General features: G+C 39.3%; 11 protein-coding genes, 3 long non-coding RNA genes and 2 pseudogenes across 34 annotated transcripts; 12 read left to right on the plus strand and 4 right to left on the minus strand.

The window, feature by feature from the left end:
- The first annotated feature begins 3,573 nt into the window (after nt 1-3,573).
- On the plus strand, nt 3,574-4,503 carry LOC145527170 (olfactory receptor 4X2-like). The gene has a single exon (XM_081544705.1). The coding sequence runs from the start codon at nt 3,574-3,576 to the stop codon at nt 4,501-4,503; it is 930 nt and encodes a 309-aa protein (XP_081400831.1).
- A 4,362-nt stretch (nt 4,504-8,865) lies between these two features.
- On the plus strand, nt 8,866-17,999 carry LOC145525545 (uncharacterized). The gene is made up of 5 exons (XR_014068277.1): nt 8,866-8,992; nt 9,241-9,365; nt 9,931-10,001; nt 17,025-17,141; nt 17,819-17,999. It is a non-coding gene; the product is annotated as an uncharacterized LOC145525545 (long non-coding RNA).
- Nucleotides 13,005-15,443, plus strand: LOC145525541 (olfactory receptor 4X1-like; annotated as a pseudogene). The gene has a single exon (XR_014068274.1). The product of XR_014068274.1 is annotated as an olfactory receptor 4X1-like (transcript).
- Nucleotides 18,000-22,315: 4,316 nt separating the features above from the next.
- On the plus strand, nt 22,316-39,205 carry LOC145525539 (olfactory receptor 9G19-like). Its single transcript, XM_081538893.1, has 2 exons — nt 22,316-22,393; nt 38,128-39,205. Exon 2 carries the CDS (start codon nt 38,148-38,150, stop codon nt 39,078-39,080), a length of 933 nt encoding a protein of 310 aa, XP_081395019.1. The 5' UTR covers nt 22,316-22,393; nt 38,128-38,147; the 3' UTR covers nt 39,081-39,205.
- LOC145525535 (olfactory receptor 9G4-like) lies at nt 22,316-51,992 on the plus strand. 3 transcript variants are annotated; one of them, XM_081538869.1, is made up of 4 exons: nt 22,316-22,393; nt 28,884-29,043; nt 44,159-44,296; nt 50,863-51,992. In XM_081538869.1, the coding sequence occupies exon 4, from the start codon at nt 50,881-50,883 to the stop codon at nt 51,817-51,819; it is 939 nt and encodes a 312-aa protein (XP_081394995.1). In that variant the 5' UTR covers nt 22,316-22,393; nt 28,884-29,043; nt 44,159-44,296; nt 50,863-50,880; the 3' UTR covers nt 51,820-51,992. The 3 variants fall into 3 exon arrangements, with proteins under 3 accessions (XP_081394995.1, XP_081394996.1, XP_081394994.1); XM_081538870.1 differs by lacking the exon at nt 28,884-29,043 and adding an exon at nt 39,673-39,779; XM_081538868.1 differs by lacking the exon at nt 28,884-29,043.
- Nucleotides 22,316-80,268, plus strand: LOC145525537 (olfactory receptor 5M3). Of its 18 annotated transcripts, XM_081538878.1 has the most exons (8): nt 22,316-22,393; nt 44,159-44,296; nt 50,863-51,001; nt 68,266-68,675; nt 72,272-72,390; nt 73,393-73,517; nt 75,935-76,056; nt 78,758-80,268. In XM_081538878.1, exon 8 carries the CDS (start codon nt 78,793-78,795, stop codon nt 79,723-79,725), a length of 933 nt encoding a protein of 310 aa, XP_081395004.1. In that variant the 5' UTR covers nt 22,316-22,393; nt 44,159-44,296; nt 50,863-51,001; nt 68,266-68,675; nt 72,272-72,390; nt 73,393-73,517; nt 75,935-76,056; nt 78,758-78,792; the 3' UTR covers nt 79,726-80,268. The 18 variants fall into 18 exon arrangements, with proteins under 18 accessions (XP_081395004.1, XP_081395008.1, XP_081395001.1 ...); XM_081538882.1 differs by lacking the exons at nt 50,863-51,001; nt 72,272-72,390 and adding an exon at nt 28,884-29,043; XM_081538875.1 differs by lacking the exons at nt 50,863-51,001; nt 72,272-72,390 and adding an exon at nt 28,884-29,043 and having other exon boundaries at nt 68,555-68,675.
- On the minus strand, nt 38,095-56,976 carry LOC145525543 (uncharacterized). The gene is made up of 3 exons (XR_014068275.1): nt 56,844-56,976; nt 45,561-45,812; nt 38,095-39,019 (listed from the first exon to the last, which is right to left on the minus strand). It is a non-coding gene; the product is annotated as an uncharacterized LOC145525543 (long non-coding RNA).
- On the plus strand, nt 52,539-56,076 carry LOC145526643 (olfactory receptor 5M5-like). Its single transcript, XM_081542850.1, is given in 2 exon segments — nt 52,539-55,579; nt 55,582-56,076. Coding segments are annotated over 2 exon segments (948 nt in total). The 5' UTR covers nt 52,539-55,126.
- On the plus strand, nt 69,354-70,377 carry LOC145525536 (olfactory receptor 5M8-like). Its single transcript, XM_081538872.1, has one exon. The coding sequence runs from the start codon at nt 69,354-69,356 to the stop codon at nt 70,290-70,292; it is 939 nt and encodes a 312-aa protein (XP_081394998.1). The 3' UTR covers nt 70,293-70,377.
- A 5,705-nt stretch (nt 80,269-85,973) lies between the features above and the next one.
- LOC145525289 (olfactory receptor 9G1-like) lies at nt 85,974-86,912 on the minus strand. Its single transcript, XM_081538085.1, has one exon. The coding sequence runs from the start codon at nt 86,910-86,912 to the stop codon at nt 85,974-85,976; it is 939 nt and encodes a 312-aa protein (XP_081394211.1).
- Nucleotides 86,913-104,096: 17,184 nt separating this feature from the next.
- On the plus strand, nt 104,097-107,138 carry LOC145525290 (olfactory receptor 2D2-like; annotated as a pseudogene).
- A 6,699-nt stretch (nt 107,139-113,837) lies between these two features.
- Nucleotides 113,838-141,464, plus strand: LOC145525544 (uncharacterized). Its single transcript, XR_014068276.1, has 6 exons — nt 113,838-113,875; nt 116,411-116,582; nt 120,868-120,921; nt 126,125-126,295; nt 139,909-140,183; nt 140,785-141,464. It is a non-coding gene; the product is annotated as an uncharacterized LOC145525544 (long non-coding RNA).
- Nucleotides 114,511-115,565, minus strand: LOC145525540 (olfactory receptor 5AR1). The gene has a single exon (XM_081538894.1). It carries the CDS (start codon nt 115,563-115,565, stop codon nt 114,633-114,635), a length of 933 nt encoding a protein of 310 aa, XP_081395020.1. The 3' UTR covers nt 114,511-114,632.
- LOC145525542 (olfactory receptor 5AP2) lies at nt 124,835-125,834 on the plus strand. Its single transcript, XM_081538895.1, has one exon. The coding sequence runs from the start codon at nt 124,841-124,843 to the stop codon at nt 125,780-125,782; it is 942 nt and encodes a 313-aa protein (XP_081395021.1). The 5' UTR covers nt 124,835-124,840; the 3' UTR covers nt 125,783-125,834.
- Nucleotides 130,032-130,967, plus strand: LOC145526645 (olfactory receptor 5AP2-like). Its single transcript, XM_081542851.1, has one exon. The coding sequence runs from the start codon at nt 130,032-130,034 to the stop codon at nt 130,965-130,967; it is 936 nt and encodes a 311-aa protein (XP_081398977.1).
- LOC145525532 (olfactory receptor 8K3-like) lies at nt 138,073-139,023 on the minus strand. Its single transcript, XM_081538865.1, has one exon. The coding sequence runs from the start codon at nt 139,021-139,023 to the stop codon at nt 138,073-138,075; it is 951 nt and encodes a 316-aa protein (XP_081394991.1).
- Nucleotides 141,465-144,179: the final 2,715 nt, after the last annotated feature.

Below are 144,179 nucleotides of genomic sequence, written 5' to 3' on the forward strand. Positions count from 1 at the left end.
GCAGGGTTGTTTTGCTATTCTTATGATGCCCAAGCATCTGGCTGGTGCCCCTTCGATTTTGCAGGCTGTCCCGTCATGACTGCTAGATGTCTGTAGCACCTCTTGGCATTATCTGCTCCCACGCAGGGAGGGAGAGGCTCTCATTTCATTGTGGGAGACATTTCCCAGAAATTCCCCAGAACAACTCTGACTCCTATTGACCAGAACTAGGTCATATGTCTATTCCGAGATGCAAAGGAGGCTGGAATAGTGAAGTAGTGAAAATAGGAATGAGATGATAAGATTAGATCAAATACTGTGTTTCCTCTGAGCTGGTCACCCTGGTGTTCAATAATGTCAGAGTCCTCTCATTAAATAAGGCAGTTTTGGTAGAGGGATCCTGGGGGATAGTGATGTAGGCATAGTGAGGTTGTTAAAGGATTTGAATCTGGTGCCAGAGTCTTCAACTGAAATCCAGTTTAACCTCTTAGAGACTGTGCAACCCCAAGTAAGTGACTAAAACCCGTAATTCAGTTTCCTTAATTAGCATGAAAGTTTGGGCCGAGTGCAAGAAGCACTGTATGTTTTTGGCCATGCTGCACAGCATGGTGGGTCTCAGTTCTCTACAAGAGATTGAACCTGTGCCCCCTGCATGGGAAGCATGAAGTCTTACCCACTGCACCGCCAGAGAAGACCCCCAAACCATTTTCCTAGCAGCACTGTTTTCTTGACAGCTCACCCTGATTTTTTTCCCTGATGAATGATACAGGATTTAGGCCCTAGGATGGGAGTTCTTTTGTGAAATTTAAAACATCTCTTGTTACAAGAAATATAAACCATATACAGATGTTATCATAGCATGGTGAATAGACTCACATGTACCAGACACCTAGTTTCAATGAGAAACCTTTAGGAGAAATCTTGTTATGTCTCTATCGGGGTCTCTCAACGGCAGCATTGTTGACATTTTGGTTCAGATACTTCTGGGAGGCTGTCCTGTTCGTGTAGGATGTCCTGGAATCCCAGGCCCCTACCTGCTGGATGCCACTAGTAACACTTCTCCACCCAAACTGTGACAAGGACAAATGTCTCCAGATATTGCCAAATGTCCTCTCGGAGGAAAATTGCCCCTAGTTAAGAGCCGCTGATTTGTACCAGTTGCTCCTTCTATCCAAAATTAAGAATGTTCCTGGAGCTTCTCTGGTGGTCCAGTGGTTAAGAATCCACCTTCCAACGGTGTGGATGCGATTCCATGCCTGGTCTGGGAGGTAAGATCCCGCATACCTGAGGGCGACTAAGCCCGGGGCCAAAACTGGAGAGAAGCCCCCGAGTGCAGGCATTGGAGAGAGCCCATGTGCCGCAGGGGAAGATCCTGCAGGCCATGGTGAAGATCTGACAGAGCCAAGGAAACAAATAAAAACAGGAAACACCCACATTCCCAACGCAAAACAAAAAACAAAATTAGAGTGTTCCTATATGGTCCTCGGTAAACTGAAATGAGGTAAAGCGAAGAGACAGTTACCTTAAGACACATCTTGCTAACAGACACACAAAATAAATCAAGATAAACCGCAGATGCTCGCAGACACAGCTGAGAGTTATGGCATCTTTATGCTGAAACACTTGGCAATGCCGGTTGCTCGGAGTGTGTTCTGCCTCTGTAACGCTCACTTGTTAAGACAAACGCTGCTGTTTTCCCCTTTTTATCTTTTTCTGTAAAAGGAAAAAATCCTCTTCGGGAAACAGGTACCAGTGGACAATAGTGGTGGTGCAAAGTGAACCTTTGAAAAGTGGGGGATGCCTGTAACCCTCTCCAAACCAAAGGCCAGGAGAAGTGCTATGTCAGTTTACTGACACATACCATATTCCTTGAACCCATCCTTTGAATGGTGTCTTGTCATGTGAAGTCACATGACTGAGTTCATGATAAGTAGAAGGACTGATGTTGAAGCTGAAACTCCAATACTTTGGCCACCTGATGCGAAAAGCTGACTCATTGGAAAAGACCCTGATGCTGGGAAAGATTTAGGGCAGGAGGAGAAGAGGACGACAGAGGATGAGATGGTTGGATGGCATCACTGACTCAGTGGACATGGGTTTGGGTGGACTCCGGGAGTTGGTGATAGACAGGGATGCCTGGTGTGCTAGGGTTCATGGAGTCGCAAAGAGTCGGACACAACTGAGTGACTGAACTGAACTGATTCCCTATTGACTCCTGAAGTTATGTTACCTACAAGGAAATTTGGGATGTTAGTACCCAGATCCTGCTTCCCATGAGGCAGGTGCTTGATGAGGAAGGGAAAAGCGTGGCTCTCTGGGGACCAGTCTTCTCTCACTTGATCATCATGCCTTCCCCCTGGTATCCCTTAGCAGGGTGAATTCAAGGCTGAGCTGCCAGAATTCTTCTTCTCCGTGGAACATGGAGAGACAAGAGTTCTGTGTTCTTCTTTTTAATCAGGTGGAGTAGACCCACGGGCTTAGTCTCAACATCCCCAAGCCTGAGGCTGGAAGGGGAACAGATTCCGCATCTGGCGACTCCTGAGCTGTATGAGCTCTGGTTGCGAGCTTGGTCTGAATGCTTTGAAATTGTATGACTCTGAGACCTGCATCGGGTGAGGGATGTTCTCGAGGCATTATTCGCCTCTCTGTGATCAGAGCAGGAAAAAGATCTGGGGTGAGACATCAAAGGCACAACTCTGGGGTGCGTTTTGTTTTGTGAGCACGTGATGATTACAATTCCGCTTTGAAAGTAAAGGGAATGCTACCAGGAAGGCCGTGGTATTTTACAAAGTGCTCTCACGCTGGTCTGGTCTTTGTCCGAGGCAAGCACTGCGCTAGACGTGGGATTCAGGGATGGAGAAGATATGGTCTTGGTCCTTGGAGACCTTTATTCTTTCGGTATTTTCTGAGCATCTGTGATGTACCAAATACTGCGCTAAGAAGGCTAGGATGATCTATACGCACTGTTCCTCCAGCCTATATACATTCAGTGAGTGTGATTTTGTGCAGTGCTTCAATTAGCACTGGAGATAGAGTGGTAGCAAGAAATAATCTCTGCTCTAGAAAGTTCAGTTTGGTGGGACAGATGGTCACATAAAACAATTACAGTAAATTCAATGTGTGCCTGCATGCTAAGTCGCTTTATTTGTGTCTGACTCTTTGCGACCCCATGGACTGTAGCCCACCAGGCTCCTCTGTCCATGGGATTTTCCAGGCAAGAATACTGGAGTGGGTTGCCATGCCCTCCTCAAGGGGATCTTCCCGACCCAGGGATTGAACCCACGTCTCTTGCATCTCCTGCATTGTCAGGGTGATTCTTGACCATTAGTGCCACCTGGGAAGCCCTACAATTCAATGTGCAAAGTGCTGTATTTCCAAAATGTTCTAAGAGAGGAGGATCACTGAGCCTAGGGTTCTATGGATTGCAGAGATGGATTTCCTATTTCTGAGAAGACTCCAAGGTTGCAGAGTATGAATGGTAGCATTTCAGGTTCGCAAGGGACTATTCCATAATTCACTCCTGAGGGAAGGAGTCTTTTGTTTCATGTCATTTCAGATCACCCATTGAAATTCCTGCCTTCTGGTGGTGATTTCATGGCTAACACACAGAATGTGACAGAATTCATTTTCCTGGGACTTTCTCCCAATCAGAAGGTGCAGAAAGTCTGCTTTGTGATGTTTCTGCTCCTGTACACAGCCGTTGTGCTGGGGAATGTCCTCCTTGTCCTCACTGTCATGACCAGCAGAAGCCTTGGCTCCCCCATGTACTTCTACCTCAGCTGCCTGTCCTTCGTGGAGATCTGCTACGCCTCGACTACAACTCCCAAACTCATCTCAGATCTGCTGGCTGAAAGGAAAGCCATATCTCTGTGGGGCTGCATGACACAGCTTTTCTTTATTCACTTGTTTGGTGGCACTGAGATTTTCCTGCTCACCGTGATGGCCTATGACCGCTACGTGGCCATCTGCAAGCCCCTCAGCTACACCACCATCATGAACCGGCAGGCGTGTGCCTTCCTGGTGGGAGCCACATGGGTGGGGGGCTTTGTGCATTCCTTGGCCCAAATCCTTCTCGTCTTCCACTTGCCCTTCTGTGGCCCCAATGTGATCGACCACTATTTCTGTGACGTGCTTCCCCTGCTCACACTTGCCTGCTCTGACACCTTCCTCATTGGTCTTCTCATTGTTGCCAATGGGGGGACCCTGTCTGTGATCAGCTTCGTGGTCCTCTTAGCCTCCTATGTGGTCATCTTGGTCCATGTGAGGACTCGAAGCTCTGAAGGGCGGCGCAAGGCCCTGTCCACCTGTGGGTCCCACATCGCTGTGGCCACCTTGTTCTTTGGGCCCTGCATCTTCATCTATCTGAGACCTTCTACCACCCTGTCTGCGGACAAGATGGTGGCTGTGTTCTACACGGTGATCACCCCACTCCTCAACCCTGTCATCTACTCCCTGAGAAATGCTGAGGTGAAGAAGGCCGTGAAGAGGCTGTGGGTCAGGACAATGAAAGTGGAAGGGAGGTAGAGGCTGAGCTTTGGTATTGATCTGTGGGCTTAGAATGATGCTAAGACCAGCATTTAAAAATCCTATTATAGAGAAAAATAAAAACAGAGAAATGCTCACAATAAACATTTTAATAAAAATATGTATATTGTTGCATTCAATAAAAATGTAAAAGATCATGTCTAAGTAGATGTAAAGACTGTAAGGATATCTACTCCATCTTTTCAGTAGTCAGAAAAAATGATGCCTAGCCGAAACTGAAGGGGCAGAATGGGATGAAGTTCATTTCCCAGGACTTGTTAGTTCTAGAGTATTCTAGCTGGTTTCCATGCTCAACAACGTCATTACAATTACTTGTAAAATATTTCCTCTTATGGATATATGGTTACTTAAACCATTGTTTTGGTTAGAAGTTTAGATCATTTCTAATTTTTTAGTCATATAAGTAACACTGAGGGAAAAAATAATACTGAGGTCAGTATCTGTGAATAGAAATATTTTACTATATTTTTTAAAGAAGCTCACTTGCTATTCTGGTCGGGAGAATTCCATGGACTGTGTAGTCCATGTGGTGGCAAAGAGTCGGACACGATTGGGTGACTTTCACTTTCACTTGCTATAAATAATTTACTGTTTTAAAAGTTATTGAAACCTTTAAGGCATAATGTTAAATTGAGTTTTAGAAATGTTGTAGTAACCTTCCTTGTGAAAGTAGCTGTGACAGAATTGAACATGATCGCTTAACATTTTCTTGGTGAGAAGTAAGATTTCACGTAGTCTCAAAGTATCTCCCCACAACATATTTATTAGTTGCAAAAGTCTGCAGTGGAGAAACCTGGAAGACACCTCATTAAACAATTCCTCATAGTTAGCATCACCAGTATTGAAGCTGGAGAGGCACACGGTATTATCGCTCTGGTATTCCTACCACAGTATGTAACCTGAGTCTAATCATGACAAAATATCATGGAAACTCCAACTACGGAATATCCTGCAAAATTATTAGACTATGTTCTTGTAAAATACAGGACAAAAGAATTGAAAAACTTTTCTAGATTATAGAGAGATGATAACCAAATGTAATCTGTGATCCCTGACTGGATCCTGTACTAGATGAAGGTCATTAGTGGATGAAAGTGCTGTAGGTGAGATATTTTTAATAATAAACTATCTCACAGTTAATTCCCTGGTGTTGACAACTGTAATGTGTTTATGTCTTAGAAAGTCCTTGGATCAAGGAATTGCTCACTAAGATATGTAAAAGTAAATGAACGGTAGTATCAACTTTCTGACATTTCAGAAAAAATTCTGCCTATCTATTTGTCAATTGAGAGATTGAATGATAAAATGTGATAAAATATTAATATTTGGATCAAGCATATATATAGGAATTCTTTGTATTATTAGTGCAATATTTTTGTAAGTCAGAAATTATTTTAAAGTTAAAGTATTTTGAAAATTAAATAGACAGCTTGTTGTACAACTTGCATTTTTAGGTTTTTTGGTAAGTGAGGAGGATAATTTTAATTATTATTTAGCATCAAGTCTTATTTACAAAGTTTTTAATGTTTAAAGTTTTACATTTCCACATAGTAATATTTATCAGTTTTTTCTTTTGATATTTTGCATTGTGTCTGTTTAGATTATCTTACAAGATCAGCTAAATTTATATATTTAAAGAAATTAGTTAAATTTTTAATTTAATTTTGTGGAATGATGATATATTCTTAACATTAAAAAACATCAACAAAATAAAAACACAGCCAAGTGGAAAGTTTCATTCCATTCTTTTCCTCATTTCCACATCCCTACTAGATAAACAATTTTCTTAGTTTTCTGTTTTTCTTTTGGGGTTTCTTTAAGCAAATACTAGTGTATATATATATATATATATATCTATATATATATATATATATCTTTTATCTCTGTGTTTTACACATACTATGTACATGAATCTGAAATTTGATTTATTTACTTAAAATATGTCTTGGAGATTTTTGTATATTAGTACAAGGAAAACTTCCTCTTTCTTATAGTTTTGCTATGTTCATTGAATGGGTATACTGTCATTACTTGTTCAGTCTTCCACTGATAAATATTTGGATTGTTTTGAAGTGTTGCAGTGAATAATTTCGATTTAAATATGTGCAACTAAACTACGGTGTAGTTCTAGAAATAAAACTGCTTTAGATATTACCAAACTGTCCTTCACCTATTTCTACTCTCACCAATAACTTCGTCTTTCTTGTAAAATGTTTTGCTGAATTTTGGGATTTTGCTAATCCAATAATTGAAAAAATGGGAAGTCAAATCATTTTAATTTCATTTCTCTTATTTTGAATGAGGTTGAACATCTTTTCACACAATTAAAAGTCATCTGGGGAACCCCCTGGCAGTCCTGGGGTTAGCACTCCATGCTTTCACTGTGAGGAGCCTGGGTTCTATTCCTGGTCGGGGAGCTAGGATCTCACAAGCTGCTTGGTGTGGCCAACAAAGCTATTTGTATTTTCTGTACAAACTGTTCCTATAATTTCCCCATCCATATTTGGGTTGTGGTTCTTTTTATTAAGTTCAAAGACTATTTGAATGTAAATATTTGTTCCTTGTGGTATGAACTGTAGTGCACGCGTTTGTGCTAAGTCACTTCAGTCATGTCCGACTCTTTGTGACCCCACAGACTGTAGCCTGCCAGGCTCCTCTGTCCATGCAACTCTCCAGGCAAGAAGACTGGAGTGGGTTACCATCCTCCTCCAGAGCATCTTCCTGACCCAGGGATTGAACCTGCTTCTCCTGCAGCTCCTGCATTGCAGTCAAATTCTTTACCACTGAGCCACTGGGGAAGCCCTTCACAACGTATACATATGTCAGAACATCACACTGTGTGTCTTCAATATGTACCATTTTTACTTTTCAAGTTTATTTCAATTAAAGTAGAAAATTAAAATAAACTCAGTATTAACTCATGCTTATTTGCTCAGTTGTGTCCGACTCTCTGCGACCCCATGGACTGCAGCCCACCAGGCTCCTCTGTCCATGGGGATTCTCCAGGCAAGAATCCTGGAGTGGGTTGCTTTGCCCTCCTCCAGGGGATCGTCCCAACCCAGGGATCGAGCCTAGGTCTCCCACATTGCAGGAAGAGTCTTTACCAACTGAGCTACCAGTATTAACTCTTTCTAAGCAGATGGTGTGTGCACGTGTGTGTGTGTGTGTGTGTGTGTGCATGTATATGCATGGGTCTCTGACTGAAACGAGCGAGGTAAGGCAGAAAGGAAACTCTCTCTTCCCACATCTTTGGCCACAGAAATGAACACCATGGGCCATTGTTTATATCACTTCATTTCATTCCATCAGCCTATGTTATTCCTAGAAGTCCTTCCCAGGTTCTGGATGTAAAAAAGCTGTTAAACATACAGTGGTTTTACAACATTTGTTTCTTTTTCAGAGATATAATAGTGAGAAGTTGAGAAATCCTGAGCCTATTACAGTAGACAATGCCATTTAGTTAAAAAAGAAGTCATGGAGATAGGCATTGATGGAGAAGGGTTTAACATAGGTTTGTTTAAATAGTGAGAAATCCTGGGGCTTTAAAAATAGAGTTTCTGTTGTTGAAGTATTTAAGATGAGTTACAGGAAAAGGCCACATGCATACACCACTGTTTCATAATTTATTTGGCCAAACATACAAAGCTCTGAAGAAGTAGCATGGCTGCAAGAACAGAAGCAGACTGGGGGCATATTCTAGTTCTGTTTCCTTCCGGCCTCTTTGCTTCATAGTGAGGCTCCGGCTGCCGGTGGCATATTCTGTGTGGATGGGAGATGCTACACTGAGTCATTTGACACAACGGGGACATTTATTATTTATATAGGTCTGAACCAGTCTCATCATCATTCTGAACCCCAGTTACCTAATCTGTCAGGTGGGAATGCTAGTTTCTGCAGTAGAGTGTTACTTTGACTGTATGTGAGATGTTAGAAAAGTTGAAAGACACAAATGTAATGTGCTGTTACTTAAGAGACTATGCCCAGAAGTTAGGGAACTATAGTCTTCCTGAAACCCTTGTACATGAAAATCATGTGCTCACAGTAGTAAAATGCCTAGAACTTTAAGAATGAGTCGTAGTAGGACCTTTGACCTAGGAGTTAGGAAAAGAGTTTAACCATGTTATCAGTGCACAGGGTGGCTTGGCACAGTTATTGTCCCTCTTTGACTGTTGGGCATCTTTAAAATGAACGAGTTGGGCAAAATGATCCTGAAGGCCCTTCAATGACTAGCATTCTGTGATTCAAGTGTCACATGTGGACTGTGTGTGTGAAGTGGTCCTGGTCGTCTTGGTTACAGTCTCCCTGGAACTCACTGACCTGACTGAGCTAGTGAGGGGTGAGGTCAGAATCAGCCAGCAAAAGCCTCTTGTGGATGTCTGGGGTGGAACAGAAGGATGACGTGATACCTGACTCTCCTCCATCATTTGCTTGAAATGCAGATGGAAACCTCTAGGGGCCAGGACAAGAGGTTGTTAATTATACAGGGGCAAGTAGAAGTCCCAACATTGTAATTGGATTAATTAGAGATAAATTCCTTAACCTCTGAAAGAAAACAATTGGGAAGTTGACTTTTGCTATTCTCAGAAATTCCCCAGACAGGGAATGCCAGAAAAGTTCAAGGAGTTCAATTTTCTTGTCTCAGTTTTCCATCTCGTTCACTTAAATACATACAGTTTCACCGTCCAGCAAATATTTTTCTAAATCTTCATTTCACAGGGTTTTAGGGTAGATTGATCTTGTTCTATTCCCCTATAACTTGCATCATGAGAAAGTCATTAAGTGCTGGAACTGGCACATGCAAATATTGGCATGGGTGGTGCCTTGTGAGCCCATTGAAGAAGGTAAGCATTAAGTGGTGCTTTTTTGGGTAGCACAGATTCTGACTCAGGCAGGGTCTTCACACACATTGCATCATTCATTTTTGTTACTCTAGCTTCCATGTATTTCAATCACAGGCAGTCTTTCTTAGATTTGCCCACTCTTTCAGCAGATGGGTCACACTTTAGATATCATCCTATTAAAGTCTCTCCTGCCAACTTCAATGACAGGAGGAGAAAGTGACTCTGTAGCTTGATTTAGAGCAGATATTATAGTCACCCTCACCAGAACCACTTGTAAAATGGTCAGTGTGGGGGTGTTAAAGCTAGTTTTCATCAACTGCTGAGTCAAGCAAGAATATTATTTTGAAAAATTCAAGGGGGCTGGCTAAAACATTTGCATGCCTGAAAGTCTCTGGTGAAAATGAAGGCATTAGCTTCTTTCAAACCTGGGGAGAGAACTACACAGAAACCTAAATATTGCTGAGGACCAACCTTGGCCCAAGATTTCCAAGTTGTAGATCAGTGCAAACTAACATACTCTTTATATTTCCAAAAATCTCTGTCTGCCTGGGGTGACATGTGCAAGTAAATCAGTTTTCTGACTATGGAAGTTTCAGAAGATAAAGTTAAGAATCAAGGCAATAAACAATATTCAAGGTAAGCTTATTCACTTAATCTCTATAGGGGCAGACTTTGGAATTATTTTCAAAAAGCTTACTTTTTATACTACATACCTTTATTATACATATATATATAAAATTGGAGAAGGAAATGGCAACCCACTCCAGTATTCTTGCCTAGAGAATCCTGTGGACAGAGGAGCCTGGTGGGCTGCTGTCCATTGGGTAGCACAGAGTCGGACACGACTGAAGTGACTTAGCATGCATATATATATATATATATATATATATATATATATATATATATACATAGTTTATAAGATACTTGCAATGATAGCTTAGTTTTGAAATAGGTGTAGCAGCAGATGCAGACTTCAGGGGTCAAACCTCCAATATTTATTAACTCTGCTGAGTTCCCTACCCTATGTGAGGTGTAACAGTAGAAAACTGTAAAGATGGAAAACTGAAGTAGGAGCACATTATTGTTCACATTGTTACTGTTAATTTTTTTAGAGCTTACTCTTTAGCTTTGCTTTGCCTTTTGTTATCAACACGACTCTCTTCTCTCTCCATGCTCTCCGTTCAATGTGGAAGCCTGCTGTCTGTGGGCACCAGTGGGAGGAGTCACTGGATGAGATGTGTAAGGGAGAAAGCATTGGACAGGAAGCTGTGGAGACTGATCGTAGCCCAGGCTCTGCACCAGCCCGCGGTGTGAGTCTGGGTCTTCTGTAAGAAGAGGAATCCAAGCGCTTCCTTCCAAATCTAACAGTTTATTTTACTCAGTAAGGGACCCTAGCGAGGAGAAGCTGGGCATCTGATTCCTCTGGTGATAGAATATCTTTGGAGAAAAAGTAGGAGAAAATGAATACTGGAAAAGGCAGTCAGACCAGTTTTTTTTAAATTATATTTTATTTGTTGGGCTTATTGAGGCCTTAAGCCTGGAATACAGCTTCTCAGATAGCTCTGAGGGACTGTTCAGACCGATTTTATTTTTCAGAAGTCCCAGGACCTAGAGTTCTATGATAGGAAAATTATAATAAGAAATCATAGATGAGGATGAGAATGAAGAAGTTTCACAGAAGTTGTTTATTGGGTCTAATCTATCTTAAGCTTCTGCGTTCATCCTTGTTTGGGTTTTCTTAACCATAAACCCTGGAAATGTGCAGTTACTTACTGACTGATAAGAGTAACATTATCTTATCTTTCAGAGTCTCTTCTTTGGTCCTGCCAGTTAAAACGTCAGAATTAAAATTAAAATTACCCCACAGGTAAAATGTCACTGCCACTGTCAATAATATACAGTCTGATGACCTCTTTGTGCAATTCTTTCTCAAATGTTTTCCATTTCTATTCAGAAGTTCAATAAATGTTAACTTATTTTTCTTTCTTCCAATCTAAATACTTTAAAAAGTTAACTTTTTAGAGAAAACTTGATTGCACCAAATATATATGTTATTCTGTTAACCTGCAATGACGTTAGAAAAGCACAACTAATTTTTTTTTAATTTGAAAACTAAAGTGGTCCTTACAAATCTTCTGAGAGACTCTCTCCCACTGACACCCCCAAACAAAGGCAATTATAGAAACAGGGAGCGTTTACATTCAAAGCTAAATTTCACAGAAATAATTTGTGAAATTAATTTTGAAAAAAGGATCCATTTCTAACACAGCCATTTTTGCCACGAGGGTGAAGCACGCCCACGTGTGATTCCTGTTCTTCAGAAACACCCTGAGGATGAAATATTGGCACATGGCAAGAGAGTCAGCTGGGTGCACAGAGGAGCCTGATGGGGGGTAAGGGAAGGGCACCAGGGAGTAGAGTTTCATGATGCCTGTTTTAGACATAAGGAAACTGAGACTCAGAGAGGTCCAGTCCCTTGGTCTGGGCCACAAAGCTCAGTTTGAACAGAGATCTGTATTTTCCAAAATGTAGAAGCTTCCACTCGCTCTCTTACTCTTGAAGAGTGCCTAATATCGAATGCGTAGCAAGGACTTCCTACAGCTCGTGCTAGTCCTTCAATTACTCTGCAACCTCTGAAACGAACCAGGTACCCTAGGACATATAAGAAAGGAAAGGGAAAGGGAGTGGAAAGGACAAAGTTGCCAAGCTTCAACCTCTATTCTTGGAGGTTGGTATGGGTAAGGGGAAATGTGAGTCTCTTGGGTTTATCTGTCTCTGTCTCTCATCTCTGTCTGTCTGTCTATCTATCTGTGGTAGAAAATAAAATTTACCACTTTAACCATTTTATGTGCACAAGTGAAGTCACTCAGTCGTGTCCGACTCTTTGCGACCCCATGGACTGTAGCCTACCAGGCTCCTTCATCAGTGGAATTTTCCAGGCAAGAGTACTGGAGAGGGTTGTCATTTCCTTCTCCGGGGTATCCTCCCAACCCAGGGACTGAACCTGGGTCTCCCGCATTACAGACAGACGTTTTACCATCTGAGCCACCAGGGAAGCCTTTACGTGTACAGTTCAGTGTATTAAAGAGCATACACACTCTTGGGCAACCATCACCATCATCCATCTGAAGAATGTCTTTTGTTGTCACAAACTACTCTGTACATGCACTCACCAAGCACTAACTCCATGTACCCCAACCCCCAGCCTCTGGAAACCACCATGCTACTCTCTGTCTCTCTGAATTTTACTGCCCTACAGACCTCATACAAGTGGTCTCATACAGTGTTTTTCTTTCTGGAACTGACTTAGCGTGTCACTTAGCATATTCAGTCCTGTGTTATTCCATAGCCCACTATTCCATAAGCTAGTTCTAAGATGCTTAAGTCAGATCCCGAGGCTGCTGCAAGTCTATGCAAACAAAGATGGGTGTCAGACCTGCCTTCTGAAGTGGGGAACATTGAGTCTGCACTAATAAGACTCTGCACTAATAGGGTGATAAGGCAGAGTAAAAGCATAAATCAATTATACTCTGATACACATTTCCCTAATAGTGATATTGAGCATTTTTTCATGTGATTCTTGGCCATCTGTATGTCTTCTTTGAAGAAATATCTATTCAGGTCTTTTGCCAGTTTTTTTTTTTTTTTTATATTGAGCTGCATGAGTTGTTTGTATATTTTGAAGATTAATCCTTCATCTGTTGCTTCATTTGCAAATATTTTCTCCCATTCTAAGGGTTGTTTTTGTCTTGTCTATAGTTCCCTTTGCTGTATAAAAGCTTGGATTCCCTGGTGGCACAAATGGTAAAGAATCTGCCTGCAATGCAGGAGACCCAGGAAGATCCCCTGGAGAAGGAAATGGCAACCCACTCCAGTATTCTTGCCTGGGAAATCCCTTGGACAGAGGAGCCTGGCAGGCTATAGTCCATGGAGTTGCAAAGAGTCGGACACAATTGACAGACTTTCACTTTGCTGTACAAAAGCTTTTAAGTTTAATTAGGTTCTATTTGTTTATTTTTGCTTTCATAGAAGCTAACACAACATTGTAAAGCAATTAAACTCCAATAAAAATTATATCTGATATTCTTATCAATTATCATCTTATACAATTACTATTTAAAACTTGTGAGGTCCTTCAATCCCGAAAACAGCACCATGGAAAAGGTATTGTTATTTCTGTTTTTCCGATGAAATTTATCTGCATGGAAGAAAATCATAGACTTGTTTAATACCACAGAGCTACTAAATAGCTGTGCTGGAATTGAAAACTCATCTCCTGACCTCAAACCCTGTGTTTCTGTCACCGGGTCAACACACAGAAGCTGACCTGGACTGCAGGCTGGTTGTGAAGTGTGTGAATATGGTCTTAGGATGCCTTTAGGTTTGCTGGCAGAGCTTGTTTACCTTGAGGGAACGACGGCTTCAGAAATGTGATTATGGGTTTTCTGTGGCTGATCACCCTTTGTCAGTTTGCAGAGCCCTCTAAAGACTTACTCACATTTCCTCTACTACATAGCCACCTCCAAGGACAGCGGATGAAGCAGGGGGACTGGCTCTTCCCTTTCAGCCTGTCTCCTATGCCTTTTAGGGAGTCAGGATGCAACTCAATAACTGCCGGGTAATTGAGTTTGAGAACATCTAACAGCCACTACAAAAGTTGGTTCCATGTTACCGAGTACGGCAGGACTGCCTGAAACTCTTATGGATCCAAATATAAAGTGCACACCTTAGGAGTAGAAAATGTAGTAGCAGCAGCTACATTTTGAAAGATGCAGACCTCAGTTTAAAGATGAGCTGCGTGTCATTGAATTAGTGACTGAATTTCTCTGAGCTTCAATTTTTATGTATGAAATATTCTCTTATTTCCACCGTGAAGATTCATTAGTTAATGAAGTGACTGAATCAGAGAAAACGCTTCAAAGAAGCATCATTACAAGCTCAGCTCCTGCTTTGGGAACAATATGAAGCTCTTATGACCATTGTTTTGTCCATTTGTCTCAAGGAGAGCATGTTTTGGAGAAGCTCAAGGCAGAGGGGATTAAGAGGAAGCAGAAGGACAGTTTTCCTCAAGGTCTGAAAAGGATGCTCCTAACTATTGAAGAGACATCTTTGGTTTTTGTGATTTCAGGTGTCAGCTCCTGAGCTTTAGAACATGGCTGCTGCAAGCAATGTGACTGAAATCATTTTCTTGGGATTCTCCCAGAACCGGGATGCCCAGAGGTCATTTCTGTGCTGTTTCGCTCTTGTACGTGGCCATCCTGCTGGGTGATGGCCTCACTGTGGTGACCGTCATGGCCGGCAAAGGGCTCGCCTCCCGCATGTATTTATCCCTCAGCTGCTTGTCCTCTGTGGAGATCTGCTACTGTTCTGTCACAGCCCCCAAACTCATCCTGGACTCTTTTACGGAGAGGAAAGTCATTTCCCTCAAGGGCTGCATCACATAGATATTTTCCCTCCATTTCTTTGGTGGCACCGAGATCTTTCTCCTGACAGTGATGGCCTACGACCGCTACGTGGCCACCTGCAAGCCCCTGCACTGCACTGTCGTCATGAACCGAAGGGTGTGTGGCCTCCTGGTGGGGGCGGCGTGGGGTGGGGGCTTGGTGCATTCGGTCAGGCAAACCTTCCTCATTTTCCAGCTGCCCTTATGTGGCCCCAAGTCCTTGACCACTACTTCTGTGATGTCCACCCGATGCTGAAGCTGGCCTGCTCAGACAGCTTCCTCGTCGGCGTGCTAATCATCACCAATGGCGGCTCCATCTCAGTGGTCAGCTTCACGGGGCTGCTTGCTTCCTACGTGGTCATCCTGCGCTCCCTGAGGACCCAGGCCTCAGAAGGCCGGCGCAAGGCCCTCTCCACCTGCGCGTCTCACCTTGCGGTCGTGGCCCTGTTCTTTACCCCCTGTTCCTTTGTCTACATGAGGCCCTGTGTCACCCTCCCTGCAGACAAATAGTCGCTGTGTTTTACACGGTGGTCACACCTCTCCTAAACCCCCTCATTTACTCACTCAGGAATGCTGAAGTGAAAAACGCCCTGAGGAGACTGATGGGGAGGAAAGTGAGTTGGGAAGAGAAATAGATGATTCCATCAGAGAAAAATGGGGAGCAAGGCATAGGAAATTGGGGTACCAAGATTTCACTGTCTAGGTTTAACTGACCAGGAGGGCTTGGCCCAGCCGCCATCCTTTTTATTTTTAACATGTAATTTGTTTCTTTCTTTTCCCTTGCTTCCTTTCTTCTCCATTCTTCAAATTTGTCTCCTATTTAGGTTATTACAGAATACGGAACTAAATTCCTGTGCTGTACAGTAGGCCCTTGTTGGTTATCTGTTTTAAATACTGCAGTGTTTACATGTCCACCCCAAACTCCCGGTCTATCCCTTCCCCAACCCACTCTTCCCCACTGGTAACCATAAATTCATTCTCTAAGTCTGTGAGTCTGTTTTTTAATCGAGTTCATTTGTATCATTTAAAAAAAAATTCTTCACGTAAGTGATAGCATATGATATTTGTGTTTTTCTGTCTGACTTACTTCACTTAGTATGATAATCTCCAGGTCCATCCATGTTGCTGCAGATGACATTATTTCACTCTTTTTAATGACAGAGTAATATTCTATAGTGTATATGTACCATGTTTTCTTATCCATTCGCCTGTTGATAGACATTTAGCTCACTTTCATGGCTTATCTATTGTAAACAGTGATGCTCTGAACATTGGGGAGCATGAATACTTTTGAGCCAAATTTTTCTCGGATATATGCCCAAGTTTTAGTTTCTTCATCTTTATGGGACTGGACAGGATTGAAGGGGTCTCTCGGATGAAGTCTAGGAAGGGTCTTCTGGTGCTGCGCTTCCACATTTGACGGTGCTCTTGAGGCAGATTGGCTGATTTGGAGAGAATGAACTCTCTAGAAAACCAGGGGCTCTCTGGGAATAATGAAGAGGTAGGTGGAAAAGGAGAAGGAGCTGTCTCAGGGAGGTGAAGGTTTAGGAGAGAAACAGTGGCCATTCCAATGCTTAGAAATGTCATTGCTCTGACGCACCAGCGATTTGCCCGGTGGGTTCTAGGCAGGCCAAGTTGGTCTTGGAGGTCTTAGTCCTCAGAATGGAAGGTGTTTTAGCTTTTGACAGAGATTCACATAAGCTCATGCGATTACATGGAACCACAAGGAGATTTTGAGATCTGAAAGCACTAGGTGATGATATCTACTCAGGCACAGGTATTTTCCACGTACCATTAACATTTTGATGTCTAAAATTCTCTTCTGTTCACATCTGTCTGTCCTTTTTTCTTCCTCTTGTTTTCCCTCCTTGTACCTTCATTTGTTTGGCCCATTAGTTTTCTCTCTCTTCAGCCTCTCATATTTCTCAGCCATTGGAAAAAAGCACCCCAATAACCCACTCCCTTGTACAACCATGTTGCCTTGTTGCTGTCCATCCATGAGCACCCCTGCTCCTTTCTGTGCCTCACTCTGGAGCTGCCTGTTGACTATGGTATGAAGTTAACTGCCCTTGGGGCCTCACTGCTTGTCAATCATATTTCAATCATATTTTTTTGAGTCCTAATATACATAACTACCACCCCACATTAGAAGAACATACCCCTCAAACTTTAACCCTGGCACTGACCTTCACTTACAGCAGATGATTTCTTTTCAGAAATCACCTGAAAGCACGTCTCTGATTTCAGTGTTTCTCTCCTCAAGACTCTTCAATGACTCCCCATTGCCTTCTGAATCAACCACAAACTCCTGCTTGACATGCAATACCCTAAAGGTATGGCCTACTCTTAATGTTCTATTTTTTTTTTAGCTGCATTCTGGTAAAGCTCACTGGCTTCTGAAGATCCCTAGTGCCTTTCCTCTAAAATATTTTCCCACCTCTACCTTTTAACACCTTACCTACTTTACAATGCCCCTCAGAAATGCTGCTCCATTTAGGGAGCTTCCAAAATTATCCAAATTGAATATGCCCTTTTCCTTCTTTGAACTCCCATAATGCTCAGCTGCAATCTCTTAAGACCTTTAATAACTATATTTCAGTGTTCTTTTCCCCCTGTTAGAATATAACTCCTTTGAGAATATGACTTGAATCCTATTTATTTGCATCTTGCTCTAAGTGACATAGTGTAAAACTCAGTAAATATTTTGTTGATTAAGTTTTTGGAATTCCATAGTGTTTCAGGTTGTAAGTGAACAATGGTTGTTATATCTCTATGATTTTGGTTCATCTCAATTATCTAAATAATACACCAACATCACACAACTTAAGACAGACTAATAATTACACCTTGTAGTATTTCTGAGGATAATGTTATATACAAAGAATAAATATGTATATGTGTGTATGTATTTTACAATTATCCAAGTGATTTCATATATTTTATCTCATTTGATCCTATTATTAATAAGAAAACACTTTGGTGAGATAAATATGTATCCTTTGTTTTACAGGTGAAGACACTGAATCTTTGGGAGGTCAGTGTCTTGATTAAGGTCACAGAGTTAGTAACCCACAAAGCTGGGCTCAAACTCAGGTTTGCCTGATTTCTAAGCCCTTGTTCTCTCTGTACATGCCTCGGCTTCTCTTTAAGGATCACCAAAACATAAATACACCTACATTTCTGAATTCTGATCTGAGACACCTGATAATTTCTTTACTGTCAGGTTATTTCTTTCCAGGTACTTCAGGGTAAAAATAAAGGTTTTAAAAAAATTGCTGCATGACTCCCTTCATGTTTCTGGGTCCACAGAAAACCTGAGCGGCAGATCTGGAAGTATAGGGCATGAAAACAGAAAGATATGATATTTCTGTCAGCTCAGGCTCCTCTTCTTATGGAGGCAAAACCTGGGCATTGAGCCGTGAGAGTTACTCAACACATGGAAACAAAACTCAATGTGTTGGCCAAGAAGAGAGTTTTTTTCTAGTGACATAATACTTAAAATGGCACAAATCTTGAGAATATCATACAGATCAGACAGTAGAAAATATGAATCAAATGACTACTATGAATTGAGCTGCTGCTGCTAAGTTGCTTCAGTCGTGTCTGACTCTGTGCGACCCCATAGATGGCAGCCCACCAGGCTCCGCCATCCCTGGGATTCTCCAGGCAAGAATACTGCATTCACCAATAAATTTCCTAAAATTAGATCTCAGGGGACAAAGCTCACTTTGCAGTTGAGGAAACTTCAGGTCAAAGACTCTTCCAAAACCCTTGATGTTTTTTCTCTACCAGTTGTGTGTGAACTATGATTTAGAATCCAGAGTTCTTCAGGTACATCAGGGGCTGGTGGGGGAGCAGAGTAGGAGAGGATAGGATGCAGTCTAACAGGCACGTGAGGACCTTCAATCAGAGCAGTGAATTATCTCTTTAAAATCCATTTTATTTAAGATTTATGTTGATAAAAATCAAATATTTTTATCGACATATATCTTGTTGATTTACGTTGATAAAAAATTCAAATCTTTAAAAAAGTTTAAAATCACCATAATATAATATGCTCACACTTCTTTCTTGATTGGTTATGGCCAGGTTCTGTGGCTTGGTTATGGAGTGGCAGGCTTTAGGAAATTACCTACTTGCTGAGCAGGGAAAGGATCTAAAGTTCAAGTCCAGAGAGCCAGAACAAGACCTTCCTCAATGAAAGTGAAGGCATGCCTCAGCATATGTAGCACGTCCAATCAGGGTGAACTCTCCTGAACATGCAGTGTTGACTCAGCCTGCTCAGCCCTCTTGGGATGATATCACTATTGTCTCTTTCTATTATAACTGCAGACTGTATCATGAGACTTGTAGCATTCAGAGTCTTTTTCATAATTTTAAAAAATATGAGACTTGTATGGAACTAGAAGTATTGTGCTTTATGTATGTGGTTAATGTCAAGGGAATTGGGTGAAACGTTGTTGTTGTTCAGTCGCTAAGTTGCATTCCAAGTCTTGGCGATCCCATGGACTACAGCATGCCAGGCTTCCCTGTTCTTCACTATCTCTGGGAGTTTGCCAGAATTCATGCCCATTGAGTCAGTGATGCTGTCTAACCATCTCAACCTCTGTCGCTCCCTTCTCCTTTTGCCTTCACTCTTTCCCAGCATCAGGGTCTTTTCCAATGAGTTGGCTCTTCACATCAAGTGTCCAAAGGATTGGAGCTTCTGCTTCAGCATCAGTCCTTCCAATGAATGGGTTGATTTTCTTAAGGATTGACTGGTTTGATCTCCTTGCAGTCCAGGGAACTCTCAAGAGGCTTCTCCAGCATCACAGTTCAACAACATCAACTCTTCAGCGCTCAGACTTCTTTGTGGTCCAACTTTTGCATCCGTACACGACTACTGGAAAAACCATAACTTTGACTATATGGACTTTTGTCAGCAAAGTGGTGTCTCTGCTTTTTAATACACTGTCTAGGTTTATCATAGCTTATTCTTTGTAAATTATTTTGAGAATTCTAGGTGTTTAGGCTTTTATCAGTTGAGAAACCATCTCCAGAGACATCTCCCTGGTTCTCTCGCTTCTTAGCCTTGTTTGACATTCACATCCAGTCACATTTCTGGGAAGAAGAGACCTAAAACAGAGATGTGGCTTCTTTAGGAAAAGTCTGAAAAGCCAGATGTTGTAACAGAATTAACCACATTGTATATCTTCTGGAAATGGTGATTTTCTTGTGTGTGAAAACCTACTCTGGGGAATCATAAACAGTGTTAGAGCTGACATAGTCATAGTCATGTGTGACATAGCTGTAGTCATATGCAGGATATCACATAATGTAGGCATTGGGGGAGGTGTTATTACCCCCCAATTTACATGGATTTGGCTAATACTCAGATAATTTTGGCTAAAATTGCAGAGTAGATAGGTAGAGATTGGGTTTCACACCTATTTAATTTGGGGAAAGCTCTTTGACATAAAGCCTGGATACTTTTTCAAAAGGCTGCTTCTGTGCTGGACTTGGGTGGGTAAATTTGCCCTCAAGCCTTTAAAGAGCCATTTCTCAGTTTGCTATAGCCCTTTGAATCTTGTGAACATGAGCCCTGTTGGTTTTAAAAGCCAGATATGTTGGGGGCTTATCTTTTGGGTATAGGTCTTAAAAGTTGGGGTGCTTGAAGTGGGATACAAAGCCTTTACTCCTCAAGGAGAAGTTGTGGTTTGTGAGTTCCTTCCTGATTGGGGATGTGTTCTGGGGTTGGAGTTCAGGTAGAGGTTGTGTCTGAGCCTTGGAGGTATTAATATCTCCAACTATCATTGTGAATTTTATATTGATTTCTTTAAATGTGAGAAAGAAAAAAAAATTCAGATGGGAAAATGGCATTAGGAGATGTTAAGTCACTTGTTAAAAGTTATGTATCTACCAGGTGGCAAAGTTAACCTTTAAACAAGGCAGATTGACTCTTTAGCCCTTGCTTTTAGGCATCATATTATACTGTCTGTTGTCTGTCTTATCCTAATCACAGGGTGGAAATACTTTTCAACATGCTTTGTTAACATATAGTAGTAGTCAAGTTGCTAGGTTAGTTCGACCTTGTCCCTGCTGCTTAAGAAAAACAAAACAAAACCAGACAAGTTCATACTTAATACTAGCTTTTTCCCTAAATTGATAACACAATACTGCACTCTATATGTAGTTGTTGTTGTTCAGTTGCTCAATAGTGTCTGATTCTTTGAGACATCATAGACTGCAGCATGCCAGGCTTCCCTGTTCTTTACTGTCTCCTGGAGCTTGCTCAAACTCATGTCCTTTGATTTGGTGATGCCATCCAACCATCTTGTCCTCTGTCATCCCCTTCTATTCTTGCCTTCAATCCTTCCCAGCATCAATGAGTCAGCTCTTCATATCAGGTGGCCAAAGTTTTGGAGCTTCAGCTTTAGCATCAGTCCTTCCAATGAATATTCAGGATTGATTTTCTTTAGGATTGACTTGTTTGATCTCCTTGCAGTCCAAGGGACTCTCAAGAGTCTTTTCCAATACCACAATTCAAAAGCATCAATTCTTCGGTGTTAAGCCTTCTTTATGATCCAACTCTTGCATCCATACATGACTACTGGAAAAACCATAACTTTAACTATATGGACCTTTGTTGGCAAAGTAATGTCTATCGGCCTGTATCTGACACCATGTGTTTTTAACATTTGTTTCATGGTATTGTTTTCAGGCAAAAAAGTCCCAATTATCTAAAACCCTACACATCAGATTTTCTGTTATTTCTCAAGAATTTTAGCACATCTGAATGTTTTCATCTACTCTGCATAGGACAGAATCCCACAATGCGGAAAACACTGTAGATTTTGGAAGCACTTCCAATGAGGCCACAGTGGGTGATAAAATATTTTCTTACATGGACTTTTCCCCCAATTAAATAATATCTGTAGCAAATGAAGAGAGAATGGAAACCCAGCGGCAAACCTGAGGATAGTTCTGGAGCCTTCTGTTATGCAGACAGCAGGGGCCCAGGTGCAAAAGGAGTGGGAAGGTCAGGGATTCTGGACGCCAGAGCCAAAGAGCAACTCTTAGTGTTTGCAGCTCCAGTCACTACGTAACCTGAGTAGCCTCTGCCCTATCTGGCTAAGGCAGAGGGGTGATGGCAGTGTGAGGAGGCGCTGCACTTTGTAAGTAGAAGGTGCAACAGAAAGTGTTCTCTCAATGCTAATTTTAGGCCGACTGCTTCGTTAACACAGGCAGAATCACCTGGGCAGCCTTCTGAGGAAAGGGTCGAGGGTTTGTATGCTCAGACCACCCTAGATGACTGTCCTCCCATACGTCCCCTGCTGGACCAGTGCCTGCTTCATCTGCACCATATTCACAGAACTGACCTTCCTACAAACTTGCCCCAGGCCCAGCTGATGATTGTTGCCAATAGTTCATCAAAAGGGCGGTAAGGGGCGTGGCCCTCTGCTGGTTTCCAGGTAACTGATGAGCCGACCTGACGTCATTTCCTTCCGTAACTAGTAACCCGGCCCCCAGAGCGAAGCCTGCCGCCATGTTCTGCTGTGTCTGCTGCACGTAGTAATGAGTTGCTCCGGGACCTTGCTTCAGACATGTAAGTTCTCCTTACTTGTTAAACCACTAATGTTTTTGTTGCTGACTCTGGACTTTTTCTTCAGTCTTTATGCTGGTCAAGTAAAGGCCTGGTAGGCCTGCGGGGTAGAGGCCTTGTGGGCCTGCGGGGTAGAAGCCTGGAAAAGCCTGCGGGGTAGAAGCCTGGTAAAGCCTGCGGGGTAGAAGCCTAGTAAAGCCTGCGGGGTAGAGGCCTAGTAAAGCCTGCGGGGTAGAGGCCTGGTAAAGCCTGCGGGGTAGAGGCCTGGTAAAGCCTTTGGGGTAGAGGCCTGGTAAAGCCTTTGGGGTAGAGGCCTGGTAAAGCCTGCGGGGTAGAGGCCCGGTAGGCCTGCGGGGTAGAGGCCCGGTAGGCCTGTGGGGTAGAGGCCTGGTAGGTCTGTGGGGCAAAACCTTTTAGGCCTATAGTGTGCAGCCCGACAGGGCCAGAGACACAGTCCTATTAAATATGCTCCTCCCTTTATGTCAATTATAAGAAAATGCAGTTATGTCATTTGCCTGTTGCCATGCCCTAATTCATTTGACCAGTCCTTGGACTTCTTAGAGTTAAGGCCTTAGTGTGATCTGTTAACCTGGCTCAGTACCTTAATAATGCTATGGCCCCTGCAGGTCCAAGTTAATGCTCCTAATCCTTGCAGTTTGCACTGTGTGCGTGCATGCTAAGTCACTTCAGTGGTGTCCAACTCTTTGCGACCCTATAGACTGTAGCCCACTAGGCTCCTCTGTTCATGGGATTCTCCAGGTGAGAGTGCTGCAGTGGGTTGCTATGTTCTACTCCCAGGGATATTCCCAACCCAGCTAAGTTTGCATTAGGAGCCAATATTTTTCCATGATCTAAGACAATCTCATGTCAGCTGCAAAAATGAAAACCAGGAAGGGCCCTAAAACATAGCCTCCAGGTGGAGAGCACTCACTGACTTCTGGTCACTGATAGGAATTATTTCAATGGCTTTAGCCCTATAGAAATACTGCTCTGAATTCAAGGTTATTTGGCAAGTCCACAAGAACCACAGAATATAAGAGCCATGCTCAGGTGCTTTATGACAGATGAGGAAGACCACAGAGGGGCAGTGATTTGTCCAAGGTCACAAAACATAAATGGTGGCAAAGCTGGTCCAAGAGCCCTTGGAAGATGCCAGGTCTTTGCCAGGGCCTCCCTGTGCAGTTGAGCAAGTTGTGCCCTGTGCAAGCTGGGGGCCGTACACAGAAGCCCTGGCTGTCCCTTCCCCCGGTGAAGTCTTTCGACCATTCGCTCAAGTGACCTGGGTTTTGCCTTATGTAAGAGAAGGGATTATAAATAGGACTTGGCTCACTCCTGTTTTATGGGAAGCCTTCTCTGAAACCCAGATTGGGTTACATATCCCTCACTTCTTGGTTTCAATTGCACCCTGAATTGTAAATAGCGTTACTGAAAGGACTATTGATTCCTTGAGGGCAGGGTCTAGTCCTATTTACTTTATATCTATGGGTTTGTCCTTAGCAAATATCAGGTGCTCAATAGAAGCTCCTTGTCTTATTCTCGATAATTCAACTCAATAAGCCCCATTTGGGGCCTAATGTTTGCTTGTTGCCAGCCCATTTCATATAGCTGTAGGAAGACTTGTTATTCATTAACCATGGTGACCGCTTCTTGGTAGTAAGAATAAGTCTGGATATCGAGTGGCTGCATCCTGAGACACCTCATGAAAAAAACAAAAAACAGTAACTTACATTTATTGACTGCCAATAGCTTTCTAACTAAGGGTAAATAGTAGTATTATCCCAGAGTTACTGTGAGAAAACAGGATGCCCAGAGTTTTATGTTGCACAGCTGATGTTGAGCTGCAGACCTTGACTGTGTGATTCTAGAACTTGTGTTTCTAACTAGTGTGCTTTGGTGCCTACAGTGTATTAAAGAGCAAGGTCTCTACAAGATCCTATTTCCCAGACAACTTTGGGTCAATTTTTTAAACACCAAAGCATCTAATTGTAGCCTAACATCTATTATATACTTCATATCCAAGATAAAGGTCACCAATCAGAACCCTCTGGGCTATTGAAGTATTGCAGGGACAGAGTTCCCCTTCACTGGATAACTCCGGACTTCTGTGATTTTTGAATGTAACAATTTTATTATTGCTATCATTATTACCTTTTAAAATTGCAAAGTAATACATGCTCACTGCATTAAGTTTAAAAAGATACAGAAAATAACGTATTCAAATGAAGTCCTCATGGTCACCTGGAAGGGATTGGTGATGAGGGAGTTCTGATAGGCTGCTCTGGATGACCTCTATACTAGTAGTGTTTCCACGTTGATTCAGTTCCCTGAAACACCTAACATCTCATCATCAGAGCCGTCTGGTCTTGGCTGTTTCCTCCATCTGATTACAGTACCACTTTCCGTACAAGCTTCAAGTCCTCCATGACCTGATTGTCTAACTAAATTTCCCAGTGTTGTCTTATTTAGGCCTCCGAGACACAATTGTTTTAGGAAAGCATCTTTTGTTCTGAACCATATATATAATGTTTACTTGGTCTTCTTTACTCAGTGTTATCTAGAGACCGCTGGCATCAGATTAATCTGAGATCTGAGATGCACTTGTTAAAAATGGAGATTAAAGGAATTTCACCCAAGACTTATTAAATAAAAAAGTCTAAGACTGAAGTCAGAAATCAACATTTTTCTCCAACCAAAGCATGCTTTGTTTTGTGTTAGGAAATTGTCAAACATATTCAAAAGTAGAGATAATAATATAATAAGCCACATGTAGTCATTACTCAGTTTCAACAATTATTAACCCATGGTCGATCTTGTTTCATCTGTAAATTGAAGTAAATTCCAGACACGATATCATTTGAATGTTTCCAGATCTGTCTATACAACATAACCACAATACAATTATCATATCTAAAAGTTAAATAATAATCATTAATATCATTACATTTCTAGGGCAGATTTTCCTTGTCTCAAATATTTCTTAACTGTGTAGTGTTCTAGATGCTGAATCATGTCATTGGTTATATTTCTTTCTTTTCTGTGATGTATGGGATGTTGGGAGCAAATTCAGTAGCCACCTCTGGCAACTTGACAAAACCTCATGTATGCATTTTGTCTATCTACTTCCCCCTGACTTCATCTTCATTTTACAGGCTTCCCTGTCCTTCACTATCTCCCAGAGTTTGCTCAAATTCATGTCCATTGAGTTGGTGATGTCATCCAACCATCTCATCCTCTATCATCCCCTTCTCCTCCTGCCTTCAATCTTTCCCAGCATCAGGGTCTTTTCTAATGAGTCAGCTCTTTCCATCAGGTGGAGTTTCAGCTTCAGCATCATTGCTTCCAATGAATATTCAAGACTGATTTCCTTTAGGATTGACTGCTTTGATCTCCTTGCATTCCAAGGGACTCTCAATAGTCATCTCCAGAAACACAGGTCAAAATCATCAATTCTTTGGCACTCAGCCTTCTTTGTAGTCCAACTCTCACATCTGTACATGACTACTGGAAAAAACATAGCTTTGACTAGATGGACCTTTATTGGCAAAGTAATGTCTCTGCTTTTTTAATGCACTGTCTAGGTTTGTCATATCTTTTCTTTCAAGGAGCAAGCATCTTTTAATTTCATGGCAGCAGTCGCCATCTTTAGTGACTTTTGAGCCCCCCAAAATAAAGTCTGTCCCTATTTCTATTGTTTCCCCATCTATTTGCTATGAAGTGCTAGGACTGGATGCCATGATCTCAGTTTTCGAATGTTGAATTTTAAGCCAACTTTTTCACTCTCCTCTTTCACCTTCCTCAGGAGGCTCTTTAGTTCCTCGGCTTTCTGCCATAAGGGTGGTATCATCTGCATATCTGAGGTTATTGATATTTTTCCCGGCAATCTTAATTCCATCTTGTGCTTTATCCAGCCCCGCATTTTGCATAATATATTCTGCATATAAGTTAAATAAACAAGGTGACAATATACAGCCTTGATGTACTCCTTTCCCAACTTGGAACCAGTCCATTGTTCCATGTCCGGTTCTAACTGTTGCATACCTACAGGTTTCCCAGGAGGCAGGTAAGGTGGTCTGGTATTCTCATCTCTTGAAGAATTTTCCACAGTTCATTGTGATCCACACAGTCAAAGGCTTTAGTCAATGAAGCAGAAATTGATGTTTTCCTGAAATTCTGTTGTTTTTTCTACGAACCAACAGATGTTGGCAATTTGATCTTTGGTTCCTTTGCCTTTTCTAAATCCAACTTGGACATCTGGAATTTCTCGGTTCACGTACTGTTGAAGCCTAGCTTGGGGAGTTTTGAGCATTACTTTGCTAGCATGTGAAATGAGTGCAATTGTACTTTAGTGAGGGATCACACCATCATGGCTATCTGGGTCTTTAATATCTTTTTTGTATAGTTCTTCTGTGTATTCTTGCCACCTCTTCTTAATATCTTCTGCTTCTGTTAGGTGCATACCATTTCTGTCCTTTATTGTGCTCATCTTTGCATGAAATGTTCCCTTGGTATCTCTAAATTTTCTTGAGGAGATCTCTAGTCGAATTTCCCATTCTACTGCTCTTCTATATTTCACTGCATTGGCCACTTAGGAAGGCTTTCTTATCTCTCCTTGCTATTCTTTGGAACTCTGCATTCAGGTGGATGTATTTTTTCTTTTCTCCTTTGCCTTTCATGTCTCTTCTTTTCTCAGCTATTTGTAAGGCCTCTTCGGACAACCATTTTGCCTTCTTCTTTTTCTTGGGATGGTTTTGATCACTGCCTCTTGGATAGTGTTATGAACCTTCTTCCATAGTTCTTCAGGCACTCTATCAGGTTTAATACCTTGAATCTGTTTGTCATTTCCACTTTTTAATCATAAGAGATTTGATTTGGTCATACCTGAATGGTCTAGTGGTTTCCATACTGTCTTCAATTTAAGTCTGAATTTTGCAATAAAGAGTTCATGATCTGAGCCACAGTCAGCTCCTGGTCTTGTTTTTGCTGATTTATAGAGCTTCTCCATCTTTGGCTAAAGAATATCTTTATCTTTGGCTAAAGAATCTGATTTCGGTATTGACGCTCTGGTGATGTCCATGTGTCTCTTGTGTTGTTGGTAGAGGTGTTTGCTATGACCAGTGCATTCTCTTGGCAAAACTCTGATAACACGGTTTTGTGTCATCAAAAAAAAATAACAGGAAACTGTGCCCTGTATGTAGTAGTGGCTTAATAAATATAGTTGAGTGAATGAGTTTGGGATGATTCAGTACGGAAATCCAAAGTCAGGATAAAAAAGTGGTTTCCGTGGACAGAGGAGCCTGGTGGGCTGCAGTCCACTGGGTCGCAGAGAGTTGGACACAACAAAGCACAGTATGGTGGTGCCCCTAAAGTTCGTCTGAGCCGGTAAGTTAATGTGACGAGAGAGGTGTGCCTGTCTCTATGGCCCACTCCTCTAATTGGATTGTAATGCCTTTGGGGTCTCATTAGCAAACCTCAGGGTGCTCTTGCCAACCATGAATGTGTGTGCTGACACTCCTGAAGCAGAGGGTCCAAACTCTACAATGGCTTTGCCTGTGGTGAGTGTGTGTAAGATTCCCTGAACACTCTGTGCTTGAAAGTTTCCTGAGACCCTTCGCTTCTCCCGCCAGAGTCCTTTACTCTCGCTGCTCAGCTGGGAGGGTGGCGCTCACTAAGGTCAGTTCTTGTGTAGTCGTGGTTTCCTGGGGGACTCTCCAGCTAGAATAAACCTGAACCAACCAAGGACTCTTGCGGGAAACAGACGTTTTCCCTTGCTCTGTGCTTTCTCTGTTTTGTTCTCAATGCGCAGGTAGAAGTCCTGCTGCACAGTATCTTAGTATTTCTCTGGTTTTTGCCTTTAAATGCATAAAGTGTCAAATTGATTTATTTTCATATTCCCACGGCATCACTAGAATCCTTCTGCTTCAGCCATTTTCTTTTTTTCTATACAGTAAACATTTATATATACACACACACACACACACATACACACATATATGCATATCATAGAGGGGCTTCCCTGGTGGCTCAGTGGTAAAGAACCTGCCTGCTAATGCAAATGTGGATTTGATTCCTGGGTCAGGAAGATCCCCTGGAGAAAGTAATAGCAACCCACTCCAGTATTCTTGCCTGGGAAATCCCATGGACAGAAGGAACCTGGTGGGCTACAGTCCATGGAGTTGCAAGAATTGGACACACCTCAGTGACTAAACAACAGCACTATATCATAGAATTATTTATTTGAGAAAATTTCCTTTTTTAGATCGCCTTATTTTAAACAAAGTTAAATGTATCTAGATGAAAAATAGAAATTCACTCTACTATAGAGATTTAGAGATTTAAAAAGAAACATTCCAGAAGTTGTAACATATTTGTGGAATTCATCTGAATAATTTAAAGAAATAAAGGAGTTGAATTTTTCATGCTTCCTCCCAATGCACTGTCACTGTATTGATGTAACTGTTTTCCTTTTGTCTTGCCTTTTTTTTTTTTTTTGAAGACATGGCATATTTGTGGTTACGAAGCAGGGATGCCCAAAAAGCATCATTTCCAGAGTCCGACGTAGCCTGTGCTCACCTCTCTCATCACTGAGCTCCTGTCTGCTGCCTTCAGTCATCATCTCCCTCCTTGTTGGATGATCAGATGTTCCTACTTTCCTAGTACGTTGTACAGTGCATTGTACAGTGACTAAGAGCATACCTTTGGAGCTCTGTGCCTTGGGTTGCATTTCTGGCTCTAACTCTTACTGGTCTGAGAACTTGGCCAAGTCACTCATTTGCTCTAATCCTCATTTCCCTCATCTGAAAAAGAGAAACAAGCGTCATAACTTCCTCCAAATATTGTTGAGTGGATTTACTGAGATGATGCATTTTAAGTGCTCCTCGTAGGGCTTGGCATACAGCATTGCTTAATAAATGCAAGCAAATGTCTTAGTGCTTGGGTGACCATTCCCTCTACTTGTGGAGATGTTCAAACTCAGAGTGTTTTCACAAGTATTTTATTATTTAGAGGCTTGCTATGTGAATGCCCGGTCCTTGGCTGGGGGTTGCTGAAGGCAGAATGGAAGGATCAGAGTGCACAGAGAAGGCTGAGTTCCCAGCCTTTCCCATGGGCTGTCCTGGTGTGGGGTCCCTGACACCAGTCAACTTCTTGGAAATTCGAGCAGATTCCAGAGTGTATTTTACTGAGGCACAGTCTTAGCACCCTTTCCCCAAAGCCCAGGTGGCAAGGTGGTCTTTCATGTCAATGACTCCTCAGATGCCTGAAGCTTGAAAGTCTCTTAAAAGACATACTGACATTTCAATCTTTTAACGTAGAAATGTTTCTAAAGTGCATTACAAATTTCCTTTCTCTTTCAAGAGAGAAAATATGTCTGAAAACTCGTGTGAGCTCAATCATATTCAGTGTAAGGCATGGCAAATATAAAATGTGTACCCCAAACCCCCACCAATGCCTAAGCAAAGGAGTGAAAGACATGAATAATCACATAAAGGTATTGACTTGCTTTCTAGTTATTTTAAAATTCAAATATTGATGATCTTTATCAGTGAAATTAATTTGGGCGCTGTGTATTTCTACTTTTCCAGCTTAAAATCACAGTACTTTGTCCTACTTCATTTTGAATAGACGGGGAAATAGGGCACCAGGCAGAGAGAGAGAGAGACGTGTTTGAGGTGACTGCAAACAACAAAGTTGGGGCTAATATTGAGGTCTTTTGACTTCCAGGTCAATGCCCTTTTCAGGGTTTCAAGCTGCTTCCTTTGGGCAAAGTCAAGTCTGTTAATCTCCTGAAAATGTTCAGTAGATTGAAAGTAGAGAAGGTAGGAGTCTGTAGCAAACAAGCACTGTAGGAGGAAGTGATTGCAGTAAGGGTGAGGGGACTACTGTGTCGACTGGAAAAAAGACTCAACCTAAAAGTTTAGAATTATGTTTTATTTGGTGGACAAAACTGAGAATTTAAGCCAGGGACACAGCCTCTCAGATAACTCTGAGGGACTGGTCTGAAGTGGCAGGGACAGGAATCAAGATATATAGAAGTTTTTGCAACGAAGACCAGGCAGTTGGAACACCAAAGATCATTGTTAACTGAAGAAAACCAGATAGCTCCAGTTGACAATTAGCACTTTTCTATATGTGGGAGGATGCATGAGTCTGGGCTCACTGAAATCGTTCCTTTGATATGCATCTCAGCCATCTGTGGCCCATATCCTGTGTTTTCTCATCCTGAGTCTCCTCAGGGTGTACTCTTGAGGATGGCTGCCTAGATGGCAGGCATCCATCCTCTTTCTGTCCTGAGTTCCCTCAGGGCTCGCTGGAGGGGTGGCTGTAATGTGATGGTTTGATGGCTGCAACATCCTTTGCTTACTGATAAGGCAGGCAACAGTTTTCATTCACAATAAGGTCTACAAGTGTCTTTCAGATCAGCTTGTAACTCCTGTCACGGTGCTTGCTATCGGTGACCTTGAGCAAGTCCCTTAAACACTAAATTTTTTGAGCTTCCTTTTCCTCACCTCCGAAGTGAGAATATTAATAGTTATCTTAAAGGTTTGTGATGAGTGTGAACTTGGATAATGCGTGAAGGTCATGACCTGTGCCTGACCCGCGACAGCTCTGCCAGGATGACGGAGCATGAACTGCAAGAGGTCCTTTTTGCACTCCACTCAGTCTGGTTCAGGTCCTCACAGGCTGCAAGGTCCAAAGGTGTGTTTACAGGTTAAGGGTGGTGTGAGGACTTTGGAGGGAAGCAGAAAGGAGGAAACAAGGACAGAAGGAGGAGAGACTGAAGCTGTGTGAAGATGATCAGGTTGGGAAAAGTGGTCCAGGTTGGGAGTTAATGAGCAGTCTTGTTTCATCAGTGTTTACTCCCTGGAATAGCAAATGATGGTGTCTTCAAACTGCACGAGATTCTAGCTGGACACTAAAAAAGTCTTCGTGCCCTCTACCTCAGCTTTCTCATTCCAAGAAATTGATCCTAAGATATTCACAGAGGAAGGCCATACACTAGAGTACAAAATAGGGAGCAACTTAAAGTTCATAAATAAAAAAAAATAGTCAAATAAATTAGGGTACGTGTTTTAAGATGCACCGTTAAAAACATCTCTTAAACTATCACCTTGGGGAAATGCTTAAATAAAGTGTTAAAGGAAAATACTGAATATATTACTATGAATACATTTCATTCAAATTCGTAGAAATGTTTTCATAACTGAAATGAAACAACCAAAAGAAATTCACTGCAATAATAATGGCTTCTAATTTCTGATATTATTTTCACTACTCTCCAAAGTATCGCTAATGAATATGTTGAACTTGAGCAAACTAGCTAATCTCCCTGAGCCTAATTTTCCTTATCTGTAAAATGGGGATAAGGACAGTAAATATATGGATTAAATAACAAATGTATTATTATTTATTATTATTTTATTATTATTTATTTATATTTTATTTTTATTATTTTATTATTTTATAATACAAATCATAAAAGTAAAGTTCATATGATGCAGATGATGTTCTCTGGGAGAGTCTGGGTCAGAACAGAGTCTCATGAGTGGAAGAGAAATGAGAATAAATCTTGACTTGCATCACCCAAACATGTTGTTCCCTCTTTGTCCTTAGAGGAATTGGCTTTAAGAGCAGGTGGGTGACTACCTTGCTCATTAGATATCCAAAATTTTATGATTCTTTGTACTAGAAATTTAATAAAAACATTTGGAAATTAATGGAAATGGCAAATCACCTTGGCAATAAATCTTAGGACATGGCCCTTGTAAACCAATCTCCCACCTGAGAATGCAACCATTGAGATCTAATAATACTTGGTATTTACTGAGCACCTACTAAGGGTTAAGAACTGTGCTAAATATTCTTTTCTTAAAAAAAATTCTTTATTTTTGGTTGCACTGGGTCCTTGTTGCTGTGTGCAGATCTTCTCTAGTTGTAGTGAGCAGGGGCTACTTTTCATTATGCTGTGATGACTTCAGAAGTTGTGGTACACAGGCTTAGTTGCTCTGCAGCTTGTGGAGTCTTCCCGGACCAAGAATTGAACCCGTGTCCCCTGCATTGGCAGAAGGGTTCCTATTCACTGTGCCACCAGGGAAGTCCTAAATGCTCTTACCTTATCTTATAATGGCAGCCTAGGTGATAGGTATTATTATTTGACATAGGAGGAAACAGAGTTTCTAAGGGGTCAAGCAACTTGTCCAATGTCATCCAGCGAGGGGATGGAAGCATTGGAAATGAGTTTCATGGGATTTGTCTCTAGCAGCTACCTTCTGGATGGCTGTGATACTGCCTCCCAAAGCAGTTTTCATTTGATGGCCTAAATACCAATTGTGCAATTCCAAGCATTTGATCTCACATCAGAATGTCCTTGTTTTTTCTTTCTTTCTTTTTTTTTTATCATGACAAAAGACCAGATAGAAACATTGGCTGTGTTACATTTATTACAAGACTAAATAAAAACAAAATACGGCAGAATTTTTTTTCATGAAAATAATGGTTAGGTTATTTGTCTACTATCAAAGTCTGTTTTGGGGTGTACGCAATGATTATATTATTACTATTACTTTTATAACATTCTCCTTCAGTGGCAGGAACTGACTGGCTGTTTCCAGTGCTATCTCTCTTCTCTGCCTCATGGGTGAATTTAAACATCTGATCAAACCATTTTCACAAATTGAGCAGGAGGTAGAAGAATCTGTAAGATACTAGATTTTAGGAAATTTCTGGATAAGGGAGATGCTAAATAAGTCTGGGTAAAGCCTTTGACTGTGTGGACCACAATGAACTGTGGAAAATTCTGAAAGAGATGGGAATACCAGACCGTCTGACCTGTCTCTTGAGAAACCTGTGTGCAGGTCAGGAAGCAACAGTTAGAACTGGACATGGAACAACAGACTGGTTCCAAATAGGAAAAGGAGTACGTCAAGGCTGTATATTGTCACCCTGCTTATTTAACTTATATGCAGAGTACATCATGAGAAACGCTGGGCTAGAAGAAACACAAGCTGGAATCAAGATTGCCAGGAGAAATATCAATAACCTCAGATATGCAGATGACACCACCCTTATGGCAGAAAGCGAAGAAGAACTAAAGAGCCTCTTGATGAAAGTGGAGAGTGAAAAAGTTGGCTTAAAGCTCAACATTCAGAAAACTAAGATTATGGCATCTGGTCCCATCACTTCATGGGAAATAGATGGGAAAACAGTGGAAACAGTGTCAGACTTTATTTTTTTGGGCTCCAAAATCACTGCTGATGGTGATTGCAGCTATGAAATTAAAAGATGCTTACTCCTTGGAAGGAAGATTATGACCAACCTAGATAGCGTATTTAAAAGCAGAGACATTACTCTGCCAACAAAGGTCCGTCTAGTCAAGGCTATGGTTTTTCCAGTGATCATGTATGGATGTGAGAGTTGGATGGTGAAGAAAGCTGAGCTCCAAAGAATTGATGCTTTTGAACTGTGGTGTTGGAGAAGACTCTTGAGAGTCCCTTGGACTGCAAGGAGATCCAGCCCATCCATCCTAAAGGAGATCAGTCCTGGGTGTTCATTGGTAGGACTGATGTTGATGCTGCAACTCCAATACTTTGGCCACCTCATGTGAAGAGCTGACTCATTGGAAAAGACCCTGATGCTGGGAAAGATTGAGGGCAGGAGGAGAAGGGGACGACAGAGGATGAGATGGTTGGATGGCATCACCGACTTGATGGACATGGGTTTGGGTGGACTCCGGGAGTTGGTGATGGACAGGGAGGCCTGGCGTGCTGCAGTTCATGGGGTCACAAAGAGTCGGACATGACTCAGCAACCAGACTCAACTGAACTGAACTATGATGACTAATATTAAATTTTATTTGGATTCTGTCTGGAATACGCTCTTTTCTCCTGAGATGTAATCTGGGTACCATATTGGATTAGTTTTCACATCTCCTCAGTATCCTCTGGTCTGAAACAGTGTTTCACTCTTTTCGTGTTTTTTCTTGACTTTGACAATTCTGAGGAATATTCGTGAGGTATCCTGAAGAATGCTTCAAGATATGGTTTTACATAATGATTCTCTCACATTAAACTGGGACTGTAGATTTTTAGTATGGTTTTATCACAGAAATGAAGCTTTTCTCATGACATCGTATCGGGGTGAATGATATCCGCATTACCTCAGTGGAGAAGACCATCTTTATCTTTTGTTTAAGGCAGAGCTGGCCAAGTTTCGCTACTCTAAACTTGAATGCTGGATTTGAAATGCAGTTAATAACAATTATTTCTATATTTTTTCCCCATAATTCAAAGTCTACATTTCATGTTTATTTGATGAATACCTATTATTTCAAAATTTCAATATCAAAAAAGTAATTAATGGGATAGATGTGGTGGTGTAATTATCTTTAATGATTTAGAAGAAAATGCATCCACTAAAATGACACAAGAGACAGTGTTTCACCTAATTAAATGGTTTGTGGTCCACTGAGTAATACTCCAATTACAATTCTGTGTACTTCATATATTCACGGTCATGGGGGGAAATATAAGACCCAGGGCTTGGCAGAATTTGGACTGTGAATTCAACTTTTAAATTTTTCTTTGTATTTTTTGATATTTCTAATGTCCCTAGAAATAAAATTCCATTTTACTGGCATGCTCATTGAAATATACTACCATTTTTGCAAGCCTAAAGTCTTCTGATATCTTAAAGAATGTTTGAATACTGAGAAGAAATATACCTGAGATTCATTAATCCTAAAATGAAATTCTCAATAAATTAACCAAGAACATCTGGTTTCAGGTCAGTTTATGTTTCTTTCTGTATCTTTCAAATTAAGTGGAAAAGATGGAGCTACAGCTCATACAGATTACTCCACAAACTATAGATGATCCCTTTCTATGATCAGAAACATTTTAATTTGCACTAATATGGCATGAAGTGGTTTTGACAATTAAGGTTTGTATTACTGAAACTGGCAGCAGTGAGCAATAGGGAAATTGCAAAAATACACAGAATTCTGTAATTCCATAAACCTAGTTCCAATTTGAGTACAAACCTACCATTAATCCACTGATTTTCTCCAAAATCATTTGAAATTACTAAGGTTGAGCACTAAATCAATTTTTCAGTCTCTTTTGTTATTGATGTGAGTATTGCATCAGTAAACTAAAACAGTAGTTCCAGTCTTCCTAATATACCAGGGTGTTGCTAATATTTTCAAATGTTGAAGGAAAGCCATTTATTAAAATAGTCTGAATAATAATGGATATTTACAATGTATCTGCCCAGTCCCTCTTGCTATTGGAAAAAATATTCTGGTGACATATTATTTATGTCTAGGGTTGTTTGTAGTGGATATCAAGTAGGCCTTCATGGAGCTGAGTCTGTAGCCTGACATTTGATCTGGACAAAACTAAGATGAAGCAGACCATCCATCTAATTTTACTGAAGTTTTATGTCTGTATCTCGGGGCCATTCATTTTAAGGCATTGCAGCTCTTGCTTCCCCATCTTCTCCACATTTGCCTCATCATAACAGAGGTTTACTCATTGGTAGAGAAAATTCATAATTTTCACTATATCTTGAATGCATTTTGTATAAAATTATTTTTGGTAAATATAATAATTATATATAATTATCTATAGTTTATAAATATAAATTATATTCTTTTGTTTGTCATAACATCATATATACTTTATATTGTATATTTAATTATATATTGGTGGCTGAGACAGTCAAGAATCTGTCTGCACTAGACCTGGATTTGATCTCTGAGGTGGGAAGATCCCCTGGAGAAGGGAATGGCAGTCCACTCCAGTATTCTTACCTGGAGAATTGCATGGACAGAGAAACCTGGTGGGCTGCAGTCCATGGCCTTTCAAAGAGTCAGACGCAAGAGAGCAACTAACACTCACTTATAATTTTAGATATTTATCAGAAAGGTTTAGCTGCTGAGTCATACTGGAGTGGGTTGTCATCTCCTTCTCCAGGGGATCTTCCCGACCTAGGGATTGAACTCAGGTCTCCTGCATTGCAGGTGGTCTCCTGCATTGCAGGTGGATTATATACTGACTCAGACATCAGGAGGCCCACAGCAATACTGGGGTGGGTTGCCATTTTCTTCTCCAGGGAATTTTCCCCACCCAGGAATCAAACCTGTGTCTCCTACATTGAAGGTGGATTCTTTACCATTAAGCCACTGTGGAAGCCTCATATATTAAAATAGATGATCTAAAATCACATTTACAAATAATTACTATAAGTTAATTAGATTCAATTAATGAATGAATCAATGTTAAGCAAAATGTCAATATAAAAACCCCAAAATTATCCCAGGAGGCAGTATAACCTTAATGGAGGTTTTGATGGAAGGTGCATGATTGTTTCATGAATAAGATTCTATAATTAATTAATTTAAGCACAAGATGAAAGGCATAGACAGAAATAGACTTACAGCTACAAGAAACAAACTAGTGGCTACCAATGGGGACGAAGGTAAAGGGACGAATTAGGGATATGGGATTAAAAGATACAAATTACCATGTATAAAATAGATAAGCAACAAAGATACAACACATAGCACAGAAAATCATAGCAAGTATCTTGTAATAACTTTTAATAGAGTATAGAAAGTGAAAGTGAAGTCCCTCAGTCGTGTCTGACTCTTTGTGACCCCATGGACTGTAACCCACCAGGCTCCTCCATCCATGGAATTTTCTAGGCAAGAGTACTGGAGTGGGGTGCCATTTCCTTCTCCAGGGGATCTTCCCGACCTGGGGATCGAACCCAGGTCTCCCGCACTGTAGGCAGACACTTTACCATCTGAGCCACCAAGGAATCCCTGATTAATTAATCAAGGATTAATTAATCCCAGATTAATAGAGTATAATCTGTAAAAATGCTGAATCATTATGCTGTACACCTGAAATGAATGTAATAATGTAAATCAACTAAACTTCAACTTTAAGAAAAAGAACTTGAACATTTTAATGGGCCATATTCTGCCTACCACATTCCCCCAAATCATTCAGTTTGATAAGTTTAATTTTTTGTTTTTAATTCTTATTTCTGTAAGAAATTAATACACATTTTGAACACAGTTATCCATTGATTAATATTTTCATTTCCTTTCAGCGTACATTTGAATGTCATATATACATAGATATGGTTTCAAATTCCTATTATCTAAGTAAACCTATTGTATTATTCAAGATATACATTTTATTATTTTTTTTTTACTTTATTTTTAGCTGTGTTCTTGGTTTTGTGGATAAAAAGTTAAATAAGATATAAGTATTGCTTTCAAATAAATTAGCATAAATGCACTTCCAAGGTTATTCCAAAGTGTGGCTGGACTAATAAAAGTATGCTTCTTCAGGTAATTCACTAGTAAAGACAAAGGATTTAAGAACTCAAAAGCAAACTCCCTTTTTCATGTCCTCCACATGCTCTCCAATCACTCTAGCTGCAAACGGAAAAGAAGATGAACAAATCACCATCTCTCAAAAGGAGGATGATTAGAAAAAAATGTATGGTGACACATTATATTATGTTCGTAATCTGATCTTTCAAGGCGGCATAGAGAGATTTCACAGTTTTCTAACAGGAATAATTTCCAGTTCAGCTTAAACATTTTTTTTTTTTTTAATGAACATGGTATATGCATCAGTTGAGTATTTAAATAATCTAAAATGACATATAATGGGGAAGCTGACAACATCAATACCTTAAATCATGACATATTGATCAATTTTTTACAGAAAGGAATGAAAAAAACTCAATGGATGAAAAAAATTATACCATGGTGAAGGAGTTCATACTTTTAGGATTTACGACAGACCCGTGGTTACAGAGAGTTCTCTTTTACATCTTCCTCATCATTTATATCAGCAGTCTTTTAGGGAACATCACCCTGATTTCTCTGATATGTGCTGACTCTCGGCTCCACACACCCATGTATTTCTTCATTGGGAATCTTTCGTTCCTGGATCTCTGGTATGCTTCTGTCTATGCCCCCCAAATCCTGCTGACCTGCATCTCTGACGACAAGCACATCTCTTTTGCTGGCTGCCTAGCTCAGTTCTTCTTCTCCGCTGGACTGGCCTATAGTGAGTGTCACCTGTTGGCTGCCATGGCTTACGACCGCTATGTGGCCATCTCTAACCCGTTGCTTTACTCCCAAGCCATGTCCCCAGGGTCATGTGCCAGTCTTGTTGCCGCTTCCTACTTTAGTGGCTTTGTGAACTCAGCCATCATCACCAGTGAAACATTTACCTTGAGCTTCTGCAGGAACAATGTCATTGATGATTTCTTCTGTGACCTGCCCCCCCTTGTCAAGTTGGCCTGTGATGTGAAGGAAAGCTACCAGGCTGCGCTCTATTTCATGCTTGCCTCCAGCGTCATCTCTCCCGCTGTACTTATCCTTGCTTCCTATCTCGTCATCATTGCTGCCCTCGTGAAGATCCACTCCACCCAAGGCCGCTTGAAGGCCTTCTCCACCTGTGGCTCTCACCTGACAGCTGTCACCTTGTACTATGGGTCAATTCTCTTCATTTACTCCCGGCCAAGTACGAGCTATGCCCTGGAGAGGGATAAGGTGGTGTCCGTGTTCTACACACTGGTGATGCCCTTGTTGAATCCGTTGATCTATAGCTTAAGAAATAAAGATGTTAAAGATGCCTTGAGGAAGATCATAGAGAAAGCAGTTTCTTAAACAACGACTTTAGTAAACAAAGAGTGTTTTTAAGTTTTTTTAATCTTTTTTTACAAATTAATCTCTACATCATTAATGACAACCTGTAGCCTCATAAATGAATAAAAAAGAAAACAAAGAAATTATTAAATGTGGAAATACCAGCCTGTATTTTTTTATTTCAGTTGACAATAATGTATGTGAATATGTTTTTGAAATAAAGGGGCTGGATTCTGAGCATTTTATGAGAGACTTGATTTCTAAAACAGTATTCATGGTTGCCTGCATATATAGTATCTTAATCTATGAAATCTTAATCTATGAAGTGAAGTGAAGCGAAATGTGCTCAGTCCTGCCTGACTCTTTGTGAGTCCATGGACTACACAGTCCAGAGAACTCTCTAGGCCAGAATACTGGAGTGGGTAGAAGGTATGTTCCCTTCTCTAGGGGACCTTCTCAAGCCAGAGATGGAACCCAGGTCTCCCACACTGCAGGTGGATTCTTTACTAGCTGATCCACAAGGGAAGCCCAAAAATGCTGGAGTGGGTAGCCTATCCCTTCTCCAGCAGACTTTCCTGACCCAGAAATCGAACCAGGCTCTCCTGCATTACAGGTGGATTCTTTACCAGCTGAGCTACGAAGGAATAATAAAATTGATTATTGAATCATTGTCACGATTATATGGATTAAATGACTTGCTTCAAATCTTGCAGTTCACAGGTGAGAAAACAAAAGTACAAACCTTGAATTTTCGGTTCTGAAGATATTTATCCATTTGTTAGGAGAATGAGTTAAGAGGTCACAAGTAAAATGCCTGTCACAAAATGCCCTTAAAATAAATTTATTTTTTATTCTGATAATCATTTCTTTGCTTGCCATGATATATTTCTTTGGCAATAGATGTAGAAGATAGCAAATATCTTTACTTAGATTCACTGTGAGTTTTCAATAAAGGATTATTTACTCCAAAAACTAGAGAATCAAGAACAAGAATATAGCAAGTGTAAGACTTAAAGCCATGAAATTAAAAGATGCTTGCTCCTTGGAAGAAAAGTTATGACCAACCTAGACAGCATATTAAAAAGCAGAGACATTACTTTGACAGCAAGTAATGTCTAGTCAAAGCTATGTTTTTTTCCAGTAGTCATGTATGGATGTGAGAGTTGGACTATAAAGAAAGCTGAGCACCAAAGAATTGATGCTTTTGAACTGTGGTGTTGGAAAAGACTCCTAAGAGTCCCTTGGACTGCAAGGAGATCCAACCAGTTCATTCTAAAGGAGATCAGTCCTGAACACTCATTGGAAGGACTGATGCTGAAGCTGAAACTCCAATATTTTGTCCACCTGATGCAAAGAACTGACTTATTGGAAAATACCCTAATGCTGGGAAAGATTGAAGGCAGGAGGAGAAGGGGACGACAGGATGAGATGGTTGGATGGCATCACCAACTCAATGGGCGTGAGCTTGAGTAAACTCCGGGAGTTGACAATGAACAGGGAGGCCTGGCGTGCTGCAGTCCATGGGGTTGCCAAGATTCAGACATAACTGAGTGACTGAACTGAACTGAACTGAAGACTTTAACATAAATGGAGATGTAGATAGAAATAGATAAGTCGAGGGATAAAGAGAAAGATTTCAAACAGCTCTATATCTAAGAGAGATTCAGAATGAAAATCTCAATGAATGAAAGTGAAAGTGAAAATTGCTCAGTCATGTCCAAATCTTTGCAACCTCAGGGACTATACAGTCCATGGAATTCTCCAGGCCAGAATACTGGAGTGGATAGCCTTTCCCTTATCCAGGGGATCTTCCCAACCCAGGGATTGAACCCAGGCCTCCCGAATTGCAGGCGGATTCTTTACCGGCTGAGCCACAAGGGAAGCCCAAGAATGCTGGAGTGGGTAGCCTATCCCTTCTCCAGTGGATCTTCCCAACCCAGGAATCAAACTGGGGTCTCCTGCATTGCAGGCAGATTCTTTACCAACTGAGCTATCAGGGAAGGCCTGAAAAATCTCTATACAGTGAAAGAATGACTGATATCAGTTAAGATCCTACAAATTTTTGTATTTCTTTGCTTGTTCAGCTTTATGTGTAAATTAATTAAAACTTAGAGAATATTTTATTATGGTCATCACATTTCCTAATTTAAGTAGTCCTTATACATGTAAAACGTGATGTTTACCAGCATAAAGAAGCCCTACTGTTGATAAGAAAGTATACTACTTTCCTAGGTTATAACAAAATACTACGGACTGGGTGACATAAACAACAGCAATTTATTTTATCACATTTCTGTATGATAAAAGGCCAGGATTAAAGTGCCATCAGGGTTGCTGTCTTCTGCTTGTAGATGGCCACCCTCACAACAGAGCACCAGATGGTTGGATGGCATCACTGACTCGGTGGACATGAGTTTGAGCAAAATCTGGGAGATGGTGAAGGACAGGGAAGCCTGGTGGGCTGCAGTCCGTGGGGTCACAAAGAGTCAGACACGACTGAGCGACTAAACAACAACAACCCTCTTGCTTTTTCCACACATATTTTTTTCCTCTGTGTGCAAGCATTCCTGGTATCTCTTTATGTGTCCAAATCTCAGTTTTCTCTTTTAATAAAAATACTTAGAAAAAGCAAGAGAGTTCCAGAAAAACATCTACTTCTGCTTTATTGACTATGCCAAAGCCTTTGACTGTGTGGATCACAACAAACTGTGGAATAATCTTAAAGAGATTGGAACATCAGACCACCTGACCTGCCTCCTGAGAAATCTATATGCAGGTAAAGAAGCAACAATTAGAACTGGACATGGCGCAACAGACTGGTTCCAAATCAGGAAAAGGAGTACATCCAGGCTGTATATTGTCACTCTGCTTATTTAACTTATATGCAGAGTACATCATGAGAAATGCCTGACTGGATGAAGCCCAAGCTGAAATCAACATTGCTGGGAGAAATATCAATAACCTCAGATATGCAGATGACACCACCCTTATGACAGAAAGTGAAGAAGAACTAAAGAGCCTCTTGATAAAAGTGAAAGAGGAGAGTGAAAATTTGGCTTAAAGCTCAACATTCAAACTAAGATCATGGCATCCGGTCCCATCACTTCATGGCAGATAGATGGAGAAACAGTGGAAACAGTGGCTGACTTTATTTTTCTGGGCTCCCAAATCACTGCAGATGGTGATTGCAGCCATGAAATTAAAAGACGCTTACTCCTTGGAAGGAAAGTTATGACCAACCTAGACAGCATATTGAAAAGCAAAGACATTCCTTTGCCGACAAAGATCCATCTAGTCAAGGCTATGGTTTTTCCAGTGGTCATGTATGGATGTGAGAGTTGGACTATAAAGAAAGCTGAGCGCCGAAGAATTGATGCTTTTGAACTGTGGTGTTGGAGAAGACTCTTGAGAGTCCCTTGGACTGCAAGGAGATCCAACCAGTCCATCCTAAAGGAGATCAGTCCTGGGTGTTCATTGGAAGGACTGATGTTGAAGCTGAAACTCCAATACTTTGGCCACCTGATGTGAAGAGCTGACTCATTGGAAAAGACCCTGATGCTGGGAAAGATTGAGGGCAGGAGGAGAAGGGGACGACAGAGGATGAGAAGGCTGGATGGCATCAGTAACTCAATGGAGATTTGTCTGAGGAGACTCCGGGAGTTGGTGATGCGCAGGAAGGCCTGGGTGCTGCAGTCCTTGGGGTAGCAAAGATTCATACATGACTGAGCGACTGAACTGACTGACTGACTGACAAGTAATATTGGATTAAGGCTTATCCTAGTCACCTCATTTTAACTTAATCATGTCTCTTAAGGCCCTACCTACTTCCCTGGTGGCTCAGTAATAAATAACCCGCCTGAAATGCAAGAGATGCGGGTTCAATCCTTAGGTTGGGAAGATCCCCTGGGGAAGGAAATGGCAACCCACTCCAGTATTCTTGCCCAGGAAATTCCATGGACAGCAGAGCCTGCAGGCTACAGTCCATGGGGTCAAAAAGAGTCAGATGTGACTAACAACACCACCACCTACAAATATAGTCATATTCTGAGTTAGTAAGGCAGGAGAGTTTAGGGCTCCAACAAAAGAGTTTTGAAGGGATACAGTTTAAGCCATAACAACAAAGATGGGTAGGAATTTCCTGATGAATGAGAAAAGGAAGTGTTGCCTTGACAGAAGAGCATATGACAAAGAAGAAAATTATAGATTGCGTGATTCATTTTAGAGAAGTCTAATTAGTACAATTTGGAGAGTTTCAATTATCAGACATATTTAATAGTAAGATTGCGACTTAGATCCATTTAAAGAGACAATTTTTAATAAAATACTCATCATATTGTTATATCCTAATTAACACATTATTCCCATACTTCAAATGAACTCTAATTGTGTCTTTGGAGACTATGGTACATATTTCTGGGCTTTTGTGTGGAAGAAATCCCAAAAGGCTCCTGGAGAAATAAATGCATCAGGTCTAACAAAGCAGGCTGAGACATTAGAGGAGACAGAAAGTAGTATCACTCCCAGGCGTGTCCTTCCGGTCAAAGGTAAGCATCTCAGATCAGAGGCAGTTAAGTGATCTGGCTTCTCTTTGACCTCAGTTGGGCTTCCCTGGTGGCTCAGACAGTAAGACATCTGCCTGCAATTCAGGAGACCTGAGTTTTATCCCTGGGTTGGGAAGATCCCCTGGAAAAGAGAATGGCAACCCGTTTCAGTGGTCTTGCGTGGATAATCCCATGGACAGAAGAGCTACAGTCCACGGGGTCACAAAGAGTCGGACACAACTAAGAGACTTAACGCTTTCACTTGACCTCAGTTGAAATCAGAAGAGAGGTACGAAGTTTGTCTTATGCCAAACACACACACACACAAGCGTGCACACACACACTTCTAAACAGAAGTCCATTAATGAGATATGTAACTCTCATCTAGAATTTAAATTCAGTCTGATAGTTATGCTGATTCATCACATATTCTTTTACACAGTGGAGAAAACAAGAGGACATACAAGGTGACATGTTTTTTGATTCTAGTGATTCGCATACTCTGTGTTGACTCAGCTATAGGTGTAATATTTTAACTTCTTGGTGCTCATTTTTCAGGTGCCAGAGGGAAATTTGAAGAGGAAATAGGAGGAAAAAGAGAGTAGATTGATTCCAAGTTTGTAGTGTGGGAAGCTAGAATAGAATTTATTACCTGATACAACAAATGAACAGAGAGATCACTTTCGAGGACTGAAGGTTAGTAATTCAATTGCAAACTTCTAAAGTTTGAATTATTTGTTACTCATCTCTTATGAGTATAGAATGTTAGCATTAGGTATCTTTTGCTGTGTGTGTGTGTTTGTGGGTGCATGAGTCACTCAGTCTGTCTGACTCTTTGTGACCTCATGGACTGTGGCCCACCAGACTCCTCTGTCCATGGAATTCTCCAGGCCAAGAATATTGGCATGGTTGACTTCCCTTCTCCAGTGGATCTTCCTGATCCAGGGATTGAATTCAGGTCTCTCGCACTGCAGGCAGATTCTTTACCACCTGAGCCACCAGGAAAGCCCCTTTTACTGGTAGAATTTTTAATTTAGAATCATGACCACAAAATCTATGGGTAGATTTATAGGGATTCTTGAACCCTCTAAAATTTTGTTTGTTTAAACATATGTGAAGTTTTGGAGGTTGGGGAGAACATACATTGCTTTTGTTAGGTTTTCAAAGAGGTCTAACTTTCCAAAAATTTAAGAGCAATTAATTATTTTCCTGATAAAGAAATTAAGGAATGTTCACAAGTTCACATGATTGATTATTATAGAAACAAGCATGACAATGCAAGTCTTCATGTTAAAATAAGGATATATTTCATCTCTCACTTAAGCCAAGATGATGATATGCTTATTGTCTACAAAGATACATGCATAGCATAAAGGTTGTTAATCTGTTCTGCACACTGTATTGTTGCAGGCAAGGTTATATGTTCTTATATCTATGATAGATTTTATGGAGGTTATAAGAGGTTTTAAAAACTGGAATCACAGAAAGTTGGTGCTAGAAAAGGATCAAACACATTTTTTCATGTGGTAAACTTGTGTTCCAGAGAGGACAGGTGACTCTCTTAAAATTACACAGGCATTATGTCATTGTCTATTAAATCTCAATTTTTAAAAAAATCACACAAATGGTAAGTGTCAGGCCCTGTTCCTACCACAGGACTCCTTCATCCAAGGCCAGTGAACTTTGCACTCTAAATGTGATGCTCCTTTGTCAAATTACATGCAAATAGGTAACAAAGATATTTACTCAAAATTTTAAAAAAGTTCTGAAGAACATCCCCAGTCTAAATCTTACTGTCTTCTTGAAAAAAATATGGCTTTAATTATTTAATTTTCCTTACATTCAGGTTTTGTAAGTCAGACATTATTATTCTTTCTTAGAATAAAAATAGCTTCTACTAGGTTTAATTTTTGTCCACAGCCTGGGCTACTTGTTTAATCTATAACTGACATTTTCTTACCTTTTAAAAGATATAGAGATGTGGGATGGTGGCTGTTAAGTACTTTCCCAAGATTGCAGAGCTATCAAAGGATGAAATCAGGATTTGAACTCAGGTGCCAGTTCAACTGGGTGGTTTTGCAAGGCTGCCTACACCAGCCCTGTCCTCTCTGAGCTAGGCTTGCTGATATGCCTGAGCTCAGTTGCTGACTCAGTGAGAGTAGATGAGGAAGAAGGGACGCACTCACATGACTGGGGTCCAGCTTGCTGTCAGCTAGAGTCACAAAGAGAATGCAGTCAGATGTCTCATTATCCAGCAAGCTAACCCAGGTTTATTTATGTGGTAGTAGCATTTCAAAAGTAAGGAAAGAGATATGCAAAGCCTCTTGAGACCCAGGCTTGACATATGGTATATGCTATAAATCATTGACCTAAACAAATGACAAGGCCGTCCCAGACACCAAGGATAGAATCTTGACACCACGAGAATCTATTCTTGAAATTAGAAAATCAGTAAAGAACTCCATCTCTTTTGCAATATACAACATAGATCATTTGTTTGTGGTTTATTTTTACCTTCTTTATCTTTTAAATGTTAGAGCTTTTAATTGAAGTATAATTACCAACAACACTTATTTCCAATATAGCCACTCAATATTTCTATACATTACAAAATGATCACCGTGATGAGTCTAGGGTATCATTTGCCACCATGCAAAGTTATTATATTTTGACAGTATTCAGTTGTCACTCAGTCGTGTCTGACTCTTTGCAACCCCATGGACTGCAGCATGCCAGTCCTCCCATTCCATCACCAACTCCTGGAGCTAGCTCAAACACATGTCCATCAATTTGGTGATGCCATCCAACCATCTCATCCTCTGTCATCCCCTTCTCCTCCTGCCCTCAATCTTTCCCAGCATCAGGGTCTTTTCCAATGAGTCAGCTCTTCACATCAGGTGGCCAAAGTATTGGAGCTTCAGATTCAGCAGCAGTCCTTCCAATGTATATTCAGGACTAATTTCCTTTAGGATGGACTGGTTGGATCTCCTTGCAGTCCAAGGGACTCTCAAGAGTCTTCTCCAACACCACAGTTCAAAAGCATCAGTTCTTCAGCGCTCAGCTTTCTTCATGTTCCAACTCTCACATCTATACATGACTACCAGAAAAACCATGGCTTTGACTAGACAGACATTTGTCGGCAAAGTAGTCTCTGCTTTTCAATATGCTGTCTAGGTTGGTCATAGCTTTTCTTCCAAGCTATTGTCATACCTCTTCTTCTTGACAATATTGTTGACTGTATTTACCATGCTGTACATTTCATTCCTATGACTTATTTATTTTGAAACCAGAAGTTTGTTCCTCACCTATTTTATTCATCACTGCCCATCCTCCTCTCCTTTGGCAACCACCTCTTTGTTCTTTGTATCCCTGAGCCTGATTCTGTTTTGTTATGTTTTTCCACTTGGTTTGGTTATTAGACTCCACAGATAAATGTGATCATACAGTATTTGTCTTTCCCTGGTGGCTCATTGGTAAAGAATCTGCCTGCAATGCAGGATACCCAGGTTTGATCCCTGGGTTGGGAAGATCCCCTGGAGGGGGGCATGGTAACCCACTCCAGTACTCTTGCCTGGAGAAATCCAAGGACAGAGAAGCCTGGCAGGCTGCAGTCCATAGGGTCACAAAGAATCGGACATGACTGAAGCAACTAAGCAGCACCAGCTGATTTATTCCCTTAGTATAATACCCTCTAGATCCTTCCGTGTGGTTGCAAATCATACAATTTCATCTGGTCCCAGACTTGTTTATTGGAAGATTTTTGATTGGGGTCTGATTCAATCTCATTACCAATAATGGGTCAGTCCATATTTTCTATTTCTTATTTGGTCTTTAAAGATTGCATGTTTCTAAGAATTTATCCATTTCCTCCAGGTTTTCTAATTTGTTGGCACATATCTGTTTATAGTATTCTTTTATGATTGCCTGTATTTCTGTTATATAGGTTGTAACTTCTCTTTTATTTCTAATTTTATTTATTTGGTCATTCTTTCCTTTGTTTCTTAATGAATATGGCTGAAGATTTATCTTTTTTTTGTTTGTTTGTGTTTTTTACTTTTCAAAGAACTAACTCTTAGTTACACTGACATCTTCTATTGTTTTTCTAACACCCTTATCACTTATTTCTACTCTGATATTTATTATTTCTTTCCTTCTACTAACATTGATTTGTTCTTCTTTTTCTGGCTTCTTTAAGTGTACTGAGAAGTTGTTCATTTGAGATTTTTCTTGTTTCTTGAGTTTAACATTATAGACTTAACTCTTACAAATGTCTGCTTTTGCAATGTTCAGTAGAATTTAGAGTTTTGTTTCTTTTTGAATTATTTTCCCAATTTTTAAACTTTTCTTTTTGAAGTTTTTAGTAACCACGGGTTGGTTGTTGTTCAGTTGCTAAGCCATGTCCTGCTCTTTGTGAGTAGGCTACACCAGGCTTCATTGTCGGTCACTATAACCTACAGTTTGCTCAAACTCATGTCCACTGAGTCAATGATGCCATCCAACCATCATATCCTCTATCACACCCTTCTCCTCTTGCCCACAATCTTTCCCAGGATCAGGGTCTTTTCCAGGGTGTCAGCTCTTTGCATCAGGTGGCCAAGGTATTGGAGCTTCAGCTTCAGCATCTGTCCTTCCAGTGAATGGTCAGGGCTGATTTCCTTTAGGATGGACTGCTTTGATGACCTTGCTGTCCAGGGGTCTCTCAAGAGTCTTCTCCAGTACTACAGTTCAAAGGCATCAATCATTTGGCACTCAGCCTTCTTCCAACTCCTCACATCCCTACATGACTACTGGAAAAATCATAGCTTTGACTCTACCCTCAGAGTGATGTCTCTGCTCTTTAATACGCTGTCTAGTTTTGTCATAGCTTTTCTTCTGAGGAGCGAGTGTCTTAATTTCATGGCTACAGTCACCATCCACAGTGATTCTGGAGCCCAAGAAATAAAAATCTGTCACTGTTTCCACTTTTTACCCATCTGTTTGTCATGAAGTGGTGGAGCCAGATGCCATGAACTTCATTTTTTGAATGTTGAATTTTAAGCCAGCTTTTTCACTCTCCTCTTTCACCCTCGTCAGGAGCTTTTTAGTTAATCTTCACTTTCTGCCATTAAAGTGGTATCATCTGTATGTTGGAGAAGGCGATGGCACCCCACTCCAGTACTCTTGCCTGGAAAATCCCATGGACAGAGGAGCCTGGTAGGCTGCAGTCCATGGGGTCTCGAAGAGTCGGACATGACCGAGCAAGTTCACTTTCCCTTTTCCCTTTCATGCATTGGAGAAGGAAATGGCAACCCACTCCAGTGTTCTTGCCTGGAGAATCCCAGGAACAGGGGAGCCTGGTGGGCTGCCGTCTATGGGGTCTCACAGAGTCGTACACTACTGAAGCAACTTAGAAGCAGCAGCATCTGTATATTTGAAGTTGTTGATATTTCTCTCTGCAATCTTGATTCCAGCTGTGAGTCTAGGACTTCTCAGGTGGCTCAGCAGTAAAGAATCTGCCTGCCAATGCAAAAGCCTCAGGAGACACAGGTTAGATCCCTGGGTTGGGAAGATCCCCCAGAGGAAGAAATGGCAACCCATTCCAGTATTCTTGCTGGGATAATCTCATGGACACAGGAGCATCTCGAGGGCTACAGTACATGGGGTTGCGAAGAATTGGACAGGACTGAGCATGCACAGATTATATATCTGTGTGTATATATATATATATATATTTACTCTTTTAGATTGATGCCTTTATTATTTTGTAATGTCTTTGTCTCTTATCACTGTCTTTGTTTTAAAGATGATTTTGTCTGATAAAAGTATTTTTACGCCACTTTCTTTCCAGTTACATTTAATACCTTTTTCCCATCCCTTCACTTTCAGTATGTGTGTGTCTTTAGATCTGGAATATCTTCAAGGCAGTACAAGTGTGTGTACGTACTAAGTCCCTTTAGTTGCATCTGACTCTTTGCGACCCTATCAACTATAGCCCTCCAGGCTCCTCTGTCCGTGGGATTTTCCAGGCAAGAATACTGGAGTGAATTGCCATGCCCTCCTATAGGGCATTTTCCTGACCCAAGGATTGACCCCACCTCTCTTATGTCTTCTGCATTGGCAGTGGTTCTTTACCACTAGGGCCACCTGGGAAGCCCAGTGAGTACATATCTGGGTCTTATTTTCTTATTCATTTAGTCACTCTATATTTTTGATTTGCTAATATATTCCATTTATATTTAAAATAATTATTCACATGTATGTTCTTAATGCTATTTTGTTAATTATTGTGCTTTTTTAAATTTCTTTTTGTTATCTTCTCATGATTTGTTGACTGTCTTTAGTGTTGCGTTTGTATCCTTCTCTCTTTTTTCGTGTGGCATTTATCATTTTGGTTGTGACTATTATGACATTTAAATATAACTAACTCTCTCTCTATCTATATACACAAGGTGTCAACTTATCTATATCTTCACATTTCTTATTTACTCACGGTTTCTTCTTTATATATTCAGTTTCTTCAGTTGTGGAAAGTCTTCAGATGATGCTAATCAATAGCTGCTCTGTAAATAGTTATAATTTAGGTGTGCCCAAGGGAGGAGGTGAGCTCAGGGTTCTACTCTGTCATCTTGGCCACTTCCTGCCACACTTACAAGCAAATATCATTGATTAAAGAGCTTTTATTTATTTTTTGTTGTTGATATTCAGTGCTGGAAATTTTCCTGTAAGTACTGCTTTACTATTTCCCACTAATTAATATGTTGTGTTTTATTTTCACTTTCTTAAAAATAATTTCTATATGTACTTTTTAATTTTGCTTGTAAGGTATTTAGAAGTGTTTTAAATAGTCTTTCAAATATTTGGGAATTTTTCATAGATCTGTTTTCTACTACTGGTTTCTAATGTAGTTATCAACACATGGGGGTCAGAAAATATACTTCCCATAGCTTGAATTATTTTAAAATTATTGAGCATTTTTATGGCCTCAGATATGGTCTATTGGAATCAGGCTGTTCTCCTTGATAGTTGCTCTGTAAATAGTTGTAATTTTTGGGTGCCTATGGGAGGAGGTATTGTACATTAAACAATTAGGAAGTGGCAGGCCTAATTTCAAAATGAGATTCTAACTTGAATTCCAGTGGCCCTTAAGTCACAGACTGATGTTCTGTCATTCTGAGCAATAAGGGATAAAAGTCTATAAGCTTCCTAGGAATTGCTGGCTTAATATACAGTTTATTTCTTTCAATAGAAAATCATTAAATCATTTAGCAACTTTTTCTTATCAGGCTTTCTCCTCTGTGGACATGGAGGTTGGAAATCACACCCTCCTGAATGAATTCATCTTACTGGGCCTCTCAACAGACCCCCAGTGGAAACTGACCCTATTTGGAATATTTCTGATGCTTTATTTGATCACCTTGTCAGGTAACATGTCCTTAGTTATCTTAATCCATATTGATTCTTGCCTGCATACACCTATGTATTTTTTCATTGGCAATCTCTCTTTCTTGGATTTCTGGTACACCTCTGTGTACACCCCCAAAATCCTGGCGATATGTGTCTCAGAGGATAAGCACATGTCATTGGCTGGATGTGGAGCCCAGTTTTTCTTCTCCTGTGCTGTAACCTACAGTGAGTGCTATCTCCTAGCAGCCATGGCCTATGACCGCCACACGGCAATCTGTAACCCGCTACTTTATTCAAGTACTATGTCCCCTTCTCTCTGTACTGGACTTGTTGCTGGCTCCTATATAGGAGGGTTCTTGAATGCCATAGCCCATACTGCCAACACTTTTCGCCTGAGTTTCTGTGGCAGAAATATTATTGATCACTATTTCTGTGATGTACCACCATTGGTGAAAATGTCTTGTACAGACACCAAGGTTTATGAACAGGTCCTCCTGGGTCTCGTGGGTTTCACAGTCCTCTCCAACATTCTTGCCATCATAATTTCCTATTTCAACATCCTTCTGGCTATTCTGAGGATCCGCACAGCTTCAGGAAGACGCAAGGCCTTCTCCACCTGTGTTTCACACCTGGTCTCGGTCATGCTCTTCTACGGATCCTTGCTCTTCACGTACTCAAGGCCAAGTTCCACCTACTCCCTGGGGAAGGACAAAGTGGCATCTCTGTTTTACACTGTGGTCAATCCATTGCTCAATCCTCTTATCTACAGCCTGAGAAACAAATATGTTAAAGCGGCCTTCTGGAAAGCAACACAGACTATAAGACTTCAGCGATGAAGGTGATCTTTTTGCAGGATGCTGTCATTGCATTTTCCAAATTATTGCCTTATAAACATGCTTGTGCACATTGCCATATTTCAAGTAAATACAACACATTTTACCTAAAAGAGAAATCATTGATTGAACCATTTTCTGTTGACTATTTGTTGTGATTAAACTTTTAAAACTAACATTGAGTTGTTTGATGCTCTACAATATTGCATTCTGCTACTTTGCAGTATTCAGTTTTCATAAAACTCATCCTCTTTGATTTTGGGGGAGCTCTTTGAAAAAGAAAGTGGATTTGGATGGTTTTCAAATACATAGTTTGACTTTGAATCTTGGTGAGCAAACTTTATTTATTGAGAAGTAGATTTAAAATTGTGAAAAACCTGGAAACAAAATTTGACAAATATTTGTTTTTATTAAGACATTCTTCCAAACTCCCTCATAAAACTCTATTTGAGTATATTGATTATTTCTTTGTCATCCTTGTGCCTTCAACTTCATTGAAATATTAAGCAAAGTGTTTGAATTGTTTAGACTATGAAGAAAACACTTTTCTAAATATAGAGAAATATATGTTATTAGGATTACATAACACCTTAAGTGTGATCTCTTCTAGATAGAATGAGTAGTCTGCCATGCCATCCATCTGATCATGAACTGCATATTCCTCATGAGGGAAAATAACAACATCAAATGGGACAAATAGAAACAAAAAGACAGGAAAAAAAAAAAAAAACAAAGACCCAACAAATTAAAGCTCTGCTGTATTCTAGATTCAGTGCTTGTTCCCACCCTCACAAACACTGATGGAATTTTTTAATTACCTAGAACCTTACAGGTCAATATTTAGTACAAGGCAGGTTTAGTTGTTTTTCTTTCTGTGATTTGCTTGTAATATATCGCTCTTTTTGAAAACTGATTCTGCATTTTATACTTAATATTTTTAAAAGTTCATTGTAAGTAATAATAATCTCCATTGCTTTTGGAAGAGTACTGATCCTTTTGCTGTCATCAATATTCATAACAAAGGTAATGAACAATAACTCCCCAGATACTCTTGTTGTTCATAATCTGATGTTATATGACTCTCAAAAATACTTTCATGCCTATAAAAACAGTTCATAGAAACTGTAAACTATAAAACTGAAGATAATGTTTCCAAACATACTAATTCCTTTGTTGTAGATGATCGTTCAAGATATGTTTTAATTTCCACATATATGCATAAATGATAGCTAGGCAAGTGCAAAACAATGAATCTATGATTCTAATCTGGAATTATAAGCTTCTGACACAGGTGATTAAATTAAAAACTTATCCTGTTATCCCCCCCCCCCCCAATTTTTGTAATTTGTATTAAGCAGTTTACATTTACCTTTAAAAAGAGGGTAAATTCAAATCAGGCTACCATCCCCAAATGTGAATTTGCATGAAAAGGGAAAGCTAAGTGCTTGGTAGTATCCACCTCTGGTTATTACCCTAAAAGTGAGCACATCCTGATGTTAGTTCTGTCTCTGAATTGTCTACCTCCTGCCAAATCTATTCAGCAAGTAGCTTTTGAGATACTCTGAACATAGTATGTATAGATTCTACATTTATGGACTATATATGAGATCATTGGCCAGTGGGAAATTTCTGCATCATCTAGAGATTAGATGGAGAAAGAGGGAAGAAAACCAGAAGAAAGTAGAGGAACTCATTTCTTATGAAAAAAAGTTAAAATCATTCATTGATAAACATTGAAAGGAAGGTATTTTAGAACAACATTTGAAAATTTCAGATCAACTTTACTTAATTTTTAATAATTTTAATAATTATTTTCTTTTTACCTTTTGACCACCTGAAATGACTAATTAAAAAAATTCTCTTTACAACAACACTGCAAATTACAAAATATTGGTTACATTTGACAAATGAGTAGTTTGCACCTCAGAAGTTACAATTTTTTGTTGAAATAGTGTAGCTATTGTTGTAATGGGCACATTTATAAAATACAGTTAAAAGTTTCAGAACCAATGGTTGAGGCCAATTCACTATTTGTATCAGCTCTGGTATTTCTGATTTTTCTTTTCATCTGTGTTTATTATCTAATGCATCATTGCCTTCTCTTTCCATCACAAAATTCTTCACAGTCCTTACTCTTTCATTACCACAGAAGCATTGTTTCAGACAAGAAGAATTTGGGATATATTCCACAAATGTCAAGAATACATTTAATGATTTCTTCACAATCCCTTAATGCTCATCAAGTAGGTGGAAAATGGATTTATCCAAGGAGATAGTAAAATTTAATCATTTGGAATTCCAGACATGATATATACTCTTGTATTGCATTAAATTTTGATATGACTTTAAAAAAGTTATATTAAGTTGAATTTATTAAGTTCTAGGATAGATTATAGCAGAATTATTAAACAAAGAGTTAGAGATGAGTGATCAGTAAAATAGGCCTCAGTAATTTTTTTTTTTCTTTAAATTCCTATAATGCGGGACTCTCTAATACTCAGTGATAAAGAATCCACCTTCCAATGCAGGAGTCGCAGTTTCAATCCCTGTGTCAGAAAGATCCCCTTAAGAAGCAAATGGCAACCCACTCCAGTATTCTTGCCTGGGAAATCCTATGGACCGAGAAGCCTGGTAGGCTATAGCCCATGGGGTCACAAAAGAGTTGAGCATGACTTAGCAACTAAACAATGACAACCATACAGTAAGTAGGAAATACAATTCTCAAAGTTTGTATTTCTAAGTAGGCACATACTGGGAAGCTTCCATGGTGGTCCAGTGGTTAAGACTCTGCTTCCACTGCAGGGGGCACAGGCCAGGTCCCTGACCCCTGGTCGGGCAACTAAGATCCTGCATGTGGCATGACTAATAAACAAATAAATATGCACATACTGTTAAAGACTGCAAAAGTGTTTCCAAACATGTTCACCATCTTGTCCAGAACCATCCCTTGGACAAATGATGAATCCACAATTTTATAGCAATCTGTACCTAACAGTTGGTGGTTGAAGCCATTTTAAGATAAACTTTGGGTCATAATTCCCTCATTCCAAAATAAGCTGGAGACACAGGAGCCATTCTGTTTGGGAATCATCTGCACATTGTATATCTAGCTATTAGGGGTTATGACCTTATTAAAAGTCTTACCTTTTACAGTCTTAGAATATGTCTGATAATAGCTATGTGTGAAGGTAACTGAGGGTAGAAGAAAAAGAGAGAAAGAGAATACAAGAAAGAGAAGAAATGTATGATGGACTCCTCATTCACTTCTTATTTTAATTTATCTAAGTGAACAGTGCTGACACCTAAGAAAATGGGCAGAGGAAATTCCACCTTGGTGACTGAATTTGTTCTCTTGGGATTAACAGATGGTCCAGATCTTCAGCCCATCCTCTTTGTGCTGTTGCTGGGAATCTATATGATCACCGTGGGAGGGAACCGTGGGATGTTGCTATTGATCAGTATAGATTCACACCTCCACATCCCTGTGTACTTCTTTCTTGCCAGTTTGTCCTGCTTGGGTTTGTGCTATTTCACTAAGGTGACTCCCAAGATGTTGGTGAACTTCTTATCAGAGGAAAAAAAAAAAACCATTTCTTACACTGCTTGTTTAATCCAGTGTTATTTTTTCATTGCCATGGTGATTACTGAATATTACATGCTAGCTGTGATGACTTATGATAGGTACATGGCCATCTGTAATCCTTTGATTTATAGCAGCAAGATGTCCAAAGGGGTCTGCACTCGCATGATTGCAAGTGAACCCATTACATCTACGGGTTCCTTAGTGGCCTGATGGAAACCATGTGGACATACCGCTTGGCCTTCTGTGCCTCCAATGTCATGAATCACTTCTGTTGTGCTGACCCACCCCTCATTGGACTCTCCTGCTCTGACACTTACATTAAGGAGACATCCATGTTTGTGGTGGCAGGATTTAACCTCTCCAACTCTCTTCTCATAATCCTCATCTCCTACATCTTCATTCTCACTGACATCCTGAGGATGCGCTCTGCTGAAGGCAAGCCCACAGCTTTTTCCACCTGTGGGTCTCATCTGGCTGCAGTGACTGTGTTTTATGGGACCCTGTTCTGTATGTACGTTAGACCTCCCACAGATCGGTCAGTGGAACAGTCTAAAATCATTGCTGTTTTCTACACTTTTGTAAGCCCTGTGTTGAACCTCATCATTTATAGTTTGAGGAACAAGGATGTGAAGCAAGCCTTTCAGAAACTGATCAGGAGAAATGTACTTTTGAACTAAAATTGCAGTGTCTTTTTCTTTACGTATTAAATAAAAGTTTTATTTATGGGAACTGGATCCAAGTTTAAGTGCATTCCTGAAATGTCAATTTTAAATCCATGATTAAAAACTATAAGCTATGACAGAATATTAAAGACTCAGTTTATAATTTCACATGCGACACGTGAGTGCATTGTGTGTAAAGTGAGTGAAGTCGCTCATTCATGTCCGACTGTTTGTGACCCTGTGGACTGTAGCCCATCAGGTTCCTCCATCCATGGTATTTTTCAGGCAAAAATACCAGAGTGGGTTGCCATTTCCTTCTCCAGGGGATCTTCCTGACCCAGAGATTGAACCTGGGTCTGCCACATTGTAGGCAGACACTTTACAGTGTGAGCCACCAGGGAATCGTGTCAAAGGTTGGGCGTTATATTTGTAGGTATTTCACTTTTATGTTTATATCTGTATATATACATTTTTTGTATTAAAAAGTTACACATTCTCAGTAAAATGTTTAATATCTAAAAGAATATAAAGTAAAAGATTTCCTTCTCTTTGCCCCACTCTGACCTTCCATTCTCACTTCTCAAATTTACCATTATTAACAATTCTTTATATTTCCAAAATATTTGTCTATATCCACAAATCAATGTATGGCATGGCCATATATATATATATATATATATATATATGTATATATATATATATATATATATGTAAAACTGTTAATAACACATGTTGACTATGGTGAGCTAAGTTTTAGTAGTTTATAATTTTGTGGTACTTACCATGCAGGTGCTTTGAACACATGGTTTAGAAGAATGTGATCACAACTGCTGATAAGACTTGCTGTTAACTCAGGGAGACAATGTATGACGGCACCCTCATGTCCATAACTGACATCCATTTATTTTTCTCCACCTGTGACAGCCATTTTCAAAAAGACATTTTCCTCCTTAGGCCATAATGGGAAGTAAAAATTTCCAAACAATTTATTTTTATGTATTAACTCCTGAAACAAAGAATGGTTCATTCAAAGATTTAGGGTTTGCCTCTGGAGGAATTGTATCCTCTCTAGAGTTTATCAAGGTCATTCCAGCCTCCTAGGGTTTTCATGCTTTCTTTCCTCTCTAGTAATCTATATTTTCAGGATGTGGCGGATATTTTCTGTCAGTACCATAGTTCAAGTTTTACCCACAGTTGTCCTTTATCACAAGCAATTCTTATATATATCCAATTTGATAATTAATTATGATGATGTGCCTGTAAATATTTTAATGTTAAAGATGCAAATGTTAATACTAGTTGATTTGAAGTTCCATAGCCCAGGCAAAGTTGATGAATGTTTAGTGAGTATCTACAATGAGCCAAGAACTGCTTCATGTACCAGTGAAACTGCAAGGAGCACTAGTGTTGCACAGTTTTATGAAACTGTAAAGATACAAGGCAAAAAATTTTGTTAAGTGCTATAATAAAGAAAATGAAAGGGCTGATGCTATAGAGGAAGGAATCCATTTATTCTGAGTAAATTGAAGTGAATCTTATAATTGCACAAAACAAGAACTTTTTCATCTTTTGTGCACCTGTCAAAATATACCCATAAGTCCCAGTTCAATATTATGTCAGACCAGGCAGGGTCTGAACAAAATCAGTGTCGGATGTTACTTTCAAAGGAAAAGGATGACACAAATATTGTTACCCCTCAACTGACACCTTTTTTTCTCATTTGTATTTCAAAGCATCCTTTTCACCATAGACCTTATTTTTGCTCAATATTTCTTGCAGAGTAATGTTTTTATAGTCATTAATTCTATGCTATCCCATACAGTTATTTCAATCTTTTCATTACTAGATATTATTATTGAAATTACTTTAATTTGAAAGTTAGATTGCCTGTAAATTCTGCTAAAACATACATACAAATAAATAACTATTCTCTTAACTTTTAACATTCAATATATAGCTTGTTGAATTCTACTTAAATATCTAGAGATCTATTGTTTTTAAGCATACAAACATATTCAGTTGTGTAAAACTAGCCCTTTTATTATTTCAAATGTTGTGAACGAAGAGTCCATGCCTCTATCTGTACAATCTAGCCAGTCCTGACGCTAAATAAAGATTCAGTAATGATTGCAGCATTGAAAAATGCCCATTTTGAAAGTGAACAAAGTAAGTGTCTCCATTTTTACATATATAATAAAGTTTTTGAAAGGAGTGAGTGACTCTGAGGAAATATTATTTTTTTCTTTTTTTCTTTTAATTGGAGGCTAATCACTTTACAATATTGTGGTGGTTTTTGTCATACATTGACATGAATCAGCCATGGGTGTTCATGTCTTCCCCGTCCTGAACCCCCCTCCCACCTCCCTCCCCATCCCATCCCTCAGGGTCATCCCAGTGCACCAGCCCTGAGCACCCTGTCTCATGCATCGAACCTGGATTGGCGATGTGTTTCACGTATGATAATATACATGTTTCAATGCTATTCTCTCAAAGCAAGCCGGCTTTTTACTCTTCTGTTTCACCCTCATCAAGAAGCCCTTTAGTTCCTCTTCACTTTCTGCCATTAGAGTGGTATTATCTGCATATCTGATGCACCTTCCTAAGGAGCAATAACTATGGTAACATAGCTACATTTTCCTTCCCACCTATCAGAAAGATCATTGGCTCTAACTGATAGTTTTCTTTAATGAAAACCAGTTCTGGTGTATTTAAACAAATAGTTGCATATTCCAGGGAACGGTAATGCTATAAGTCTAATACTTTTATTCACACATATTTTCTTTGGAGTAGTGGATATTTGAAGAATGTTTAGACTTTCACATTCACACATGTACACATGGAGGAGAGAGGAAGAAATAATCATAGTTTTCAAAGATCAGGCACTGTTCTAATATTGGCTTGGCAAAATGTTCGTTTGAGTTCTTCCATCAGATGTTGCAGAAAACCCGAACGAATCTTTCTGGCCAACTTAATATCTGTTGTTTCACTTAATGTTATCACCAATATTATTATTTCAGTATTGTAGTTCCTATTTTAGAGATGAGCATACAGAGACTACAGATTACTAACATAAAGTCACATAACTTAGAAGACTATTGCAAATAAGTTTGACTTCTAAGTTTATTGCTTTTTTTATCTACTAAACCATCCTTTTCTCACCGTAGTTTGTTGAAGACAAAAACCACGCAATGAATAAAGCTATCATTTTCAGTCTTCCAATAATGTTATTGATCAGGTATTTAACAGTTGCTGGACACTGAATCATATAATCCACTATGAGAAGACATTCTATTTTATTATTTTTAACAGTTATTATTTTTAACAAATTCAACATGTTTAATAAAGTAAGATTTGTAATCAGATCCTGACTCCATCATTTGTCAACTAAATTAAGAGTTAAAAGCATGAACTCTGGAATCAGATTCACTGAGCAGGTTACTCAAACTCTCCCTGCCCCAGTTTTCTCATCTGTGAGATTAATATACAGTGCTTTCTCATAGGGAAGCTGTGTAGAGGAAATGGATTAATATCTAAAGTATTTAGCACAGTGTTTGTTACATAATTTGCACTCCCTCAATAAAATTAACTCATTTTTTATTATTAAATAGAAAATTGCTCACTTGTTTGAGACTCTTTCTACTTATAACTTTCTTTATTTTTCCGTTATTACATTTATTAGATATAATAAGTCTGATGTTTAGATATAATACCCTTACAATTTTGGTTATTTAAATAAACCTATGTTTCCTGTGACACTATAAACTCTTTAAAAAAAAGTGAAAAGTGAAGTTCCTCAGTTGTGTCCGACTCTTTGTGACCCCATGAACTGCAGCACGCCAGGCTTCCCTGTCCATCACCAACTCGCAGAGATTGCTCAAACTCATGTCCATTGAGTTGGTGATGCCATCCAACCATCTCATCCTCTGTCATCCCCTTCTACTGCCTTCAATCTTTCCCAGCATCAGGGTCTTTTCAGATGAGTCAGTTCTTCGCATCTGGTGGCCAAAGTATTGGAGTTTCAGTTCAGTATCAGTCCTTCCAATGACTTTTCAGGACTGATTTCCTTTAGGATTGACTGCTTGGATCTTCTTGCAGTCTAAGGGACTCTCAAGAGTCTTCTCCAACACCACAGTTCAAAAGCATCAATTCTTTGGCACTCAGTTTTCTTGATAATACACATGTCTAAAACTATTAGATCAACCCACATTGTATAAAACACAGCTATAATAATATAATAACAGAATTTATTATATATAATATAATAATAATAACACTTCACATTTGAATAGCAATTTGCAAACCACACAGTCCTTTTACCTTATCTCACTTTATTTCACAGAACATTATGAGTATAAAATACTTATTTTCAATGAAAACCCCATGAAACTGAAATTATTTTTCCTGTTTAGAGGCAAAGATACTGCAATTCAAATCTCGTAGTGATGAGAGATAGTCAAATCGGACACTACCTCTTCCAATCATGTCGACATGTATAAAACATGTTGAGGCCAACAGGTTGCCTTAAGATAACCTAGACTTTAAATATAATCATCTGATGGAATATGTGAGGCCAGTTATAAGGTTCACATAAAGCAAGGAGCTAGAATAGACATTAAATTAAGGAAATTAAGATTACTGTAGGACTATAACCTCTACAGAGATATAGAGTCAACAATAACAACAGCAACAACAAAATCAAAGTAATTTACTTAAGCTTTGACTAATGGACAAATAAAGATAATCTTTTTTGAAAATTCAAAAAAAATGTTAATTCATTTTTCATTTTGGGTTTAGATTTACAGTGCTTTCATGAACTGTCAAATTCATTTGAAATGAATTTAAGATGTTCCTAGTTTAGAATAAGCTTTGTGGGGCTGAAAAAACATAAATATCGGCCAGAGAAAAGAATTATCAACCACTCAAACATGAAGGAACTTCCATAGATAAAGTCCTTGTTCATGTGAATTTCCAGAAAAATAGAAAAAAAAGGAAGGATACTCAACTTCAGATATTGAATTTACATTATACAAGTTATTAAAAAATGCATTTAATATTTGAAAGAAATAAAGGTTAACATTAAAGCCATGGGACTATAAAGATTAAAATGGACAACTAGAACTTGTGAAAAAACTTTTCAATTACTACTGAGTACAGGATAAACAAGGGCTTTCCTGGTGACTTGGAAGGCAAAGAATCTGCTTACAATGCAAGAGACACAGGTTCAATCTCAGGGTTGGGAAGATCCCCTGGAGAAAGAAATGGTAACCCACTCCATTATCCTTGCCAGGAGAATTCCATAGGCAGAAGAGCCTGGCGAGCTACAGTCCTTAGGTTCACAAAGAGTCAGATATGACTGAGAGATTAACATGTAGCACAAGGAAAACAAAATCCATGAATGAGAACAAACTTGTGACTGCTGCTGCTGCTGCTACTAAGTCACTTCTGTTGTGTTTGACTCTCTGTGGCCCTGTAGATGGCAGCCCACCAGGCTCCTCTGTCCTTGGGATTCTCCAGGCAAGAACACTGGAGTGGGTTGCCATTGCCTTCTCCAACGCATGCATGCATGCTAAGTTGCTTCAGTCATGTCCAACTCTGTGCGACCCCATAGATGGCAGACCAACAGGACCTTCTGTCCACAGGATTCTCTAGGCAAGAATACTGGAGTGGATTGCCATTTCCTTCTCCAAACTTGTGACTAAATATACACAAATACAGACCATATGGAACAACAGTATAAATGCGGATAGCTCAAAAGACAGAACTGACTGAAAATAATAACAAATTACAAAGAGAGAGGAAGAGATGATAGCTAAGTGGTTTTTATTCTGCATTTTTAAAGCAGAAAAAGCATTGGATGACTTCAGAGTTTATTAAGCTTAGTGTGGGTGTTAGATTAACAAGTGATACTAGTGAAAGACCAAACATATAGTTTGCAAAAATATTAAAAGATAGGTTAATAGACAATCCATGTATAGTGTTGTTTATATGCCAAACAATAATCAACATATATTTTACAGATATTTCCCCCAGATATTTACAGATATTCTGTCAATGGTCATTGGAACAACTGAGACAGGTGATGTTATTGTCTCAGATTTGTACTTGGGGAAACCTGAAACAACCACCTATTAAATGACTTGCCACAGATTACAGGTGTTAAGTGGCAGAGCTGGAAATACTAATGTGATTTAAGTCTAGTTCATTATAGAATGTTAGAATATTACCCAATTAATTCATGGAAGTGAATAAAAAAAAGCAAATCATGAACAGGTTCTCAACAAAGATATATTCAAGAAACCAAGTAAACTGTCAGTTCAGTTCAGTTTAGTTGCCCAGTTGTGTCCGACTTGTTGCAACCCCATGGACTGCAGCACACCAGGCTTCCCTGTCCATCACCAACTTTCAGAGCTTACTCAAACTCATGTCCATCGAGTTGGTGATGTCATCCAACCATCTCATCCTCTGTAGTCCTCTTCTCCTGCTGGCTTCAATCTTTCCCAGCATCAGGGTCTTTTCTGATGAGTCTGTTCTTCGCATCAGGTGGCCACAGTATTGGAGTTTCAGCTTCAGCATCAGTCCTTCCAATGAATATTCAGGACTGATTTCCTTTAGGATGGACTGGTTGGGTCTCCTTGCAGTCCAAGGGACTTTCAAGAGTCTTATTCAACACCACAGTTCAAAAGCATGAATTCTTTGACAAGTAACATGGCACATATCCTCAAATTCAATGGTGATTAGGGAAAGGCAAATTAGAACTATAACTATAACATACTTGTAAGTAAGTAAGAAAGTAAGTGTTAGTCGCTCAGTCATGCCCGACTCTTTGTGACCCCATGGACTGTAGTCCACCAGGCTCCTCTGTCTATGAGATTTTCCAGGCAAGGATACTGGAGTGGGTTGCCACTTCCTTCTCCAGGGGATCTTACCAACCCAGGGATCAAACCCGGGCCTCCTGCACTGCAGGCAGATTCTTTACCAACTGAGCTACACACAAACCTAGCATACAAAAATTTTTAAAAACACCTTGTAATGTTAATATTGGTGAGATCATGGAACAAAACTACTTATATAGTGCTAATGGTAATGTAATTCATATAACCAGTTTGTGAAACTATTTGACAGTATCAGTTTAAGCAGATATATACCTAATCTGTAAACCAGCAATTCTATCCAAAATTCTAACAAACAAAAGTGCATGGATGTATTCATACAGAGACAGGAGCAAGAATGTATTTTGTAATAGCCACATCAGGAAGCACTGAACATATTTCTCAAAAAATAGGAAGAATACATAAATTTAGGTACAGTCATGTAATGGATACTATGTTGCTGTTGTTCAGTCACTCAGCCATGTGATTCTTTGTGACCCCATGGACTGCACCACGTCAGGCTTCCCTGTCCTTCACTATCTCCTGGAGTTTGCTCAAATTCATGTCCGTTGAATAGGAGATGGGTGGTTAAAGTATTGGAGCTTCAGCTTTAGCAACAGTCCTTTCAGTGAATATTCAGGATTGATTTCCTCTAGGATTGACTGGTTTGATCGCCTTGCAGTCCAAAAGACTCAGCACCACAATTTGAAAGCATCAGTTCTTTGGTGCTCAGCCTTCTTTATGGTCAAATTCTCACATCCATACAGGACTACTACAAAAACAATACAAAACAAAACAAACAAAAAGAAAAAAACAATAACAACATAGCTTTAACTATACAGACCTCTGTCCTAAAAGTGATGTCTCTGTTTTTTTAATATGGTATCTAGATTTGTCATAGCTTTCCTTCCAAGGAGCAAGTCTCTTTTAATTTCATGGCTGCAGTCACCATCCACAGTGATTTTGAAGCCCAAGAAAATAAAATATTACTCCTTCCACTTTTTCCCCTTCTATTTGCCATGAAGTGATAGGACTGCCCATGTAGCACTAGTGGTAAAGTACCTGCCTGCCAATGCAGGAGACATAAAAGATATAAAAGATGCTGGTTCGATCCCCAGGTCAAGAAGATCTCTTGGAGGAGGGCATGGAAACCCACTCCAGTATTCTTGCCAGAAGAATTGCCATAGACAGAGAAGCTGGCACGCTACAGTCCACGGGGTCACAATGAGGAGGACATGACTGAGGTGACTGAGCATGCATGAACAATGGGACCAATGTCATGATGTTAGTGTTTTGAATATTGAGTTTTAAGCTAGCTTTTTCACTCTCTTCTTTCATCCTAATCAAGATACTCTTTAGCTCCTCTTCACTTTCTGCCATAAGAGAGGCATCACCTGCATATCTGAGGTTGTTGATCGTTCTCCCGGCAATCTTGATTGCAGCTTGTGATTCATCCAGCTCAGCATTTTTTATGATGTATTCTGCATGTAATTAAATAAACAGGCTGACAATATACAGCTTTGTCACACTCCTTTCCCAGTTTTGAACCAGTCTGTTATTCCATTTCTGGTTTTAACTGTTGCTTCTAGACAGACATACGGGTTTCTCAGAAGACAGGTAAGGTGGTCTGGTACACCCATTTCTTCAAGATTTTCTACAGTTTGTTGTGATCCACACAGTCAAAGGTTTTAGTGTAGTCAGTGAAGAAGTAGGTGTTTTTTTGGAACCCCTTTGCTTTCTCCATGATTCAAAGAATGTTGTCATTTGATCTCTAAATTTACAGTGATAAAAGAACTGTTGCTGTTTAGATGTGGGGGCTTTAGGGAAGTGATTAGGTCATGAAGGCTTTGCTTTGCCCTCATGAACTGAATTAGTGCCTGTACAGGCTTAGTCGTGTCCGACTCTGTGACCCCATGGACTGTAACCCGCCAGGCTCCTCTGTCCATGTGGTTCTCCAGGCAAGAATACTGGAGTGGGTTGCCATTTCCTCATCCAGGGGACATTCACTACCCAAGGATCAAACTCAGGTCTCCTGCATTGCAGGAAGATTCTTTATTTTCTGAGCCACTAGGGAAGCCCATGAACTGGATTAGTGCCCTCATAAAAGAATCCAGGGCACTCCCTTGCCCCATATGATGTACAGCAAAAAGACCCATGTGATGTACAGCAAAAGACAGCCATCTACAAACCAGGAAGAATGCTCTCATCAGAACCCAGTCCAATCTTAGACTTCCAGCTTTCAGAACAGTGATAAATAAATGTCAGGTGTTTATAAGTCTTTTGCTTATGTTATAATTACTGTAGTAGTCCAAACAAGGTAAAACAATCACCAACATAATGTTCAGATATCAACAGAATTTTCACCAAAAGGCTATACATGAAAGAATATGTTCTGTTTGATTCCACTCATGTAAAATTCAGAAAAAGACACAAACTTTGTAGAATGCTAAAAATAAAGATTCATCTAACTTGAGGGACACTGACTCAGGAGATGAGAAGTTTGTCTGATGTAGTGTTGGTCTTCTACTTGGTTTAGAGATTTGGTCATAAAGGCATTTTTACTTTGTAAAAATCCAATGAGCTGTAAACTTGTTTTGTGCACATTTTGAATGTGTACTATAAAGGTTTGAAATATATTAAACATGCTACTACTCTTCAAAGAAGCAAAGCTTCCTTTGAATATGAAAGCAGTCTCTTTGTCTGCAGAAGGAAGAACATTAGTTTGCAAGGGCTGCTCTAAGTACCACGGACTGGGAGGCTTAAACAAAAGAGACGGATTTCCTTCCAGTCTGGAGGATGGTAATTCAAGATCAAAGTGTTAGTAGGGTTGGTTTCATTCTGAAGCTTCTGTCTGGCTTATAGATGGCCACCATCTCCTGTATCTGTCACAGTCTTTCCTATGTGTATTTTTGTGTCCTAATCTCCTTTCTTAAAAAAGACACCAGTCACCTTGGGTTAGGATGCACTCATCTAAGCCCATCACGATTTAATTTCCTCTTTAAAAACTATATCTACAAATTCAATCATATTCAGAAGTACTGGGAGTCAAGATTTCGATATATAGATATTAAATAAACTATTCAACCCATAACCCAAAGTGAGACAGTAATAGGTTGTGGCACAAAGTTATGATAATTGTGTGGAAGCAACTGTGCTAAATTGGATTAAGCGAATATTACGGGTAACGGAATATGGCCTGAGTGTCGATGGCAGACATCAATATTACGATGTGGACTTCCCAACGCATGAAGAAAAATACTGACAGTGAATCTAAAAAACAAAATAAAACACTAGAAAGTAGTTGGGTCCCATGGCAAATCTGCATTGTACCCAGTTGTTATTTCTCTAGAGAACTCATTTAGGGAAAAGCATGATCTAACAAAGTAGTTACTTAATGCTCACCCATATGTGAATCTCTTAGGGATATGGTATCAATCTACAAATAATATAAATTCTGCCTGCATTATTCAGCAGAAGAGCCATGACATTGATATTCTTTCTAAAGATGGCTCTTCCTCCATAGGTATGTAGACTTCTGTGTTATACATTTATTTACAACCATCAACACTTTACTTTCTTATATGGACAATCATGTGCATTACCAAAACTAGAAAACTAGACTTAATGATTCATAAACGACAAGATAGAAAAAGGAAATTGCCAATGACCAGTAAAGTGAGGATATGTACTATTTTAGGTACTGTTATTTATAAAACTCATTAAGTCATTTAGGTGGATGATAAGGAAATTAAAATATATTGAACGCCATTTTCTATGATTCTTTACTTAATGACTAATAGCTACCATTTATTGAGGACTAGCTAGTCCATGGAGGTACAAAGTGTCAGAAATGACTGAGCATGCACACATATACACAGACATGTATGGAGAACAATATTTTCCATATTGCATACTTTATACTGTATAATCCTCAAAATAACCCTACCAATATAAGTAATCCATTTTGAGGAAAAAGAAAAAAGATGAAGCCCAGAAATATTAAAACACTGTTCTGAGTGCTTAGATCAAAAATTGCTAAAGTAAGAAGGGGAATTCAACAAGTTGACTCCATAGCCCATGTTTTTACCAGTCAATTCTACTGCACATACATTATTTCCTTCTGTACTAAACCTGAGAACTATAATACTGTCCATTTTTCTGATGGACAGAATACTAATGGTTGGTTTGAGAGTTAAATGAGGTATTATTTAAACACACTTAGATCAGAACTTGGCCTGTAAGATACCTTGATCTCAGTGCTTTATAAATATTAGTTTGTTTAATCCTCAAACCCACCCTACAGCATTCTGTTCCTCATTAGATATGGATTTAAAACATGGGCTCCTATGATTAAATGGAAGTAGATCCAAATATGCTTTGATTTTGAGAAATAAAATACCGCATGCCCTATCAGTAAATACCGCCCTACCGGTAAATACCGCCCTATCAATCAGTAAATACCGCCCTATCGGTAAACCAAGGCTGTCACTGTCATTGGTGATTTGCAGTCCTACAAAGATGAGCCAGTGAGCCCCAAGGGAAGTCAGGAAGGAAACAAAGAATATCTGACATCTAGCAGCCGTCAGAGGGCTTCCCGGGTAGATCAAACTGTAAAGAATCTGCCTGAAATGTGGGAGGCCTGGGTTCAATCTCTGGTTGGGAAGAGCCCCTGGAGAAGGGCATGGCAACCCCCCTGCAGTATTCTTGCCTGGAGAATTCCTTGGACAGAGGAGCCTGGCGGGCTACAGTCCATGGGGTCACAAGGACTCGGACACGACTGAGTGACTGACGCTTTAACTCTAGCAGCCATCAGACTGCAGCCACCACAGATGGTGATCCCTGAGGACACTCAGGATGTGAAAACGCATGATACTGGCCCCAAATAGCTAAGAAGGATATCAAAGGAATGATTTCCTTGAGCCCAAATTCTTGCACATCTCCATACAAAGAAAAGGGATAAATTCTGAAACTTTCCTTAACTGTAAACTTTATTCTGACTACCCACCCTTTACTGCAAAACAGTCTATCTACATTGATCACCCACTGTCCTCTTTTGAGCAATTTTCTCAAGGTAACTTGGGAGGCTGCCTCCTGGGTTTGGAATCCTAAATATTTCTGCCCAATAAAACATAAATCTCAATGTATATGTATATTAGTCAACAATGTTGTGTAAATTGCTAATTAAAGCTTTGCTTCAGGCATTCAGATTCAAAGATGAGCTTTCTGTATCATGTTCTTAGTGAATATAGATGAACTCTACATAGAAAAGCAAACACTCTCTTTTAGCCATTATTATTAATATGAGCTTTTGTTATTTTATTTCTTGCAACAGCAGAAGTCACCTGTAGCTATCTTAACACAAACAAACTGTTCTGGGAAGATGCGTCATATTCCAAGTCGATGTGCAGCCACAACACCAGGCTTAGAGAACAACCCAGGCAGTTTGGAGGCTTGGCAGCTCAGACTTCACAGAGTCAGTCTTCCTTTGCAGAATCAATCTGATCATTAAATCTCACTGCAGTCAATGAAACGCAGAGATATTTTGTGCGCCTTGCGTCACTAATGTACTCAGTAAGATATGTAAGAGCAAGCATCTGATTTTAGCCTATGTCTCCATGAACCAGGAATCTTGGCCCTCAGATGTCACAGTGCAGAAGTGGGAGACCAGGAGGAGAGGATTTCTGTCACCGCCGACTCCATGCAGTGGGAAATTCTCTACAAAAGAATCCTAGCAGTGTTCTACTGGTAGGAGAATCTAAAAGCTGGCCAACAGCCGAAATACAATTATGTGTGTATTTTTGAAAAAGTGAAGACAAAAGTTCCAGTTCCTCACCTAGAAAGTCCCTACACTATTGAGTCTGAAAAGGTTGGAAAGCATCAAACTTGTTCAATTTAGTTATTTTGGATTCTCCAGTAAGGAACTGGTTAGGTAAATTTATTTAAAATGTATAAGGTCATTTGGGAAAATATTTCCTTTGATACCCCATCTTTTTTTCTTTTTAAACTCTTATATCTTTATATAATTGGAGATAAAGTTAAGTAAACCTGATGGTGATATCTGGGATCAAGTATGCCCACAAAGTATGTTTTGCAAATAAAAGGCCAGGGCCAAGAAAGACAAGGAGAAATTGGAGAAAGAAAACAGTGAATAAATCCTAATTCGATAGGAAATGAAAATTAAGGAAATAAGAAGTAGAGGGCTATGTCAAAAAAGGAAAGAGCTGCCGTGAATACCATCAGATTCCAGTCCCAGGCTGAGATTATGTTTACTTAGAATGAACACCAGTTAAAACAGAGTGAGAAAAAATTGCTGAGAAGGAAAAGAAATTAGTGAGAAGGTCATGAGTGACACAGTAATATTTATTTTTCATTTTCCTGTTATCCAATATAAATACACAGATCTCTCATATCATGGAACAAATTATGAGAAGAAACATGACTTCAGTGACTGAGTTCATTCTCCTTGGACTGACCAATTGCCTGGAATTGCAGATTCTCTTCTTTGCGCTGTTTTTGGCCATTTACATAGCCACGGTGGCAGGGAATCTGGGCATGATTGTCCTCATCCAGATTAATACCCGCCTCCACACCCCCATGTACTTTTTCCTGAGCCATTTATCCTTTGTAGATCTGTGCTTCTCTTCCAGTGTGACTCCCAAGATGCTAGCAATTTTCTTATCAGAGAAGAAAACCATTACTTATTCTGCTTGTCTGGTGCAGTGTTATTTGTTTATTGCCTTGGTCCATGTGGAGATCTATATTCTGGCTGTCATGGCCTTTGATCGGTATATGGCCATCTGCAACCCTCTGCTTTATAGCAGCAGATGGTCCAAGAGTGTGTGCACGTCCCTCATCACGGTGCCTTATGCATATGGAGCACTCACTGGGCTGATGGAGACCATGTGGACCTACAACCTAGCCTTCTGTGGCCCTAATGAAATTAATCACTTCTACTGTGCTGACCCACCGCTGATTAAGCTGGCTTGTTCCAACACCTACAACAAAGAGTTGTCCATGTTTGTTGTGGCTGGATGTAACCTTTCCTTTTCTCTTCTCATCATCTTGATTTCTTACGTTTATATTTTTCCTGCTATCCTGAGGATCCATTCCACAGAAGGCAGGCACAAAGCTTTCTCTACCTGTGGCTCCCATCTGACAGCTGTCACCATCTTCTATACAACTCTTTTCTTCATGTATCTTAGACCCCCTTCAGAAGAGTCCGTCCATCAGGGGAAGATGGTGGCTGTGTTTTACACCACAGTGATCCCCATGTTGAACCCCGTGATCTACAGCCTGAGAAACAAGGATGTGAAAGAAGCTTTGATCAAAGAACTGTTCAGCAGGAAATTGCTTTCTAAATAAATATAGTGCTAATTTTATTATTTTTATTTTCTATATCCAATGACTTTTCTTAGGACTTAGTCCAATAATAAATTGTCCAAATGTATATCTTTTTTTTTTTTTTAAGAGATTGGGTAAATTTCCATAGAGAAAGTTGTACTAAAAAGAAATCTGAGAACCCATGTCATTGGACAGGAATTTTGAATTCTCCAACAAAGCTTTCTTTGCCTTGATACAAATGTAAAGACCTGTATGTGGTTTAGCTGCTAAGTCGTGTTCGACTCATTGCAACCCCATGGACAACAACTCTCCAGGGTCCTGTGTCCATGGAATTTTCGAGCTAAGAATACTGGCTGGGTTGCCATTTCCTTCTCCAAAGGCCTGTATAGAGAAGGATAAATATCAGTGGAAAATCTAGTTTACACCTTACAGAATAAAACCATTAGCACTTCCTTTTTTAGGAAGAATGAGTCACATAGTTTTAGACGGTCTCTTATTGGGGAAAATTTACTTTAAAACATAATCAGTGCATTTTTAAAAAACTTATTTCAATTCAGCTTTAGTAAGTATGCCTTCCTTAGCACTGAAAACCAGCACTTGAACCTTCAGAGAGGGGACAATTTCGCTTCTATTTCCCTTGATTTTGTTTTCTTCTTCTTTTTTTTGCTGGTTACATAATTAAACTGACACAAGACAGAAAATGGAAGGCAAAAATTAATTCATATGCACTGAGGTCTCAAAGAAATGAGGCACCCAAAGTAACCAAAGCAAACTGTTTATATATCAGTTTTAGACAGAGACCTAATTATTTGTGCAGATTTAACAAAACAAATGGGGCTTTTGCTTGGGGTAATGAACTAATGGAAAATAATAGCTTTTTAATGCAGCTTTCTTAGCCTTGAATTCTCTAGCCCTGGTGGTAAGGATATTTTCTGTCCTCTTGGTGTAAGGAGGATATTTTCACATGGGATATTTCCTCCCATTTTTGAGGGAAAAAGGAGGATCAGACTTTTTTTTTTTAACATATATTTTTTCATTAGCTGTTTCTCAATTAACCTTAATTCAAAATAATGAATAAGTCTTGTGGTGTATCTTGGGATGACTTTTGCTGAGCCCCATAAGTCTCATCCTTTTTCACTTACCTGTCAGCTTCATTCTTTTCCTGCTTTCATCAACCTCATCTTTAGTCTAAAATACATGAAGGACTAGGTCCCCATGAAGCCCATTTATTTTTTGGTCTAGTCTATCCCTGCATTTATTTTTTGGTCTAGTCTATCCCTGCATTTATTTTTTGGTCTAGTCTATCCCTGCATTTATTTTTTGGTCTAGTCTATCCCTGCATTTATTTTTTGGTCTAGTCTATCCCTGCATTTATTTTTTGGTCTAGTCTATCCCTGCATTTATTTTTTGGTCTAGTCTATCCCTGCATTTATTTTTTGGTCTAGTCTATCCCTGCATTTATTTTTTGGTCTAGTCTATCCCTGCATTTTTTTTTTCTGAATCTTTTGAGGAAAAAAATCAGGTTGAGTATAACCTGAATGCCTGTGTGATGAAGAAATATAAAGTAACTTGCTAGTACTTTGAAAGTATGTCTAAGCCTACTAAGCCAACCCAGAAAAATGTGCAACATAGATACAGTAAGATCACTTCACAGTTGCAGAGCACTTTGTAAACTATGCTGCCTTTTATCTTATCCTCACTTTATTCCACAGAAAATTAAGAACAGACATACCTCTTTTCCAGGTGGCTCAGTGGTAAATGATCCACTTGCGAATGTAGGAGACAAGGAAAATCAGGCTCAATGTTTGGGTTAGGAAAGTCCTCTGGATGAGGAAATGGTAACCCACTCGAGTATTCTTGCCTGGACAATCCCGTGGACAGAAGACCCTTGCAGTCTATTATCCACAAGGTCACAAAGAGTCTGACATGACTGCATATGCACACACCAATACTTTTTTCAATGGAAACCCTGTGGAACTGAAATTATGTTTCCTATTTAGAAATGAAGACACTGCAGCTCAAATATCAAAGTGACCACAGATAGTGAAATCTAGCACCACCTCTTCTAATCTTGTAGCTGTATGTTTCATGAGTTCTGAGGCCAATAGTTCCTTTAAAGGTAATCTAGAGCTTTAAGGATAATTATCTGGTGGAAAGTGGGCGGCCAATGATGAGGTTCACCCAAAGCAAGGATTTAGAACAGAGGTCTTGCATAAAATTATGATTGTTGAAGGGCTACAACCTCTACAGAAGTACAGACTTAACAACAAAAAAATCAAAGGAATCTATTTAGACTTTGACTTATAGAGAAGTTAAAAAATAATCTTATTTGACAAATCAAAACAATATGTTAATTCTTTTGTCGATTTGCAGGTCTAGGTTTACAATGCTTTCATGAGCTGTCAAATTACAAGCCAAAAAGTGAACTTAAAGGCTTTCTAGTTTAGAAGAAGCTTCATGGGACTGAAACAAACAAACATAAATGCAGGACAGAACAATCAATTATAGATCACTCAAACTTGAAACATCTTCCACAGATAAATTTCTTGTTCATGCAAATTTGTGAGAAAATAAAAAAAGATAGGTGAACACTCTCAACATCATATATTGGAGTTGCATGATGCAAATTATAAAAAAAAAAGCACACTTAACAGTTAAAAGAAATAAAGGTTAACATTGAAGCTATGAGACTATAAAGATTAAAAGAAACAACAAGAACTTGCAAAAAAAATCTATCCAGAAGAGTACAAGGAAATCAGCTTCCCCAATGAGAACAGACTTGTGACTAAATATACACAAAATCAGACTATATAGAGCAAAAGTGTATAATTTGTGGCTTCAAAAGATAGAATTGACTTATTGATAAACAAATTATAAAGAAGCAGGAAGAGTTGGAAGCTAAAAGGATTTTTAATCTGTAATTTTAAGACATGAAAAGAAAAACACACTGGGTAACTACAGAGTTAATTAAGTTTAGTGCGGTTGTTAAATACCAATGTTATTAGTAAAACACCAAACATAGAGTCTATTTTGCAAATAATTACAAGATTAATACACAATGAACGTATGGTGTTAGCTATTTACCAAATAATAACCAACAGATGTTTTACATATTTTCCAGATATTTATAGATATAATGTTAATCGTCATTGGAACAGCTGAGACAGGTGATGCTAATGTCTCAATTTTATACTTTGGAAAACCTGAAACAAAGAGCCATTAAGTGACTTGCCACAGATTACACAGGTAGTAAGTGATAGAGCTGGAAAACATAATGTGACTTAACTCTAATTTATTACAGTGCTATTAGACTATTCCTCAATTAATCCATAGCTGCATGAAAAAATGAATAGCAAGTTATGAACAGGTTCTGAACAAAAATGTTCAAATAATCAAGTAACATCACATGTGCTCAACTTCAGGAGTGATTAGGGAAATGCAAAATATGACTTTAAGATAGTTGTATCTATACACATAACTCAGCATAGAAAAAAGAAAAAATTTAAAACACCTTGTAATATTAAATGCTGGTGAGACTATGAAACAGCAGAAGTCACAAGGGCTTGACTTAAGCCTCATGAAATGGATTCGTGCTCCTATAGTAGATCTAAGAGAACCACCTTGCCTTCGATCATGTGAGGACACTGCAAAAAGACTGCCACCTATGATCCAGGAAGCAGGCTCTCATCAGAACCCAACTTGAACTTAGACATCCTGCTTCCAGTCAATGAAGAATACATTTCAATTGTTTACAAGACACTCTTTTATGGTATTTTTTTATTAAACCATCTAAACAAACTAAAGCAATCACCAATGCAATGTCCAAACATCAACACAGTGTTCAACATATATGTTCAACATTATATGCACAAAATACTATGCATAAAAGCCAACACACTCTTTGATTCCAGTTATGTAAAATTCAGAAACAGAATCATTAACTATAGCATTAAGGTGAGAATACAGTTAACTTTAAGTATTTGCAGGAGTCACATAGCTACACCGTAAGTCACCTTTGTGGCCTGGATATAGAATCATTAGACTCAGTGCCTAGCTCTGTGGCAGTCATCCTGCTGAGATTTCTCTGTGTTAAAGGAGTGGTCCTCATTCACACACAGAACCACATTTGTACCTTAAGACACAGAGGAATCACATGAAGCTATTTCATGTCTTATAGAGGCTGACCTTAAAAAAATCAAACTAAATAAAATATTTGAGGGGGTAAACATAGTTAATTAGCAATTGAAAAAAAATTCTGGGCTCAGAGGTAGGTTACTGTCTAAGATGCTAGTCCCCAGACTTCTGTGGGGAGTAGACTCCTAGCCCTGGGGAGCACAAGCATTCTCTCAAGATAACACTTTTTCTATGAAGATCAACATATAGCACTGATTCACAAATGCTTAGCGAGCACTCTTCAATTCCAAAATATGGTTTCATTGTAAGCGGGGAGCTTTTCAATCTTATTCTGAGATGTATCTAGGAATTACTCAGATATGTGCCTTTCTTACCTGTATAGTTCACTTATTGAAAACATGATAATTGCCCATTTACTTTACTGAAAAAATATTTCTTTTGCATGTACCATGTGCCCAGTGTTGTTATAGGTCCTGGGGCAGGGCCATGAGCAAGGCCCTCTCATCAAAAGTGTATTGCAATGGAAAAAGAACAGGTTTGGAGGACAAGCAGCAATGTCCTCCACAGATCATAAGCCGGAATAGGCTACTGTTGAAGGAACTGAAGGGGAGGCGGTGTGAGGGCAGGATCCTGATCTCACCAAGAAAGGAAACAAATTTGAGGGGGGGCATGAATCCCTAGGCAACTCAAATGTGTCCATCATTAAAATTATCCATAATTTTTAGGCTGCACAAAGAACACATTTTTATTTCCCAAGTACATAACATTGCTGTAGAACACTTACAATACGTCAGTAATACAGAGGAGATGACACTCTTTGAGGTCAGGACTTGAGTTTTGCTTTGCCCTATTAATAGTTACTAATATTTACTGGGCAATAGAATGGGATGATTAACAGTACAACTCTGGAAGCAAGAATTTAGACCCTGATTCATTGAAAGTGTGACCTTGACCAAGTCACTGAACTTCTCTAAGACTAATTCTTTGGTCTGAAAATGGATAATAATGATGATTACCTCAGGAGGTAGTTATGAGAATTAAAATACCATAATATCTGGTGTGTGCTGACTGTAATGAATGCTTTGTTGTGGCTGTGATTAAGTTTCTAGTTCTCCTTGTTTATAAAATGAGGGAGTTGGAAAGGATACATTCTTCATGCTTTGAAAAATGCATTTTGAAGATACATTTTTCGTGCATTATATTATAGGCCACAATTTTGATTATAAGGAATAATACTGACTTCATCTTTCACTGGAAAAGTCAAGTGGCACAGACCAAGATGCCCAGAGCATGGACTTGGCTTATGCAGGATGACTGACATCATCACAGAGCTTAGTGTGATGCAAACCCAGACAAATTATGTGTTTGATCCCAGGACACTTTCAAAGTAACTTGAATTTGGGGGAAAGTAAAATTAAGCAAATCTGTTATAAAAAGTAGGAAAACCAGGAGCTGACTCTTCCTCAGAGATTTCTAGGGAAATTTCTAGGGAAAACTTCTTAATTGCTTCTTTTTTTTTTTCCCCTAAGGAAGCATTTAAGGGAAATTTCTCTTGTGGATTTCCAGCTTCTCTTTTGCACACTGCCATCTCTTATACAGCAGTTTGTTTTGAATTCTGCATTTTACTGGGAATGCTTCCCTTTATTCTGAGGTTGGTATACAAATGTATCTATCTATCTATAAAGAGGAGAATTGTGCCTTAGTTTTTATTTTCTTTTATTATTTATCAATTAACATTAATTATTCCATATATGTTATCCTTGCCTGGAGGTATATATTTGTGTGTTTGTCAAAGAGAGAGACAGAGGAAATTTTTTGCAGAGGTTTGATTACTTGACTGTTACAAACTATTGATGGAAACTACTATTGACAGGAGTGCATTTAATAATAATTCTGCCTTGTATATTTATTACATATTGATGTGTAATGTGTCTTTTCATACTCACAATGAACTTAGCAGTATATTAATACTATATCATATTAAATATAGAAAAGACAAAACAAAATAATAATAAAAATTGGCCAAGTTAATAAAGTAAGTCATGGAACCAAAATTCAAAATCTCACAATAGAGACAGAATTCTTTAAATGGAATGCTTAATGTTTCCTCTTTCCTGGCCTTTGGGGAAAAACAATCCACATTTATAGGTAACTGAATTTGAAACACAGAGAAATACATATGAGAGGTTTTGTGTCCATGGTTTTGCCTGGAGATGGTGAGGAAAACCATCGAAGTGCTTCTAAGTTCTCCAGACTCTTCACTTTTTTTCCAAACCTCATCCCTCCTAAGATCGGACCTGACCACTCCAGTTTCCCTGTGAGTTCACCAAAGGGAACAGTTATCAGACTAACCAGCACTCAGAATTTCATGTATTTAGCTTTTGCAAAGTACTAACCCCACCACCTTTTCATGTTGTTGCTTGTTTTTCCTGTTGCTAAGTTGTGTCCAAGTCTTTGTGACCCCATGGGCTGTAGCATGCCAGGCTCCTCTATCCTCCACTATCTCCTGGAGAGTTTGCTCAAATTCACGTCCATTGAGTCACTGATGTTATCTAACCTTCTCATCCTCTGTCGTCCCCTTGTCCTCCTGCGCTCAATCTTTCCCAGCATCAGGGTCTTTTCCAATGAGTCGGCTCTTTGCATTAAGTGTCCAAAGTAATGGAGCTTCAGCTTCAGCATCAGTCCATCCAATGAATGTTCAGGATGGATTTCCTTTAGGATGGACTGGTTTGATCTGTTTTTTCATATCTTTTATTTTTCCTAGAGCATCCTTGATACCACACAATTCGATCTGACTTGCCAAATAAAATGTTCTCTATTGCTTATCCTTTAAAAATGCGTTAGTGTGGGGACATCTCTAGCGGGCCTGTGGGTAATACTGCACACTCCCAATTCAGGGGACACAGGTTACCTCCCTGCTCAGGGAACGAAGATCTCAACCACTGCACAGTGAGTCACACGTGGATACCACTAGCGGCCACAAGCACATTCTGTGGATTTAATACCAGAATGCCCTGCAGATGTGTTTGCAATGCTTTTCAGGGGTAAAACCTCTCCTTCACCTTTGTGTTCCCTCTATTATTTATGATGGTTTCTACAACTTATTTTCATCAGTTTCTCTTTGAATATGAAATTGCCAAACACTAAATAGCCAGTGTTCTTGTTCAGGGCATTCAACTTTTTTTCTGAAAATTAATACATTATTTTAAATTTTTTAGTAAACTAGCATTATTTGGTCAGTTTACAGGTAAATCTATAGTCTGATTTTCTTCTTCCTGCTTCTGTTGGGCAAGTAAGTTCACATGAAGCTCAAAATGACCCTTGGACACATTTGAGACAAATACAATCCTCCTTCAGTGTCCAACAGGGTTTGCTTCTCTCCCCAAGACACCCAACTCTGTAGAGATTCACGTCTCTCCTACACAACGGCCTAGTGTTTGCATATAACCTATGCATATCCTTCTGTATAATTCATCATCTCTAGAATGTGTATGATATTGTAGTATTTGTTACATTAATACCACTCTAAAGATTAGCATTAATCTCTTTGTCTTACTTATTTCTTAATCTGCAGCACATAATAGTGGCGAATGTCTAGTTGATTATAATTGCAAGTTAGATGTGAGAGAGTCCTTAGCCAGGGAATATGCATAACGCTTGAATGTGAGGTTTACCTCTTTATTTTGATGACTATTGTGACCAGGTTTACTCTCTTTAAATGAGTGCAACTAGGAGGCTTAGATTAAGGATAACTTTTTATCTGGCACTTAAGGCTGATAATTGAGTTTGAGCAAGCTCCAGGAGTTAGTGATAGACAGGGAAGCCTGGCGGGCAGCAGTCCATGGGGTCACAAAGAGTCGGACACAACTGAGTGACTGAACTGAACTGAGGGCTGATAACACATCTGATTAAGTAGCTTCCATATTTAATCTTGGAGAATATGGTTACAATTAGAAGGAGATAAAGTAGTATTTGTGACATGTTAAATAGAGAAACTAACCCTCCATAAATATTTTAAAAATGTGTGACTACCAAATATGCCAGTGTTAGAAACAAGGGATATTTAAAAAGTAGTTAATGGACAGTTGGCCAGTTACAAATTTTAGTACAAGCCTGGTTCAATCACATTTTGTACAGCTGTTATATAATTAGAGTTGTGTATTTATCCATCTAGTATTCATAATTTTCAGAGAGCCTGTTACATAGCAAGTGTTCAGACATGATTTGTTGAAAAGAATGGAATAACACATTCATAGATAATTAATAAGGTAAAAATTGAAAGGGGACATGAAAAAAATATAAACTAGTAATAAATACTTGATTTTAAATTTGTTTCATTTTAATTATCACAGAGGCTTGTAAATAATATTGACCAAGAGCAGAGAAAATGCTCAACTTCACGGATGTGACAGAGTTCATTCTTTTGGGACTAACCGGTCGTCGGGAATGGCGAGTTCTCTTGTTTGCCATTTTCCTGCTGGTCTACATGGTCACCATGGTGGGTAATATCGGCATGGTCCTGTTAATCAGGGTCAGCCCACGGCTCAGCAGCCCCATGTACTTTTTTCTGAGTCATTTGTCATGTGTTGATGTGTGGTTTTCCTCCAACGTCACCCCTAAAATGCTGGAAAACCTGTTATCAGAGACAAAGACGATTTCTTATGCTGGCTGCTTGGTGCAGTGTTTCTTTTTTATTGCTCTTGTCCATGTAGAAGTTTTTATTCTTGCTGTGATGGCTTTTGACAGATACATGGCCATTGGAAACCCTTTGCTCTATGGCAGCACAATGTCGAGGGTTATCTGTATCCGACTGATTTCTTTCCCTTACGTATATGGTTTTCTGACTAGTCTGGCAGCAACATTATGGACCTATGGCTTGCACTTCTGTGGGAAGATTGAGATCAACCACTTCTACTGTGCAGACCCACCTCTCATCAAAATGGCCTGTGCTGGAACCTTTGTAAAAGAATATACAATGATCATACTCGCCGGCATTAATTTCACATATTCTCTGACTGTAGTTATCGTATCTTATCTCTTCATCCTCATTGCCATTCTACGGATGAACTCGGCAGAAGGGAGGCGCAAGGCCTTTTCCACCTGTGGGTCCCATTTGACAGCTGTCGTCCTATTCTATGGAACCCTTATTTTCATGTATCTCAGACGTCCCACAGAGGAGTCTGTGGAGCAGGGGAAGATGGTGGCTGTGTTTTACACCACAGTGATCCCCATGTTGAACCCCATGATCTACAGTCTGAGGAACAAGGATGTGAAAGAGGCCATGAGCAAAGTGATCAGCAAAACATTTTTAACAAAGTAAAGTTGTGTTGTATTTGTCCTCCTCAATTTGTACATGTTTGTCAACCGATTGTTGCTCAGTACATAGATAAAGGCTTTATACAAAGGGTGAAAGTCTTATATTAAAAAGAAAAGGAATATATAGACTAAAATTAGAGAAAAAAGCAGATTGGTCCATTCCTGTTGATATAAGTAGTCAAGCTTAATGAAAACTTTTAAGAATTAGTTAATATAGATACTACTTGAGCCAAAGTTTACAGGTACGCCCACTGATATTGTTCACGTTCTTAACAAGAATGAAAAGTTTTTGTTTTTCTCAATTAAAAATACAGTGGATGGATTTTGGTCATGCTTATCAATCTGCATGTTTAGAGAGTAATTTGGAGTAGAGGAAAATTAGATTCCATTCAGTTTTCTAGAGTGAAGCCATAAAAATTGTGGTCTCCCTAATGGTTTTGAGACTGTGTGATATTTAATGTTTCTTTCAATGTGAAGACTGGGTCTACTGAGAGACTCTCATTTTGAAAATAGCAGTCCTATTAAATTTGCTTTAAGTTTTTTAAAATTAAAGCAGTATTTAATCCTTTTCCAATTTTTTGGGTATTTAAGAGACATAGCACAGTGTCTCTCTTTTACAGGTTCCAGTAACTTCCATATTTCAGCTTCAAGGTTGGTATGCACATCTCTTGTACCCCATGCAAAGTGTCTTCATTCTGACTGAAGAGTGGGTAGAATTTGTAGCTGTGTCATTTTGAAAGTACAACTTTTCAGATTCCACCTGAAAAATGTAATTGATATTTTTCACATTTGTGACCAAGGTATGGTATTTAAATATTTAAAAATAATTATTTTATTTGAAAGAAATGAATGTTATGTGTGATTCACTAATTATTAATGAATACACAGATCTCCCGTGGGTTATTGGTTATTGGCTCTGAACTGACAATAAGCTTCAGAGATGGAAATACATCAAAGGTACACTCTTGCCAGTGGTTCCAATGGAAACGACATGAAAGATAGTTTTGGCTGGTGTATATCTCTCAGTAAGTCCAATGGGACCAGTCACAGAGCTGATGATTACTTACCTAGACCAATAAATCATATTGCGTATGAATATTCAGAATAAAATAGAACCCTCACTTTGCTTCCCTGTCCTTGGCACTTGGAATCAGGATTGTCATTGTTGGAAGGTTTGAATGGAAGTCCTTGTAACTACTCACACTAGACACTCTCTACTCAGCGAGGAAGCAAAATGCAATATCACATCCCTGGAGACAAATACAAAGATTAGTGTTTCATCAGACCTTAAAAATACAAGGGTGAGTATCCTAATTTGTCAGTTTTAGCTCTTGTCTTTGAGGGGAAAGGACTGAGGTCTTCAAAGTCCACGTCATGACTGAACAGGGTTTATAGGTAGATAAGTTGAAGACAGGATGCAGGACTAGTTTTGAGAAATAAAATTAGGGGTCAGTTTGGAGTAAAAACAGATTCATATCCCTTAACATTACAATTGAACAGGTTTGCACTAGCATTAACTTTTGAGGGATAAACAATGCATTTTGCATCGTTTGTGGAAAGTTTGCAGAGGAGCCTGAGAGACTGGCATATTTTATTGAATCTTCAAAGTCATAGACAGTTCAGAAGATGTCCTAAACCCTTTATGTTCACATATGTACACATTCTAGCTGCATATGCTTAAACTGGTGGCTCCCACTAATCAGGTGGATGACCTGACCTTCTCTGTGAGTGTTAGACAGCCTCCTTTTCCACATACCCCAGCTCATGTTCATGGCACCCTTGTACGAAGTGCCATTGAAGTTGGAATGGGCTCAACAAGGTAATCTTCTTATTACTACGGCTATATGGCCAATACTGCAATTGGGTGTCAAAAATGCAAATTACAGAGACCCCCATTATGCCTCTGAAGTACTATCAATTTCTGGGATGGTAGCAGGAAGATTAAATTAGACAAGTTACTGTAAATTAACAATTGCAGAGGTAACGACTTTCTTCCTATGAATAGCCACATATTGGGGGATTTACTTCCTTTACATATTAATTTTCCTGATATTTCTTCCCCGCCAGTACCTATAGATATAGATTCACATAATGCCTTTTTCATGATTCTCCACCAAAAATTACCTCTACCAAGAAACACACTGAATGGCAGAGGAATAGTAACCATCTCTTCCAATCCACGGATAATTCGTGTTACTATTTGTACAATTATTTAGAATTATCTGTCCTGATAAAATAATGAAATATACTGCTAAATGCCCTGGATTCCTACCATAATTTTATGTTTATGAAAACTCAGTTGTGGTTGTTGAGGTGTCTTCTGAGTATGCTACAAACTTAAAAAGAGCAGCATATATATGACTCATCTTCTCTTAGCAGTTATGTAAATCCTTATGAACCAGGAAGATGGGGTGGGCATGACCCACATGGTGGCCAGAAAAATAGCCTTTCAGAGATCCAAGCGCAGACATTATAATTGTCCAAAGGCCCCAGCTGCTGATCTCTGAAATGTCTTTCCTCATTTGTATCAAGGTCATGCTTCCCACAGGGTGGTCTGAGCTAAGGACTGAACTCAGTAAGAATCTGAATGCAGGGCCATCTCTGTTAGACACCAAACTCCCTTGATCACTAGGACCTTATGGTGATCTTGCTGAACTAACTCTAGCCTGAGCAATGTTCTAGGATGCTTTTGTTCATTCTTCCATCCATTTCTTATTCACCTCGCATACTTGCATCTTGGTCAAAACATGCATCATGTCTGTGACATTCCTTTCTTTCTTTCTTTCTTTCTTTCTGGCTCCCTCTCCATTTTCTCTAACAGAGAAAGCTATTTCCCCTAATAGCATAGGTGCATATTTAATTCCCCTTTGGTGTTTGCTCTGGGTCAGGAAGATCCTCTGGAAAAGGGAATAGCTACACATTCCAATATTCCTGCCTGGAGAATTCCATGGACAGAGGAGCCTGGCAGGTTACAAACCATGGGGTCACAAAGAGTCAGACACAATTGAGCAATTAACACACACATTTGCAGGATTATGGCTAACACAGTTTCTTTTACTATTACATGAAGTACCTCAATAAGAATTTAATTTTCCTACCCATAACCATATACTCAGTATACTTGGAAGTCTATGTGCACAAGGATGAGATGCTTCCCCAGGGAAACACCCTCAGGTATTCTGGTCACTGGAAATTCAGGAAGCACCCTGGATTTCAGCTCCTCCTGCATTGAACTGACGGGAATCATTCTTCTGGGCAGGGAGAATGATGCCAATCACTAGAGAGAAATTAATTGATGCTAAAAAATGAGATCAAAAAGAATTATGTTTGAAACCCAGAGGACTTAGCAGTACATTTCTTAGCATCTCATTAGCCTTCTCTTTCAAAGGAAAAGTACTACAGCAAATAAAAACAAGATAATAAAAAGACTCAGTTCTAATAAAAATTGGACAATGTACTAAGTAACTCTCATTCAAATGAGGTGCTGAGAAAGACTAGATGGACCAGACTCATGGAAGAACTGAGGTTAAAAGAGGTTTGTTTTGTAATTACAGCCATAGAAAGTTATAGTAGTAGAGAGTTTGATAAATTTCAGCCATATAGATCCTATTACTTCACTTCCTTTTTCTTATTCTTTTCTGAATGTGAATAGAAAAACCAAATAGTATCATTTTGGGGAATGGCACAAGTCCTGCTATCAGAAGTGCCCACTGCTTATCGTCTATGCATTGAAGGACCACTAGAGATAATTTTTAAAAATAAAACAAGTCAATCCAAGATAATTTTTCTTTTGTATGGAGAACACCCATAAATATATGTACTTAAAAATGTTTATTAAGAATGGCATTGAAGCATGTAAATTATCATATGTGAAACGAATCGCCAGTCCAGGTTTGATGCATGAGACAGGGTGCTCGGGGCTGGTGCACTGGGTGACCCAGAGGGATGGGATGGGGAGGGAGGTGGGAGGGGGGTTCTGGAAGGGGAACACATGTACACCTGTGGCGGATTCATGTCACTATATGGCAAAACCAATACAATACTGTAAAGTAAAAAACAACAACAACAATAAAACCCTCAGACCCGAAGACACAATAGAAACTACTTTACGACTTTAGACTTCATTTGTAATTTGAGTAATAAAATTCCCTTAGGAAACTATTGAATTTTTAATTGAAAGTCGCTCAGTCATGTCCAACTCTTAGGGACCCCATGGACTGTATAGTTCATGGAATTCTCCAGGTCAGAATACTGGAGTGGGTAGCCTTTCCCTTCTCCAGAGGATCTTCCCAACCCAGGAATCTAGCCCCTGTCTCCCACATCGCAAGCAGGTTCTTTACCTACTGAGCTATCAGGGAAGCCCACTTTAATTCAAATTGATATGGAGATCCTTTTGAATACTCCATGACCATAAACTGCATGTGAAAAATCCCAACAGTGCTTAGAAACTTAATGTCAATATTACATTTTTCCAAAGCATTTTCTAAAATATCAGTGCCATGTGTTTAATTACAGTTTTATTCTATTTTTAGATATTTTATGTCTTCCTAAGATTATTACTAGCTGTAGTCTATCTTCTTACCAGGGTCTTGTTAATGTTATTTAGAGTTGATTTTGGAGTTGAGTTCACTTTTCTATACACAAAATATTTTAAATATACACTTAGACTGGTGAAAGTTACAGTATCTGTTACATATTGATAATTACTTGGAGGATGGGACTTGGTTGTTTCTCCTAAATGGATGAAATTATCTTAGAAAAGGAAATTTTCACCAGTAGTTAAATATATTTTTCTGTACTTAAATGTTGGGATTTATAATACTAGGATATTTAAGAATAGGTTTAATATACCAGTTTTACTTTTTGTAACTGATGTGTCCTTCGAGGGTAATAAATTTTCTATTTTCAATTAACCAACAATAAATAATTGATTTTCTGCCACTATAATGTATCAACTAGATCTTTTAACTAGTTAAAAAATAGTTTATAGGAATTTTATGATTAATAGTGAGAAATAGAGACATCTTTTAGGAAATGAGATTCTGGGTTGGCATTAATAACTTTCCTTTTTGGAACATTGTGTAAAACAAGAATCTTGAAATTGCACTATGGGTCCATGTTTCTATTGCACTACTGTGGGTTACAACTAGCTGGGATTATATTCCTTGGATTTAATATTTAGCTGAATACACATTACTTTCAGTGCTGATCAGTGTTGCCTGCTCTTAGAAGTCTTCCTGGAATTTTGGGGAATACTTGCTTAAATTTCACTTTTTTGCATTTTTGTTGTTGTTGTTAATGCTTATAACAATAGAAACAAGGTCATTATTCACTTTTTAATTAACAAAAATTGCGCTAATATTATCTCACTTTTAAAAGTCAAAATTACATACATCTCATCATATTTCATCTTTTGTTTGATCACTACTTGTATATATTCCTTCTTTAACTTTTTCTTTTGGGTAATGTTTACTCATGGAGATAATTCTCAAGTTGTTTCACCTCACTATAGTTATTAGTATTTTTATTATGGTGTCTTGATGCTCAGAATATCATAATTTGGAGGTAGATAGCTTTGTAGTTTCACCCATATAATTAAAATAGAAGCCTGGGGGGATATAAAGCGATTCACAAGAATGATACTTATGAGAAGGTGACCAAGTTTTCTTTATTGAGGAACATGCAAACAGACATGTAGCTTGGCGAGGTCATGCTTCCTGAATTATGGTTGTACTGAGTTATTTGTTGGGTACCACTGGGCCTTTGTGCTAACACTTCTGGGGAGAAAAAGGACATATAAAAATGCTTTAGAAATTCTGCTATAGAAATAAAAGTTATGATTTTAAGGGGCTGAGTCATATGAAAATATTAAAATGTAAGTCAGTATATTTCCTATTTTAAGGAAATAATGATTGGATACTATTCTATGCATATCAGTCAATCAAAAATATTGTCATTCTACAGCAGGCTATTCTGTCACTTCATGAGATAAAAGACAGGTTTTGGTTTTAGGTGTTTTGGTTGTTTTCACCCTAAAGTGATATAAAATTCAAAGCAAATGATTATATTTTGTATTTAAATTTTATCTCTTAAATTGCACTTCTTTTTTTTCATCTTAGGTCTCTTTATTTGCCATGTACCAAGGGTGCAAATTCATAAACTGGCATTATAAGGATTCTTGATCCTAAAGGAACACAATGGTAGCTCTTCTTGAAATACAATAACCTGCTGAAAAATTGTCTATATGTCTGATTAAAAGGAGATAAACTTTATTTGTTTGAAGAGTTTATTCATGGCGTCTTTCACATCCTTATTCCTCAAGCTGTAGATCATGGGGTTCAACATAGGAAACACTACAGTGTAAAATGTAGAAACGATTTTGCCACTATCAAAAGAATAGTTAGAGTGTGGATGAGAGTAAATGTAGAGAACGGAGCCATAGTACAAGGTGACGGAGATCAGGTGGGAGGAGCAGGTGGAGAAGGCCTTGAGGCGGCCCTGGGTGGAGCGGATCTTCAAGGCGGTGGTGATGATGAAGAGGTAGGAGGCAAATATGAACACAGCAGGGGTGATGACATTAGAGACCAGGAGGAAATATAGCAGAGCCCGGTAGCCATCCTTCTTGCCACAAGCTAACTTCACCAGGGGAAGCAGATCACAAAAAAAGTCATCAATGACATTGTCATTACAGAAGTTCATGGTAAATATTCTTTTGGTCATGATAGAACAGTTAATAAAGCCACCAAGGTATGAGGCAGCTACCAAGAATGCACATAGCTTTATGGACATGGCCTGAGAATAAACAAGTGGCTTTGAGATGGCCGCATAGCGGTCATAAGCCATGGCAGCTAACAGGTAGCACTCACTGTATCCCAGCCCACCAGAGAAGAAGAACTGGGCTACACAGCCAGCAAAGGAGATGCTCTTGTCTTCAGAGACGCAGGTCATTAGGATCTCTGGAGTGTAGACAGAGGAATACCAAAGGTCCAGAAAAGACAGATTCCCAATGAAGAAATACATGGGTGTGTGCAGTCGGGAGTCATTACAGATCAGCACCAGGAGGGTGGTATTTCCTAGCACAGTCATAGAATAGACACCAAGGAACACCACAAACAGGACCAGCTGCATACTGGGGTCTGTCGTGAAGCCCACCAGGATGAAGTCAGTGACTGTGTAATTGCTTCTTTCCATGGTTACAGGGAATCTTACATAAGAAGAGAAAAAAATGAGTTCAGCTTGAATCGCTGTGCTGAATACATAGGGAACGTGCGAAATAAAGGCTATTGTATCAGTGTCATACTTAGAAATCTATAATCCAACAATGTCCACTTTAGAAAGAGTTTTCATTTTGTAACAAACCACTGTTTACAGTTATATATTTTTTCTCTTTCTTTTTTTAAATTAATTTATTTTTATTGAAGGATAATTGCTTTACAGAATTTTGTTGTTTTCTGTCAAATCTCAACATGAATCGGCCATACGTATACTTATATCCCCTCCCTTTTGAACCTCCCTCCCATCTCCCTCCCCATCCCACCCATCTAGGTTGATACAGAGCCCCTGTTTGAGTTTCCTGAGCCATATAGCAAATTCCAGTTGGCTATCTACTTTACATACGGCAATGTAAGTTTCCATGTTACTCTTTCCATACACTTGAATGCATTAAAATTTTCAACAGTTTATTTGATCACATATACCTCAGATATGCAGATGACACCACCCTTATAGCAGAAAGTGAAGAAAAACTAAATAGCCTCTTGACGAAAGTGAAAGAGGAGAGTGAAAAAGTTGGCTTAAAGTTCAACATTCAGAAAACTAAGATCATGGCATCCGGTCCCAACACTTCATGGCAAATAGATGGACAAACAGTGAAAACAGTGGCTGACTTTATTTTTTGGGGCTACAAAATCACTGCAGATGGTGATTGAAGCCATGAAATTAAAAGACACTTACTCCTTGGAAGGAAAGTAATGACTAACCTAGACAGCATATTAAAAAGCAGAGACATTACTTTGCCAACAAAGGTCTGTCTAGTCAAGGCTATGGTTTTTCCAGTAGTTATGTATAGATGTGAGAGTTGGACTATAAAGAAGGCTGAGCGCCGAAGAACTGATGCTTTTGAACTGTGGTGTTGGAGAAGACTCTTGAGAGTCACTTGGACTGCAAGGAGATCCAACCAGTCCATCCTAAAGGAGATCAGTCCTGGGTGTTCATTGGAAGGACTGATGCTGAAGCTGAAACTCCACTACATTGGCCACCTAATGCCAAGAGCTGACTCATTTGAAAAGACCCTGATGCTGGGAAGATTGAGGGCAGGAGGAGAAGGGGACGACAGAGGATGAGATGGTTGGATGGCATCACCGACTCAATGGACATGAGTTTGAGTAAACTCTGGGAGTTGGTGATGGACAGGGAGGCCTGGTGTGCTGCTGTCCATGCGGTCGCCAAGAGTCGGACATGACTGAGCGACTGAACTGAACTGAACTGAACTGAACCTTTGAATCAGGCAACCTCCGAAGCAGTTAAGAGCACTCCATGGCTAGGAGCTGGAGTTGTTTTTACAGAGAAGACACAGAGCGGAGAGAGGCAGTCACTTGGTTGGCTCTAGATTAACTGGTTGCTTATTTTGGAGTCCAATAATAAGCAGAAATCCTAGCTGGCTGTTTGTGATTGTTGTCCTTAGTCTCATTCTGTGGGATCAAGTGGACTGACTGTGGTTTCGTGCTCGGTTCGCTCACAGTATCAGGGTATGAATGAGAGACACTACACAGCATCGGCTTCCTTGTTTAGTGGCTTTATATTCAATTCGAAATTTCTGAAGTTGGTTAATTGATTTTACCTCTTAAGGTGAACATTCAGTTAAAAGAAAGATGAACTCATTATTTCTATTTACTGTAATTTAGTATTCTTTATAATGTCAATTTGCTTTTTGCTGAATGCTTGACTTCTTAGCTTAAATTGTAACTTTTTTAATATCTGAAATGCTGAATTCCATGTATTTTCAAAAGAATAAATATTTTTTTCTTTCGGTGCTTCCGTATACTGGGACACTGTTCAGCAAATTAAATTCATATGCCATAATAGTATCTATGTGGATAAGAAAGTATCCAGATTTAAAAAAGGGAATATTTACAAAATTTGGGGGAAAATATATACTGAAGGATGATATACAATGACAAAATTATAAAATACACAGGATTAACTGTATTTTATACATATTCTAACAGTAAAAAATATATTAGCAATAATCTAAAGACACAGTTTAGATGGAATTCATACATATTGCATAATTAATGTAGTCCTAGAAACATGCACTAATTATATTTTTGTTGCTTTTTAATTTTTAATTTTTTTAATATAAATTTATTTATTTTAATTGGAGGCTTATTACTTTACAATATTGTAGTGGTTTTTCCACACATTGACATGAATCCACCATGGGTGTACATGTGTTCCCATAATAAATTTTTATTATTAAGGATTTTTTTCACTCAGCAACCATTAGGCAAAACATGTCTTAGAATATAACTATGAAAACATGAATTCTATCTGATGATAATGATATTTGCTCACTCTTTTCAGGATTCCCTGAATATAGATTATAGATGTTCTATTGAAATGGATAGACAGGAATATATCTAGCTGTTGTGCATTTGTATTACACTTAAGAGACAGTTTCAGTCACATTAACGTCCCACCAACCTGTCAATATATGTCTTAATAAGCAAAAATTCTGATGAATAGAATGTTGTTTCCCGTTTGTCTTGAAAATTATAAAAACGCTCCGCTTGAACCAGACTATTGATATGTTAATGAAACTTACTTCTGAGTAAAATATGAAAAAGTATAAGATTGTTCCTCCTAGGCTTTTATCACTCACACCCTCTAAAGATTTCTTCATCAAGGCTAAAAGAGCATGCAAACCTAAATCCAATGACCGTTAAATCCTCACCTGATTTGATCTTTAAACAGCATTTGAAATAGCTTATCAGTCCTTCCTCCTGCAAACATTCTCTTCACTTTGTTTGCAGGTGGTCAGGCTTGCTTTGGTTTTCTTCTCCTTCTAACCGTGCATATACTCAGTGCTATTCACCACCCCCACCCCCACCCCCCCACCATTATGAATTCTGGCAAGTCCCAGGAACAACCCTCGAATCCCTTCCCTTGTCCATCCACGGTTACCTCTTGGTGGACCATACGATTTAATGATTTTGAGTTATCTCTATATAGGAGACCCTATCTCCCTATCTGTCTATCTACCTATATCATCTCTTGATCATTTTAATTCTCTGAACTTCAGACTCATGGATCTAAATGCCTACTTACCATCAGGAAAAACTGTTTCTAATGATCTTCCCTAAGCTTACTTTTCTCTCAGACATTCACTGCAATAAATGAATTATCTCTGTTTAAGAACAATCACTGGATGTTTTGAACTCCTTTTTGTCTTTTATCCTGTAGGTGACTAATCAGCAGCATCTTGATTCTATCTTCAAAATGTATACACAACCTGACCAGTTGTTCCCAGCTCCAGTGATTCCCCCCTACACCGACCACTCTCATCTCATGTTTGCCTTATTGCAGAGCTTCCTAATGGTCTTCCTGCTTCCTCCCCTTTCCATCCTTACCTCACTTGAGTCTCTCAATAGGGCAGCCAGACTGATCCTGTTAAAATACCAGATAGATGATATTACTTTTCATCTTCAAACACTCCAGTGACTTAAGAACTCATTCAGAGTAAAGCCCAAATCCTTACAAAGTTGCACAAGCTTATTCTCCTCCTGCTTCTGGCTCCTACGTTGTCCCTTCACTGTTCACTCCACTCCAGCCCTGTTACCCTCCTTTCAGTTCCTAGAATAAATGGACTTTCCTAAGAACCATGGAGCTGCTCCCTCCTATGGTTAGAACACCCTTACTCAGATATCTTTGTAACAAACACCCTCTCTTCTTACAGGTGTCAGTTGCTGGTAATATCACCCCTTTTCAGGTGTTCCCTGATCAAAGTACTGTAATCCACTTCCTTGACATTTTTGATATCTTTTTTATACTTTTTTATTCTCCTTAGAGCTGCTCATTATTTAATATTATATACATATAATTGGGGCTTCCCTGATGGCAAAGATGGTAAAGAATCTGCCTGCAATGTTGGAGACCTGGGTTTGATCCCTTGGTCGGGAAGATCCCCTGGGGAAGGGAATGTCCACCTGCTCCGCTATTCTTGCCAGGGAAGTCTCTTGGACAGATAACCTGGTGGGGTCACAGCGTCAGACACAACTGAGCAACAAACACACACTGACATATCTCATTAGTTTAACTTTTTCTTTTTTCCTCCATTAGAATATATTCTTTCCTGTCTGCTTTAAATGGAAAACACACGTAGTTCCATGTTTATCTCATCTTAATTCATAAGCTTATTAGGAGGTTTCATGGGTTGCTTATTTTACATGAACCACAATACAAATTTAGAACTATATTGTGGCTGGGGAAAATCTCTGGAAGCATGGATCCATGACTACTAAAAGTGGTTTCTGTTTCTTTTGGGAAAAAATTTGAAAATCCCTGGACTCAGTATTCTCTATTTTGTTCTGTGGGTCTCAAAATGATATTACAATTTTATTATTTATAAAGTGATAGTTAATTTTGAATGCTTTACTCTGAGTCAAGTACTGTGCTTACTGTTTCACAGCATTTTAAAATTTATTTCTGCAACATCAGTTAAACATATGTTTACAAATTATTCCAGAGACCTGTACTTAACCACTGAGTCACCTCCTTTCATACCTGATACTAGGCTAAGAGTTCCTTGAGGGCTTCATGGGTCCCTGTCCTTTTGCTTATAACACCTGAACTCAACACCAGTAAGATGATGCTGAGAGAAGCCGATGCTGTCAGCAGGAGTACCTCATGCATGTGGTTTCAGATAAATGCTTCTAAGCAGTGTCCAAGTCATTTCTGGCAAAGTCCTATGTCTCTGATACTTTCAGGAAACCTTGACTGTGAGTACAGAAACATACTCACCTCACCCAGGTCCAGGTCACTTACCTATAAGTCACAGTCACAGCCAACAAAAGACCACACGGTGAATCCAGATAAGTTATACTTGCTCAGGGTCCCCTGTGCATATGATTCCCGAAGTATCTCAGGCTTTAAGAACTTTTTGGTTAATTGCCTTTGAAAGTCTCTAAAAGGCAATTAACCAAAAAGTCTGTCAATTTCTGTGGAGGTGAAAAAATGGAATATTTCCTGCCATTTCAGTAAACAAAGGATGTCACAGTCACTAGCAATTGCAGCCACCAGGATGGTAAACTGTTGAGCCCTGAGGGAACTCAGGAAAGAAAAGAATACCTGCCGTCCAGCAGCCATCAGACTACAGTCACTCCCTATGGTGAACTCGGAAGAAACTTAGGATGTGCAAGCACAGGATACGGCCCCATATCGCTGAGGCACATAGCAAAGGACTGATTTCAGAGAGCCCAGACGCTTGCATCTTCCCATACATGAAACAGTGCTTAACTCTTTAACTTGAGATATCTGGTTTTCTTTCATTTGCAGTAATTTTTTGACACTCAGACTACCTGCCCTTCGTTGCAAATCCTATCTCCCCGCTTTGCTCTTGGAGGAATTTCTCAGAGCCCTCTGGAAGGCCATCTCTTGGACCGTGCTGTGCTTAGTCTCTCCGTCATGTCTGACTCTCTGCAGCCCCAGGGACTGTAGCCGCCAGGCTCCTCTGTCTATGGGAATTCTCCAGGCAAGAACACTGGAGTGGTTGCCATGCCTCCAAGATCCTCCTTCAGGGGATGTTCCCAACCCAGGAATGGAACCCAGGTCTCCCACATTGCAGGTGGATTCTTTACTGTCTGAGCCACCAGGGAAGTCCAAGAATACTGCAGTGGGTAGCTTATCCCTTCACCAGCAGATCTTTTGGACCCAGGAATTGAGTTGGGGTCTCCTGCATTGCAGGTGGATTCTTCACCAGCTGAGCTACCAAGGAAACCCCTAATTTTTAAGTAGCGTTTGAAATTGTTTCTCAGTCCTTCCTGCTTGAAACAGTCTCTTCATCAGATTTCCAGGTTATCAGACGTGCATGGATTTTCTTCTCCTTCTGAAGCTACATGATCTCAGTGTTATTGCTCCCGGGTTGGAATTTTGGGGAACCCCAGAATCAACCCTCAAATCTCTTCTCTTTTCCATCCACAGCCACTCCCTGGTAGACCATACCATCTAATGACTGTGAATGCTCTCCATGGTCTTGTCTATCTACCTACCTACCTACCTACCTCTTATCTCCTGACCGTTTTTCTTCCCTGAAGTTCAGACTCATGGATCCAAGTGCCTACTTAACATCTCTCATCGGATGTCTATTGGGAAGTTTAGGAAAAATTGTCTTCCTAACAATCCTTCCTAAGGCTGCTTTCTCTGCCTCTTCTTCACTGCTGTAAAGGCATTATCTTAATTTAGGGAAAATTATCAGACTTTTTTTACTCCTTTTTGTTTTTTACACTGTAGCTAATTGGCAACATCTTCATTCTACCTTCAAAGTATATCCAGAACTTAACCGACGGCTCCCAGTTTCAGCGATTCCACCCCACACCAGCCCACTCTCCTTTCACGTTTGTATTATTGCGGTTTCCTAATGGCCTCCCTGCCTCCTCCCTACTTCCATCCTTACCTCACTTGAGTGTCTCAACAAGGAAGCCAGAGTGATCCTGTTAAAATACCAGATAGATTACATTACTTTTCATCTTCAAACGCTCCAATGACTTCGGAACTTTTCCAGAGTAAAGGCCCAAATCCGTATGAACGGGAGCAAAGCTCACAGAGTTTCTGCCCTGGCCCCGCTGTCCTCCCTTTCACGGTCCACGCCGGCTCCGCCACCCTCCTTTCAGTTCCCAGATAGACTGATGCGCTCAGAGCCTTGGCAGCTATTCATTCCTGTGGTTAGAATGCCCTTCCTCAAATATCTTACAGATGAGACATTTCCCTGTCTTTTTTCAGGTGTCAATTGCCACTAATACCACCCCTTTTCTAAGCTTCCCTGATCACTATATTCAGTCTGCTTCCTGATATTCTTATATCCCTTTTCTTTTGTATGATTATCACTACAACTGCTTATTTTCTAATATTACATATATCCCATTAGTTTAACTTACTCTCTTTTCCTTTTATTATTAATAAATATAATCTTTCACATTTGCTTTTGATGGAAAATGTATATCAGTTCAATTTTGATTTTATTTTATTATTTATTTATTTATTTATTTTTTAATTAGTTTATTTTCTATTTTTTAACTTTACAATATTGTATTTGTTTTGCCATACATTGACATGAATCCACCATGGGTGTACATGTTTTCCCCTTCCAGAACCCCCCTCCCACCTCCCTCCCCGTCCCATCCCTCCAGGTCATCCCGCTGCAACAGCCCCGAGCACCCTGTATCATGCATTGAACCTGGACTGGCGATTCGTTTCACATATGATAATTTACATGCTTCCATGCCATTCTCCCATATCATCCCGCCCTCGCCCTCTCCCATAGAGTCCATAATACTGTTCTATTTATCTGTGACTCTTTTGGTGTCTCGCATACAGGGTTATCTTTACCGATTGACTAAATACCATATATATGTGTTAGTGTACTGTATTGGTGTTATTTTAATTTGTAGGTTTACGATGATGTTTTGTGGGCTGTATTTTCTAACTGAATACAAAAATATATATACTGAAAACATTTAGGGGCTGGGCAAAATCTTTGGAAACATGGATTCATGAAAACTAAATGTGGTTTCCTATGAGAAAATGTTGAACATCCTGGACTACACTTTAAACTTCCTATCTTCTGTTTCTTTATGTTCTATGATTCTCGTATTATTCCAGAAGTTTGTCATATATAAAAATATTAGGTAAGTATTTTGAATACTTTGACTCAAGTGCTTTGCTAGGTGTTTCACATGAATTGTTCTATTTATTCCCACAACATCTATCATAGGTATGTTTAAAGATTAATAGCAGTGATTTTATAGATGACCAAATCAAGGTTTCATAAGTATCTAGTAATTTCAGAGTTAGTAAATAATCGTGCGGTCTTCCTCCAGAGAGCTGGTACTTAACCTCTAAGCCACTTCCTTCAATACCTGACACTAGGTTAGCAGCTGCTTGTGCATTCCATGGGTCCCTCTCCGCTTAGTTATAAGACCTTAACTCAAACACAATAGAATAATGCTGAGAGACTCAGAGGCTATCCAGGTGAGTACTTCATATAGTTGGCATCACATGAATGCTTCCAAGTAGCTTCCAAATCATCTTCTGGCAGAGTCCTGTGTCTCTTCACTGGCAGCCAATACTGATTATGAGTATAGAGATAGTCTACTCACCTCACCCAGGACCATGACGCTTACCTGTGGCTCTCACAGTCACAGCCCACAGGACCATACCGTGGGTCCAGGTAAATTAAACTTGCTCAAGGTTCCCAGTGTATTTGACTTGTTAAGTACTTCATGGGTTCATAGCTTTGAAAGTCTCTAAAAGGCAATTAATCAAAAAAGGTATTGACTTTATTTAGGAGAATCTGAGGTGGTATACTGACCTGTAATGTAATAACTTCTCATCTGTAATACTGCATTTCTTACAATTGTGGGGAGAGTTAATAGAGACAATGTATTTGAAGTGATAAGAATGGTTGGGATCCAATATGATGTATTGATTATTTGATGTTATGTTGGTTATTAATGTCATATAATTGTTAAGTGGTAGAATTATTATGCAAAAGAGCAAAGGTGCTAAAATTGGTGGTGAAACAGCCCTTTTCCTTTGCTCTTTTCCAACCTTTGCTCTTTTCCTCTGCTAGTCAAGCATATTCTCCTTCACCCCAAAGATCTTTTGATGCGTTAAAATTGCCTATCATGGTGCCTCAACCCATCTTCTGTTGATTGCATTTCTCTATCTTATGCTCCAACTATGGATTTTCAGGGGGTCACTGATACCTCTGTGGATCTTCTCAATTGAAAACGCTCAAATCCACAGCATAAAGACACACACAAACAAAATAGTGCACACATTTTCACCGTGTTTCCCTTTAAGCCTAAAGATGGCTACCTTCTCATGGGTTAAATATTTTACTTAAAAAAAATAATTCTTTTCTGGCAGTCTCACCCAGAGGTTATGACAACCTGAGAGGAATGATCAGCTATTGTCTAACATTCTCTTTAAATGTACATTTTATCCTTCTATCCCCTGGGACAAAAACAAATTTAAAAAATTAAAGTTTTTGTGATTTATTTCAAGCCTGAGCATAGATGTCGTTTTTTTAGTCTTCTGTCCCCTAGGGCTCTTGGAATAGCTACAAGCATATTCCAGTGTAAATGATGCTCAATTGCTTTTTTGTTGTTGTTGCATTTTTGTGTAAATTTTATCACTTTACTTATCATTCCTTCCTTGAATATAAATTGTCCTTTGTCACCACAAATAGTAGGGAGAGTCATATCTCCCACTTTTACTCTTAGCAGTTTCAGAGACTGCCACAGGACAATGATGAGGTATAAGAAATACTGGTTTATAGTTGCCATTGTAACAGAATACAAATGGCTACTGAGTTGTAGAAATTAAACAGTGTTTCTATGCCAGGAGTAAATCTGCATCACACAACATACAAACATCTGTAGTGTGACCTTATCCAGAATCCAGAATCATTGCTAACAGTGGATCCTGGGGGAATTCTCCCTGGTTTTGTAGCTTGTGGGAAAAGCAAACTAGGTAGTTAATCATAATTATGCATTGACTAAGTCAGGTCAGTCTTATTAAATAAGACTCGGATAGGTTTTGTTTAGAGACTGTGATTCCCCAGGGATAGACATATTCACCATAATTTTCTGTTATCTCTGTATTGAGTTTTGCTGTATCCAAATATATATATAGCAAATATACCTACTATGTACCTTTGAATATTAATATACAGATAGATATCTATGTGTCTGTGGGACGCTCAGATAGCTTCCGCTGCTCCTTCTAGATGGTCTACCATCATTTGCCATCCTGCTTTCTGCTCCAGGAGATGAACCTACATGAACTAAGTCAATTAACTTTTCAACGAGGGGAGGAAATACAAAGAAAAGACTGGGTTCAGAATACCTATTTCTGTTACCAACTCAGGTTCAGATGCTCATCACTCAAAACCAATGATCAAGGGGCAAGTGCTGGTGAAAAGGAAAGGTGCTTTATTCAGAAAAGCCAGCTACCTGGGGAGAAGGTGAACTCTTGTCTGGAGACCGATTCCCAAGATCCTGCTCAGCCGTGACAATTTGTAATGGGAAAATGCAGAAATAATCCCGGCTAATCATTAAAGTAAGAGGTTAGATTCTTCATCATTTTCCATTGTGTACAGACTGCTGACTTCTCCTGACCTTCCTCTGGATGCTGGTTTGCCTATGTGGTCCCCCTGCAGTTGGATGCCAACCTGCCCATGTGGCAAATTTGCTGAAGAGAAGAAGGGTGGGGGTGGGTAGAAAATCAATCATTCATGATTGATTTTCTACCCACCCCCACCCTTCTTCTCTTCAGCAAATTTGCCACATGGGCAGGTTGAATCATTCTTTAACTACATGATTCTTCATTCTTATTCTTTCTAATCCAGGAAGGAAATCAACAGGTTAGGCAAGCCATCATGTGCATTCAGTAAAGCAAAAATCAGGAGTTAGGTTGCATGTTGCCTAGTGATCTCATCTTTTAACTTTAGGTGTAGCCCTAGAGTCAGACCTTTTAACTGGATCTCTAGGATTAGTTTGCTGACATAGTTAAAAAATGTGCAGATATGCCACTTGCCAGAGAAAGGGGACATGGTGAGCCCTGGCATGTAGTAGTGTCATGACAGTTTAAACTGTCACCAGTGATGGCACAGCATGAAATGCAGCTGGAGAACAAAGCACTGAAAAATCAATTGGTCGTAGCATTCATCATGACCAAGATAATATTGGTTGTAAAATTCATGGGGTCTTTTAAATTGAAAACTATGATTATCCTACTGGGAACATGAAAGAGCATTTGAAATGCCCCAGTGGTAGGTTTGAAGGAGTTTCCCACTCGATTAGTCCTTTAGGAAAGTTCAGGTTGAAGTTTAAGCCAGGGCCTGATTGTACAGACTGCAGAAAAGATGTATTAATTAAATGCTAGGGGTTTCATGGTAAGCTATATGAAATGATGGAGAGAATAATTGAGATCATAAAGTAATGGGATAGGGACATTGGGCAGACAAGAACAGAGGTAAAAATAAAATCCCTTGCTTTAAGAGGCAATCCCTAATTTCCCCTATCTGAAAGAATCAGCTTTTCCCTGGACAAAAATCTTTCAGTGACTGCACTTAGGGACTTATGAGCTCATGTAATTCTCCTCAACACTCAACCTGACCACTCCACATCGCCTTTATAGCAAAAGTTTAATATCACTTGCCCAGATGATGAAATAAAAAACTTGCTCTTAGGAGAAACGCACACTAAAAAAGTTATGGGTTCTCACTAATCTGTATTGGCAAGAGTCTGGAAAGCGTGTAAGGGATTGGCTTATGAAAGTGGTAAACAAAGGAGAACGACCTATAAGGATTAATCAAGCCCAAGTTATCAGCACATGTGCACCCTTACAGGATTCAGCAATTCACTGTTTCCTCAAGAACCTTAAGAATTCGTATTATAATTAAACATTTGTCATGATTGATTCTTTTGAATTGTTTAAATTCAAAATACTTAACAAAGACAAAACATTCCCAACGCAGTGCTTGCAAAATGTGGTTAACATCAATACTACAGGCTTAATTTCTTCGTTATGTCTATATTCAGTGTTTAGCTCTCTAAGATTTTTTCATATACTTATTTGTAATATTTTTATGTTTTAGTAATATTATTTAGACCTTCCTTGGAGTTGAACTAACATAAAATAAGTAAAACTATTCTCAGGCCAGCAGAGGTCTCTTATTGAAAAACAGAACAGTTTTCTTAAAGTAAATAAAATAGGAGCAATGTGTCAAATGGTTCCTTTTATTTTTTTATAGTTAAATTTTAATGTCAATATGATTTTTTATGTTCACCATTTTAAACAATAGTTTCTTGTGCAAAATGATATCTCATTCTAAAATTATTTTTAAAAATGTCAGCCAACATTAAATAATATTATATATTAATTTAATATATAACATTCAAAAATAATTTAATTTTCTGATAGCTTTATTCTAATTAATAAATGCACTCAGTTTTCCACTACAATGTCAGTGATTAAGTTGGCATAATTAGCTTTCATTTAAGAACTGTTATCTATTTATTTTGTCTCAACTTATCTATTTGATGTGACAATTATTGATTATTATTAATAGTAATATTCATCAATGCTGATTTTCCTTATTGTTCTTTGTAGAGCTTCTAATTTTAATTGGAACTTCTTAAAAATAGTTATTTATACTTATCATTTGCTGCTATACCAATAAAACATGTACACATCTATATTTATTTGAATTTCTATAAATGTCATATACTTAATTAAATCATAACCTTTAAAGTCCATTAAAAATGAAATAATCTATCATGTTCACTCTTATTATACTATCTGTACATTTTTCATTTCTTGAGAAGCCTTGAAGTCCTTGGCTTTCATTGATTCACTAAGTTGCAATTGAAATTTTTTTTTTGGTTATTATTAAAATTATTTTGATATTTAGAATATTGCAGCTCATTAAGTTGGTTTCTTTAGTCTCTGCCCCAACATTTGTAGAAGCATCCACATTTTCTAAACATAACAGAATATTTCAGGCACAAGTTATTTATTTTCTCACTGTAAAGCATAGACTGCTCTATCCTCTAAGAAATTTTCATCCCTTTGGGTAGGCAGCAGTATTAGGGATACAAATTAAGGACCAGAGTATGTATGTGCAGCACAACATGGGGTACAGTGTTAACACAGGGTGCAATGTACTATCTTGCTTTTCTTTAAGCACGGGAGGAAGGGTAGTCTGAGATGTGTCCCTGCACTTTTATAAATAGTACTTTGGCCACCTGATGTGAAGAGCTGACTAACTGGGAAAGACACTAATGCTGGGAAAGATTGAAGGCAGGGGGAGAAGGGGACGATAGAGGATGAGAGGTTGGATGGCATCACTGACCCTGTGGACATGAGTTTGAGCAAACTCTGGGAGACAGTGAAAGACGGGGAAACCTGGCATGCTGCAGTCCATGAGTCGGCCACAACTTAGCAACTGAACAACAACTAGTTGATCGACTGACCCAACAGGGTCTCAGAATAACACTGGAAAGTGACAGGGAAGTCTGGGAGAGGCATATGGATGGATCTCTTGCAAAGGACTGTGACGGTAGGATTCATGTTCCATGGTTAAGTGTCCACTGGAGGGTCTTGTTTGCAAAAAGGATCCACAATGAGAAAGTTGGTGAGCCTTATTCCCTGGAAAGCCCTGTACTTAAATAGTGAGAACCTTACAAATTAACCATAGCAGCAAGGATGGAGGCCATGCATGAACTCAATAAAACTGTTTTTTCTTCGTTTTTCTTCCATTGTTAGCCATCTTCATCAATACAATTCTAATCTGAGGAGCCACAAATTTTCTCACCTAGTCGGTACCACTGCCCTGTGTTTTGTTATCTGAATTCTTTCTCCATAATAGTGAAAGCAATTTAAAATATAAATCAGATCATAGTGTATTACTGCTTAAAATTTGCAAATATTGTAATCAGAATAAAACTGAAACTTCTTACAATTTAGCTAAAACTGTACTACTCAAAAGCATGGTTCAAAACCATCATTATGAGCATCTTGTTTGAAAAGAAGACTCTTGGGCCCTGCCTCAGAACTACTGAATTAAAATCTGCATTTTAACAAGAAAACTATGCTATTCCTATGTATATTAAAGTTGGATGAGAACTCATCCAGAAGATCCAGCCTAATTTGTTCCCTACATACTTTTCTTTTTAAAATGACATATTTAATCATATTTAAATGTATTAACTTTTATGTGTGTGTTTGTATGTGCTCAGTCGTGTCTGATTCTTTGTGACACCATGGACTGTAGCCCTCCAGGCTCCTCTATCCATGGGGTTTTCCAGCCAAGAATACAGGAGCAAGTTGCCATTTCCTACTGCAGGTGATCTTCCCAATCAGGAATCGAAGCCCTGTCTCTTACATCTTCTACATTGGCTGGCGGATTCTTTACCACTGTGCCACCTGGAAACTTCTTACATGTGTTTACATATATTTAAAGATGTATACATGCAATATAAACACACACATCATGTCATGATAAACCATGGATCACATTAGCTTATAATCTCATATTGCTCAAGAAGCCTCCAGGGTTTGTAATATGTTCTTGGGATGACCATGGCCCTAGACAGCATATCTATGAATATGAGAAACGTTTACTCGCTTTTCATATCACTTATGGACCAGGCAAATCAAATCACATGATCTGCTCTGATTTCAGTCTAATGGAGTCCCCTCTGTTTCCCAGAGTTCTGAGACTCAAATGAAAAAAATCTATGTTAAAGGAGGCTGTGTCTACCATGTACTATTCCTCCTTTGCATACTGAGTAACTTCCACCATAATTCCAGGGTCAATGCACTCTGAAGGGGATGACAGCTAATGGGGATCTAAGCTGGGAGATTCCAGTGTCATTAAAGCAAAATGTAATTAGGTATTTTGAAAAGTCTTAGATAAATGTTGTAAATTTTAAATGGTTTTCACACAATGGTTCTTCAAAGCTGGAACACAGTAGGGGAAAAAAGTGGAAGTAACAAATAGAACTCCTAGCATATTTCAGGCTTCAGTTCAGTTCAGTTCAGTTTAGTCGCTCAGTCGTGTCCGTCTCTTTGCAACCCCATGAATCGCAGCACGCCAGGCCTCCCTGTCCATCACCAGCTCCTGGAGTTTACCCAAACTCATGTCCATCAAGTCGGTGATGCCATCCAGCCATCTCATCCTCTGTCGTCCCCTTCTCCTCCTGCCCCCAATCCTTCCCAGCACCAGAGTCTTTTCCAATGAGTCAACTCTTTGCATGAGGTGGCCAAGGTATTGGAGTTTCAGCTTCAACATCAGTCCTTCCAATGAACACCCAGGACTGATCTCCTTTAGGATGGACTGGTTGGATCTCCTTGCAGTCCAAGGGACTCTCAAGAGTCTTCTCCAACACCACAGTTCAAAAGCATCAATTCTTCAGTGGTCAGCTTTCTTCACCGTCCAACTCGCACAGCCATACATGACTACTGGAAAAACCATAGCCTTGACTAGATGGACCTTTGTTGGCAAAAGAATGTCTCTGCTTTTAAATATACTGTCTAGGTTGGTCATAGCTTTCCTTCCAAGGAGTAAGCATCTTTTAATTTCAAGCTTAGCTTTGTCTAATTCACAATTGTATCTTTTTCCCAGTAAAATGTTGAAAGAATAAGATTTCAAGGGCTCACCTGTGGGGCTTTTAAAAATACTTATATCTGAGTCCTATCTGCAGAGATTTTGATTCAGGGTATGGCCTGGGAATTGATATTAAAATCAAACAAGTGACAACAACCAACTATAATGCATTCAGGAGTTGAGAATCATGAGATTAAGTTATATTATTATGTGGAGACATTATTTGGCTCAGCTGGCTCTTTGCACATTGAAAGGACTTAGTTAATGTTAACTTTCTAGTTTGCTCTTTCTTCCTCTCCTTCCCTCCGTCTCCCTCCCTTCCTTCCTTGCTTCTTTTCTTTCCTCCTTTCTTTTTCCTTCTTTTCTTCCCTTTAGATTCATAACAAGGGTGCGATGTAGTGGTCTGAATATTTTAATGTCCATTTTAAAAATGAATAAACTTAGGAAAGTGAGATGATACACTCGAGCTTACAAAACTAGTAAGTTTCCATACTGCCCTTACTGTTTCCTTATAAACAGTTTGCGTTTATCAGCTATGCAATTGTGGATGATTCCAGAGTTTAGCATGATCAGAGAGAAGAGAATCTAGGGTTCAAATATTCTGTGTGGACAATTGAGAGTATACTAGGGTCACAGTCATCTCTAAATTCCAGTTGATTTTAAGACATGACTCTGTGCGCGGTCTTTGACGCCTGCATGTTAGAGTTTGCTGTTTTTGTGTTGAATGCATCCATTTTTATGATTGCCAGAATTAGGCAACACGGAAGGTGGAGAACACCCTGGTCACTTGAAAGGCATTGTTTAACCTGGTAATGGTTCAAATATAGGAGATGGAAAAGAAGGGAGCAACTGAGAAACCAGGACTCCCTCAGAACAAATAATTAATTAAATTTTGATCACTGGTCTTGGGACATCATCCCTCAAGAATCTAAAATTCAGCCTAAGGTACTGAGATGAGAAAACTCAAATAACTTAGGGATTTCACTATGTATGCATTCATTATCTTTATTTTTTTAATTTTTATTTTTAAAATTATCTTTATTTTTAATCTATAAAAAGGTTGGGTTGGATTATAGCAGTGTCTCATTTGTGGTTATCATAGAAGAAGCTTTATTTTATTTTCATGGAATTGTAGTTTTTACACATGGATATCATGTCTTTTTTTTTTTGCATGAATATGTGGTGAGGACAGATATGAAGACTATTTCTACACAACACCTAACAGCTTTAGGTATTTTATCTGTGATGTTTCTGATTGCAATTGCTTATTGAGATATTAAAATAATAATAGTAAAATAAAGCAATAAATTATTTAACTAAAGGGCATTTTGGACTTAGGTAAACTCAAGTATAAATTTATGGCTTTGCTAAATATCCTAACTCTGAGATAGTTGTATACCCTCTGACCATCAATTTTCTCATATTTAAAATGGACATAAGTGCTGTTGGAGTTGTTGTGAAGATATGATATACTATCAGCAAAGTACTTAAACATGTTTGTCATGTAATAGAGGATTATAATAGGTAGCATTTAATGTCACCTTTTAAAGTGATTTTTTTCTTTTCCATATAGAAAGATTTTTTTTCTAGGGGTTGGGCTCAGGTGGAAAAGTGGTTTAAGTGCCTCAGTGTGTGTGTGTGTGTGTGTGTGTGTGTGTGTGTGTGCGCGCGCATGTGTGTGCTCGGTTGCTCAGTCATGTCTGACTCTTGGCGACTCACCGATTGTAGCCCACCAGGCTGCTCTGCCCATGGAATTCTCCAGGCAAGAAGACTGGAGTGGGGAGCCATTCCCTTCTTTCTGTTCTTAAAAGACTCAGTTTATCTATCATGCCGTGTAGAGATTAGGAGTGTTCATAATTCCTGTCTTGGGCACTTAACGAAGATCCCCTAATGAGGATCGCATGTATATGTATATAAAATAATGATAGAGTTAACATAACTTGAGTCCTTACAAGATACAGCTAACTCTGTTGTGGGTGCTTCACATGTATTATCTCATTCACCTGGTCCATCCGCTCTATGAGAATGCCACTCTTGCCCCTGTCCTGCCGGTGAGTCAAGTTAAGCACAGGCTGGTGGTGCGAATTGTGCAGGCAAGGCCTCCCAGCTGGTGAATGGCAGAGCCAGGCCGGTGACCTCCACTCTCCAGTGGTGGACCCTGCTTGCTTCACTGTGATGTCCTGACTGTGTGCCAACTCGCTGTCAACTGAGAAACTCACTCTGCATATCCTTTGCTATGACGCTAATCACTTCTAAACATCACCTGAACGGCTCTTATTTTCAGAAGGGCTTTCTGACTGTTGTTTGCAGAGTCTGAAAGGCCTCCATCCACACTCAACCCTCCTTTATCTCTGGACTTCATATTTTAGAGCATTTGGTTTATCATCTCACTGAGCTATTTGATTTGAAAAGCTTTGATTTAAATCAAAATATAAGAAGACTGTTTAAAACATATCACATGCAAATTAATATTATTTGAAAATGATGTTTTGCATAAAGTAGTCTTTTTCATGATCTGCAACTACTTGGTTCATAAATGGCTTCTTGGGACATTTATGAAGATTCTTCACTTTCTTGGGAATCAATTTGTTTCCTTCATCTCAACTTTATATGGACAGTAAGGTTTATGAGCTATCAAAATGTCTGCTGTGTTTATCAGAGCAAGCCCAGCATCTGGTACATACTAGATTATTGAAAAGACAGACTTCAAAGGAAGAAAGAAAGAAAAATAAAGAATGAAGAAGGAGTAGATGAATAACTGGCAGCTTCCTGATACTGTAACTGTGCCCTCCTCTAGGACTCTTCATTACTCCATACCTTTCTACCTCCCTGCTTTTGATCTGATCTGCTGCGAATCAGTTAACCACACACACTATTGATAACTCTGTGCCTAAACTGAGCTAGGTAAACACAAGGCATGGAGGCTAAGGAACTCGCAGTGAATCGACCAAGTAGGTTTAACTTGTCTGGATCCTTTTTAATGCTATTATTTCTCTGAAATGCTTTTTTATTAGAGAAATAAATTCTGGATAAATGCAGAAACACTGTATATTATTAGGGCTATTAATAATAGGTGTTATTTGTGAACAGTTTTTTACATGTAAACATTGTCTTAAATTCTTTATACACATTATTTAATCCTCAAAAACTTGGTTCTATCATTATTCTTATTGTGTGTGTATGTGTGTGTGTATATATATATATACATACATATACATATACATATATATATGTAATAAAACCATCCAAGACCCCGCTGCATGAAAGTTGTGAAGCTGGGAGAACTGGCAATTAGTGTGATCCATCACTGGTTTTGGGATTGTGTGCACACTCTGTTCTTAGGGTACAGGGTGTCTAATCACTAGAAAGCTGCATCAAGGTGATGCAGAAGATACACAGGCTGCTGTTCTGGTTTTTACTTTAAGGTTAGTGGGTAGCACATGAAGCAAAGCCCTTTATTACTTTTTACTTGAGTGCTACAAAATGCTGTTTCTAGGTGCAGAACACAGACAGAGTTAGATCTATTTGAAGAGAGAAGCATAAGTGAGGCTTTGAAGGATGAGTATGATTTGAAAAGATTGCGTGCAGGCATGCTCAGTCACTTAAGTCCTGTCTGACTCTTTGTGACCCTCTAGACTGTAGCCCACCAGGCTCCTCTGTCCATGGGATTCTCCAGGCAAGAATACTGGCATGGGTTGCTATGCCCTTCTCCAGGGGATCTTCCCAACCCAGGGATCGAACATGTGTCTCCTGTGTCTTCTGCATTGCTGGCAGGTTCTTTACCACTGAGCCCCCGAGGAAGCCCTTGAAAAGATTGTGAACAGCCAAAAGCACACACCCTTAGAGAAAAGACAAGAATATCTATTTCACTTCATCAGTATTTGAGTTTGACTATTCTCTTGGAATGTTTCCTTTGAAAGCAGAAGAAATGCTTTCCACTTGTAATACAACTCAGATACTCAAGATGTATCATCAGACCAAGGCCTCTCCTTGCTGTCTTACTTATGTCCTAAATTTCCAACATTGTGATCTAGAAGGCATTTGATTTCTTCTTCAGGTGAGCGGATGGCTCTATGAAAGAGAGGTGACCTCAGAAATGAATATGATAAAACAAACTTCACTGTGACCAAATTTATGTTCCTGGGTCTCTCATCACAGCCAAAGATGCAGCTCATTCTTTTTATTATGTTCTTGTTTGTCTATTTATTAACTGTGGTGGGAGTGTTATTATTATCACTATCATCCAGATAGAAACATGTCTCCAAACTCCAATGTACTTCCTCCTCACTAATTTATCCTTTCTGGATATCTGCTGCACATTCGCTGATGTCTCACAAAGGCTGTCCACATGGTGGGAAGAAGACCATCCCATTTTCTAGATGCACTGCTCAGATGGTACTTCCCCCTTTGCTTTTGGAATGACTGAATGTGCTCTCCTTGGTGTCATGGCTTACGACAGGTATGTGGCCATCTGCCATCCTCTTCACTACCCGGTCATGATGAACCAAAGCACCTGTGTCCAGTTGGCAGGCATTTCTTGGACCAGTAGTTTCCTGAGTTCCATGGTCATCACCATCTTCACCTTGAGTTTACCCTACTGTGGACCCAATGTCCTGGATCACTTCTTCTGCGAGGTTCCTTCCATCCCGAGGGTGGCTTGCGCTGACACCTCATTTACCGAGATGGTTGTTTTCATCTTCACTGTCGTCATTGTCCTCATTCCTCGTCTCCTCATCCTTGTTTCCTATGTCCGAATCCTTCTGACAGTTCTTAGGATGCGGTCAGCCTCTGGGAGGCACAAGGCGCTGTCCACCTGTGCTTCCCCTCTGACAGCGGTGGCCTTATTCTATGGAACTGGTATCTTCACGGACATGAGGCCCCAGTCGAAGACCTCCAGGGCTGGGGGCAAGATCATCGCGGTGTTCTACACTGTGATCACACCCATGCTCAACCCCTTGATCTATAGCCTAAGGAACCAAGATGTAAAAGGGGCCCTAAGAAGAGCTCTTGCAAAACAGAGGACATGAGAGCTCTCAATGCGACATGATGCCAGCTGTTAATATAAGATGATTGACTTCTGAATATGAAGTGTTAGAGTGAACAGTAACTCTGACAGTCAATATCTGCCCTGCCAACTCATAAAAGGCACATCATTCCAGCTGCAAACTCAACAAGCATCATGGCTCCCCCAAGGACAAACCACAGCTTTCATGTGTCAAAGCAACACCCTTTATTGAAGGACTACTCTTTTCTTACTCCCTGAAAAATCTTGCTTCTCTAAAATCATAGAGTCTCTGTAAGTGATTTCTTTAAATCATATCAATAAGGTGAATTATCTTAACTTTGGCTATCTTAATTATACATGAAGAATGTAAAGGGCCTCGATAGAAGAGTTCTCAATTTTTAACTCGGATGCAGAACTTCAGATAAGGGTTTTGGATGCCTCATATCACCTCTATCTTAATGTTGTAGTTTCCAAGGAACCAAGATCCTGCAGCTACTTTGTGGTTTAGACCTGATTTTGACCCCATTACACACAGCCCTGCTTTGGAATGAATCTATCAAATATTTCTTCATTTAACTTTTGCTTTAACCCTACCCTTTCCCCTAAATCCTGGTGTGTGGTATTCCTCCTTACAGTGGATCAATAAATCTGATTTTATCTGAGTACAGGCTTATTCCTGGTGGTCCTAGGCTGATTGTGTGCACAGGAGGATAGCAATGGTCAGAAGCAGAAGATTTGGTCAAATGTGAATGAATGAATAAACTAATTCATTCACTATGTATTATTGAATGATTATAGCACATAATGTTAAATAAAATAGAAATACTTCCTTTTCTTATGTATGCATAAATATTTATAATATACATATAATATGGACACTTACATCGGCAAATTATGATAAATGGAATAAGGGCAATACTGATCCAGGGGCAGTGACAGGCGAGCTGCGCACAGAGGCTGGAAGGAGGAGCAGTCACAGTCCACCAAGAAAACTCCCTCTGCTCAGTCTTGTTGGACTCTTTGTGGTCCCGTGGACTGAAGCCCACCAGACTCCTCAGTCCATCAAATTTTCAAGGCAAGAATACTGCAGTGGGTTGCTGTTTTCACTCTAGGGGATTTTCCCCACTCAGGGGTTGAACCTGAATCTCTTGTGTTTCCTGCATTGGCAGCAGGTTCTTTACTACTGGCACCACCTGATTCATATAAAAAGAGTATGTGTTTTAATGTTATAGAAAAATTACACGTGCAGTACTTTTCTAGCACAAAGGACTGCCACCATTAATTAAGACCCAAAATGCTTAAATGCACTACTCAGGATTTTCTTATATTTTAATATCTGAATTAGGGCATTTTTGAGAGTAAAAGTTTGCACAATTGATACTTACTCCAAGAGAGTAGGCAAAAAAAAAAATAAAACTCTCAAGCAAAGGGACAACTGGCCATGGTAATATTATCTTGCTTTGTTCTCATAGAAACTCCATGTTGTAGGTATTATTGGTACCATTTTACAGATGAGAAAAATCTGGAAGGTGATTTCAGGAGTGAGTCCTAGAAAAAGTAATGACTGATTTGTGACATAAGACAGAAACATGTGTTCTCTAGGTGGGCTAGTTTTATTCGATGCACAGGACTACTGCTGCTGCTGCTAAGTCGCTTCAGTCGTGCCCTACTCTGTGCGACCCCATAGACAGCAGCCCACCAGGCTCCCCTGTCCCTGGGATTCTCCAGGCAAGAACACTGGAGTGAGGTGCCATTGCCTTCTCCAGATGCATAGGACTAGAAGCAAGAAATTTTAAGATATATTCGAGTTCAATGTAACTTGTACTTCTAAGGGGTTTCCCTGGTAGCTCAGCTGGTTAAGAATCTACCTGCAATGCAGGAGACCCCAGTTTGATTCCTGGGTCGGGTAGATCACTGGGAGAAGGAATAGGCTACCCACTCCCTTTTTCTTGGGCTTCCCTGGTGGCTCAGATAATAAAGAAACCACCTGGAATGCGGGAGACCTGGATTCCATCCCTGAGTTGGGAAGATCCCCTGGAGGAGGGCATGACAACCCCCTTCTGTATTCTTGCCTGGAGAATCCCATGGACAGAGGAGCCTGGTGGGCTACAGTCCTTAAGAGTCACAAAGAGTCAGACACGACTGAGTGACTAACACTTTCTCGTACTTCTAAGAGGCGGGATGTCGAAGCAAATGACTAAGATGAAGCTGAAAATGCTGAATTTCAAGCGTCATCTGTGGATGGCATTCATAGCACTGATTTTATTACAGTCTCCGATTCCTGTCTCCAGAAGCCGGGTCTGGTGAAGAGGCTTATTTCACTAACGTTTGATCTAGCAGAGTTAAATACACAGATACCAACACAGCTGTTTTCAGAGCACCCCAAGTGGCTGCTTAGTTTCGGTGCTTGGTTGTTTGAAGTGGTCTAGGCATCAAATACGTCAACTCACTCCTTTCTTTTCAGAAATGTTTCTCAGTGTCCATTATGAGGTTTCTATTGCCATGGCAACACCTAGGCACATCTTATATAATGTCTGTGTTTCAAGGCGTTTATACACATATGTGCATAACGATCAGATCCACAGGTGCAACTTATCAATTAAAGGATTTGCTATTCAGAAGAGTAGGGGTTTTTTTTTTTTAGCAGTTCAGTAGATCAGAGAATGCGGAGAAGGCACTGACACCCCACTCCAGTGCTCTTGCCTGGAAAATCCCATGGACGGAGGAGCCTGGTAGGCTGCAGTCCATGGGGTCGCGAAGAGTCGGACACGACTGAAGTGACTTAGCAGCAGCAGCAGATCAGAGAATGAGGGCTTTTTGGAGAGTGCTATGTAGGCCGGTCCTTGAAGGAAGAGACAAGTTTGAATATTCCGAGACCTGGAGTTCAGACTATTAGAGAAGCAGGAAGTAGAGACAGAAGGAGTAGAGAGCTGGGAAGAATACAGAGGTAGAAAAATGTGAAGGCCATTCAAGAAATAACTTTATAGGAGAATTTTTGCACAAGACAAGCAGGGAGAAACAATATCAGAGAACGGGTTTAAGGAAGAGGACTTAAGACTACTAAGCAAAGGACTTTGGCAATTTTACAGTTTCCATGTTGAATCTTAGACCCTAATTATGCCTGGTATCCTCTCTAAGGGGCTTCCCAAGTGGCACTAGTGGTAAAGATGCAGGAGTGTAAGAGACACAGGTTCGATCCCTGGGTTGGAAAGATCCCCTGGAGGAGGGCATGGCAACCCACTCAAGTATTCTTGCCTGGAGAATCCGATGGACAGAGGAACCTGGTGGGCTACAGTCCATTGGGTCTCAAAGAGTCGGATATGACTGAGTGACTGAACTGAACTGATGAATGTCAACTAGGTGAAGTCAGAAATGATAGATAGATAGATAGATTTAAGCTCCAATTGTTAAAAAAATAATCTCACCTGAGCTTTTATAGCTTAAGAGTTGAGAAGCTGAATTTAGCCTCAGCATTATCTCACTCTGACATCTTCTGTATTAACCGCTTCTGCATCAGGTTTTGCCTTTAGTTGCTCTTGGTGTGTGGTGTTTACCAGGTCTTTGTTGATTAACGGGAATAGCCGTTCAAAAGGTTATTGTAGTCTATTGTAGAGAATATGATCAAAATCACTTCAGCACTGTAGCTGAAGTGCTTACCTTTATTATGATTGTACTGCTGGATAAAGTTTTTAATGTTAAAGATAATTCAAGCCTTTTTAAACACCAGACATTTATGTATACTTATTTGAGCAAACTAATAGGATAGGTGAAGTGTAAATAATGTCTTTATTTTATTGTTGAAAAGACTGCAGTACAGAGACATTGCAGGATTTATCTGACATGATTATTGGTGGGAGTGACTAAGACTAAGGTGATCCAACTTCTATCTACTTTTCTCTTTCTGTTTTAAGTTGATATAATGCTTCAACCACCAATTACATGGAAAAAAATTAGTTTCCTCATTTAATTGCATCACAGTTACAGTGATATTTTTCACAGTTAAGATATAAATGAAGCAAAAATAGAAGGAATTTATGTTTATTAAATATATTTGTGGGACAGATTTTTAATAGAGATCACTGCATATTATTGGACAAATGCTAAAAAGTAAGCATTATTATTCCCATTTAATAGGTAAAGAAATGTAGGTTTATAGAAACTTAGTAAGTTGTCCAAAGTCTTACAGAAAGAAATAGCAGAACCTCTATGAGGACTATTTCCAAATACTACAAAGCCTGAATATTTGCCATTGGTCAGAGTGAAAAGTAGAGCCCTTGGAACAACTTTTGACTCTATTACTTACATTTGACAAGTTTATTGATCTTTCTGAATTTTGGTTTTATCCTCTTTAAAATGGGAATAATGCTTGCCACTATTCATTGTTGTAGGAACCTAAAGAAATTTAAAGTAATTCATTTACTGACTGGATACAACTATCAATTAAGAAAGAGTAAAAAAGGTAGTCCTTTAATAGCAAAGTCACTGAATATTGATTTGAGACATGGAAATGATATTCCGAGATCTTTCTGGTGGTGAAGCTACTAGAAGGTACTATTCCTCTCTTTTTTAAAATTATGACATATACTACTTGGTTTGTAGTTAATGGGAAAGGAAAGCCCCATTTTCTTATTTGTCACATAGCATATAGGATTATTCATTGGATTATTAAAAATAAACACAAAACACTCAAAACAGAAGGCTAAATTTCTGGACTGTTTCAAGACTGTCAACCCTGCTGCTGCTAAGTCGCTTCAGTTGTGTCCGATTCTGTGTGACCCCATAGACGGCAGCCCATCAGGCTCCTCTGTCCCTCGGATTCTCCAGGCAAGAATACTGGAGTGGGTTGCCATTTCCTTCTCCTCCCAACTCTACATCTGTCTATTAACCCCTGTAGTTTCCTCCATAATGTGACATCATGGATATTTTAAGAACTCATGATATGATTGAGTGATTTTGAACCAGATCAATTTCAACTCATATATAATGACACCCATTAGCAGGACTGGTAAATTCTGAGGCTTTTATCCCTAAAACTCTCTGATGCTTTTCATGATGAGTGGGGATGCTCTATACTTTAAGGCAACCATTGTGTTTCCCTGACCTTTCACTATATTGGATTGGAGGAAGGGCTGAGATAGAAACATTGTAAGAATTTGAAATGGGTGATGTGATGGAATTTCAACATATCTGAGAAAAACTTAGGTGTCCTTAGATCCCAGTCTCTGCCTTTACTGATCCTGATACTAGCGCTCTTGCTTTCCAGTTCAAGATTTGTAGGCTTTCCAGACCTCGGTCACTCAGTCGTGTCTGACTCTTTGCGACCCCATGGACGGTAGCCACCAGGCTCCTCTGTCCATGGGATTCTCCAGGCAAGAATACTGGAGTGGGTTGCCATTTCCTTCTCCACTTCCCAGGTGGCACAGTGGTAAAAAAGAATCTGCCTGCCAATGCAGAAGATGCAAGAGATGGGGGTTTGATCCTTGTATCAGGAATATCCCCTGGAGTAGGAAATGGCAACCCACTACAGTATTGTTGCTGGAATAACTCCATGGACAGAGGAACCTGGAGGGCTACAGTCCACGGAATCACAAAGACTTGGACACACGCGTGCACCCACACCATAGCACTGAGAACACACAAAGGGAAGTTAAATCCTCCTCTATCGTCAGCCATTGATACGTCAGAGTTAATAGAACTATTCTTTGATAAGGGCCTTGGGATGATGGTGGAAAACATGAAGACTCTTGGCCCCCCAAGAGGCTAGAGTTTACTTGCAATTAGAAGAGAGGGAGAGGAAGGCAGAGGGGAAATAAAGGATGAGAGCTGGACAGCCAGTCCTACAGCCACCAGGGTAGTCTCCTATAGACATTACAGTCTTGCTAAAATTAGCCTTAGGGATGGATCCAAACTATATCCTAGAGCTTCTCTGAGGACTGAAAGAATGTAGATATGTGAGGTTGACCAAACTCAGATGTCTACCCTTTTCAATATTAAGCAGTAGAGATCATAGGGTACCAGTGATTGTTAGGTGAAACCAACCACTTGGCATCAGGGAAAACTGAGGACAGGAAAAAAAATCTTATCAATACTCACAAACCTAGTTAGCAGAGCCTGAGTCTCCAGCTCTTATTCTTGGGCTTTCCATTGTTGTTCAGTTGCTCAGTCATGTCCGACTCTTTGTGACCCCATGGACTGCAGCATGCCAGGCTTCCCTGTCCTTCACTATCTCCCAGAGTTTGCTCAAACTCATGTCCATTGGTTTGATGATGCCATGCAACCATCTCACCCTGTCACTCCCTTCTCCTCCTGCTCTCTATCTTTCCCTTTGCATAGCTCCTGATTTTATTGGTGGCAGGAGTTTCAGAGAGAGAAAGCACAGTAAACTCTCTCGGGAAGCACAGCAAACCCCTGTCCTTGGCACGTGTGTGTCTCATGTTTGTATCCTCCAGAGGCACATATTTAGCATTTATAAGGTTTTGCTGAATATATGAATGAAAGGATCCTGGGATGAGTTAAGTCATCCTTCACATCAGCCCCATTCCTCGTGTATTTAGCTAAGTTTTCTCTGACTTCCTTTCACAGTAGAAAAATTTTCAACATTTGAATCTATCATTCTTCATGACTCTGGAAAAAAATATACTTTAGAGTGATTGGTTATTTATTTTCTCTTTCATGTCCTGTCTCCGTTTCTAATCAACATGTGAGCCGATTTCAAAAACAGGAACAAACAAACAAACAAAAAAACATGTATGTCAGCAGGTAATGTGAGGGGGGGATAAATTGGAAGACTGGGATTGACATACACACCACTATATATAAGATAGATAATTAATAAGGACCTACTGGGTAGCATAGGGAAGCCTACTCAATACTCTGTAATGAGCTATATGAGAAAAGAATCTAAAAAAGAGGGGATATATGTATATCAGATTCACTTTAATGTACACCTGAAATTAATACAGCATTGAAAATGATCTATCTTCCAATAAGAATTTTTTAAAAACCTAATGCATCTTTCTCAGCCTGACTTTCAAAACTATTAGTTTATTTTTGCTTCAGATCATAGAGTTAAAGATTACTGAAAGTCCTTCAGAATTTAGGATTGATTTGGAGGGTATAATGCTTAGTGAATTAAGTCAGACAGAGAAAGACAAATAATGCATGATATCTCTTATATGTGGAATCTAACAAAGCAAACTAGCCAATATAACAAATATACAAAATAAATAAGCTATAAGAATATCTTGTACAGTACAAGGAACATAGGCAGTATTTTATAACTATAAGTTAAGTATAACCTTTAAAAATTTTGGATCAGTATGCTGTACCCGGAAACTTACACAAAATGGCGCATCAACTATATCTCAATTTAAAAAAAAAAATAGAAGATTGGCTCAGCAAGTAGTTGGTAACTTTAGTGCTTATGGGAAAGTTACTAGAATTTTTTACTCCTTGCCACATCCTTCTACCACTATTATTTACCCGTGTTAATTTTTTTTTATTTTTGTTATTAATATTATTGAGGTTTCTTTCCAGTTATTTTCTTGAGAGCAGCCTTCACATCCTTGTTCCGTAAACTGTAGATCAAGGGATTCAACATGGGGATGATAACAGTGTAGAACACAGAGGCCCATTTGTCTTGATCCAGGGAGTAGCTGGATGTTGGCCTCAGGTACATAAACATGACTGTGCCATAAAAAAGTGTGACGCCAGTGAGGTGAGAGCCACAGGTGGAGAAAGCCTTAAGGCGGCCTTCAGCTGAGCGCATTCTGATAACTGCAGTGAGGATGAAGGTATAGGAGAGAAAGATGATGAGGATGGTGCTGAATTCAATGAAGCCACACAGACTGAAGAGCACGATCTCGCTGATGTAGGTGTCCGAGCAAGAGAGGGCTAAGAGCGGTGGGATTTCACAGAAGAAGTGGTTGATGACGTTGGAACCACAGTAACTCAGACTGAAAGTGAGGCAAGTGTGGGCGACTAAACTCACCAAGCCAGCCAGGTAGGAGCCCAGCGTGAGAGCCACACAGACGCGCTTGGACATGAGAGCGCTGTAGTACAGGGGTCGACAGATGGCCACAAAGCGGTCATAGGCCATGGAGGCCAGGACATAGCACTCGGCATCCACGAAGCCTACGAAGCACGCAAACTGGACAGCACAGCTGGAAAAAGAGATGACTTTGCGCTTTGTTAGGAAGTCAGCCAGCATCCTGGGGGCAATGGCTGAGGAGTAGCCCAGGTCGACAAAAGAGAGGTTGCAGAGGAAAAAATACATGGGTGTGTGAAGCTGAGTGTCTATTATGATCAGGACAATCATCCCAATATTCCCCACTACACTGACCAGGTAGACCAAGAGGAAGACCACAAAAAAGATGATCTGCAGCTGAGGGTCTTGAGTGACGCCCATAAAGATAAACTCAGTCACCAGTGACTGGTTTTCTTTATCCATCTTTTCAATTTTACGTGTGCCTGGATTTGGCCTATTGTTTGAGGTGATTCTTAAAAATCCTCCCAGTAATTAGATTCAGTGATCCACAGGGCAAATCAAATGACTTTGGTGAAGATGATAGCCACGGGTTTTCTGCAGGAACTCAGTCAACATAGGAGAAGGTGTTAGTGTCTTACAGATGGCAAATCTTCTTCTCCAAAGACCTTGGTGTTCTGAGGTCATTTACCACATAGTACCAAATGTCTGACCTGATTGGTGTGAATATATGCCTAATTAATTAGTAAAGAATAGCTCTGAGTGCCCCTTCTTTATAAAACAAAGCAGACAACAAACATTAACTCTCATTGCAGATAGGCACACAAACACACACAAAAAGCTCCCAGGGTCTCAGTATATAACACATCATACCACCCCACTCCCCACACACAACACACCCACAGAAAGTAAAATACTTGGAGCCAAGGGTGAGCAATATAAGGTAAAGCAGTGAATAATGATAATTTTTAAAGGGCCAGAATGCTAACTATATGCCAGAATTTTCATTTCTTCCACACATTATGTAATTTCATCTTCATCACAGCTCTATGAAGTAGGTGCCAACATTATCTCCATCTTACATCTGAAAAGAGCAAGGCTAGATACTAAATAGCTTCCATACAATCAAGAGCCCGTAAGCAGCAGAGCTGGCTCTGCCTCTAGAATCTACTTCCATTTTGTCATCTTCCGTGTGTATATGATTTGATGGAGGTTATAGATCTTTATTTTTGTGCCCACATTTCTTTCTTTCCTCTCTTGCTTATTATTCATGGGCATGGAATTAGTTCTTTGGTTTCTCTGATCTTTAGAAGCACCCAGGATTTTGGCAAGGAGCATGACCAGGATCAAGAAACTGCTGTGTCTTTGGACGATCTTATTACCTAGCCAACAGCTTCAACTCAGTTAAGATTCAAGGATTCCTCTCTTGGGAGAATAGGGAAAGTGTTATCCATCTCTGTGGACACACAGGAGCATGCATGGGTAAGCTTCTTTCTCTCTGTTTTTATGGATATCTTGTCCATTGAAGAATTCTAAGAAGGGAGTGGGCAAGAGTAAACCAAACTAAACCAAAATATGAATTTAGAAATAAGTAGCACCCTCTATGTAAACCTGAAAGAAGTCAGACTGAATCTCTCTATTTGGTTTATTGCTCAAGAAAGACAAGAACGTAGAGTAGTATAGCGCACCTTTCACTGGGGTGTGGTCATTCACAATGGGCTTCCCAGGTGATGCTAGTGGTAGAGAACCTGCCTGTCAATGCAGGTAGATGTAAGAGACCCGGGTTCAATCCCTGGGTCTGGAAGATCCCCTAGAGGAGGGCATGGCAATCCATTCCAGTATTCTTGCTGAGAGAATCCCTCGGACAGAGGAGCCTGGCAGGATACAGTCCATGGGTTCACAGAGAGTCAAACACGACTGAAGTGACTTAGCACGTGGCATGCATACATTCGTAATAAGCTAAATCTTGGCGTGATTGATAGTAATACCTCCATCAACTAAATTAATTGTTTGAACTTGATGAATTGCTGTGAGATACAGCTTTCTTATCTGCGAAATGAATGGGGGCGAGAATGCAAACTCTATGGAGCTTTCCAGTTCTAGCAGTTTAAATTCTGACTTAGAGTGAGACATCTAAAAGCCAAACTCATGGTCTATATCTCTTTTGTAAACTTTAAGATGGCATGGACCTGATGCCAAGGAAATCCATGTCCAAAGGAGTACTGAGTAGCATAACACTCCACTCTGAACAGCTCATATTTCTTTTTAGCCCCAAACACGCTGACATGGGACTAACTCGCGTGGGTTTGTGTTTGTTTGTTTGTTTTTTACCTTTTGGGGAGATGCCTAATGTCTCCTCTTCTCTTACTGAGTTATGCTGAACAAATACTCTGAGACGAATCCCAAGATGAGCAATCACCCTCCTGCCGTCCCTGAGCCATCTGCTCATCCCACTTGTGCTTCTATTTGCAAGAAGTATTTAAGTTTCAGAGTCATCACTTCTCCCAGAGGAAATATGATGAAATGGTTTTTGCACTCACAGGAGACGCACAGATTTGATGAACTGTCGTTCCCTATGGAATTTCACTCTCTCTCCCTTCAACTTTAATGATCAAAGAAGAAAGCATGAGGGAATTTTTTTTAGCCTCTCTAGTTGTGGTAACTGAGTCGATGATGAATGCTACATGTGCTGTTTTTACTGGCCCCAAACTGCCTCCATGGTGCTATTTTGACTGTAATTTAGAAAGTTCTGCTTACTGATGCCTGAAGTCACTTCAAAGAGGATGAGACTTTCCATGCGATACAGAGTGGCCATATTTTGTTGCTGTTTAGTCACTCAGTCATGTCTGACTCTGCAACCTCATGGACTGCAGCATGCCAGGCTTCCCTGGCCTTCAATATCTCCCTGAGTTTGCTCGGACTCATGTCCTTTGAGTCAGTGAAGCCATCCAACCATCTCCTATTTAAACTCTATTTCTCTATTTAATTTGAAAGAATCTGGAATAAGAGACTGAAATTTAACAACAACAACAACAAAATCCAAATTTTTGAGATTGATCTTGTTTGAGAGCCTAGTGGATAGGAAAAGGAAAAAAAAAGGGCTGCAGAAAATTAACATTTTTTGAACATTTACTCACCAGAGATTCTGCACAGTAATTTCCATATTTGGTCAGTTGAATCTTCTGATGGTACCACGATTGCGATCAGAAAAGTCATATGCAGAAAAGTCATATCTTCGTTAGTCAGCATTACCTCTGTTTTGTGATGAATAAATGGTAGTTGCTTGTTTTTTGGACTTGACAGTCCCATGGTTCTTCATAAAAACTGTGTTACAACTTGTCGGTGGTTTCTCTTTTATGGTGCCAATCTCACATTCTCAGAAAACTCCATGGAGATCTCATTGCATCCTAACTTCTGATGGTTCTCATCTTGGTAGTAGGGAGATAAAATGCTGTCTGTTTTTTAAGATATTTATTTATTTGGCTGCACCAAGTCTTAGTTGCAGCATGTGGAATCTTTGTTGCTTCATGTGGGATCTTCCGTTGCAGTGCATGGACTCTAGTTGTGGCACCTGGGCTCAGTAGCTGAGGCCAGCTGGTTCCAGTAGCTGTGGTGGGTAGGCTTAGTTGCTCTGGGGCATGTGTGATCCTAGTTCCCTGACCAGGAATTGAACCCATGTGCCCTGAGTTGCAAGGTGGATTCTTATCCACTGGACTTCCAGGGAAGTCCCTGTCTGGTGCCTCTTTGAATGACACTTAAACTGGGTTTAGAAATTAATTATTTTCTTATTCTGAAGCTCCTTGAGGCTTTCTGCTTCACAGCTTGGGCTGACTAGGACCTACCCCCATCCTGTCCATGAGCAATTACTCCTATGTTGTTCCGTGGTCTCATTCCACCACTGTGTTGTCACCAACACAGTGACAGTTAGTGGTCCTATATCCCTTTTAGTCCTATATCCCTTCCCACTGATCTCTTAGTGCCATGTGATCTTTCTTCCAACTTCCCTCCACACTCCCGTATAATAATGAATTCACTATTAATTGAAGAAAGGTTATTTATTTACTTATTAAGTAAACTTCATTGTTTGCCAATTATGTTTCAGATTCTGTGTTGATAGGAGCCTACTGTTTTTTCCCTCTAAGGAAAGGCTAAGATTTAACCAAAATAATGCAAATACTGTCTGAATTGCTAGAGATAAAGCAATGTATCTTTTAAGCTTTTGTGTCCCCCAGGATTTAGTGCAAATTACATTCATTACATTGTACTAAAAGAAATTAATTGGGGTATCTTCTCAAAGTGACATAGATAATACAAATGATCATCATATGTTGATCAATTTATTTCAGACTCTGTATCTCTTACATGGAAGATACATTTAGGCAATGGGAAACTTGTAAGCATCAATCTAGACTACATAGGCTGATAACTATTTCTTATTCTAGACAGTAGGGAGGAGAGTCAGGGTGGGGGAAACTCTTGCTTATCAGTCAGCTATCTATCTATATGTATTTGATGCAACAATTCACATGCATTCATCCATTTATCTACAGGTTCGATCTATGAGGAGGGTGTCGGTATTCCTACATAGAAATGAAAAAGCTGAGATATAAAGAGGTTTGATGCATTATCCAAAGTCACACAGTCAGTGACAGATAGCCAGGACTGAAAGTCAGGTCAATCCTTGTTCTTGCTGCCTCCCTTTACCTCCCTGAATTAGTCCATTACCGTGATTCAGGTAGCATAATTTCCCCTATGTACCCAAAGTCCTTATACAAGGCAAGATCAGAGATTGAACTAACCTGCTCTTTTACGGATATTTTTAATGTTCTCAAGGGGACCAGACCACTAACTGTTGGGGTGACAGTAAAAGGGTGTTTAATGGGGATTAGAGGGGCTGCCCTGGTGTCTCAGTGATTAGGGATCTGCCTGCCAGCGCAGGGGACATGGGTTCGATCCCTGGTCTGGGAAGATCCCACAGGCCGTGGAACAGGAAGACCTGGTGCTGCCGCTACTAAGCCTGGGCCGCAGGACCCAGCACTCTGGAGTCTGTGAGCTACAACTACTGAAGCTCACACACCGGAGCCCGTGCGCTGCAACAAGAGGCCACCATAATGAGAAGCCTGCGTGCTGCAGTGAGAGAGTAGTCCCTGCTCGTGGCAATTAGTGAAAGTCTGACATAGCAATGAAGCAATGAGTCAAAAAAATCAAAACAGTGGTTAGGAATACTCATCTGAAAATTCATTCTATTCAGCCCCAAGTATCCCAAGGGTAAAGGAGAGGAACATGAAAGAGACATGTGATTCCCTTAGTTGCAGAGGGGAAAAAAAAGTATATTAAAATGAGATGTCATGAGGAACACAGTCCCCAGAGCCGTAAGAACAAGAAATATATCCTATTTAAAATGTCAGGATGCTTACTCCAGACTCTGGTCTAGGGACTCTCCGACGGGAAATAGCTGCAAACAGTATTACAAATACACTGCAGCAATGTATTCTATATTTTGAAATGTATTTTACATTTTAACATATTGGGATTCTTATCTTAAAGGAAAAGTAAAAATAAGAAGGACTCAGTCTCTGCTGAATGTGGGTGATTCTCTCGTGACAGGGAAGGTATAAGTGTTTCTGCTTTCTTGCCTCGGTAATGGTTGGTGTCTAAAGTCCTTTACAACTGTGTCTACTGCTTAACCTGGGACAATTGGAGGAAACTTTTCTAAAAAGATTTTATGTTTTCTTGCCTCCTGATTTTCTTTTTCTGGTGAACTTAGGCATTGGATAAGGACAAGCAAAGGAATCAAGTAGAATTCAACCAATTAAGAAAGGTAAGAAAAAAATATTAAAGTTGTGTCCCATGTAGCTTACTGATCTGAAGAAAAATTCACAATCTTGTTAATTTCTCCAATTACCCACAGACCCAAGTTCCAAGAATACTAAATGACTAAGAAAGTATGTTAAATAACTGCTCTGTCCATTTTTATCAGTACAAAATTTGTTAGTCTTTAGGAGAAAGCTAAGGAGAATAAATAATATGACTTGAATGCTTTTTTAAACACCAGAGATTTTAAGGAAATCTTACTATTATTTTCACAAACTCTTAGAAATTGAAAACACAGATGAAGAATCTCTGGACTAGATGGTTGACTGCAAACTCTCAGCTGGGGGAAAGAGTGTATTTCACAAAAACAAGAAATGTATTTGCTAAGGAAGAGCAGAAAACGAAGCATGCAATTTGCAATGCTAGATGTAAAACGAATGGTATTTTGCTAAAAGACAAATTAATGAGAGTGAGTTCTGAAAAAGGCAATTTTCAGCCACTATAATTATATTGTCTTTTTAGGAGATATACACATTTTTTCCTAATGTAGGTAAATGGATTCTAATGTATTAATACAGTTCCGACAGTTACAACATCAACATCTGTGTATATTAGTGCTCACACCTATTATTGACGAGGTCCTTATAAATGACCTCAAATGTTAAAATAAGAAGAACTGCACTGACTGGATATAAATTAGACATCTGCTGGCTGTCTCTGGGACTCTGAAGGGTAGTCACCAATCTTTTGTACCTCTCATTTCTCATGTGCAAAAAGAGGACTATAATACTGCCTATCCCAGAATTTAAATAAAATACTGCAGGAAACACACTTAACACAGAGCTTGTAGATCACAGGGAATGATTAACCTAATTTAGTACTTGTTATTTTCTACACATTGTTGCCTTTCTTTATGTGCCTAGAACACACACAAAAGTTTCTAGAACATTTTATTCTTTCTGCTATTTCTGATGGAAAAGTACTCTCACGGAAGCTTTCTTGTTGAAGATGAGAGGAAAAGACCCATTCCTTCTTTTTAATACCTGCTGAAGATGCTCTTCTGTGAGGTTCAAACAGCAAGTTTAGTCCAAGGACAAGGACCTAGGCTGCATATCTGCCCAGTGAAATCAGATGAGCGGCAGTGTAGTTCTGAGGAACAAATAATATGGCATCAAGAGACCTATGTTCTATCCAGCAGTCACCACTGATTAGCTGAGACGTTCCTGTACTTCACTGACCTCACCTAACAGAAGATTATCTTCTTAATACTCATGGGCTTATTCTTGATTATCTCCCTCTCTGAATTGTGGTGAGGCTTACATAAGATAATGGGTGCAGTGATACATTGACAATATTACAGTACTGTACAAAAATGCCAGGCTTTTTGCTTATTGGAGTACTGAGTCCCTGTCCTAATGGGAACTGAGAGGATCTGAGCATGACTAGGCACTTCTTGTACAGCGGTGTCTGTAAGAATGGAACCAGATCCTGCTACCCGTCCCCAAGCTGTGCTCAGTAGATCCTTTAACATCAATATTAGCACAGGTGCTGAGTTACTTTGTTCTTATGTTTTAAGTTGTTGTTGTTTTTTTTTTAAAGATTTATATTAATTCAGTCCAGTCACTTAGTCATGTCTGACTCTTTGTGACATGGGCTGCAGCACACCAGGCTTCCCTGTCCATCACCAACTCCTGGAGCTTGCTCAAACACATGCCCATTGAGTCGATGATGCCATCCAACCATCTCGTCCTCTGTCATCCACTTCTCCTCCTGCCTTAACTCTTTCCCAGCCTCAGGGTCTTTTCCAATGAGTCAGTTCTTCGCATCAGGTGGCCAGAGTATCGGCATTTCAGCTTCACCATCAGTCCTTCCAATGAATATTCAGGACTGATTTCCTTCCGGATTGACTGGTTTGATATCCTTGCAGTCCAAGGGACTCTGAAGAGTCTTCTCCAACCACGGTTCAAAAGCATCAATTCTTCGGTGCTCAGCTTTATATATATGCTGAGTTGCTTCATCCATGTCCAACTCTGTGCAACCCTATGGACTGTGGCATCTCCCTCATAACTCAGTTGGCAAAGAATCTGCTTGCAGTATAGGACACCTGATTTCAACTCCTGAGTTGGGAAGATCCCCCAGAGAAGGAAATGGCAACCCACTCCAGTATTCTTGCCTGGAGAATCCCAAGGACAGAGGAGCCTGGCGGGCTACAGTCCATGGGGTCACGAGAGTGGGACACAACGGAGCGACTAGGCACCCATGGACTGTAGCCCCCCAGGCTCCTCTGTCCATGGGATTCTCTAGGCAAGAATACTGGTGTGTGTTTCCATGACTTCCTCGAGGGGATCTTCCCTATCCAGGGACCGAATCCCCATCTTGTGCATCTCCTGCATTGTAGACAGATTCTTTACCGCTGAGCCACTGGGGAAGCCCGTGTATATTTGACCATGCCACATAGTATGTGGGATCTTAGTTCCCCCAGTCAGGGATCCAACCCACAACCCTTGCAGTAGAAGCATGGAATCCTAACCATTAGACTACCAGGAAATTTCACCTTATGTTTTAATTTCAGACAGTACCAAATAGCTTGCTGCTCTAAATGATAAGGGGTTTAACAGTCTGAGATATAATTCAATAACTAAGTTAGTATCATGTTATCTACTGTTTTGTAATCTAAGGCCATGGACCAGGTAAGGAATTGGAGTGGAAATAGAGAATTCCACTAGAGTAATTGGCCTAAACTTTTACTTTAAAAATTTAGGCTGGGGACATGTTTTTTTCTTTTTTCCTCTCTCTCTCCCTTCCTTCCTCCCTTCCTTCCTTTCTTCCTTCTTCCTTTTGTCCTGGATGTCACTTCATTATGCATTTCAAAGGGTAAATTACCTCCACCTGGATGACCAGGTATTAAGTTATTCCCCAGATTTAATATGGAGGCTGGAACATTCCACACGCTGCTGGGGGTGTTTCCTGTTTCTGCTGTGATCCTGTGAATCTGGGTGTCGGGAGGAGTTTTCTCTGCCCTGGCTTGTTCTATTACTGTCATCTGGGATATGAGCTTATTCTTACAACCTGATTCTCTAAAAATTGAAGGGGATTATTCAAAATGCTCAATATTTAACTGACATTTTTTTTTCCTGTAAATGCTGACACTGGAAAATTAGAGTGGGGTTGGAACCATGCTGGCTGTATGGGAATATTCTGTCTCCTGGCTTCACCATCAGAAAATTGAAATTCGTTTTGTTTTTTAATTAATTTTAATCATTTTCAATATTTTTCATTCATTCCACTAGTGCTGCTGAAGAATGGTCAGTGGCCTGAATTCATTTTGACATTTTTCTCTGGGAGATGTGCCTAAAAAGTATCCTAATATATCAATTAATTTATTTGTCGTAAATAATGAGATACATCTTACGGATAAGTTCCTGTAGTTATCCAACAAACAGTTAATGCCAGAGGTGCTCATAATTGATGGACATACGTCACTTGTTTTAAGGTCATTTGTTAATTGGCAGCACACCTAGGACTCAACACAGTGTTTTTGTGTCTTTTAATATCAAGCTTAGCACACTTTTTCCCATTTTCCACTTTATACACTGAGCTAAAATTCGCATGTCAGTAAAGAGATGTTTAAGTTCTCTCATCTATTTGTTGTTGTTTAGTTGCTAAGTCATGTCCCACCCTTTGTGACCCCATGGACTGTATCCTGCCAGTCTCATTGTCCATGGAATTTTCTAGGCCAGAGTACTGGAGCGGGTTGCCATTTCCTTCTGCAGGGGATCTTCCCCACCCAAGAATCGAACCTGAAGCTCCTCTATTGGCAAGCTTGTTTACCGCAGAGCCAGCAGGGAAGCCCAACTGGCATGTTTTCATCTGACCAAATAGCATGTTCTATCTTTTCTCTTATTGCAGCTCAAGTGGTCAGATATATGACAGAGGTGCAAACCAGGAATCAAACAGAAGTGACAGAATTTATTCTCTTAGGACTCTCAGACAATTCAGAGCTACAAGTCGTCCTCTTTGGATTGTTTCTGTTGACCTATATGGCAACCATGGTGGGTAACTTGGGGATGATTGTGTTAATTAGGGTGGATCCTTGTCTCCACACCCCCATGTACTTTTTTCTCAGCAGCCTCTCCTTTGTTGATGCCTCTTACTCTTCTTCTGTCACCCCTAAGATGCTGGTGAACCTTGTGGCTGAGAGGAAGGCCATTTCTTTTCATGGGTGTGCTGCCCAGTTCTATTTCTTTGGCTCCTTCCTGGGGACTGAGTGCTTCTTGTTAGCTATGATGGCATATGACCGCTACGCAGCCATTTGGAACCCTTTGTTGTATCCAGTTCTCATGTCTGGGAGAATTTGCTTCTTGCTAGTGGCTACCTCATTCCTAGCAGGTTTTGGAAATGCAGCCATACACACAGGAATGACTTTCAAATTGTCCTTTTGTGGCCCCAATAAGATCAATCATTTCTACTGTGATACACCACCCCTGCTCAAACTGTCTTGCTCTGATACCCGCATCAATGGCATCATGATCATGGCTTTCTCCAGTGTTAACGTCATCAGCAGTGTTATGATCGTCCTCATTTCCTACCTATGCATCCTCGTTGCCATCTTGAGGATGCCCTCATTAGAGGGCAGGCACAAAGCCTTCTCCACCTGTGCCTCTCACCTCATGGCCGTCACCATATTCTTTGGGACGATTCTCTTCATGTACTTGCGTCCTACGTCTAGCTACTCAATGGAGCAGGACAAGATTGTCTCTGTCTTTTATACGGTAGTGATCCCTGTGCTAAATCCCCTCATCTACAGTTTGAAAAATAAGGATGTGAAAGGGGCCTTAAAGAAGATCTTACAGCATCAGATACTATGAAGCCATGTTACATATCACCCTATTATGTGGAATAAGAATGTTTTCATGTTAATTGTACTGTCTAATTGCTTGAACTGTTTTTCTGTGTTAAAGTATATTGTTTAAAATGAGATGTATTCTTAATTTCCTGGTGTCCTAAATGTGTATTTATTAGCCTATAGTATGAATCAATACAGTGAAGGAAGGCAGTGTCTGGTAAAATAGCAAAATACTTGGAATTGGCTGACCTAGATTTAAATCTCAATTTCAATATTGAGCTTTTTCACTCTTAGTTGTATATATATATGTGTGACTTTGATTGGATCTTGGAAAATAGACTCTGAGACAGATGTTTGTATTTAGGAAATTTATTGGAGAGTGTTCCCAGGAACAATACTGATAAAGAAATAAGGGAAATAGGATTGGATAGAAGAAACTAATTTGTGATGAAATTGCAACAGAGTACTCAGCCCTAACCATGTGGAGATCTGGAGTTGAGATTATCCTTCTCAGAGATGCTTCAAAATGGAACAGGTATTTATACCTCCATGATAACCTGCTTTAGATATGGGTCACCCACGGGAAGCGGTCTAATTTTCAGAATGACAATGCCTTTGAGCAGGGATATTCCAAGAGTAGAGCTCAGCTATGAGGTGGCCGCTGCCAATGCCCTAGGAAGCTGGGGAAGTGAATACTTCCACACTGAAAGTCCAATCTGGGTAGTATATCACAGCATCTATTATAAATAGTAACACTCTTCCATTTACATGGATGTCAAGAGTACCAAATACTATAGAAGAAAGTCTTAGCTGTTTAATAATATGGGTGCCATAGCAATAATGGGGGATATAGTTTACTGACTTTGTGAATTAACTGAAATATTTTGGAGTGTAGTAATCTCAAAGTCAAAGTGTTTTAACTTTTTATCTGTAGCCCAGCCAAAGTTTCACATAATTTTCAATAAACATTTATCAAACACGATTATCTATTTATTGCTCATTATAGTGGGGTCAGGGCTGTCAGTGTTGGAACAACAGGGAAAAAACTGTCTTTCATGAGATGACATGTTGAAGAAAGACTAAGGAATGATTTGGAATCAGCTAAATGTCTGTTTCCTACTTTTTTCCATCCCACTCTCCACTACAGACCAGAAGGTGGAACACCAATGTTCCAAATGAGACCCCTTCATTCCCAAAAGGTTTGTTAGAGACCACAAAGGAGGAGAGAACTCATCCTATCCCTCTGGAACAGCCCTCCAATCTCCTGTTAATTCCACTTTTAAGTATTAACCAACATTTCTCTCAAAGACATTAGTGGAAAAATGTATTCAGCAGGTAACGCATGCTGAAGATATACCATGTGAGAAAACAAAGCTCTTGATTTCATGAAACTTGTTTTTGAGTGAGGAAGACTTTATTGTCAACAGCAAACTGTGCATGCATGTGTGCATGGGCATTTGTTCCTGTTTGGGTGGGATGCATGTGTGTGACACGGATAAGAGTTGTGCTTTAAAGAAATTAAAGCGGGAGAACAGGGTCGTATGGGAGTAGAGCGACCTGTGGGAATAACATTTGAGCAAGTCCTGCGCGGGAATAACATCGCATGAATGTCTGTGGTGAACACAGAGGCCCTGAGGCAAGATCCTCCTTGGTTTGTTAAAAGAATAGTAAGGGAACAAGTATACACAGAACAGAGGGAGCACATAAAAAGAGGGAAAAAACTGCAATCAGGAAGGTGTTTGGGGAGTGATGGATCAATTGGAGTAGGTTATGGTAACTCACTCCAGCAAGACCTAATACATTTTATATCATTTAATTTAATTCAATGTTATTCACAATGGAGTCTTAAGACCATAAAAGAGATTTTGTACTTCAAATGCCTAACGTATTCACGAAGGTGTAAGTGATTCCCTAGGGAGAAAATAGTTCATTATCTCAGTGAAAAATAAGTGGATGTCTTAATTTTGGGTTAGTATATTTCAGGCTTTCTTTTTTTAGTGTTTTGCAAAGATGATTAAATCTCAAGAGCATCATCACAACTTTAATAATCTGACCCTCAGCCTCAAATTCAGAAGCAGCATCTTATACTCTTTGTTGAATTAATTAACCATATCTTAAGTCTGTCACAGCTGAGTTCCTTATGCCACTTCCATTTTCATCAAAGCTATAAATTTCACGCTGTAAGGAAAAAAAATTGTATTCCTCCAAAAACCAATAAATAAAACTAAACTTATAAACACCACTACTTTCAGTGAGTATGTCTTAAGGATAGCAGGTAAGATGATTTAATTTATCTCTAAGTGGTCAGATATAGAAAGCTTCAAAGAGGATTCAAAAAGCATTCAAGGAATTAAGACTAAACCTCTCAGTGCCCTGTGACAACCTGGAGGGATAGGGTTGGCAGGGAGGGAGGTTCAGGATGGAGGGGATATGGCCAGGTTCATATTGATGTAGGCAAAAACCATCACAATATTGTAAAGTAATTATCCTCCAATTAAGATAAATAAATAAAAAATTTAAAAACACTAAATCTCTAAATTGCAATATGTCTGAAACACTGAATTTAAGGTTAGCAACTAAATTAGCACAATTTTTTTTTTTAGAAGAAAGGGGATGACTAAACGAGATGAGGATTTTATAGAATATTCAGCCTTTGCATGCACATATAAACACACATGTACACATGCATCTCTCTGTGTATATATGTATATTTGTGTGTGTGTATGAAGCAGGGGAATTTAATTAATTTTGTGCAGAAAGAGTGCCAAAGCACTTGGCATATTTAATACACCGTGTAGTACATTAAATAAAATTATTTTATGCTCTTATATGCACACTTTGAGAAACTACTGCAATTGTCAGCCTTTATCTATCTATGTATATATCTATAATACATAAACATATGTAAACACATACACACATATAAGATCATATAGAATATAATTCCATTTATATCATATATATATAATGTATATATATTTATTTATATGTATAAAGTGCAGGTCTACAAAATGGCTGTGAATTTTTTTAGGTGGTATTTTACAGGGTGGAATTTAACTGATTTTAGAGACATAATGGTCAGTTAAAGGACTATTGTGGTAATGTAGGTGAAAGATGATTTTGGCTTGAGCCTTAATGGTAGAAATAAAGATGGAAGGAGATAGCAGGTTTGTTGGTGTAGATATTTTGAACACAGAGATAACATAATTACCTGATAGACTGGTTACATAGTGTGTGTATATTTTTATTGAACACACGGAAGTGGAGAGTCGTCACTGACTTGAGACAGAGAATGTTATGTTTGGGAAAATTAAAGGGAGACATGAGCAAATCAGCTTTGAGTCAGGTTGAGCCATTATTTGATATTAATATGAAAGTGTGAGTAAGTGATTGCATTATAAGTCTGGGGTATGGGAAAGAGGTCAGGGCTGGAATAAATTCAGGAGTTGTAAATATATAGATAGTATTTATAGTCATGAGACTGAATAAAATCATGAAGGTAGAGTGTAAATAGGAAAAAAATTAGAAGAGGATCACGAAATGAGTTCTGAGCTGCTCCGATTTTAACCGTCAGAGAAAGAGGGATAAACAAAGAAGGCTGAGCAGGAGCAACCCATGTGGTAGGAGGAAAACTCAGAATGCTGTGTCCTGGAAGACAAGAGATGATAGTTTTTCAAGGAGTAGTTAGCAATTAACTCTGCCAAATATTATTGATAGATCAAAAAGATGAAGGTTGAGACTTGACCACTGAATTTGGCAGCATAGAGAACCCTGACAACCTTGACAAGAACAATTTCTGTGGAGTGATGGAGTGAAAATTTGATCAGAGTGGGCTTAAAAGAAAACAGGAGAAAAATCGAACTGAATTGAGGAAGTATTATATATCCAACTATGCCATACATTTCATTGCTAAAGAGAATGCAAAGGAACTGGATGATAGACAGTGAAGGCAAAAAGATCAATGGAGGAGGTGAAAAACTTTGGGAGGTAAGGTAAGATATAGACAAGCAGGGGTTGATTATCAGCAACTTCACACACACATGGACAAATGCTCATTTTAAAATAAAATTTGCTGAGTTTACTTAAGAAATCTTTTTGTTGTTCTGCAGTTAAAAAAAAATAAAAAGCCTTAATATACATGTTCTTTGGATACTTTAGAAGTAATTTTACAGTAGAGAATAAACTGTTTGATTTTCTTTTATTTTGCATAATTTATATCCCTGATTTCTTTCTTATCTCAGCAAGCAAATCATCCATTCTGAGACAAAGGGATGAGCAATCATTCGACAGTGACTGAATTTATTCTTCTGGGGTTCAGCGATCATCCAGGGCTACAGAGTCTTCTTTTTGTGGTATTCCTAGTCATCTACATGATCACTGTGTTTGGAAATCTTGGCATGATCCTGTTGATCAGGACTGACTCACATCTCCACACTCCAATGTATTTTTTCCTTAGTAACCTGTCCCTTGTTGACTTCTGTTACTCTTCTGTCATTGGCCCTAAAATGCTCGTGAATTTCTGGGCAGAGAACCCAGTCATTTCATTCAATGACTGTGCCACTCAGTTCTTCTTTTTTGGTTCCTTTGCTGGCATTGAGGGATTCCTGTTGGCCGTGATGGCCTATGACCGTTACGTGGCCATCTGCAAACCTCTCCTTTACACGGTCACTATGTCCCCCCAACTGAACGTCGTGCTGGTGTTGGCCACATACCTCGCCGGCTTCATAAATGCCACCGTTCACACGGGCCTCACCTTCCAGCTGTCTTTCTGCCACTCCGGTGTCATCAACCACTTTTTCTGTGACATTCCACCCCTCCTGAAACTCGCTTGTTCTGACACTCGTGTCAATGAAGCTGTCATTTTTGCTTTTGCCAGTTTTAACGAACTGAGCTGCCTCCTGACTATTCTCATTTCTTATCTCTACATCCTCACTGCCATCTTGAGGATCCATTCTGCTGAGGGGAGGCACAAAACCCTCTCCACCTGCGCGTCCCACCTGATGGTCGTCACCATCTTCTCTGGCACAATCCTGTTCATGTATCTGCGCCCCAGCTCCAGCTACTCAATGGACCAAGAGAAAGTGGTGTCTGTGTTTTATACGTTGGTCATCCCCGTGTTAAATCCTCTCATCTGTAGTCTGAGAAACAAGGAGGTCAAAACTGCCTTTGGCAAAATTTTTAAAACATCTTTTTGCTTCTGTACTTAGAATTGCCAAAGCGTGGGCTTCTGGGACTCAGAGGGAACTTAGAAATGGCCAGATCCACACGTGTTCACTCTGGCTCCAGGTCATTCCGTCATGAGGCTCCTTCTCTTGTTTCTGCTTTTTTTTCTAATAGTGGAATTGGACCAAATAGTCCAAGCATCCTGGGGAATATGATTGCTATATATAAATACCACTTATTCCACAGAACCTATGTGCTTGAAAATAACCAATTATCACAGTTCAACTCCCTATTTAGGAGCATAAAACTCAAAATAGGCATACCTGAAATATATTATAGGCTTTGTTCCAGACCACTGCAGTAAGTGAATGGCATAAAAAAGCAAATTACACAATTTTTTGGTTTCCTAGTGCATGGAACAGTTATATTTATATTATATTATAGTCTATTAAGTATGCAACAGCATTATGTCTAAAGTGTGTATATTTTAATTAAAATGCTTTATTAAAATATGGCCTTCAGTGAGTTACAATCTTTTTACTGGTGAAGGGTATTGCCTTACTGCTGATGACTGCTGACTGATCAGAGTGGCAGTTGCTCAAAATTTGGGTTGTGCTGACAATTTCTTAAAATGCAGCAATGAAGTTTGCCACATCAACTGACATCTTCAGAAAAGATTTGCCTGTAGCATGTAGTGCTGTTCCGCAGCATTTTACCCACAGCAGAACTTTGAAAGTTCGAGCTGATACTCTCAAAGGCTGCCACTGCTTTATCCATTAAGTTTATGTAAGATTCTAAATCCTTTGTTGTCATGTCAACAATCTGTACAACGTTTTTCACCAGGAGTGATTCCATCTCAAGAAACGATTTGCTTTGCACATCCACAAGAAGCAAGTCCTCATCCATTAAAATTTTATCCTGAGATTGCAGCAATTCAGTCACATCTTCAATCTCTACTTCTAATCAAGTTCTCTTACTATTTCCACTATATCTGCAGCTACTTGCTCCACTGAGATTTTGAACTCCTCAAAGTCATTGATGGAGGTGGGATACAACTTTCCCCAAATCCTGTTAATGTTAGTATTTTTGCATCTTCCACATGGATCATGAATGTTCTTAATGGCATTCACAACAATGAATCCATTCTGGAAGCTTTCAATTTCCTTTGCCCAGACATCAAAGAAATCACTATCTACAACAGACATAGCCTTACAAAACATATTTTTAAAATAATAACATCTGAAAGTTGAAATGACACCTTGATCTATAGGCTGCAGAATGGATGGGGAATGTGATTGCTCTGTTGTGTTAGCAGGCATAAAAACAGCACATATCTTGTTGTACATCTTCGTTAGAACTCTTGGGTGACCAGGTGCATTGTCAATAAGTCATAGTACTTTAAAAAGAAATCTTTTTTCTTCCTTTTGTTTTATTTTATTTTTTCTGAGCAGTAGATCTCAACAGTGAGCTTAAAATATTTAGTGAACCATGCTTCTCAGGTGGCACTGGTGGTAAAGAACTTGCCTGTCAATGCAGGAGATATAAGAGACATAGGTTCGATCCCTGGGTCGGGAAGATTCCCCTGGAGTAGGCACGGCAACCCACTCCAGTATTCCTGCCTGGAGAATCCCATGGACAGAGGAAGCCTGGGAGGCGACAGTCCGTAGTGTAGCAGAGAGTTGGACACGACTGAAGCGACTTAGCAGCAGCAGCATGTTGTAAACAGATGTGCTGTCATCTACACTGTTGTTTTATTTATAGAGCAGAGGCAGAGTAGATTTAGCATACTTCTTAAGGCCCTAGAAGGAGAAGGCAATGGCGACCCACTCCAGTGTTCTTGCCTGAAGAATCCCAGGGACGGGGGAGCCTGGTGGGCTGCCATCTATGGGATCGCACAGAGTCAGACATGACTGAAGTGACTTAGCAGTAAGGCCCTAGAATGTTCAAAGTGGTGAATGAGCATCTGCTTCAGTTAAAGCCTGGAGCTACATTAGCTCCTAACAAGAAAGTCAGTCAGTCCTTTGAAGGTTTGACGTGAGGCAAACCCTGTCCTTTGAAACTTTCATCAGCTGAGTGCTCAAGAGCGATTGGTATTAAATACATCCTTTTAATTCTGATGCAGTTCAGTTTATAAATTTTACTATGGTAGCTACTTTTTTGACATCATGATCTATAAACTCCTCACTCGTTCTATAACCGAGAGCAGCCCCACCCCCACATCACTTGTTCCTTTAGCTCTGAATTATATGCTCGGTTGCCTGTGCGTAGTCATGTTGAACCTGCCCCTTTTTGTAAATGAATTTGCATACAGTCTGAAACATACATAACAGCTCCTTTTTAAAACCCTGATGTTTAAAGGTACAAAGCGTGTAACAGCTGTCTTGCTGGAGGGCGACATGAGCGTTGTGAGCAGATCCGTGTGGATTCCTCACTGAAAAGTTTGCGAAAACCAGCCACAGCCCTTTCCCGTTTATTGTTAAAGAAGCCGGAAGTCTCCCTCTGTGAAGACGATTCTTTGGAGCACTAGCCTGCCATCTTCTCTGTTGCTGGCTTTCCTAATCAACTCACTGTCCTTGTACCAACAACTCCTCTCTCCATGTATTGTCCTACTGTGCAGCAAGCAGTACAAGCTTAGGCTGGGTAACGTTCTGGGTCCCAGACAGAAATTTTGCCCTATATTGTTCTCTAAAGATTTTCTGTCTTACATTTTGCATTTTTCTACTTTTAATTAATTTGATTTACAAAAGGTTTAGATAAACATTATTTGTAGTCTGTTTCCCTTATGAATGTCTAATTCATCTACCCCATTTTGAAATAGGCTGTCTTTCTTTTATTGAATTACTTTTGCACATTCATAAAGAATTCATCAGACTGCAAGGTCTACTTGTGAGTTTTTGATTCTGTTCTGTTGATTTATATGGCCATCTCTCCACCAGTACCAACAGTTTTTATTTCTATAGCTACATAGTAAGATAGTAAGTCTTAGCACAACAAGGAGTGGTCATTCTTTATTATTCTACATTTTAACATGTGTTGGGCTTCCCTGGGAGCTCAGATGGTTAAGAATCTGCCTGCAATGCAGGAGACCAGGGTTCAATTCCTGGGTCGGGAAGATCCCCTGGAGAAGGGAATGGCAACCCACTCCCGTATTCTTGCCTGGAAAACTCCATGGACAGAGAAGCCTGGTGGGCTACAGTCCACGAGGTCACAAGGTCGCACTTCAGATTTAGTTATTCTAGGTCCTTGGTCTGTCATACATATTGTAAAATAAACTCATTTGTGTCTATAGAATATCTGCTGAAACTTCACAGACTTTGCATTAAATCTATAGATCACTTTAGAGAGAACTAGGATCTTTACCACATTTAGTCTTTCAACTGTAAACTGAGTATGTTTAACATCTCATTCTGAACATCTTTGATTTTGTTAATCAGTATTTTGTACTTTTCAGTATACAGATATTCTTAATTTTTTTCTTCGTTCCACAAAAGTATTTCACTACACTTGGGTGATTTCCATGTTTGCTTCGTTTTTAACCTAAGTATTTCATTTTACTTGAGGTGAACTAAATGATACGTATTTAAATTTATTTTTTTAATATTAAACTTTTGATACTTTTCAGGGATTAAATAATCACCGATGCATTATTATTTATACATATTGTTAGATTAAATCTGTTCAATTTTTGTTTAGAATTTTTGAATATCTATTAAGACTGGTATTTTTTTCTTAATACCTTTTCCTGTTTTTTATACTATTGGAAAGCATTGCTTAAAAAGCTGGAAAATGCAATATGTTTTTTTGTTGTTTTCTGAAAGAAAAGAAGAAAATCAGTTACTTCTTTTTCCTCAATATCAAGTAGTCAATGCACAACAACCTGATTTGGTGTTTGAGGGAGTTATTTTTAATATACATTTCTATCTGAAATAATCCTTATTCTGCAATTTGTTGTAAAGTGTTTCTTAGTGTACATACATGAATACATACATACATTTATATATATGTTTAAATTACACCTCATATTTCTGACTTAAAACTCAGATTGCTGTTTCAAATACAATAGTAGGGTTGTTAAAGATTCTTTTGTATTTATCTTTCTCTAATATTCTAGTGATCTTAGCAGCAGCAGCAGCTTATGTGTAGGTATCTGAATCCTTTTATTTTTCCTAAAATAAATATGCAAATGACTCAGTAGCATTTATTGAAAATATATTTCCTTCTCAGTTGTAGATCAGAACATGGTGACAAGACAGTGGGTCAAGCGTTCATGCCACTCACTGAAGACTCAAATGGGAAAATACGCGTATTCACTCACGGCTGAATTCATGCCATCTAAATCCATTAGATAAACCAGTTAATTTACTACTGAAGTCTATTAGCTGTTTCCATATTAAATTAGCTTAAAACACCAAATCATTGGTTAAAATCAATTTCCTTCTCCCATACAATAGCATGACCTACTGTATCCACGTGCAGATACCTGGAATAGGATATCAGCATTCTAGTTACTTTCAGTAACTGTGTAAAATGATTTGCTATAATTTGTTTATCTATAGAATGAAATCATTAATATTGATTTTACAAAGTGGAGTAAATCAAAATTGATTTACAAATATTATAACATAAAATACACTAATAAAACTGAATATTCAAAATGATGTTAAACAGATAATGCTAAATTAGGCTGGTCCTACCGAGTAGCCACCTCTTAGACTGTAACATTTTATGAGCTATTCCCAAATTCTTTCTAACTCTTTTAGCCCTTCTTAGGTGTATCCAAAAGAATAATCAAGAAAAAACACAATGTAATGCAAAATAATGGAGAAATACATTTGAATGAAATATGTTGTCATATAATAATTTAATCATGGCCCATCTTTCTTTAAGATTATCTTTGCTATTTTTGGTGTTTTCACTTTCTGAATAAATTTTAACAAACAAAGTGTCAGTATCTTGTAAGTGTAGATCAGTATATTTTCTGTCTGTATCTATTGGTGTAACTTTTTTTCTCATTTGCTCCCTTCCCTTCCCCTCCTCTCCCTTCCCTTTCCACTCTTCTTGCATTGCTGTGTATAATATATTGCATTAACAGCATAGAAAGTGCCCTTATATAATGACCCATAACATCAGATTGTTTTTATTTAACATCTATAATGACTACATTTGCTGAAAACATGCTATTGCTTACCTTCCAGTACCCACTATTACTTAGGAAAGGAACTGCTGGATCATAGAGAATGCACATACTAAAATTTAGTGTTTACTTATTTTCCCAGTCTTTATAGCAACATACACCTACTCGGGCAACTGAAAGGGGTTTAATTTCTTCACATTCTCATCAAAATTTCTAACTGTTCAAAGAAACTTGAGTTTTGGTCATCTTGCCAAATGTGCAGTGATATGACTGTGTAGACTTGACTTGCATTTAGCTAATGATCAGGGATGTTTCTGAACACATTTATATGTTTTTGGATATTTTGATGTACCCTTTTGTGAAGCAGTTCTTCAGATATCTTGCTCTCTTTCCCTCCAATGGTTTGTCTAGATCGTACTGATTTTAGGAATTAGGAAATCTGTTCTATTTTTACTTTTTTTTTTTTTTTTACAAATTATTGATATCAGTACTTTGTAGGGAGCACTTGTTTCAAATGTTCTCTCAAGATTTCCTTTTCACTCTCCTATGGTGTATTTTAATAATTTTGTACAGAGTATTATTTTTCTATCATTTGGAGTTATTATTTTTTGTCACTTGCTTAAGTAGTCTTTGTTTATCCCAAATCATGAATGTATTTATTTTTCATCAAGAAACTTTGTGATTTTAACAATTGTATTATTTTTTACTAAGCAAGTAAATGACTTAAATGTCCACAGTTTATGTAGAAAGCCTAATTGAACTAGGTCAATTTACTAAAAACATCTTCTTTCCTCACTACATTTCAGTTGAGTTTTTGCTTAAAATCAGGTGAAATTGTACACGTGAGCTTATTTTGGGGCTCTATTTTCATTTAGTTTATTGGTCTTTCTGTTCAAAATTTCACTGATGGCATCCTCTTTGAAAATAATTTGGCTTTAAAAAGGCGTTGATCTCTGTTATCGGTCGTCCTCTGGGCTCTTTCTTCTCCCAACATACTCTCCTGGCTACTCCAGATCTTGTGCATTTCTATGTAAATTTTGATGCCAACTTAAGTCTTAAAAATGGAATTTTGATTGCTCTTGCATTAAATATATAGAAAAATTTAGGGAGAACTGATTTCATCATATTTAGTTCTTTCAGCCATTGAACATGGCACATTGCTGCTTTTATGTTTACTTTAATATTTTACTAATGTGTTTGTAGTTCCTAGCAATGAACTCCCTCAAATCATTCATTAGTTTTCCCTAAGTATTTTACAGACTTTTTCTGGTGTAATGAAGTGTTGAAAATTTTGCTTTTGTCTGTTTTATGCTTGCATATAGCAAAATAACTATTTTTGTATGCTGACATTATAACCATCAACCTGGTAAAATTCACTTCTTCTAATATTTTAGCTTGAAATTTATTTTTAGAGTTTTAATTAACACATATCTACTTGAGAATAACTGCCCTTTTATTTTTGTTTCCCCAAGCTTAAAAATGTTTGTTTCACAATTTGACAGAAATTTGAGATGGCAGCAACCATAAAGGGGATGTGGTAATGTTTCGTTGAGGCAAATATTTTTGATGTATTGCTCACTGTTGTGCTCGCCAGCAAAAGAACACTAACTGCCATCTTCTACTTGTCAGGATGCCAGTATGATGGGCACTCATATTTAAATGTTGTCTAACACACACACAAAAAACATTTTATTAAAAGACACAAGAATGTCTTTAAAAAAATATTTAATGATAGATGTAATTAAAAAAAAAAAAAGAAAAGGACTTCCCTTCAACTGAAACACAAACACTTGGCAAAGTGAGAACTGGAGAGTGAGATCTGGACTTGAGTCTCTTGCACTGAAACGAGGTTAAACCAAAGTTAACACCAGAAGAATGATCACAACTTGAACATCTATAGTTGACACAAGAAAAACCATTTCTAGTTTGCATGATTTTCACACATTACGGCTTTTGAGTAGTTTGTCACAGTTGTCTATAATCTAATTTATCATGCATGCCTTCTATATTTACTTTTAAATGGGAATTTTACAGAGATTTTTCCACATCCTATGCAGAGCGCCTTTTACTTCTTTGTTCCTCAAGCTGTAGATCATAGGGTTCAGCATGGGTATGACCAAAGTGAAAAATACAGAGGCCATTTTGTCAGTATCAAAAGAGTGGCTGGACCTGGGCTGCATATACATAAAGGCTAGAGTGGCATATAATACAACTACCACTGTCAGGTGAGAGCCACAGGTGGAGAAAGCCTTCTGCCTGCCCTGTGCCGTGTTCATTTTTAGGATGGCCTTAAGGATCAGTATGTAAGACACAAGGACTATCAGAAAAGATGAAACCAAATTGAACACTGAACAGATGAGTATGAACAGCTCAATTTCCCACGTGCTTGAGCACAGCAAAGTTAGCAAGGGGAGACTGTCGCCGTAGAAATGACTAATGATGTTACAGCCACAGAAGGATGAAATAAATATCTTGATGGTGGTTATCAGAGAAATGGAGGCACTGTAAACATAGGGGACTGCGACCAGCACCCAGCATACTCTCGGTGACATGACTACTGTGTACAGCAGGGGGTTGCAGATGGCCACGTACCGGTCATAGGCCATCGCCGACAGGATGAAAAGTTCACTGATGATGAACAAGATGAAGAAAGTCAGCTGCGTAGCACACCAACGATAGGAGATCGTGTTTTGATCAGCTACGAAATTTACCAGCATTTTGGGTCCCACAGATGTGGAATAGCCAAGGTCGATGAAAGCCAGGTTTCTGAGAAAGAAGTACATGGGTGTCTGTAGCTTGGAGTCCACCTTGGTGAGAACGATCATGCCCAAGTTTCCCACCGCCGACACTGCGTAGATGGTGAGGAAGAGCACAAAGAAGGGGGTCTGCAGCTCAGGCCGGTCTGTGATTCCCGTGAGGATGAATTCACCAGGCATTGTTTGATTTTGTTTGTCCATCCAGGCCATCAAGGAAAATAACTGTGGGAAGAACCGTAGGAATAGACATTGGGGTTTAGAAGATACCATCTGATAAAAGTTTAGTATGCAAAACTTATGTGCAAGACGAATCTAATTATTTTCGATGGAGTGATTTAAAACAAGACTCACCTCCATCACTGAACCTGGAACCAAATTTAGGAACCATTGTAAGGTAAGATGGACTTCCCTGGTGGCACAGCGATACAGAATCTGCCTGCAATGCAGGAGACGCGGTTTGATCCTGGAAGATCCCCTGGAGAAGGAAATGGCAACCCACTCCACTCTCCTTGGCTGGGAAACCCCATGGACAGAGGAGCCTGGCAGACTACAGCCTATGTAGTTGCAAAGAGTTGGACACAACTAAACCACCACCACCACCATCATAACCTAAGATATGTAGTAGTCATTTTAATTTTTGTGTCATGTACGGGCTCTCATTACAAGGTATACACAGTTCCTTTGTGGCTCTGTTAACAAAATACCATTATAAATATTTGGCCACAGTGGGAATCCTGATTTTTTTTCAAAAATGCTTTTCAGTTAAAATACATATAATTGGTAAAAATATATCAAATTTTAGAAAGAATCATAATAAAAAGTAACAGTCCTTTCTTTCTTTCCCTTGGAACCTCAGTCCCAGTCTCTGAAGAAAACTATTACTAACTTATTTAATAGACTTTAATTTACTTCTCTTTAGTGTAACTCCACACATTCAAACGTTATTTTCATTACAATATTCATTTTTTAAAAAATTGTATTAAATTGATTATCTCCATAGAAAATGGTGAAATTGAATCTTTAGCTCGTCCATATAAAAATCAGTCACAGACTGGTAAAGAACTTGGTATTAAAAGAAAAATTTTAAACTTACAGTGCTGAAACTGAAGCTCCAATACTTTGGCCACCTGATGTGAAGAACCAACTCATTGGTAAAGACTGGGAAGGACTGAAGGCCAAAAAGAAGGGGCAGCAAGAGATGAGATGGTTAGATGGCATCACCTACTCAGTGTACATGAATCTGAGCAAACTATGGGAGATAGTGAAGGACAGAAGAGCCTGGCTACAGTCCTTGGGGTTGCAAAGAGTAGAACACGACTTACGGACTGAGCAATAGCAACTTAAAAACTAGATCTTCTGGATGTCACTAAGTAAGTATAAGTTTCAAGAAAATCAGAATATAAGTTTGTTTAATTTGGCAGATTACATGTGCACCATACAATTTATTATTTCCAAAAATCTATTCACAATATTAACAAATTATTTACAAAAAAAGGTAAAAAGCAAACATCCATTAGCAGCAACCTAACAAGAAAGAGGGAAAAATCTAGGGCCTTTTGCTACAACAGTTATACTCAAGGAAAATAATTTTTCTGCAGAAGCTTGTATATTGTGGCAAATTTCATCCAAATTAGGTTGTACTTGACAGATCCTTGGAGTTCTGAAACTCAAAAGAGTTTTTTTTTTTTTAATTTTAAAATTCTCTTTATTAAAGCAGTTTGAGATAAAGTCCCTTAGTATTGAAAACAAGACAAGCTTTTAATTCATGGGCATATTTATGACTTGGAGGAGTTTGGCTTCCTAACTGTGAAAGTGACACTCAAGTTAACCTTATGTGTCTGGGTCTTCATATGATGGATGAAAGAGCAGGATGGTTTATTTGTAGTTAGAGGGCTCCTCAGATATAATCAGAGGAATATTTACTTCTCTATATAACAACAACCTCTCATTTTATTATTATTATTATTTAAGCAGAGACATTACTTTGCCAACAAAAGTCCGTCTAGTCAAGGCTATGGTTTTTCCAGTGGTCATGTATGGATGTGAGAGTTGGACGGTGAAGAAAGCTGAGCACCACAGAATTGATGCTTTTGAACTGTGGTGTTGGAGAAGACTCTTGAGAGTCCCTTGGACAGCAAGGAGATCCAATCAATCCATCCTAAAGGAGATCCATCCTGGGTGTTCATTGGAAGGACTGATGTTGAAGCTAAAACTCCAATACTTTGGCCACCTCATGTGAAGAGTTGACTCATTTGAAAAGACCCTAATGCTGGGTAGGATTGGGGGCAGGAGGAGAAGGGGACGACAGAGGATGAGATGGTTGGATGGCATCACCAACTCGATGGACATGGGTTTGGGTGGACTCCGGGAGTTGGTGATGGACAGAGAGGCCTGGCGTGCTGTGATTCATGGGGTTGCAGACTCAGACACGACTGAGCAACTGAACTGAACTGAACTGAACTGATATATTTTCATCTGATTCTACCCCCATCACCCCTACCCAAGCATCAAAGCACCAATTGGAAAAAGAAACAGGAAAAGTGAGCAATAAGACTGACTCTTCTCTGATAGAAGCACAAACTTCAGAGTTTTACCAGGACTTGGGGAATGAGTGGATGCAAAACCCATTAATTAATATCTTATGCAAACTCAAACACGCAATCTTAACCATGTATTCTAAAACTTGGCAAATAGTCTCAACTGAGATATGTGGGTTGTCAGATTAAGAATATTCTCTTTCAAAGGGCAGACAGAAAGAACTAAGGAGGATTTAAAAAAAGAATCTTGAATGGCTCTTAAAGTAAGTCAGGGTCAACAGTCTTAGGTGAGTTAACATCGGCAGAAATATTTGCACACATTATTTTAAAAGTATAAAAAGACAACCATACTTTCTCATTCAATATAACTAATAAGGCCAAAAGTCCTTATCTTCCCTTTCCTTATTTTGTAAAATACACCATATTTTCTCAATAAGGGAACATTAACTATGCATTAACTAGCATTAGTGAAGGGCGTAAAACCAGTCTAAATCTTTTCCAGTTGCATCTTTGGAATTTGACAAATTGTGCACTTGGCAAACCCTCCTTAGCAAACACCAACATTTTCTAACTTAAGATGTCCAGCATTATACTCACCAACCGTGAGATTCAGGGCCTATCACTAAACCAATATTATGTGACTCATTATAATCCATGAAGATTTTTTAAACCTGTGTCTCTTCATTATAATGATATCCCAGGATGCTGGATTCTCAAACACGCAGGCGAAATTCCATGAGTTGAGGAATGCAGTTCGTGTCTCACGTGTGCTCTACAGCTGGGGGCTGTGGGGAGGTGTGGGGAGGTGTGGGGAGGTGTGGGGAAGCCTTCTGCCCGCTTCTTCTCATCCTTCAGAAAGGAATTCTTCCTGTTCTATTCTGATGTGTGCACTTTGTAACACAAAACACAACAGATCAAGAAGAAGCTTCTCTTAGTTCATTTAGATTAATGAGCGTGAAAAGGCAATACCCTAGGCTAGATTGTGAAGTGTTCAAGGTGTGGCAAATTCACAAATACTATAACTAGAATGCATGCGCTAGATTAAGAAAACTTCCAAGAATTAATATTTCTTCACTCTTATTGGTATTGATTTTGACTCAGTTGTGCTCCATTATAGATATATATATGCTTCCAAGCTTTCAGCTTCATAATCCATATAAAATTAAATTTAATACAAAGATAATAGGGTGAAAGACATCCTATCACTGTGGTGTGGAGGACATAGTACCCTAAGTCAAAAAGTCTATTTTGGAAGCCAAGGAAAACAAGTCTCCTGTCACATGGGTTTGAAAGGGCCAAGTCAGTGTAGCCCACATAGTCCATGTTAGCAGAATTTTCTGACGTCTATGTGAGGAGAGAATATCTGCAAACAGGAAAGCGTAAGTTAACAGCTTCATCTCTGTATAGTAGCTGATTTTTCCTGAATGTCTCTTGAGACAAAGGGCAGAAGAGGTTGGCCTGTTTGGGATCCCAAGGTCCTTCTGCTGGTGGGTGTGGTGGGAGCCGGTGAAGGAACCGTGACTTTGAAGGCAAATTCTTAAGATGTCGATGTGATTCCTCAGCATAATATTGATGAAGAATAACCCAGATCAGGAGTAGAAGAGGAAGAAATGGCAGCTTCTCAGAAAATGTTTTTAAACGTCTGTTCTGTATTATTTTGTCTTTTCCATCAACTGACTATTGCAAATATCACTGTAGCAGACTCATCCATGCTGTGTTCGAGGCCACCTCTGAACTGACCTGGGCTTCTCTGGTGACTCAGACCGTAAAGAATCTGCCTGCAGTGGGTCGATCCCTGGATGGGGAGATGCCCTGGAGAAGGGAATGGCAGTGCACTCCAGTTTTCACACCTGGAGAATTCCACGGACAGAGGAGCCTGGAGAGTTCTAGTCCACGGGGTCGCAAAGAGTCAGACATGATTGAGTGACCGACACTGTCTTTTTTTTTCTGACTTGACCTACAGCCAAGATAGATTGCTTTCCGGCATGCTGTTGCTTGCCATCTCTAGCGTTTGACCTCACTTCCTGAGGGCAAAGGGATCTTACTTGGACCCCACCCACAGCAGTTTGTAAGGGCCTGAGATCTAATGTGTTAAGAGAAATATTAAACTAATAAGTGACAGGACTCAATGGATAAATACTCAAGCTTTTCTAGCTCTCTTTTACGCAGGAAACTAAAATATCTTAAGTAATTGAAATTTAATTGCATGCAGTAGTAATTTATTTTTTACTGCATACTTTCTTAGCTTTCTCCCTAATTAGGGGAGTCTCATGTTCCTTATCCCTCCTTCCTTAAATCCTCTACCAAATAAACATTAAAAGTCCAGCTGCTTGCCTCAGAGTCTTCTCTTGGAATTTACACTCTGACCATTGCCATCTCTTATATGATGTTAACAGGAAGAGGGAACAAATATATATAGCACAAATGAAACTCTACAGAGGCATGATAATAATAATAGTATCATGTTACCGTATAACTGAAAGTTCTGTCAGAAACTGTTACCATCTGAGGCACAGACCGTTCTTTAGTATCAGAAACTCTGGCCTGCAATCAGCATCTTTGCATTAACAACATTTGAGGTGCAGCTTTCAAGAAATACCTTCACCCCTTTCAGAATGTTAATGGTTTTAGAATCCCGGTATAGAATTAATAACAAATAGACAAGAAAAAGATTGTTTACTATTTGCAAAGAATACAATAACAGAGTGGTAAAATATATCATTTCTCTGTAAATCAGTTATAACAAGAGAGATTATTAATATTCACGGAATAATGTATTGGGTCTGGCATCCGTGACTAAATTTATCTATAATTTTAACCTGAAGATAG

Source organism: Giraffa tippelskirchi, chromosome 11 (genome assembly GCF_054371585.1).
Source record: "Giraffa tippelskirchi isolate mGirTip1 chromosome 11, T2T-mGirTip1v1.2.pri, whole genome shotgun sequence".
Taxonomy (NCBI): domain Eukaryota; kingdom Metazoa; phylum Chordata; class Mammalia; order Artiodactyla; family Giraffidae; genus Giraffa; species Giraffa tippelskirchi.

Coding starts and splice junctions, on each gene's coding strand:
- LOC145527170 (XM_081544705.1), top strand. CDS start 3,574: ATGGCTAACACACAGAATGTGACAGAATTCATTTTCCTGGGACTTTCT.
- LOC145525539 (XM_081538893.1), top strand. CDS start 38,148: ATGGATGAAAAAAATTATACCATGGTGAAGGAGTTCATACTTTTAGGA.
- LOC145525535 (XM_081538869.1), top strand. CDS start 50,881: ATGGAGGTTGGAAATCACACCCTCCTGAATGAATTCATCTTACTGGGC.
- LOC145525536 (XM_081538872.1), top strand. CDS start 69,354: ATGAGAAGAAACATGACTTCAGTGACTGAGTTCATTCTCCTTGGACTG.
- LOC145525537 (XM_081538882.1), top strand. CDS start 78,793: ATGCTCAACTTCACGGATGTGACAGAGTTCATTCTTTTGGGACTAACC.
- LOC145525289 (XM_081538085.1), bottom strand. CDS start 86,912: ATGGAAAGAAGCAATTACACAGTCACTGACTTCATCCTGGTGGGCTTC.
- LOC145525540 (XM_081538894.1), bottom strand. CDS start 115,565: ATGGATAAAGAAAACCAGTCACTGGTGACTGAGTTTATCTTTATGGGC.
- LOC145525542 (XM_081538895.1), top strand. CDS start 124,841: ATGACAGAGGTGCAAACCAGGAATCAAACAGAAGTGACAGAATTTATT.
- LOC145526645 (XM_081542851.1), top strand. CDS start 130,032: ATGAGCAATCATTCGACAGTGACTGAATTTATTCTTCTGGGGTTCAGC.
- LOC145525532 (XM_081538865.1), bottom strand. CDS start 139,023: ATGGCCTGGATGGACAAACAAAATCAAACAATGCCTGGTGAATTCATC.